This window comes from Anolis carolinensis, chromosome 2 (genome assembly GCF_035594765.1).
Source record: "Anolis carolinensis isolate JA03-04 chromosome 2, rAnoCar3.1.pri, whole genome shotgun sequence".
NCBI classification, from domain to species: domain Eukaryota; kingdom Metazoa; phylum Chordata; class Lepidosauria; order Squamata; family Dactyloidae; genus Anolis; species Anolis carolinensis.
In genome coordinates, this window is record NC_085842.1 from 133,260,351 (window position 1) to 133,394,225 (window position 133,875).

Genomic DNA, 133,875 nt, shown 5'->3' on the forward strand with positions numbered 1-133,875 from the left:
AGCTGATCAGTTTATGATCGAGCAATTTAGAGCAGCAGTAGATAGTGAGATCCAAGGCGCTGTGGGTTAAACCTGGTGAGAAAAAGAAGCCAATATTCCAGAATCAATCTCGCCAAGTTGAAGCAGAAGCCACCGAGGTATTTTATTTAATTTCAGCCGAAAGTGATGCCAGCCCATGATAATTCGCCAAAATAGGCTGAGATACATAACACAGTAAAACATGCACTTTTATACAGTTTTCTCATTTGAAATTCCTGTGCCCGCCTCCTCAAGCTGGCCTTGCTGTGATTGGTCAGGACTCCCCTGACGTCAATGAGCCAGGAGGAATGGCTGGAGGCTGGTGCGTCTCCGCCAATGAGAGCTTGAGCCTTGCTTGTGATGCTGCCTCCCTCTCAACCAATGGTGGTAGGGGAGGCATGGCAGCAGTACAAACAAAGAGAAATATTTGTTTAATGATTAGATTTACCTGGCCCTTCCTGGGCCCTACTGAAAAGTGGATCTGGGTGATAGCTGGGAGCCATCCAGCCCATCCAGATTATTGAAATGAAGTTTTGAAATAACAAGTTCCCGAGGGAGAGGGAGAGAGGGAGGGGTGAAATGAATGGCAAGGGGAAAAGGAAGCAAAATGGGGTTTGGGATATTTTTTAAGTACTCTGGGCCAAACTTGCCATGCATCCCCGATATGCCCAGATATGAATACTGGTGGGTTTGGAGGGGAATTGGCCTAGACATTTGGGAGTAGTAGGTACTGGGATTTGTAGTTCACCTGCAATCGAACCCCACCGATGATGGACCAAACTTGGCACAAAGAGCCCCCATAACCAATATAACATATTGGACAAGTTTGGGGAAAAGGGAGTTATAGTTCACCTACATCCAGAGAAACACTGACCAACCCTGACAATGGACCTGGACCAAAATTTGCACAGAGAAGCCTCATGATCAACTGAACATACTGCAGGGGTTTGTGGAAATGGGCCTTGCTTTTGGGAGTTGTAGTTCACTGGCATCCAAAGACCACTGAACCCAGCCAATGATGGATCTGGACCAAACTGGCACACAGACTGAACTTTGCCTGCTGTGGATACTGACAGATGTTTCGGGACAATTGCCCCAGGAATCTGGGAGTTGTAGTAGTTCACCCCATCCAGAGAGCACTGCACCCAGGCAATGACCAACCAACGACAGATCTGGACCATGCTTGCTACACAGACCCAAAATAGCCAACTTTGAATACTGGCAGGGTTTGGGGAGGATTTAACCACGATTCTGGGAATTGTAGTTCACCCATTCTAAACTGAGAATATTTAATATTCAAATACAAATAATGCCTTTTTCAAATAACCAGGGCACCGCCGGGTTCCCAAGCTAGTACAAAATAAAAAAGAATGACAAAGGAACTGCAGCATGGGGTAAAAAAAACCCCTATATCACATAAAGTAAAACAATATGGTTCAAAGAGCAAAATCAATGTAAAATAGTTCTTTAAAATTCTTTGGGGTATGAAAGATTGGCCTGGCGCTATAACCTGAGTGGTACAATTGGCAACTGCCTCACCTTGTCTCTTTAGATACAATTATATGTCAATTTATTTATTTATTTTGTGTCAAAAGCATTGCATAATAAATTTAAAAGTGATGAAATAAAGGATATCACAAGCAGCTAAATAGTTTTAGACCAAAAGTGGGCAACAGCGACCGCATTGTCCATAGCTTTAAACAACTCCTCTCTGTACATAAGGCTGGACATTGTGGGCAAGCATACATATGCGGAGTTGTTTGTTCTGCTCCACAGTCACACAAGGTGGAGGATTCCTCCAGGTAGTGCCACCTTGCCAAGTTGTCTTTAGATCTGCCCACTCCACTTCTGAGTCTGTTCAGGGACTTCCAAATTGCCCATTCTTGGTTTGCCCCTGGAGGAAGACCCTCATGGGGGGCATCCAGTTGGGATTGCCTGGTTTAGCTGCCCAGAGAGACACCCTTGCTGCTGCTGGAGGAACATCAAGAGGAGTGGTGGTTCTCATGAAGCCCTTCCTTGATTTGAGTCTGGTGGGAGGAGGCTGGTAGTCATGCAGTGGATGGCTTTCACAATGTTCAACCTTGTTTCTCTCACAGCTAGCAGCAACTTCCCGTCGCACGTCAGGAGGGGCAATGCCAGCTAACTTGTAGAGTTTAAGGCATCCTGGGATTATTCTGCATGTTTCGTTCAGTGCTATGTCCACCTGCTTTGCATGGGCAGACTTGTGCCAGACTGGACAGGTGTACTCAGCAGTTGAGAAAGACAAGGCCAGGGCTGATGTTCTTATTAATTGTGGGTCTGCAACCCATGCACTGCCAGTAAGTTTCTTCAGGATGTTGTTGCGTGCAGCTACTTTGTGCTTGGTGTTCATGCAGTGTTTCCTATATGTTAGTGTTCGATCTAAAGTGACACCAAGGTATTTAGGATGGAAACAGTGTTCGAGCTCTTGGCCTTCCCAAGTAACTTTCAGTTTCCTGTTGGCTTCATAGTTACGTAGGTGGAAAGCACACACTTGTGTCTTGGCAGGGTTAGGCTTCAGGTGGTTCTCTTTGTAGTAGCTGGAGAGAGCTTTCAAGGCATTCATGAGTTGGTTTTCAACTGTTTCAAAATCTTTTGCTTGTGTTATTAGGCCAAGGTCATCAGCATATATAAAACTCTTTGTGAGTGGTGGTTGTGGCTGATCGTTCGTGAAGATGTTAAATAAGGTCGGTGCAAGAACGTAAACCATTCTTTTACCTCCTCCATCTACTTTTCGGGCCCTGAAACTCCACATAGAAGCTGCAGTTTTCCAGGAGGGTCTGGACAGTTTTTTTAAAGTCAAAGTCCTTGTTGATATGGTAGACTTTATGCAGCATTTTTCTATGGGGGGACATAGAAAGAGCCTCCTCGAAGACTGAGTGAATCCAGTTGGGTGTCCCCCGGGCAACGTTTCTTGTAAACGGCTAATCTTTCCAACCCAAAAGCATTGCTTTTAAACTTTTAATGTGTGAATTCAAAGAGTACCAGAAATATCTGATCTGAAAAAGAGACTACCTCTTTTAACACTGTTGGAGTGAAATGTTGCAATTGTGGGCCACCCGTGATTCAAAGCCAGGCGTAATCTATAAGATGAATATGAAGCTGGCTGGTTCTCTTCTGGCTGTGCTTTTGGGAACTACATAATTTCATCAAAGCAGCCACAAACTGCTGAAACAGTTTGATGCAGCTGCTGTTCAACCCACCTCACTGTCAGCTAAAGGCCACCCAAAGATTATGAACTGTGGCCTGAGGTTTTCAGTCTCTTTTGGGGAGAAGATGGGAAAGTGGGAGAGATGTGTAATCATCATTGTAATGTGAATCACTAAAATGTCTGCTCATTGAGTGGAAACAAACGGCATAAAACTATTTGGGTCAGTGCTCAGAAGAACACTGCTTTAAGGCAATGCAATTAGACTTCATGCCCTTCCAAAGGAGGGTAAGGAGATACCTCTGAATGCTCACGCATATCTATGGCAATCCTTTCTATCACTGCTGGATGCCATTGTACTCAATTGCAGTGATAATTGGTAAAAAAAATGAAGGGGTGGTCAGCGCATGAGTGCATGGACTTGATTATTGGCGTGGAGGTCTACTGGCAGCCTGAAAAAGTCTTATGCTTCTTCATAGGTATTTTTTGAAATATTTCTAACCTATGTTATATCAAGGGATTACAATAAATAAAATCTCCTTAGGCTAGGTGTGGGAATCGTGCAGACCTGCAGATGTTGCTAAACTGTATGATGCACAATGTCTTACTGTAATATATTTGGCAGTTCTACGAGAGGTGAAAATTTGATGTTTTAGAGAATTTGATGCCTTTAGGCTCATATACAGGATCTAAAAATGGGATACAGAACTCACTTTGTAATGCAGATGTGAGCCTCATACATCCTTCGAACTGTGGTTGGACAGCAGTATGCAGCATTTGTCAACTGGCCAAATCACAAACTGAAAACAGACATGATTACATTTGCTCTTAGGCCTCTTCTACACTGCCATATAAAATCCAGTTTATCTGCTTTGAACTGGATTATATGGTAGTGTAGACTCAGATAATCAAAGCCCCTTCTACACTGCCCTATAATCCAGATTATCAAAGTGGATCATCCACATTATCTGCTTTGAACTAGATTATATGAGTCCAAAGCAGATAATCTGAATTTTATATGGCAGTGTAGAAGGGGCCTCAGTTCAAAGCAGATAATGTGGATGATCCACTTTGATAATCTGGATTATATGGCAATGTAGAAGGGGCCAAAGAAGTTAAGTAAGGTCAAACTTGAATAGTTCTTGAATGAAGTATTGCCAATGAATACCAGGTGCAGTAGGCTATATTTTAGAGGAAGGTACTTGCAGACCCACCGAGTCTAAATTCTTAGGTCCCTATGACAAATAAATAAATAATAATTTAAAGGATGGAGTTATAGATAAAAGAGGAAAAATTTCTAGAAGGTTTATGACATACAAAGACGTGACAATGGATTAAAGGACGATAAACGGAAGTCAACAACTTTTAACCTATTTTTTGTTTGTTTTTTTCTCTTTTTTTGGGTAGGTGGGTTTGTGAGGGGATCTGTTACTATACTCTCTTTTTTCTTCACTTTCTTTAAGAAATTTGTTCTCACTCTTTCGCTGTATATCTTTGGAAAATTTCAATAAAAATATTTTTAAAAAATAATTCTTATGTCCCATCTGATCCCAGATTATCTGCTTTGAAATGGATTATATGGCAGTGTAAACTCATACCATCCAGTTCAAAGCAGATAATCTAGAATCCAAAACTGAATTATATTGCACTGTAGATCCAGCCATAGTCCCCACTGCAATATAAATCCAGATTATCTGCTTTGAACTGTATTATATGGCACTGTAAAGTTGTATAATCCTGTACAAAGCAGATAATCTGGATTTTATGGCAGTGAAGATCTAGCCTTAGTTTCCTAGCCTAAGAAAACCCTATGAAATGCATGGGGTCACTACCTATAAATATGACCATAACCATATTGCTACCTCTGTCATATGGCTGCCCCCTTGTGGACCTTCTGGAAATTAATACTAAATATTTCTAAATAACAATTCTGCTTATTCAAAGCCCAGCTAAGCAGAGAAGGATGTTGTCAAGTTTAGCCTGTATTTGGCATTTCCGTGGGAAAGAGCAAAACATAAATGAGCTAAATGTGATTTAGAAGTCCCCAGGACTTCAGCAGAGCTAATACGTATTCTATAAAACAAGAACGAGAGTCTATCCCATTTTGCCATAAACCTCGCTTTGAAAATAATACCTGCATTGACAATAAAATATGGCCAGTTCCACATCAAAGAACTGATGCAGAGCTGTTTGAGATGCGCTGATACGCATTTGAGGGGTGCATTTGCAGTGTTGTCAGCCAAGGAAAACAGCAGAAGGCTAACTAAAACCACAAACATGATGTGCCTTACTTGTTCATCCTTTGTCAGAAAGAAAACATAGGGCCAGGAAAAGACACATCATGATATATATGAATCTGATGTTTTAACCCCATGTTGTTTCAATAATTTTATAATGATTTTGCTCACTTAATCCATTACAATTGTCAGCTGCCTTTTGTCCTGTGCAGCCCAAACTGAATTACTGTTTCATTACAATCAATTAATTATGATGCAATTCTGCAACATTCTTCCCTACTGTTGATAATCCTACTGACCCTAATTCACTGGGTCAGTAGACCTTTGGTATCTTTCTGTTCAGTCTGTGCTTATTTATGTTAGTTTAAAAGCACAAATGGTGAGGAATGACACAGGCTGCAAATCAAAAACATCTGAAGGATCTCCCTGTCATTCCTCACTGTTAGTGAGACCAGTGCACTGTGTTGTGGCATGGGAAAGGGCCTTCTCAGTTGTAGCACCCTTTTTGGGGAATTCCTTCCTTCTAGAGTACCGACTGGTGCTAATACTCACTTCATTTGGGTGCCAAGTTTAAGCTCGCCTGTTGATTAAGTCCTGTGGGCCTCATTAATTCAATGCAATTAATTATACATAATTTAAAAACATTTACATCTTTTAAACTTGTTTTAACTCATTATGTTATTTAATGTTTTAGTCTATTTAAATTAGGTTGTTGCTTTTAAATTCTTAAAATGCTATTTGTAAACTGTCCTGACTCCTGAGATCTGGTGATAATGGGCAGGGTATAAACATTTTAATAAATAAATAATATATTATGTCTGCTTTGGGAAGATTGTCTTATTTACTTCTGTCATACTTGTTTCCAGGCAAGTGTTTTTGCAATAGCAGTCTCAATGCACCTTGCTTTCAGTTGAACTTTCTACTTCACAGTGGTCAAGTTAAAAGCATGGTTGTATTATAAATGAACTTTTTGCATGCCTGTCATCATTTTGACATTCCTTTTTATACCATATATGATATTCACACAGTGAGAACTTGGTGGTCTTCCACATGGTCTGGATCTGCAATTCCAAGTAACCCCAATCAGCATAGTCAATGGTGATGAATGCTGGATGTTATAGTTTAACAACATCTGGAGAATAATATCCTTCCTTCCCCTTCAGATGGTCCGAAAGTTGCAGACAACTTCAGTTTTAAATTCGAGTGAGTGCATCTATATGCATTTAACCGTTTTGGCTCTATAGAATTTGGGATTTGTTGTTTGGAGAGAAATTTAGAGTGAATCAATACTATAATATTAATGATGTTTGACATCAGTTCAGGCACAGCCCCATGATGGTTAAACAATGCATGGAGCTGATCAGGGTTAATATGAAACAAGGCTGCTTAATATGGTCTTGAACCACATCAGCCAAAGTTTCTTCCCCTAGAATCTGGAGCAAACCATGACTTTGGGACCATGTTAACAGTCAAGCTGGTTCTGAGGTGGAACTGGCTACAACTGTTTATATGACCATCTCATGTTCCCTAGACTTGGACAGCCTGGAGAACATGTGATGGCACTCACTGTCCCCTCCTGTTTTTCTTGTCATGGAAATCAGCAGGCATGATATGGGTTATGTCAGTTGTTCATTGCCTGGAATAATACTGGCCAGAGCTAAGAGATGATTAAAGAAGGGAGGGGAGAGGATGGGATGATTCTTCCCTTCCCCGTCCTCCCAAATAATCCACCCCCCCAATTGATGTCACTGTATGTGACAAGTGACCCACACAAGCAATATTGCATTTATTGGCCACCATGAGGAGAAGGAGAAGATGATAAGGCGGCTGCCTAATGGTACTGAACCAGGTTTGGCATGGCTAGACAGTCAGGACTCACTCTCACTTCTGGAGCAGCCAGAGAAGTGGCAGTTTAAAATATCCCAGATGTAATCCAGCATTCTGCACTTCCAATTGGCCTTGGGATAAGTGGGCTGGGCAATGTAGATACGCCCTTGAAATCCTATGGCTCAATGCTATGGAATCCATGGATTTGTAGTTTGATGAAGCACCAACACTCTGGAGATGGCTAAAGGCCTTGTGTGAACTTACAGCTCCCATGATTCCATAGCATTAATTCATGGCAATTAAAATGGTGTCAACTTGCATTAATTTTACAGTGTAAATGTATCCTTAGAATTCTGTGCTAGGATAATCTAGTGCCGTGGCTCAAGAAAAGTTTTAATATGAGTTTACTCTCTCCACAAGTTATGGCAGAATCATGGCAGTTAAAATAGGATAAAACTGCTATAATTCTGCAGTGTGAATATCCCTGCTCAGGAAATCCTACTGTATTCAATGGGGCCTATGTTTGCATAAGTAGTTATAGGACAACATTCAAAAAATAATTCTAGTTAAAGTACCCTATTGCTTGTATTTGTTGTAGTACAGGAACAGAGATTCCTTTGTTAAATTTGGATTTAAAATTGTGCACAGTGAGTGCATGCAAATACAGTACAAGAGTGCGCATTTAACTGAGGAGCCAAAGGCAGTTCTCACATGCACTGTTTAATATGCTCTCACTCTTTGTTGCATATATACATTAATGCATTCCTCTCTGTACTGCAATGCAGATAAAGAGTGCACATCTCCAGTCATTGATCTATGCTGTGGAGAATTTACTCTTTTGACCACAATTTCCAGAATCATGGCCATGCTGAATTGTTACATAGCTATATTAATACTGAGGCTTTTAACTGTCATTCCAAACAGAGGTTAGATAGAAAAATATTCCTTGTACATCTTAAATGGAATTGATACAAGATAACTTGTGTTATTGTCTTCTCATCCTATACAAAGACATGGACATAACTACTTATGTAAATTTCCTGGCCATGGAAGTTAAAACCAATACAGTCATTATCAGGGTTTCTGATCTTGGCAAATCTAAGAAGGTAGCTCCATTGTATTGCTTGTGATCCTACTGGAATGCTTATTTTGAAATTTGAGATGGATTTAAAAACTTCATCTACATTTATTGTTGTTTTTTATTGTTGTTGTTGTCTTCATCGTTAACTTTATTTCTATCCTGCCTTTCTCCCTGTAGGCACTCAAGGTGACTATCTACATAAGTAAGCATAACAAAGTAAATTTGACATCCTGGCTTCTTTTTTGCATCCTGGGGTGAAATTAGTATGCTTGACATAATGAAAAGCAATGACGGAATAGCTAATTTTCCAGGACCTTACTTCCCCTCTTCTGACTCATTACAGTTCTACTTCAAGTCTTTACTCAATGAAAACAAATTAGAAACTGAAGAAAGTTCAAGGTTCCTTTTTTCTCATTCAAGATAACAGATTTTTAAAAGAGGCAATAGAAAATTGCATTTGTGCTTCTACAGACTTATGGGCAGCCATTGAAATAGTTCTATATATTCTCAAATAGATAGTAAGGAAGATCTTGTACCTCACATCCTTGTTACAGAAAAGCATCAGATGGACTGCAAAATGAGTATATCAGTTGAAGAAGACATTTTGATCAGCCCATTGCATGAAATGTAACATTCCAACTCACAAAAGTTGCAAAGTTTTCTTTTTAGCTATCCTTTTCTGCTTTTAAGAAACATCTGACTGACAGAATTTGAGCCATTGATAACTTTCATGGCACTACAGTTTTCTGATGGGGAACCCATCAACTTCATTGAACATATAAAAATGTTGCTTTTAGTGAACATAACACTGGGAGGAGTGGACAACTTGCATCATAGAAGTTCAAAAGATGGAATCCTGCATTTCAGGACAATGACCAAAAAAAAATCAAAGGCAAGAATGTAGAAAAGGAGACACCCTGATTTGACAGTCCTACATGTAAAAAGGCACATCTAAGTGTACTGGAATGGATTACAGGCTAAATAGGAACCAGCAGTGTACTTATTTCCTTATTTGATTTATTTTTTCCTAAATGGGGGGGGGGAGGGTTCAAGGTAGCTATGGTGTCAATATAGCCATAGAAGGGTTTTGTATTTGGCAAATAGAAAAAGATATGGTAACGTTGTGTTGCTTGTGATCCTACTGTAATACTTATTTTGAAATTTGGGTATCGGCTATATGAGTAGTGGCTTCCTTGAAGCATGTTATCTCCTTTAAAAACTTCCAAGAAGATGCAAGGCTATATGCCCTACTACTGAACCTCAGCAAGGCATTCTGGAAACAGTTTGAGGTTATAATGGTGCTGTTCTGGAGCTCCAGATTCTGCCTGTTGTTCCTACTAGTCCTGTATCCTGTTGCAACATCTGCTGATTTGAGGTTTTGCTCTGTCTTTTGACTTTGCTTCCTGTAGGACCCTTCCCACTTCAATACAGAAGTAGGCTGATGAAACCCTGCATTGGTTATTGGCTCCTGTGGATTATCTGACTCTCCTGTGGCTTATTTTGATTCTGATATTGCTGCCATGCTCCAACTGTTCATTGTTATGGTGGTGGTTAATTTGACTGTAGCTTGCTACACTGTCAATGACTCTGGACTGCAAAAGCCTGCTAGGGAGACTTTCATGAAAACATGACACTCTTGCCGTATCTTTGCAGTGAGTTCATACCTTGAGTCTATTCCTTTTTAGCTGGGCTATATTAATTTCCAACTGCCCATTAACATGCAACAGTGAGGCTCTTACTTTTAAAACCTCTGCACCAAGCAAGCTCAGAGAACACACATTCCAGCAACATAACTGTATATATAACTGACATAACTCTCTGCCATAAGGGAGGCCCCCTGAAGGCACTGAACTCTGCCATCATTCACTAAAAATATATCTTCTGTCCACAGTGTGAAGGCTGAAGGTCAAGCAATGCTAAAAAAGATGGGGGTGGAGGGATATTTTATTGGAACACTCAATTCAAAATGAAGGGAGGGTGCCTTGAGCAGCACATAATGCATTAGAAGTCCGTAAAGCAGAACTAACAAATGACATAGCATTTCTTCACCAGGTCTTATAAAACCCTTGTAGGAAATAGTCTGTTCAAAGTTCATTTACTATTACATCCATTTTTCCAAACTCCGTTGGATTTCAGCTTAGTGGTCAATTTATTTTTAGTTGACTCTTGCCTCATCTATGTTTTTCAGAGCAAGCTGCTGTTGTTGGCTAATTTTTTTGGATCACCTAATTCAGTCTCATTGTGCTGGCTGGCTATGTTGCCAATCTATAAATAAAATCAGGCCTAGTTTCCTTCACCATAAAACATTGAAATGATTGGAAGAAAGAAACTTTTCTATGAGAAGAGACAAGCAAGGTAGGAATGAGTTATACTGCTGAAAGTTTCCTGGGGCTCCATTCTATTGCTAGGTGAGGCTGAAGATAGAAGAAAAGGATCAAAAATGCTTCAATTGTTATTTTAAACTTCTTACTGCTGGTAACTTTGCTGAAGGAGAAACAGTACATGTTTAAAGTGAGGGAAAGCTCATACAAAATCTGAGAAACTACTGAAGTGATGGTGTCATAAGTAAGCAAGCATGGACAGCTGAGAATCTCCAGAGGAATTGATTGGGGTCCCCAGGATGCCAATTCTGGTCTTAGTCTGTAGTTTTTCTGCCCTTGGGCTATGCCTTGTTCCTGAAAAAATTATCTGAAAAATGAAATCCTAATGCTTTGCAATGAGAGTCTCATGTCTGGAATAATACGAAGTTATCAGTGTGCCACTGATCTTGATGTGATAATACAAATACCATACGAAGACATGACATCATGAAGCCACAATTTAATGCATATGTTGAAGTCAGATTTGAACAGGGGACAAGCAAGTAACTGGAATAAGATGAAGGCTATGTTGAAATTAAATTGTAGAGGTCACCCTGTAATGACCAGAAATATCTCTCCAATATTCAGAATTATATACCCACCAAAATTGGAGCTGTAGTATTTTGAGAGAATGTGGGAGGTGAAGCCCATGAAAGCAGGAAGAAAGACATATGCGTTCCTCTTCAGAGAGCTGTTGATGTTCTGATGGAAGTAGCAACAAAGTGACTTGTGGTGTTTCCCTATATCCTATGATGCATCCAAGAGCTGGCACAAGTCTTTCTAACCATCTGACCTGCTTTTCATTGTCATTGAATATTTACTCTCAATTGCCCCTGGACTGCACTACCTACCCACTGGCTAGACTTTAGTAAATTATTAATTTGCTGTTTTATTCATATATTCATCCACTTTTCTTTAGCAACTTCAACACTTAAGCAAGCACAAATCTCCTTCTGTAAGAAAGGCTTTCTCCATCTGGTGACTTCCAGTTGTTTTAGATTTTGGTGCCCATCATCCAAAGCAACCACATGCTAATGTAAGTTGTCATCCTAAACAGTTGGGTTCTGCTGCTGGTCATTGTTAAGCAATTTTATAGTCTTTATATCCATGAGTGATATGTTTCAAGATTCCATGTGGATATTAATTTAAAATGTTGGAAGAAAAAAAAATCCTTGTGGATACCTGAAGCTGTGGATAACAGTGAACTCTATATTTTGACTATAATTGAGCCAGAAGCATACCATAGAATCATATTCAAGGATCTCAAGAGGTGCACAAACACTTTCAGGAGCATATTTTTTGAGAGTTGGCAAATGAAACCATGGATATTGAATAAGTGGATAAGGGGGGGGGGGGTCATGCTGTATATGGAATGCTGGAATAAGTAATAGCTCTCTTTTTAGGAACATTGTGTCTAATAAGAATTTTCAGCAACTGGGTAGATTCACAAATCATTTTACGTTGGTCTGTTTCTGTCTATCTTATCAATATAATCACTTCAAATATAAAGATGGTGTCAGTTCATTTTATAATCTCTTGTAAAACTTCTGTATAATACTTGCTACTGTTCCTGGAACTAAATACATCATTCAACTAAAAATCAATGAAATGAAAACATTAAAATGAGGACAAAACTTCTGGGTCCCTTCTCAATAATTGCTAGGGCAGTTCACTTCCATTTGAACTGTCTGACACATCTTCCTCTGCGCTCTCTTGTGGCCCTGCTTGCGTGACATAAAGAAATCACCTCCCCTGAACACGTTGCAATGGCCAAGAGGCATAATTACTGCTTTCCAGACAGAAAGATTGGGGGGGAGGGTGATGTTTCCAGATTTTAATTGAAATATAATAAAAGGGGAAAACATATCTTTTATATGGGATGAAGAAACACTCTTTGTGTTAAGTTGTGTTGAGATTAATTATATTTTAGCATCTATGTTTTGTATGTTTTCAATTTTATCCCTGCAGCTTTGGTGCTAATCCGAGGGGGGGGGGGGTGGAATAATGATGATGATGGTGATGATAATAATTTAATAATGTCTCCCTGTTTACTCAGAAACCTGCAGGGATAGGTTGGGAAGAGTTTCTGGCAGTGCCGGAAAAGGAACCAGGGGGCAGTGTGATGTAAGAGGAAAGACAGAGTGTTTATTCAAGTTTGGAAAATTCAAGCGACGACGACGAGGAGGAGGATGGCCAAAAGCTGCAGCTCCTCTCTTGAGCGGCCTCTCGCCTGCAGCCAGGTGTTGGCGGGCGCTGTCCGCGGTGCTGAACCGTGAGGCCGGCGGCGATTTCCTCCGGATTTCGGACAACTGGAGCTAGCCTTGGTGCTGGAAGGGCTTCCTCACCGAACTGGATGCCTAAAAGCGAGAGGTTCCTTGCAAACCCAGGGCAGCTCGGATCAGCCGAGCCCCTTCCAAGGCAAGCTCTCCTCCCCCCACCCTTTCCCTCCCAGAGGAAAATGTAGCCAGACTGGAGCTGGGGAGAGCGCCTTGGGCTGACTGACCGGCTTGCTGCATTGAAGCCCTGGCCCAGAGCCTTGACGCAAGAGAGGAGTCTCCAGGAGGAAGGAGGCATGGAGACCTACTGGGGCTACCAGAGCGGGGCTGGCAGCCCTTATGCCTACTCAGGGACGGGTGCCAATGGCACTGGCAGCCAAACCAGCACTTACTACAACGAGGACCTTCTGCAAAAGGTATAGAAGTGCCTGCCTTTGTGTGTGTTTGTGCGAGAGAGAAAGGGGACAGGGGAGCACAGGGGTAGCTGGAGTTAACCTTAGGACAACAACATGAATGAACATCAAGGAGGCAGGACAATATTTAGTTATATGTTTGATGTTTGGCTGAGTGTTTGCTTGCAGTCCCACCCTTTCCCGCTCTGTACTGTACTTATGTCAAAACCTCCAGATGATGCTTTCTGTATCCAGGGAAATGGGCGACAGCCCATGGAAGCTCATATTTAACTATGCACATTGGTCCCTCGGGTCCCATAGGACTTTGTGCTGAGTTGTACGCTGCATAATACAGTCTCTGCTGTTGGTATATGGTGCTTTGCAAGGTGACTACACAAAGCAGGCAAAAACATCCTGACAAGAATTTGCAGGTCTTTGAACTGCAGCAAGCTCTTTGTTTTTCTTCAAAGGAGGGAAAAGAAGGGGCCTTTCAAATCAAAATTAGGACCTCTTGAAACAGCAGCATTTCTAACTGGCAGGGGAAGGGGATGGAAAGTTAAAACAAGATATGTCCACAGCAATGGAAGTTTAAATTTGACAGTCTAAAGATGGTTGTTTGTTCTGTACCATGGCATCAGAGGGATTTACCTTATTCAACAGTTAATCGAATAGATGTACTCTAGTTGTGATAAACCAACAGGATGCCAGCTGATGAATGTACAGTATCCCAAAAGGATGTCAAAAGATCAAACATCCAGGTGTCCCCTGGGCAATGTCCTTGCAGACAGCCAATTCTCTCACACCAGAAGCAACTTGCAGTTTCTCAAGTTGTTCCTGACATACACAAAAAAATCTTTACAAATAACTGCTTTTGCTCTTTTACATGAACCATCCGTGTAAATAGCTGCAGTGCTGGCAGAATCCAAAAGCTGGAAAGAAATAAACATAATGATACATTAATGCCAGGCTTTGGCTTATTTATAGAATTCCATAAAAATATGCACTGCAAGAAACTTTCAATTTGCCAGGAAATTATAGGGAACAGTGCTGCTGTTTGTGTCTGCCATATTGTTCAGCTGTCAGGCAAAAATGGCTATGCCTTTGTTTATTTTCCAAGCACTAATGAGAATAATTTGGTAAGAACAGAGAGGCAGATACCAAATGGGATGAGAAATAAAGGCATGCCTCCAAGAGCAGATACTAGTGTGAGATTCTAAAAACTAGGCAAGTGAACTACAGTTTTCCATTCTCAGTCAGAACCTTTTTTTTGGGGGGGGGGAGGGGGGCACTCTTACATAGATTTTATGAGGCAGTTTTTATTCTAGGTTGTATTTTTTCTAGATATCTCTAAGTAATTCTGGGTACAGTTAAAGCTACAATCCTAATAATTCCAGGGGTGGAAAGTGGTGACTCTCCAGCAATCAATAATAATAATAATAATAATAATAATAATAATAATAATACATCACACAGTCTTAGACACTTGGGAAGAGTCCAATGTGTGATCCAATGCAACAGCCAGCATACTGATCTCGTTTGCTGTGTACTAATCTTACTGTGTATCAAATAATAATAACTTTATTTGTATCCTGCCACCATCTCCCATAATGCCTTGCTTTTACCAGGCTGGCAAGGGATGGTGTAACCAGGAGTCCAACATCTGTAAAGCCAGAAGTTTTGTGTGAGTTTACTCACAAAACCCCACAAAATGTTGAATTTAATATATTTTCATTTATACTAATTAACTGCATTAGAGTTGATGGGTGAAAATTTTTGCATGTAAATCATTTATCAAAGTAGATGTATACCTGCACATCATTTTTTTAAAGGAACGTTGATACCGGGAGCAGAAATAACATGGAGAGGGTAGAGATAGGTTCCTCCACCACACACAAAAAAGATGAATAATTCAACACATTTCAGCAAATGTTTCATTAAAAACTAGTAATATACCTATGTGAAACATAGGATAAGCAATCCACAACTGTAAATATGGTATTGTCCATATGTGATGAACTAAAGCTTCGATTTTAACTACCTACCAACCTACCCTGTTTCCCCTAAAATAAGACATCCCCAGAAATTAAGACCTAGTAGAGGTTTTGCTGAATTGCTAAATATAAGGCCTCTCCCGAAAGTAAGACCTAGCAAAGTTTTTGTTTGGAAGCATGCCTGCAGAACAGAACACCAGAGCATGCAAGATCGGTAAATGTATGTACCATAGATTGTTGTGCATGGAAATAGGGGTAGTAACAAGAAATTCTTGATAGGATTCACAGTTTGTCTGGCTATGCTTTGTGATGACAACTACTGTACAGTATATAATAAATGTTCATTTTTTTGTTCAACAATAAATGTGAATTCTTCTTCATGGAAAAATAAGACATCCCCTGAAAATAAGACCTAGCGCATCTTTGGGAGCAAAAATTAATATAAGACACTGTCTTATTTTCGGGGAAACACGGTAGCAAATTTGTCTAGGAATCATTGGGAATTGTAGCCCAATGCATTTTGAAGATGGCATGTTGGAGAATGGTGTATTGCAGAGGTGTGTCCTGACTCCTGAGTACCTGGAAGTTGTGCAAGCAACCCTAGTGAGGATCCCAGCTAAAACTCTTCTGTACACACATTTTCAGGTTATACTTAAATAGTGATTCCCCTAGTGAGTCTGAGGTATTTTATTTTTCCTATGAAACAAAATTATAGAGTGATGACTTAAGGGGTTTATCCTTCTTAAAACAAAAAATGTGTGTTCTTCAGTTTGACATTTTCTGAAATGAGGATAGTCTCCATCTCTTTTGATCTGTCTGAAATAGAGGATCCTGGGTAAAATGTTATTTACCAAAAAAAAAATAATTCTGGATAAATCCAGAAATCCATATGGCTGAAATGTTGAGGTTGTTTTGTTTTTTTAACTATCTACCTATCTTACTGAATCCAGTGTTTTTAAACAAATGTGTCTAAGAATTCCAGCATCCAGCATATGTGTCATGCCAGGTTGAGGTCTGCTCTCTTTCCATGGAGTTACAGACTTTGAAATGTAGTCATTAGCTGTCAGGACCCAGGCTGCAGAGCACCAATAACCTTACACAGAGGCCAGTCTCTATCTAATATCTTTATTAAAGGAATATATAAAGTCAATAAAAACAAGTGAAGAATAAAGTTCAGAAATAGACCTTTCAGGAAAGGTCAAATATAGTCCAGGAAAATAATGCCCAATATGTGATATTAAGGTCCAAAGTTATAATCCAATAACCGAAACACACACTTTGCCGAGCAAAGTGTGGGGAAATGACAAGGTCTTTTAGTCCATTGGAGCTTGACAACAAGGCTGGAAAACAAACTAGATTCTTGGCAACAAGACTTGATACGAGGCAACAAGAAGCAAGAACAAGGTCCGTGGCGAGGTCCGGGGAACAAGGCAGGCTTGGAACTTGGTCCTGGAAACAAGGAACTGGGGTTGCGTAGTCCACACACGATCTAACTCCTCAAGCTGACGAGTTGACTCCGCAAGGTTTCCTTCGCGGCAAAACACCTAAATAGGGTCTCGTTTCCCGCCGAAAGAACACTTTCCCTGGAGAACTAAAAGTGAAACCCAACTCTGTCCAGATGCATGACTCCTTAGAATTTCCCAAGGGAAGCAGACCTAATCAGCTAATTGTTTGGCTGCGATTCTGGCGCTCCGGCGATTCGCCTCCCTAGTTCCTCTATCTCTATTATAATTGTCCCTACGAGAAAACGGGGGAGAATTCTGCCCAAGGCTTGTTTGGCTGACTTCTTGAGGGCAAACATCCTCCAGGTGCAGGGGCTCCGATTCTGGCTGAACCGGTGGAAATCCCATGTTTTCCTCCTCATCTGCCACAATAGTACTAGGAACGGGACTACAAGGCCCATGAGACATCACATTAGCTTCTATTATTCTCCCCTTGGCTACATGAGGTGCTCATTTTTTATGCCTCTTTCCTGTATTATTTTCTATCTAAAAATAGTTTTAGCTTAATTGTTATTTAAAATTATCCAAATAAGCCAAGATGTATAGGCCAAACTCTTTCTCATCTTTGGAAATTTGTTTAAAGACTATTTTGAGGAGAGAATGAGACTATTGTACAACAGCTAAAACATAACACATAACACAAATGCATAGTTTATCTGGGCTGCATGTGGTGGGTCACTTAAAATTAAATTGTCTTCTTTTGTTTCCTGCTATTTTCCTTACTACTCTTGGGATAACAACTCTATAAGCTTTGATATAAGTGGGTTATACAAGTTTACTTATCAGGATCTTGTCAGACCAGTTACAGAAGAACCACACTTCCAGGGATTCATCTTTTCCCTTTCAGATGCTTGTATGGATTGGGAGCACCAACTGCCTTGCTGTCAACTTGTTCACATAGTTATCTGGGCCAAAACAGATGTGATATTAGAGATACATGGTCAGATCTCCTGTGGGAATTTTTCCCTTTAAACTATGAATACAGCCACTAGAAGTGACATGTTTGAGCTGGGACTATGTGCAGAAGGCAGATTTCTCAGTCTCACCTGACCTCAAAGCTGCAATTGTGTATGGTAGCAATGGGTTACTGGTTCTCATATCATACCTGTATGTCCCCTATCCCATGGTTCAGTATTAACTCTAGGAAGGCAATTCAGATCAAGACAGTGGTCTGGGGTGAGGAACTGTAAACCTCACTTTTTGATACAGATCTAATCCAGGCTGAGGTTTCCTGTGGTTACTCTTATCATTAACAAATGTATACAAGTCATGATTCTCCTCATGTGGATTGATCCTCATTGAGAGGGTAGCTTATGTTTGGACTATATGACTAAAAACTGCAGCTGAAGGTTTATATGATTGAACTGCTTCGTATCTAAATTATTGTACCTATTAAGCTAAGTAAGAAGAAAGTCAGGCTAGAATTCTTCTCCTTGACATCCTTGGATTCTATTTTATTTCAGAGAGGCTATTTGAACTATATGTGCATCTATACCAACCAAAATACTCCAGAGTACTAGCTCATCAGGTCAACATCACATAGGTGCCACCACCATGCCTGCCGTTTCCCTGGCCAGAAGCAGCTCCCTGACAGAGCCCTGCTGGTGACGTCTCTTCTGAACCAGTTCCTGTGGTGTTTGTGTAGGCACTCCTCACTGGAACTAGTTACTTTTAATCCACTTCCTTACATAGATTAATGTCTGTGTAGAACAGTACCTTGAAACTGTGCAAAAATTTGGGGGTCCTGTGGCAAGCAGGGACCGGCGGAAGGTACAAAAAAAAAACCCTGGGAAGGCTGCAAAGCCAGAGACGGCTGCCCTTGCGAAGGGTTGCCCTGGCGAGCTATTGAAGCCAATAAAGATTTCCGTTTCCCCAAATAAATCTTACCAGGATGAAGCCAGGCCACCGAAGTTTATTTCTGTTTCAGCTGGAAAGGATGATGGCTGCAGTAATCTGTTGAAGAAACTGGCATACCCAGATACAGCAAAATATGTCTTTTATACAGTTTTCCCTTTTGAAATTCCCACGCCCACTTCCCCAAGCCAGCGTCACTGTGATTGGTCAGGAGAATCCCTGACGTCAGTGAGCCGGGAGGAGCGGCTGGGAGCTGGTGCGTCTCAGCCAATGAGGGCTCGAGTCTTGCTTCTGATGCAGCCTCCCTCCCAGCCAATGGTAACAGTGGAGGTGCTGCAATGGTACAAACAAAGAAAATATTTGTCTAAATGATAGGATTATGACTGGCCCTTCCTAGGCCCTATTGACAAATGGATCTGGGCCATAGCTGGGAGCCATCCAACCCATCCTGATTATTGAAGTGAAGATTTGAAATAACAAATTCCCTTGGGAGGGGAGGGTCTGGTGAGCCAGTACCAGTTCCATTGTCCTAAAAGTAGCGATATTTGTATCTTGATGGGATAGGATGATCCTATTTCCTGGGAAGGGGAAAATGTCATTGTTCAGGAATGCTGCAACTTTCCCTCCTCTCTTCAGAGAGGAAATGCCCTTTGTGAGAAGTCATTAGCATGTCCAAAGGTTTCCCAATCCTCAAGCGGCCTTGATCAGGCTGGGGCTACTGGTCTATTGTCCACAGTGTGAGATGCTTGAAAAATCCATTTTAAACAAAGATGAGGACATGGGGCGACTTGGGATGCCCAGGTCTTGGAATGTTGGTCAGAGCTCACAAAGGGGTCATCTGGCTTTATATTTTATACATACATATACAATTATTAATAACATACAGGCACATGAGGGACTCATAGAAGGTGGGGGACCCATACTGGTGGAGGCCTCCCACTGTGGAGCCACAGAATAGGGCTCAGAAGGCACCCTGGGGACCCGTGCCGGTGGAAGTCAGGCTGCTCCTGAGGGAGTGAAGCGGGGTTTCAGGGTCCCATGCGGTCCCTTGCATGCAAAGGACTTGGGGGACCCCGGACACTAGAGGAAAGAGGCACAAGGGTGTTTTGGGGTTCATGCCAGATGGGGAAAGGGAGTCTCTGTCACCTGAAAGTTCATAAAGAGTAATATGGGGTACCGATCAGCCAAAGTCAATTCATGAAAAGGGATTTAATTCAAAGTACAAAAGTCAAAGGAGACACATTGTTGCAAGCAGAAAGATAGGAAGGGGATACATTCTTATTTAGGGATCTTGTTACAAGATGGCAAGAGGTGAGCCAGAGGGAACGAAAATTAAAAGCAGGGGGTTCCGTGTTCGCCATCAGATGTCAGATTAATAACTGCAAGCAGAGCTTCTGCTATTGAACTGGCCAAATGCTGTGTGGACTGCTCATTGTGGGTTTAAAGTTAATTTGTTTTATTAGGCCCTTGTAGACACTGCAGAATTATTTTGTGGCCCCTTTAACGGCCATGGTTCAATGGAAGTTGTAGTTTGGTTAGTCTTCAGTATTGTTTGGCAGTTAAAGCTAAAGGCCATGAAAAACTACCACTCCTCTTATTCCATAGCATTGAGTCACAGTTAAAGTGGCCCCACAGACTGTTAACTAAGAAAAAATCAAATACTAAATGAATACAATAAAATACAGCCATTACAAAGAAGTACTAAACAGACTAGATAAACTTTAAGAACATTCCATTCAGTTACATTTTAGCTGAATTGACTGGTACTTGAGAAAGGTGGTTTAATTTATGGGTATTTTTAAAGTACTTTTAATTGTTTTTTCATTCAGAAGTTTTTAGATGATGTGGTTTGTTTAGCTTTGCTTTAGCATTAAAAGGTTTTCTTTTTAATTTGTCACTTTTAAAACTTTGTTGTGACGCACTATGAGCTCTGCCTTGGAAGAAAAAGGGGATTGAGTAAAAAATAGGCCACATTAACTACATCTGTAAATACATGAAAAAAAGGACAGTTAAAATTCCCTTATATAATAACCCAATTTCTCTGCCTATTGTCACAAGACAACTTGGAGAGCTGTGTTATCACAAGGATGAATTTTAGAGGACTGGCTTGGTACAATAGCATTAAGAATTACACTCTACAATTAACACTGTTTAACACCACTTTCAACAGTCATGTTTCAATGCTATGGAATCCTGAAAACTGTAGTTTTACAGGGTTTTTAGCCTTCTCTGCCAGAGTGTGCTGGTGACTCATCAAACTAAAATAACCCCAAGGTTCCATATCATTGGACCAAGGCAGTTTAAAGTGGTGCCAACCAGCATTAATTTTATAGTGTAGATGCATCCCAAGAAAGCTTTGTGTCTTCATAGGACAGATCTGAGTTTGGGAGAAGAGGCTCTCCTGAATCTTCAAAGCAGCTTGAATGGGGGATTGTAGTCTCTCAAACAGTCAAATCATACTTTATGCACTTTCAGAACTTGGTCTCCTAAATGATAGAAATGTCAAAACATGAACATGTAGCAGGCTGACATCACTGTTCCTGATCAAGTGCCTTAGTGGCAAATGCTGCCTGTATAGGCATAGTTAGCCCATTTGGATTAGTGGCGATCTAAGGCCCCTTCCACATGGCTGCATAAAATCCACATTGAACTGGATTATATGGCAGTGTGGACTCAGATAACCCAGTTCAAGCAGATATTGTGGATTATTTGCCTTGATATTCTGGATTATGGCTGTGGGGAAAGGCCCTAAATAAGAAGTTAACAGTATCTTCATTGAGTTTGAATGTCAATAGAATAATGTGGGACATCTACCATTTTCAAATATGTGAATATACAGTTCATAGACATGTGTGTGTGCAAGCATTCTCCTACAAATGAGATGAAAACTGTAATGTCTAATCACAGTGGTAGGGTTGGACTGCAACTAGAAAAAAAATATTTACTGTGGTGGCACACAGCTGGCTCATGATCACTGCAACTTCCCAAGTAGCTTCTGTCCTCCCATGTCTATGGAATTACGGCACAACTGCTGTGTATCTCATATCATAGAAAATCTTGAATTATGACAACTTTCATGCTTCTGAGACCTGGCCAAATGGAAATGTTGCTCTAGGTGCCAACACATTTCCCCTTCTTAAATGCATTTTATCATGCTGCTATTTCATAATAACTTTTCAGCAGTTGTGACAGACTTTAAGCAACTCTTCCTCTTTCAGCTTCAAGCAGGACTTATGGTATGTTTGGGAAGCATCGTTGCAGTAGGAGGCTTTGTATAAAGTACCAGATGTATGATCGATTAATAACCATGACTATTTTTCAGAAACTGGAAAAATTACTTTTTTACAGTATCTTCATTGGGTTTTAACTATTATGGTGTAAAATGCTTCAGAAGTTTGTTCACGTGAAAAAGTTTGTATAAATCTTTCTAATATCTACATAGAATAAGAAGCCCCATGGATATATTTGTAGTATATAACTTTTTTCATGGTCAACCCATCCGCAGCTTAATTTTACCCACAATAAATAAGAATGAAATTATTTTCTAAGTTCCCAAAGGCTCCCACAGGAATATTCCCCAGGAATATTTCCTGGGGAATTCTAGGATGCATAGTCTTAAGAAATAATGCTTCCATGTTTACTGAGTTCCTCAAAGAACTCTATATGCTACAAATAGTCATGAGAAGGACTGCCTGGCCCAACCTCTTATTACTCATTAGGTATTCTTCCATTACATCTGTATATATTTTATATACTGAATTCTGTTCCCAAAATTTTTCATATGTTTCAGAATCCTGGGGTCCTTTCAGCAGTAGAGGAGGGGTTTAACAAATAAAAATGTGATTCTAATGTGTTGTTTGTGGCTGTTCTCAATTGCAGAGTCATTGGTGATTTTATAGCTTTATTTTTTATGGTTTTTAGCACTCTCTGAGTTTTATTGTATTATTGATTATGATTATGAATTGTATACTTCCCTATGAGGAGCAAACTATAAATGCACCAACTAACTTATTAAATGCAGATGCAGTAGATATATTGCAAAAATTGGACAAATTAAATTATGGATACATTACTGTTGATCGACTTTCCTATCATCTTTCTATAGCTTCTCAGCTAATACTTGAACAAATAAAAAGAAATGTAAAATCTTATTCCCACTTACATAAAATCTCTTTAGTGAGCAATTTATGCTTTTATGACTTTTGAGTTTAGTTGTGCATTTGTTTTTACTGTCATATTGTATTAGATTTTTTTGTCAATTGTCCTGGAAATATGATCTAAACCAATGCATACTGTAGAATAATACCTCTTAGCCTGTCTTCTCCGTTTCTCTCTGTACCAAGAAAAATTGCTCATAGTTGTCATACTGACTGAGCCATGGGTACTGATGCTAAAAATAAAAATATAAATAATACACAAAAGTTCAGCCAAGGGTTCTTGTAAGCACTGCCAGCTGCTTACAAGAGTTGAATTTTGGGCTTGCAACTGTGGTATGAAAAATTTCATAATTTTAGATTTTTTTTCTTGAGAGGGAGAAGGAGAGCGAGCGAGAGAGATGGCATGTAAGAATGCAGAGCAATTGTGACAGCCTCGAACTCCTGCACGACTCTGTTGTGTGCAGTGACCTGAATTTTTTTCTGTCTTAGGTAGCTGGAATGCCAGGCTAAGCATCAGCTGTAGGAGAGATGGGGATTTGGCACCAGTGTTAGCTGAAAAGATAGTAGAAAAAACAATTATGCATAGCCCATCCACCCAATCCCTTGGAAAATGTATTTCTCCAAGATTCTCCTAATCAATATGACAGTGGCGGTATTGGTTGGGGAATTTTGAGAGTTGTAGTGAATAAAAAGTAAAATTGAGGGCATTTTCAAGAGGCTATTTGCATACATGCAGATTGAGGATATTACCAACATATAGGTTGATATAGCTGTGCTGGGATAGGTGCTTCTTGCAACCTTGGCATTTGGCATTGGCTTATAGACCTCCCAACTTCTGCTGTCATGGCCTGCCTTAAGATACCAGGGTGTGTGTGAACATTGCCATTGCTGTGCACATGGATGACAGCCCTAATGTGAATCTATCATGAGTATTTCTTGGAAAAAATGTTCAGAGTGGGGTTACCACTGTTTTCCTCTGAAGATGGGAGAATATGACTTGCTCAACATCACCCAGAGGATTTCCATGGCCAAGCAAGAATATAAAACCCTAAACTCCTAGAGTCCTCGTCCAACATTCAAACCATCTCACCACACTGTTGGTGTGTCAGCATGCTCCCCCAACTATATTGTTGGGGAGCAGGGAGCTACATCATCAGTCACAATCTCAGTGGTTTCTTCACTTCAGAATATTATTTTTGAAGCATAGCAGCAATGAAAGAAAAGCATTTTTTTATATTAGATGCTTATGTTGAAGTAGAAACACATGTGACTGAGACCAAGACTGCATCTTCACTGTCCAAAAAAGATGATGCTGGTCTGTAGGGGGTATTCCATATCAGCATTGCTGACTCAGCAGCTGGATGGCTGCACTATGTGGCCTCAAACCAGCCTGGCAGTTCGATGGTGGCTGCATGGCTGAGTGCCCCAGAACTGGTTCAACACCACTTGACCATGACCCTTATTTTGCCCTCAATGATCTGGTGTTTGCAGTGCCCATTGGGCATAAAATTTGTGCTGGGTGCTGCTTCATGGCTGGAATGAAAATATCTAGAGTAACAAGCAACTTGCAAGAGGAGAGGGAGAAAAGGAGGAATGCTCCCTCCTTTCACCTCTCCCTTCTTTGATCACTTAATTGCTCTAGATATTGTCACTCCAGAAGCTGAGCAATGTCCTGAACCACTTTTGTCCTGCACAAATGTCCTGCACAAATCACTAGGGCAAGTTAGGTGCCATTCCATGTCTTCTGACTGCCAGATACTGGGAAAAGCAGGATGGTGGTATACATAGTTGTGACTACTTCCTGAATAGGAAGCAACACAACCGCTTATGTAGGCCAGAAGTTACAGTTTACTCTGGATTTTTGAGGATGCTTCAGGGTATCTCCCATGACATCTTTTAATGAGGTTCAAGGCTCAGTTTTGTGTTTTGTGCAACCACAACAAAGCTGGTTTGCCCCCCCCCCCCCCAGTCGCTTAAGTGGGAAAGGAAAAAGGAAAGGGGAAAAGGAAAAGGGAAAAAGAAAGAGCCTGAGGCTGTTAGGAATTATGGGAGTTGAAGTCCAAAACACCTGGAAGGCCCAAGTTTGTCCATGCCTGGTCTACAGGAATGGGGGAAAACCTCCCACCTAGCTCTCCTTCAGCTGATTTAACTAAGTGAAAACTATCTTTTCACTTTGAATTCAGGGCCCTTCCACACAGTCATATAACCCAGAATATCAAATCATATAATTCATAATATCTGCATTGAAGTAGGTTATCTGATTCCACACTGTCATATAATCAGTTCAATGTGGATTTTATACAGTTGTGTGGAAGGGGCTTCAGTCTGCAGCAATTGAGATAAGCTGAAGACAAAAGGAAAAGTGGGAGGAGAAAGATATGGAGATATTTTAATAGCAGCTGAAAAAGTAGACAACCTCAAGTTGATCAGAACTGCCCTTGCCCTAACATGGACATGGATATGATATAGAACACAGTCTATGAGTCACGTAAAAAGCCACCAGGTTTTCAGAACTAGAAGTAGAATTTTGTTTCCTTCTGGTTTGTTTTTTGTATCCATTTTTGGTAGACCGTATAATTCCCTTCGCTACTTACTGAAATTTCCTGTTTCGAAAGTGTAAGTAGTATTGAAAAGAGAAGGAAAACGTCATATGTGGTTTCATAATGGTAACTATCTATATATTCTCCTGATTAGTGTGGGCAACATGTTTTGGCTTCCTTTTGGGTAGCCAACTGCTTAGCTTTAATTAACTGTATTGATATAGATTCATCTGAGGATAGCAAAAAACAAAACAAAACACAATTCTAGATAATTTGGCTGCAGCACTACAACTACCTTTGAATTCTGACTAACCTACCAGGAATCTATATCTATATATATAATAAAAGTGAATGTTTGTATGTTTGTATCAGCGTTTTGATTGGTCGGGCGGTGTATGTGCTCGCGTTTTGATTGGCCTGGCGGAATATGGATCAGCTTTCTGATTGGCTGGGCGGAATATGCCAGCTTTGTGATTGGCCGCCACTTTCATAGGCCACTGGGATCGCTGAGGGAAAAACTACTACCAACTGGCTTCGTTTGGCCTACTTCTCTCCTCAGAATGATGCTAGCTTTGGGACAGGTAACAGCTTTCAGCCTACACTTCTGTAATCCAAAACACCACTGCCACCACCAGAAAGGCCGGACCTGGACCAAACTTGACACACGTAACCCCATGAACCCACTGACAACGGATGGCCCCCTTTGGCCCCTCTGCTGACATGTTTAAGGCCTTCCAGGCTGGCCCCATGCTGATGGCCCAAAAGGAGAACGCCATCTTACCTCAGCTTTCAACTTCTTTGTAAGGCCCTACTTTCCTCGAAAGACAGCAGAGAACATTGTTATTATCTTTTTAACGATATGCTTATGAACACTTCTAGCCCCCAAAGCCCCAATCCAAGCCTCCTTTGATCATTTTGCTAACACGTTTCAGGCCTTGCAGCCTGGCTCCATTGTGCTAGGCCGCAAAAGAGGCGGCCATCTTCCCTGTTCCAAACAGGGCATCTTTTGCCTATGTCTTTTGGATACAGCACTCTCCTTCAACAAGGTCAGGAGGCAGTACGTAAATAGGTTGATCTTGGGCTGATGGAAGTAGCACCACATCAAGTAGGAAATAAGGTACCACTTATAAAGTGGGGAGGCAAATTTAACTAATTTACAACGTTGGAATGAGGAAGTGCCGTCACAGTGGATGATGAAGCAGCTGTTCTCCCCTTTGGCCAGAATCGAACATCCCCTCAGGAGAAGGTTAAATTGCCTCTGCATCTGTCTCTATCTCGGTTCTGTGTGTATATGGGCATTGAATGTTTGCCCTATATGTATATAATGTGATCTGTTTATATATACAGTAGAGTCTCACTTATCCAACACTCACTTATCCAACATTCTGGATTATCCAACACATTTTTGTAGTCAATGTTTTCAATATATCATGATATTTTGGTGCTAAATTCATAAATACAGTAATTACTACATAGCATTACTGCGTATTAAACTACTTTTTCTGCCAAATTTGTTGTCTAACATGATGTTTTGGTGCTTCATTTGTAAAATCATAACCTAATTTGATGATTAATAGGCTTTTCCTTAATGCCTCCTTATTATCCAACATATTCGCTTATCCAACATTCTGCTGGCCCGTTTATGTTGGATAAGTGAGACTCTACTGTATATAAATGGTTCTGTTTATATGGTTATGCATTTTCTAATAGCTTTATTCTTAAAATCCAAAATCAAAAAATGCATATTTCTAATATATATCCTTACCAAATGAACCCAGGCAACATCAGGTACTTAGGCAACATTATTTATTTATTTATTTATTTATTTATTTACAGTATTTATATTCCGCCCTTCTCACCGCGAAGGGGACTCAGGGCGGATCACATTATATACATAAACACATAGAACCGAGAGATCATCCACTGTGACGGCACTTCCTCATTCCAACGTCATAAATGAGTTAGATTTGCCTCCCCATTTTATAAGTGGTACCTTATTTCCTACTTGATAGATGCAACTATCTTTCGGGTTGCTAGGTCCTTTGGCTCTGGGAGTTATAGTTCACCCTTATATAGACAGCACTGAACCCAGCCAACTTCGGATCTGGACCAAACTTGGCACACTGCCTCATCATGTCCAACTGAGCATACAGGCAGGGTTTCGGGGTGATTCTCCTTTGGCTCTGGGAGTTGTAGTTCACCCTTATATAGTTAGCACTAAACCCAGCCGACTTCGGATCTGGACCAAACTTGGCACACAGCCCTATCATGCCGAACTGTGCATACAGGCATGGTTTTGGGGTGATTGATCTTTGGCTCTGGGAGTTGTAGTTCACCCTTATACAGACAGCACTGAACCCAGCTGATGACGGATCTGGACCAAACTTCTATATATTCTATTCTATATATATAATAAAAGTGAAATCGGAGTATGTATCAGTGTTTTGATTGGCCTGGCGGAATATGTGCTCGCGTTTTGATTGGCCGCCACTATTCCAGGCCACTGAGACCAACAGGAATGACGGATCTGCACCAAACTTGGCACACTTCATCCCCACGATGCACTTTATGACCTGCTGCCATTTGGGGGAGGATGGACCACAAATGATGGGATTTGCAGTACTTTCAAACACTTTAACTCCCACAGACTACTGCAATGCCCACCAATGATAGAAATGGACCAAACTTGGCACACAGAACTCCTGTCGACCCCTTTACATCCTGATGTATATTGGGGCAGGATGGACCAAGGATGATGAAATTTGCAGTACCTTCCCTCACTTCTTGAGACCACAGCAACTGCCACAAATCACACAACTGAACCAAACCAGGCACACATATCCCAAATGACACACTTCACATGCTGCAGCAGTTTGACGGAGGGTGGACCAAGGATTATGGGATTTGCAGTACCTTCATCCAATTCACCTCCCACAAACCACTGTGATGCCCATGAATGACAAAACTGTATCAAACTTGACACGCAGGTGCAGGGTAGCCCACTTTACATCCTGGTGCAGTTTGGGGGAAGAGGGACCGTGGATGAGGGGACTTACAATATCTTCAGTCACTTCCTGGGACTACTTCTACCCCCTCACCTCACCCCCCCCCCCCCCATCAGCGCTTCTACTGACAGGCCAAGGCCTTTGCAGGCTGCTAGGCCCTGCTAGGCCGCAAAGGAGGGGGCCATCTTCCCCCCTCAGTACTGTTCCAAAGAAGACAGGTTTTCCCTGGCTCATTGGGACACAGTACTATTCACAGCCAACTAAAGAGAAAATAATGACTATCTTTTTATTCTTTCATTTTAAGGATCGTTTACTCCCCCCCCCCCCCCCCAGTTTTTACTGAGGCAAAAAACTACCACAGAGCATGCTTCGGCCTACTCACTCTAACAGGCCTGACACATACAGTCTCCATGACCTATTATACATCCGGGCCCTGTTTGGAATGGGATGGAGCATGGATGATGGACTTGCATATGGGAGTTGTAGTTCACCTGCCCCCACTGAACCCAGCTATGTCTTATTTATACTACTATTGCTTGACGTTACTTTTATGTTTTATTTATATGGTGGATGTTAGCACGTGGCTTAATGACCTTGCAAGCCACTTTGGGTCCATTGCAGAAAGACGGGGGAGAAGTATCAGAATTAAATAAACAAATAAATGTCTCAATCGTATGTATGGTTGGAATGACCTTCTGTCAGCAGGGTCTCTTCCTTTGTGGCAGAAGGGGCTGGACTGGATGACCTTCAGAGACCCCTTTCAAATCTCCCAATCGTATTTATGAGTGGATGGTCATCTGTCAGGAGGGCTTGGACAGTGTCTTCTTTTACAGCAGAAGGGGCTGGACTGGATGACCTTCAAAGCCCCCTTTCAAATCTAGGACTATCTATCTCCCAATTGTATTTTTGACTGGATGGCCATCTGTCGGGAGGGCTTGGATGGTGTCTTCCTCTATGGCAGAAGGGGGTTCAACTAGATGGCCTTTGGGCACCCCTTCTAACTCTAGGATTGTATGGAAGCCTTTAAACCAGGCACAGGCCAACTTGGGCCCTCCAGGTGCTTTGGATTCCAACTCCCACAATTCCAGAGAGCCTACCCCATGATGCGCTTTATGTCCTGGTGCCGTTTGCGGGATGATGGACCATGGGTGATGGGATATGTAGTACTTTCAATCGCTACGATTCCCACAGACCACTGCGATGCCCACCAGTGATGGAACTGGACCAAACTTGGCACACAGATGGGACATGCAGTACCTTCACTCGCTTCTTGAGACCACAGCAACTGCTACATATGACAGAACTGAACCAAATCTGGTATATATATCCCAAATGACAGACTTTATATGTTGCAGCAGTTTGGGGGAGGATGGACCAAGACGATGGGATTTGCAGTACCTTCATCCAATTCACCTCCCACAGGCCACTGTGATTCCCATGAATGACGAAACTGTACCAAACTTGATACACAGGTGCAATGTCACACAATTTATGTCCTGGTGTGGTTTGCAGAAGAATGCACCGAGGATGATGGGATTTCCAGTACCTTCATCCAATTCACCTTCCACAGACCACTGTGATGCCCATGAATGATGAAACTGTACCAAACTTGACATATAGGTGCAATGTGGCCCACTTTACGTCCTCCTATCATTTGAGGGAACAACAGACCAAAGATGATGGGATTGACAGTACCTTCACTCACTTCCCCAGACCACTGTGACCCCCACCAATGTCTGATCAAGACCAAACTTGACACATCGAGTCCCCATGACCTGCTTTACATCCTGGAGCTGTTTGGAGGGGGATCGACCATGGACTTGCATATGGGAGTTGTAGTTCACCCATACCAACTAAAGCCAACTGACACTGGATCGAGACTAAACTTGGAACAAAGGCAAACAATTCCGTTCTCAAATAACCCGGGCACCGCCGGGCTCCCAAGCTAGTATATAATATAAACCACATATCTAAGTCATGTTGCTCTGTCCCTATGTCTGTGGAAAAATGAGTATTTGTGTCCATTTCGTTTTGTTAATCTCCTACCTGCACTCCATCATGAAAGAACCAGTTTGAAAAGGCTGAACCACATATAATTTCTGAATCTGTAAATTTGTAGTAAGGGCCTGGGGCAGTGCTTTGTCTTCCATTTTCTCAGCTATGAAATTCTTAATATGACTTTCTCCTAGGTAAAGCCTCTGCATTAATAACTAATATACTGGCTAAGTATTTTCAAGTTGAGGAAAAGTGAAATGATGTGACATGTCAAAATGAATATACAAATCCTCTAAGGAAGAAGTCAGTGAGTGAACTCCCCTATGAGGGAGGCCTAATATGGTGTTGAAAAATGTTAGGAGAATTAATAATGCATAGCAGCTCAGAGCCAGAGGTACTGAACATGCATGCAGGCCCTTCCCTGCACAAAGGTGGGAGGGAGAAGATCCATCCTGAGTGAGCTGGATGGCTCCTAAGTTCATAAAAGCTATATGCAATATTTATTGGAAGTTATATGAGAGCAGGAGAGGGAGAAAAAAGAGCTATGATATAAATATACCATAAATATTTATTTATTTATTTATTTCGTGTCAAAAGCATTGGTACAGCAAATACATTTCAAATAATGGAAATAAAATAGAAAAGAAAGAAATCACAAGCAACTAAATAGTTTTGGACCAAAAGCGGGCAACAGCAACCGCATTGTCTGTAGCTTTAAACAACTCCTCCTCCGTACATGAGGCAGGGCATTGTGGGCAAGCATACATATGCTGAGTTGTTTGTTCAGCTCCACAGTCACACAAGGTGGAGGATTCCACCTTGTGGGGACACGGAAAGAGCCTCCCCGAAGATTGAGTGAATTGAGTTGGGCGTCCCCTGGGCAACGTTTCTTGTAAGCGGCCGATCTTTCCACCCCAAAAGCATTGGATGAATGGATGAATACCAAAGGTCTTTATCAAGACCATTGCTAATGATTATGTCTATTAATATAGAAGGTTTGTCACTTGCTAAGGAAGAACTATTAGCCAAAATGTCTGAGGACATCTCATGTGACATTCTATGTATACAGGAAACACACAGAGACATTACCATAAATATAAAATGTAATAAATTCTATAGGAATTCTCATTCAGAGTAAATGTGGTTAATATTCATGCTGACCATATAATACTCCCAGTAACAGTGACTATATGCCACTAAATACCAGTTGATGGGGGAATATGAGAAGGAGGTTACTATTGCTCTCTGGTTTTTCTTGAAGGTTTTTCTTTGGAAACTAGTTAGTCAATATGGAAAAAGATAGTTGAAGTTCACAGGCTTTTTGGTCTGAACAGCCAGAGCTCTTTCAATGGGCTGCATCCTGAAAATATCGCCATTTGTACATTCATGGGGCTCTTGAGTTATTTAATCAAGGGGATTAAAGAGCCAGGTAGCTCTCCAGACATCCTTGAACTGTAACTCCTAGCATTCCTCACCAAATGTTGGGCTGATGAGAGCTTCTAGGAATTGCAGTTCAACAATATCTAGAGGGCTCAATTTTGACCACGTGCTTTAGTCCATGTGGAAGTGTCCTCTGGTATTCCTCCTGCAAATGAGCTTCTTGTTGGATGAGGCTGCTGCTGAGGTTATTCCCAATTAACCAAATTTTCTCAGTCTGGTGCAGTAGAGGAATTCCGTGGGGCCTGTGTTTTCCATGTCTATGATTTTGAATAAACTAAAAAGAAAAAAAAGCTGGTGAAGACACCAGCAGGGTGATAAACAAAATCAGCAGCATTGTGAGATGAAACCAGAGAGCACACTATCTGGTCTGACCCCAGGAGAAAAAGGGAAGCTGAATGGCATATGATAGCGGGCACTAGATCCAGCACTGATGGGACAGAGAGAAATTTGTCCCTAGAGTGCAGGCAGGCTCATATGTAAAGAACCTTTTTTGTTCTGACTTTGCCTATAGCTAATTTTCCAACCTTCCAATCCACTACCACAGAAATGACCATTCCTCAGTATGAAAACTTCAAGATTGTCTTAAGGAACCACCACTCAAAACTGATCCATACAAGTCCCTAGACTGAAAGTTGATTTTCAGCAATATAGCAGGCCAACTGAGAATATGAGCCACAGTTTGGATGATTGGTTACTAAAATGGATTCTATTGATGGATAAATTCTCTTGCATATTGAAAGACACATCTATACAGAACATTCAGAACAACTGGTCACCATTTTATTGTGTCTAAAAAAAATTTAAAGACTGAGTCTGTACAGGTTATGACAATTAAAATAAGCCCCTTTTTATATATTATTGCTTGAGATTGGAAAGTTAATAATATAAATAGATGTAGTTAAGGATGGTTTCTTATCTTTAGTTAGTTAGTTATCCTGGAGTGACAACAGGGAGTCAATTAAATAGAAATTATAAAAGGACAAAGTGCATTCGTAAGAACTGTAAATGTATGCATTTATCTGGTGGCCTAGGGGAGAAAAGCCTTGTGACTTGAAGGTTGGGTTGCTGACCTGAAGGCTGCCAGGTTCGAATCCCACCCGGTGAGAGCGCGGATGAGCTCCCTCTATGAGCTCCAGCTCCATGCGGGGACATGAGAGAAGCCTCCCACAAGGATGCTAAAACATCCAAAATAATTCGGGCGTCCCCTGGGCAACGTCCTTGCAGACGGCCAATTCTCTCACTCCAGAAGCAACTCCGGTTGCTTTTGACACGATTGTTAACATCAATATTCAAAAATACAACTATGTGATGCCTTTTTACATGTATATACACCAGATGAAATCAATTGTAAATAATATGATTAAAAGCTTAAATAAAATTTTAATAATAATGTAATAATAAAGAATATGAGCCACAGAGACTTGCCACCCACCTACCCATTGTTTGCGTGAGCAATGCCAGTATATTAAGCCTTTAGTTACTATGCATTTGTGTGTCCCTCGACCAACTGTGAATGTTCTGATGTGCAAAGGTACAGTTCTCCTCTCTGTCTATAAATAATTTCCATTCTTCTGAGAATAAACACTATTGATTGTTTTTTAAGTAACATAACATTAAAAGTCTCTCTATTGACATAGCAATTTAGTTCATTTAAGGGAACTTGAGGTACAGGATGGGGAACTACATGTCAGCATTCATAGCAGCTGTAAATTATTTACCAGCTTTTAGCAACACTAGAGCTAGAGATCTGCATGAGTTGTGAATTAATCCCATTGAAAGTGTGACTGGTTACAATGAGGCACATGCAAATATTATACCTTTCTCTGACATAGTCCCACTCTTATTTGGAACAACCTGAGAATGACGCCACCACACATTTGGTTAGATAATATAAGAACTGACAGAATAAGTGAAAAGCCAGTATTGTTCCTTACTTCCTGTTTTCTTGCCAAAGTTTATGAACTTGTTTCTTTGCGGTCTTGAGAACATGAAGCAACTTCTCTCCACAACACATGCACATGGGCCAACACAGTACACTATAGACCTTATCACATAACCCCCCCCCCCCCACACACACACACTTGAGGGTATGATTTATTACAGAGCTCTTCCCAAGATGCAGGGGAACTTCCTGTCAGCTCTGTCAGGATTCGTGAGGGAAATGTCAGAAACAATCACAAAAAGGGAGTGGGGAGAAGATGGTCAGAAATCATCTTTTGGACTCAGGAACTAGGATATAACTGAAGAAATGAGCCTCAGATAGGAGCTGTCAAATTTGCCCGGGTTGAATTGCTTCATTGACGGGGAGTAAGAGGTGGTCCTCTATCAAGCATTGACATTTCTCTCCCAAAATCCTGCTTCATGAGCATGGCATGGTAATTTTTTAAATTCAGGTTTCCCCTCAAGTGGGGTCTGGTATGAGATCAGTTGCTTGGATCTATTGAAGAGTTGCTGAATCAGAGGGAAAGATCATGTTTCCCCTCAAGTGAAGGCCTTCTGGATATGGTTAGATTGCAGCTCCCATAATTCAGAGCAACATGTCCAATGGTGGAGGGTGCTTGTAGTACAGAAGCATTGGGTGGGGCACACAATTCCCCATTCCTTCATTTTAGTAATCAGCTTTGGTGGTTTGAAGATGTTGTTTGCAGATAAGTAAAGCCAAGACTTTCATCCTTATCCCAAAGGCCAGGCAAAGTGTCCCGCTTTGCCTGTCATCCAAGAGGAAAGAGGGAGCAGCGGGAAGAATCTGTTGCTCCACACACAGCTCCCTCTTGTTGTTCCAATGGAGCCAGCACAACACAGGAACCCTGCTGTGTTGGCAGGAAAGCTTTGACCCTGGTTGGGAGTGGGACGGGACTTCCATCAGAACTCACATAACGTCATGTGATGGGACTCTGTCCTCCAGATGGGGTGAAAGCATCCCAGGATGCTGAATTCACCCCATCTAATGAGGTCCTTAGTCTTATATAGGATTTATTGAGAGCAAGTCTCATTGAGTTCAGTGAACTTACTCCCATGTAAATGTGTATAGCACTGTCATCTTGGATTTGCTTTTCTCTATGTAGATTAACCAGATGTAGCAAGTGGTTTCATTTTCTGCAAAACAGGCAATGTCATCAAGTGGTCCAGAAACTACGGAAGGCCTCAAACTTTTTTTCTCATGGCCAGAATTAGCTGGTTACTGAATCCCAGGCTAGATCTACACTGCCATAGAATCCAGTTTCTAAATCCAGATTATCTGATTTGAACTGTATTATATGAGTCTACATTACCATATAATCCCCTTCAAAGCAGATAATCTGGATTCAGAAACTGGATTATATGGCAGTGTAGATAGGGTGTCAGACACAGGCTGTAATCCCAGGGCTCAGAAGAGTTACCTTCTGGATAAGAATATGTCAGTCCAATATTTATGATAATTACTTCTCGGTAAGAGGAGGATATTGTACTTTGACTATATCACAAGAAGACATGACTCACTAGAAAGGACAATAATGCCTGGTAAAGTAGAAGACAGTAGGAAAGAGCAAGACTGCATTCAAGATGGATGGATTCAGACACTGAAGCCCTGGCCCTGAATAGGACAGCTGAGGATAGAGCGACTTGCCAATCTCTTCATTTGTAGTCAACTTGATGGCAATGAACACATTTCTCAGCAATTCCTCAGATAATTCAACACCTTGAACTGGAGTTTTCTTTTTAAAATGCAGAAAAGATATGTGCAATTAAGAATTTTCATTAACATCATGAGATGATTTATTTAAAATGCTTCCCCTTTTATCTTCAAACAAAAACGTTTCCCAGACTGACTTACAAAGGTCCATAATTAAGAAGTATTTGATCTAATATCAGTGTTTGCCATTTAAATAACTTGGCATAAAAAGAAAAGGGATTGGATGTGAAGCATAAAAATTAACTCATGTTGGTGCTGATTCTTAATTAAAGAGCCCTAAAATGGCCATCTGGGAGGAGGACAATGATCAAGGAAAGGAAGGGCCAAATGCTGTTGGCCTTCCTGTACAGCTGATGCAATGGCCCTGCTTCCATGCGCTCTTTTCTCTGGACACACAGGATCACTGTGCTTGGATGGCAGTCAAAACAGGTGGAAAGAACAGAGGATAATGGGGGTGTGTCCCCTCCCCTGCTTTGTTTTTTCTCCTCTCCTTCTGCTTCAGCTCTGGAGGAGCAGAAACTTCCTTGTCCTTTAAGAACATCACTTTGCTTATTCAGATGTAAAAGTTTCCAGTTTATGCATACTCCTGGGAGAACATTCACAAGATCCAGTGCTTTTTTCAAACACAAAAAGCAACAACTCAACATAATTATGTTCCCAATCATAAAAGGAAACTCAAGGACACAGAAATAGTATCTCCAAGCAGTCTCTTCTTGAACAGTTCAAAACACATTTCTGTGTTCTCAGCAGGACACCTCAATCCCCTAGACACCAAAATGAAGCTGGCAACACTAGAAAACATTCCTCTCTACTGTGGCAAAATAAGCCTCCAGGCTCAGTGTTACATATTCCTTCCCCCCCCCCCCCCCCCCACAAAAGGTAGCTCTCTGTTTATTCTCACAATTAGAAGCCACGTGCATGCCTTCACTTAAAATACTTTATTCCTAAGAGAACATCCCCAACAGCAAATCTGAAAAGACAAGGACCACAACTAGAACTATACAGAGGGACACAGCCAGATCTCAGGTAACTTCTGTCCCACCTGGATTCCAATATAAAGAGGATTTTCACAGGAACAATTTGGTTCACAGGAGCCCCAGAAAGAAATTTCAATGACTATGCAATGGTGTTCCAGCAGTACACAAAGTCCTGGAGAGTTTAGTTTCCAGAAACCATATTAAGCCTATGGAAGCATAACAACTGATCAGCAGTGCAGTGCAAACAATAGCATTCCCTTGGATGTGTGCAGTTACATTTTCTATTACTACTAGTTAGCACACGTATGTTGCACTGGCTCAGAAAAGACTAGCTTACATGTTTGAACTGAAATATTGGCCCCATCTACTCTGCATATTATGCCATTTAAAACTGCATGATATGGTCAGACTCATGTAATGCATTTCAGTGCAGTAAAACTGCATTATATTTATTTTGAGTCAAAAGCATTGCATAAATAAGTATACAACTGATAAAAATAGAGGGAACACTAGCAGCTAAATAAGTTTTGACAAAAAATGCGCAACAGTGACCACATTGTCTGTAGCTTTCAACAATTCTTCCTCTGTGCATGAGGCAGGACATTGTGGGTAAGAGCATACAGATGCTGAGTTGTTTGTTCTGCTCCATGGTCACACTAGGTCTACACTGAGTCTACACTGACCATATGATGCAGTTTCAAACTGCATTATTTGATAGTGTAGAGATGAAGCTATAGTTAAGACTGGCTTGTCATGGCAGTGGTATTCTGTGTGATCTCTTCTTACAAATGTACATTTCATTGCTGACAAGTGTCTGGAGCAACATATGTCCCATTCCACAAAGAAGAAGAGGAGAAAAGTGTCCCATGGAGGTGTTTTCATCTCATTCTTCTTCATTTTACAGTACTTTCTTGTAGTCAGGATTTCCTGGAACATTTACTTTACATTGGCATAAATAGCTTGCTCATTTGGGGTAGAAAACCTCAAGCTGGCATAAGCAATATTTTCTGTGTTGGTATGAACCTGGAAAAACAAACACAGAACACTAATTACTGGTTAGTAAGAAAGTAATCCTGAAATAAGAATCCTACTCCCTCTTTCCTCCTTCATCCTCAGCTTACTTCAATTTCTGCAAACTGAGTTAGGGCACCATGTTTAACTGTCAGTATATATATATATATATATATATATATATATATATATATAAAATTTTTATTGTGCTCTTTTATCTTGCGTGTAATACAGTGTCATGACCAATATAAAACAAAACTGAGCATAGACAGTGAACATATAATCCCCCTCCCACCGTGACAAAGGAAAAAAAAAAAAAAAGACAAAACCAAAAACACACATATACGTTAAAATTGACTGTCAGTATATTTATATCACTTGTACACTCAGAGGTCTTGACTCTCATTTCCTCTATAGTTTCTGTTATCGTCTAATATGCCACACAGAGAAAAAGAGATCATAAAAGAGATCATTAGGATTATAAAAGCAAACACAAGAGTGGAAGAGGGGTGTTTTATACTGTGAGCTATATCCACATTGGAGCAACTCTGCCCAAACTGGAGTAAACTGGGTGACCCTGCCTTTGGCTTAGCCTCACATATCTCTCACAGCGAGGGTTTCACATCAGGACTCATGATGGGGGCACTGCATTTTTATAAAAATATGGGAGCATTGTTCAAGTAACATTCAATTTTCCAAGGCTTCGAAGAAATAGCACAAAAGGTTTGGGTGTTAGAATAGGACCATGGAGATGAGGGTTATGATTATCCACTGGCTGACCTTAGACACATAAAGGAAAATCGAAGTTAGAAGAGACCACAAGAGCCATCCAGTCCAACCCCCTGCCATGCAGAAATACATAATCAAAGCACTCCCAACAGTTGGCCATCCTGCTTCTGTTTAAAAATTTCCAGAGAGGGAGATTCCACCACACTTTGTGGCAGCATATTCTATATTTTGAACAGGCCTTACTGTCATGAATTTCTTCCTAATGGTAACACTGAATTGCCAAGAAAACCTTGCACAAATTTGCCTTAGAGTTGTCATAAGCCAGAAATGACTTTGAAGGCACAAGAATAATGATGAATTAATGCAGTGTAGTGGTGAAAGTGTTAAATTGGCACTCCACAAACCAGGGTTCAAATCCCTGCTCAGCCATGGATGAGTGATCCTCATCCACAGTGATCCTAGCAATAACAAGATGACCCAGTGAGCAACTAAGAGGAAAGAAATAGCTGGCCTTATCTGAACAAATTTTAGTAAGAAAAATATTATGTGAAGATCTGAATTTAACTTTGAAGGATACAACAAGAATAATAATGTTGATATTTATGTTCACCATTTGCACGAGTTTGGGAAACTGAGCTGGAATTTAAATGGGATACATGTCTCAGGCTTGTGTGTAGGAGAGGGAGGGAAGGCAGGCAAAGAATGCTTTACCAACAAAGATTTATTCCAAAACTATGGTATCTTCTTTGTGGTGTGAGCCATAAACCTAGCATTTCTATGCATTGTTTTTAAAATTCATGAAGAGTCAACAGGCAAGATATTTTAGTTATGGCAAAACATGTTAATGTGGGGGAAAGACCTGTGATGGAGAAGCTGCAGCAGTAGTTGGTGCCCTTATTGTAACAGATGTGTATTCCACTTCTGCTGGGTTGTAGTTCATGGCTTGGTTGACTTCAGAAGGTGCTTCTTTGTGATTAAATCTTGGCTTTACAACTGCACTTGAAGTATTCTGTTCTTCTTGTCTCAGAGACTGAGAATAAACCAAAAGAACACTGAAAATAAACCAACATTTTCTGTGTTTGAACAGATCTCAGCAGGCTATGCATTTACACTATAATTTCAGGAATGCCACTCAAATAGGTAGGAACCAGGACTTTTGTGCATTCCCCAAAACAAGGGAGCTCTTAAGCCATGGCAAACTCAAGATTTTATGCTATGTGATGATAATGATGATGATGTTGATGATGATGATGATGATTATTATTATTATTATTATTTATACACTGCTTTATCTCTTCCAAAGGAGACTCAAATAGGCTTCCAGTTAAAAGACCACACAATTTAAAATATACAAACATTCAAACAGAATTAAACATAACAGCATTAAAAATTCACAGTTCTAATACAATTAAACATATTCAAAGTTAAAAGTCTAAATACTGCCTGAGAAGATACATGAAATTGTCTTAGCTAATACAGGCGGAATATCCTTTATCTGAAATGCTGGGATCAGAGGTGTTTGAAATTTTGCTGCCCAAACCAGCTGTTTCTTTGTCATCTATGTCAGGACTTCTTAAGCATTTTCACTTGTGACACCTTTCAGCCTCAGAAATGTTTATGTGACCACGGACATATGGGTATATAAAACAGATCTAAAAATCAAATATTTACTGATAATAAATCAGCATTTTCAAAGCTTGTTGAACAGGCTGATTTTGCTTTTTATGAAGCATAGCCAAAGCATCTTCTGCAAAGCCTACACTACACAACAGATTCGCATAAATGTCTAAAACAGCCACTAGGTAGTATTAAAAAAAAAACTTTTGCTGCTGCCAAATTTTTCAGGATCCCAACATTGTGCTGGGGGAACTCCATTTGGGACCAGGGCCCACAGTTTAAGAAGCAGCGATCTAAATCACATCCCTTCTTTCTCTGGCCAGTGAACAGCAGTACTCTCATGAAGTTTGACTACTGCTGGAGGAGACTTTGGATGGAACACAGGGGGTATATAGAATATATTCTTGTGTAACCCAGAGATTCATGTGTGTGCATCACTAACAGGATTCTACATGGGCTTTGAATACTTCAGGATCCCTCCTATGAATCATGGAGCAAATTCTCAGGTACACAGCTTGTCAGCAACCTACTTGTTTTTACTTCCTTTAAAAAACACACACACAAGAAAACCTCATTTCCATGAATTCCAGATTCCTTTGTGGCATACCTGCTACCTCTAAGTTGCTTTCATAGTTACGGGGACACGGCCTAATGTGGAAGAGAAATGTCACATGGTTCAAGAGTTGTTTCATGCTGTGCTTCATGATCTGTTGTGTGCAATGAGGTAATGAAGAAGTGAATGAGAGGACCGTTGATTTTGTAACACAGGTGAGCAGCTTGTAGCATTCAAATGTTTCTTCAGGAACTATTTCAAAAATTGTTATTACTTTTGGTGTCAGTTAAAATGTTATTTTTAAAATCACAACTGTTGCTAACTATTCCCATTGAACAGTGTTTGGAAGAGCAGATTACCATACAGCTCAGGCATACTCTGTTTTGAAATTAAATGGATGATTTTCCTACCTCCATCACACACTAGCAAACTATCAATTTTATTCAGGAGTTCTCAGTTGATTTGCCATCACATTGTAGAGAGTTGTTCCCACTCATTGTTCCTCCTCTGTTTTCTAGGGTTGGTTTTTGTTCCTGGGTTATAAATGTCATTGCCTAATTGATTCTATCATAAACATATGGGAAAAGTTTATTAAACTGCAAAAACTTTGACTTTGTAGGAGGGACATCCTGCTATAGCACATTTTGCTCTAGTTTCTCAATGACTGAATATCTTGTAGTGTCTCCACCAATTTAACATAGTTTCTGGACACAAAAACAAAGTTTCTGGAGCACAACTACTTTCAAAATAAGGACTAAACAATTAAACAGGAAATAACACTTGCAAACTAGGAGCATATTTTCTTTATTATTATTCAGAGGTAGGATGGCCATCAGTCAAGGGTTCTTTGATTGTGCTTTTGCTACATGGCAGAAAGAAGGGGGTTGGACTAGATGGCCCTTGGGGTCAACCAGAGGAGAAGGAGGGAAGGAGGCATCTAGATCCAGGGAAGTCATGCTACCCCTCTATTCTGCCTTGGTCAGACCACACCTGGAATACTGTGTCCAATTCTGGGCACCACAGTTGAAGGGAGATGTTGACAAGCTGGAAAGCTTCCAGAGGAGGGTGACTAAAATGATCAAGGGTCTGGAGAATAAGCCCTATGAGGAGCGGCATAAAGAGCTGGGCATGTTTAGCCTGCAGAAGAGAAGGCTGAGAGGAGACATGGTAGCTATGTACAAATACGTGAAGGGAAGTCATAGGGAGGAGGGAGCAAGCTTGTTTTCTGCTGCCCTGCAGACTAGGAACGGAACAATGGCTTCAAACTACAGGAAAGGAGATTCCACCTGAACATCAGGAAGAACTTCCTCACTGTGAGGGCTGTTCGGCAGTGGAACTCTCTCCCCCGGACTGTGGTGGAGGCTCCTTCTTTGGAAGCTTTTAAGCAGAGGCTGGATGGCCACCTGTCGGGGGTGCTTTGAGATTTTCCTGCTTCTTGGCAGGGGATTGGACTGGATGGCCCATGAGGTCTCTTCCAAATCTACGATTCTATGATTCTATGATTCAACTAGATCAGTGGTTCCCAATCCTTAGTCTTTCACATATTTAGGGCTTCAACTCTCAAAAGCCCCTGCCAGCTTGCCCAAATATCAGGAATTCTAGGAGTTGAAATCTGAAATACTTGGAGGATCTCAGGTTGGGAATAGAAGGCCACTTTGAGTCTTTTTTGTGGCAAGGAAAAGCATAGTATAAATAAACATAACAACATAAAATAATAATAAACATAAAAATAACAAATTGAACTAGAATACGTCTCATTCAACTCTGTGATTCTTATTTTCATATAGACTGGCATCTTGTTAGTAATACAGTAGTCTCGCTTATCCGACCACCACTTAACCGACACTAGGTATTATCCGATGCCACCTTGTGGCGGATTGGAAACATTGCACCCTTTGATAAGTGCGCCTTCATTCAATGCAAGGGGAGAGCTCTACATCTCAGGAGGGAAGGGAGGTGAATCATCCCATTGGGGGCCATTTGTATGCAAGGGAGGGAGGAGGGGAAAAAGGAAACACTCCTCTCTCTCTCTACTCTTGGTGCATGCAGAGCCTCGGTCTCCTGCTTTGGAGACGTCTCTCCAAACCAGCCTAGTTTCCAAATAACAACAACAACAACTTTATTTTTGTACCCCGCCTCCATTTCCCCAAAGGGATTCGGGGCGGCTTACATGGAAAAGGGCTCATGATTGGAAGGAAGGAATGGAGGGGAGAGAAGCCAAGGCAATGGGCTGGGCTTGGAAAAGGGAGTTGGGGCTGGCGAGTGAGGGGGGGGGGGGGGTTGGCTGCCTTCTGTCATCTCCAGATGGGCCAGATGGGTGGAGGACCCCACTTTCTTCCTGCACTAACACACTTAGCTCCTCTCTCTCTCCCCCTTCTCCCTTCCTTTTTCACCCCCATGTGCTCTCTCCTCCTCCTCCTCTTCCTCCTCCTCTCTCTTTTACCTCCCACAGCCTTGCAGCAACTTGCACTTCTGGCCTTTTTCTCCTCCTCCTCTTCTAACCCAAGCAAGGATAATTAGAAGCATAGAATCCTAGAAACGCAAGAGACCCCCTCCCTTAAGAGGCTATCCAGTCCAGCCCCATTGTGCTAGGCTGGAAGGCACAAGCAAAGTCTTCCCAACACAAACCACCCAGTTCCAGGTGAGATTCTGGAGACGGTTGACCAATATCAGTGTTTAGCAAACTTTGGTTTTCCAGTGTTGCCATTCCTCTCTGCTCAATATGGGATTGTATAGTATATCAGTAGAATCTACAGCATATCAGTGTGTTCCCAACTCTGATCTTCCAAGTGTTTTGGATTTCAAACCATGATGTTGGTGCTTAATTTGTAAAACCATAATGTAACTTGACGTTCAATAGGTTTTTCCTTAATCCCGCCTTATTATCCAACATTTTCGCTTATCCAAAGTTCTGCCGGCCCATTTATGTTGGGAAAGTGAGACTCTACTGTATATGCAGATATAAATGAAAGTTATGTGTGTGTATATCTATCTATCTATCTATCTATCTATCTATCTATCTATCTATCTATCTGTCTATCATGTCTGATGAAATAATTCAACAGTTTTGTCAATTATAACTCCCTTCTCAACCTACCCACCTGTGTTTCGATGTATTAGTGGCAAGGGAATGAGGAGAAGTAGAAATGCAATTAGCTAGTAATATTCTTTCTGCCATCTACATGAAGGAACTATCATCCTCTCAAGCTCTGTGAGGTCTTCCAAAGTCACAGGAGGCTGAGTCGTCTCCCTGCACCCATCTGTAGGAATAGAACCAGCTTTCCCCTGAATGGCCACTAAAATAGCCATGGAGAGGAGTACCCAACCAGAAAACATGCTGGTCGAATATGCAGTGAACAATGCAAGACTCACCTATAGGATGCTATGGAATTATTGAATTTGTAGTTTGGTGAGGCACCAGGCTAAAGCCCTTGTGAAATTACACCTCTCATGATTTCATAGCATTAAGCTGGCAGAACACTGGATAAACGAAAACGTTGGATAAAGGAGGGATTAAGGCGTATTAAACGTCAAATTACGTTATGATTTTACAAATTAAGCACCAAAATATCATGTATTGCAACAAGTCTGCCACTTGTTTGGGAGTGTGGCTGCACTTGTGTTGTTGTTGGGCATGTTGACCTGCTGCGTGTTGCTACCTAGAGATACAGGTAAGGATTTGGGTGGGAGACAGACTCCATTGGATAATACAGAAAGTTGGATGGGTGAAGGTTGAATAAGCGAGACTCTACTGTAGTATTTAACTGCATTAATGCTAAGGTGTAGATGCACTCTAAACCTAGGGGAACTTTGCAATCAGCTGCTGCAAAGCCACGTTGTCTGCTCATGTGACTGTTACACACAGGGAAAGCTCCAACTGTTGGCATGAGAAATGTATTTTGTCATTTGGTCCAGGTGGCTTGCAAATATCAGGGAAGTTGAGGGTATATATGCAAACAACTAAAGGAGAGAGAAAAAGAAAGAAACCCAATAGTTGCTTACCATAGACAATGGAACATCCTTGCATTCTTTGGCAGCTGAAAAGATAAATAGCTGTAAAGCTGTAATGCAACGTATCACCATGCTTTTCTTTTTTGTAGAAAACCAGATCAGGTGAAAAAGCAAAGTGAATATTTAGAGAAAGACATCTCTAGAATGTTCCAGAGCTTTAAAAAGCAGCACTGAACATTCCAAGACTAACATGAGATCAGCAAGCAGTAAATAAATTAGTAAGCAATAGTAGAAGTGTAATGAGGTAGAAGACTAACAAATAACAAAACATGTTATTTATAATGACTTCAGATGTTATCATTACTTTTACAGAAAAAAAGAACTAAATACAGCCCCAGCTCCTACATAATCTCCTTCATAGCATATATGAAATGAAAAGTTAAACATACCATATATACTCGAGTATAAGCCGACCCAATTATAAGCTGAGGCACCTAATTTTACCACAAAAAACTGGAAAAACGTATTGACTTGAGTATAAGACAAGGGCGGGAAATGTATTTCAAAAATAAAAACAAAAACCAATACAATCACATTAATTAAGGCATCAGTAGGTTAAATGTTTTTGAATATTTACACAAAACTGTAATTTAAGATAGGATTGTCCAACTCTGATTACCTATACACTTGAGTATAAGCCGACCCAAATATAAGCTGTCCAGGAACCTCACTTGAGTATAAGCTGAAGGGGAGCTTTTTCAGCCCTTAAAAAGGGCTGAAAAACTTGGCTTATACTCAAGTATATACAATAACTTGTGACAGAAAAACCTTACCATCGATATTGTTGTTATAATGCTGAAAATAAAATTGTTTGACTTTATTATTAAAAACAATAATGTGAAACAGTATTAGTTTCAGTGTATTCCATCCAAATTCTGTAATGTCTACAAATAGAGTTCTCAAAGCAGGAAGGAAGTTTCTCAAAGGAGATGTGGGCACTTGTTCTGGGAAGAAGTGGTTTTTGTTTAGTTTTGTTCTTGCCTCCCCCTCTTGTATCTCTGCCTAAGTACGAATCTATGACCCAACTAACAATGTTATTTCAAAATCTGGTTGATCTTTCAGAAAGTTTTACTGTTATTTGTGCTTCCATTTATACACAGAGGTTTTGCCTTTTTCAGATATTTATGTAGTTTAATCTTACAATAAAAGAAAACAAAGCTTCTCTCTCTCTCTCTCTCTCTCTCTCTCTCTCTCTCTCTCTCTCTCTCTCTCTCTCTCTCTCTCTCGCCAGGACAGTACATATAATACTGGGCTATTTTCCTGTTTTACAAGTTTCTAATCTTGCAGAAGTGTGTTGCTCATAACAAGTATGATTACATTGTAGTCTAAGATCCAACTCCTAAATCCTGAGAGGTGTGGATACCTTAGCTTGAATTCTGCTCATTATGCCGGCATAACCATGCATGCATAGGCCGTACAGATATCAATCCGAAAAAAGTCCTCGGATATGGGAGGGAGGGAGGGAGGGAGGGAGGGAGGGAAGGAAGGAAGGAAGGAAGGAAGGAAGGAAGGAAGGAAGGAAGGAAGGAAGGAAGGAAGGAAGGAAGGAATAGTCTGCTCAGTGCCAGCAGACTTTGTCTGCCATCTCTTGCCCCTGCTGTGCCAACCTGGAAAAATGCAATTGGTGACATACTGCACCAGTAGGATTTCAACCACTGAATAAGTGAATAAGTGACTCAGCAACTGATTCAATAGTTCTATTCTAGTTGGGACTGTCAATTGGATTTAAGCCATTTAGACTGCTATAAATGCCCAGTGCAGTGCAGCTGATGGATATTCTGGCAGAGAATAGTGATGAGAATTATATTGGGGAAGGCTTGTCATAAGCAATATAATGGATTAAAGAACAGCTCAGTTCTGAAATTGTTAGTCCAGGTCACTGGCCATCGTCAATAGCCCAGAATCCTACAAGGGTGAGACTAATATAAGGCTTGGGCATGTTGAACTGTGCTATGGCTTCCCTTTCACAATACCAGTCCTCCATTGTGTGATCACAGGAGCGATTGCAAAAGCGGTTGACTGAAGACATCTTCCACTGAAATGCATAGTGATGCTCCAGATGTCTCAGTGGGCAATCTGAAGCTGCGTCTAGCTATGAGAACTTCGCTCAAGCAACAACTGTTGAAATTCTCTTTTCGACCCAACTTTTAAAGAGACAAGAGCCCTGATCATTACTTCACCTAGCAACACTAAACCCAGAAGAAAAAGGTTCTGCTGGTCAAAGGAGATTTTTGTCAGCCAACTCGTCTTGTGTGTAATTCTAATCTCCGAAAGCTGGTGCAAAGCTTTGCTTTGATATTTGAGGAGCTTTATTTTAAAGGGGATCACATAAAGGTCAAAGGGCTGGGAAGAGAACTCAGAAAAGATAAGGCTGAGACAGAAGAAGGTAAAATATACATAGGGACTTTTTCATATGTTTCCACCAACCTTTTTTCTTCTTTAGCCTCCACATTAGCAGTAGTGCTCCAGTTAAGATGACCACTAATACTAGAAACACAACAGGTAGCAGGATTGTCAAGTTGTCAAGGGAATCGGGGCTGGAATTTTAAAAAGAGAGTAAGTGGGAATAAGGCAATACATGCTCTGGATTATTTAGCATAAATTCTGAATTGTTGGGTGAATGGACCTGCTCTGACTGGATAGAACATGGAAGGTCCGAAGCTTCTTCCAGAGCTGGGTCTGCGATCAAGAGGAATGGTCTTTCCCTTCTTGCCTTCTGCCAAAAGCCACATTATTGATTCTGCCAAGTCAAATTGGTCATGTTCCCAACTCTTTCATCTCCAGAATTTGTGCCTAACCCTCTCTGACCAAATTCACCAATTATAATAATGAAAGCAAAACTTGTCAACAATGTTGGAGCAAAGCTGGCATGTGAAATATCCCACTTTATTACTTGGTGCTTAGCTGGCCATTCACTTTCCACAGAAAACTGAGGCAACAACTATTGGAGGAAGCAACCTTCTCAAGCCTCCTCTATTTGATGTTTGTTTGATATGTGCCTCTCTACATCCTGAAGTATATGTCTATTTAGTTTTCAGTTACCTCATCTCTATATGCTTAAAGCAGTGGGAGAGGTTGCAGGTCAGAATGTTCAGTTTTTAAAAGATTTCAGTTGGGGCTTGAGAGGTCAGTGTTGAGCCTTGAGTCAGCTTGAGTATAGAAGTCTGTTAGAGTGCAGAGGCAGCGTTAGGAGATAGAACTGTTGAGGCTTGTGTTTTCTTTGAAAGTAAACTGTTATTAAAGACAGCTGTAAAAAGCAACACAGTTTATGAAGAGACTGTTAAAAGTTTATAAGTTTAAGATACAAACTCTCTAAACATTTTGAAGTTTTTAACCTGACAAATAAATGTGCATGTATCTTTAAATACATGAAGTTATCAGTAAACAAACTTTGTATCCTTTAAAAGAAGTCTGCTTGCATCATTGTCTGTTGAAAGCGTCTAATAGAAACAAAATATCTATGTGCCCAGCGATCACCCATTACCAAATAAACTCTGCTATCCTATTAGATTGTGATCCTAACAATTCATAATCCATACCCTGATGTATTGTGATCTGACAGGTCTAATCCAGTCAATTTCCCAAAGACAACAACAGCAGCAAAATACAACAGCTGAAAACTTGAATTTATAAATAGAAATTATGGCTTGTATGCTTGAGATTTCCCTGGAATGGCATTTCTGTTTGTTGTTCAGTATTTGTATCTATTGTTGTGTTTTAAGTCCACACTTACCCTATAGGTCTTTCTGTTGTTATGCTAGAGAAATTTGGTTCTGTGGGAAGGCTGGTCGTAATTACAGGTATGGTAGTAGGTACTAAAAGAAAACACCCAGAATTAGAACATTATTAACACTTCTGGATTTTCCCCTTTATTCTTAAATGTTACTACCAAAAACACAGGTGAGAAAGCCACTTGGATCCATGTTTACTTTTAAATTTGTTTCAAAAAGTCAGAGACCTACATAGGAACAAGATTTCATCACTGTTATATGGTATACTTTATTTTGCTTACACCATTATTGCTCAGTAGCATCTTCTAATGTTAGGTTCTCTGCAATTACTGCCAATATAATGTCTGCCTGTTATTGATGGAGATTGTCCTGGGTTGTTGTATGTTTTCCGGCTGTATGGCCATGTTCCAGAAGTATTATCTCCTGACGTTTCACCCACATCTATGGCAGGCATCCTCAGAGGTTGTGAGGTATGGAGAAACTAAGCAAGGAAGGTTTATATATCTGTGGAAAGTCCAGGGCGAAAGAAGAACTCTTGTCAGTTGGAGGCAGGTGTGAATGTTGTAGTTAATCACCTTAATTAGCATTGAATAGCTTCATCTCCTGGCTTCTTCCTGCCTGGGGGGATCCTTTGTTCAGAGTTGTTAGCTGCCCCTGATTGATTCATGTCTGGAACTCCTCTGTTTTCAGAGTGCTGTTTCTTATTTACTTATTTAATGTTCTGATTTTTGAGTTTTTTAATACTGGTAACCATTGAAATCCACAAGCATGGATTTCAACAGAAAGGAGGAAACAATGAAAATTAACAAAATCTGGCTACCAGTCAATCATCTCATGGCTCGGTGTGTTCTCTGCCACTTTAGGAACACTGAAGGATTACTCCAAGAAACATTCAATTCTTGCTAAAGGTGTGAACTCTAAAAACTCATCTACACAGGATCCATAATCCACAGTGACTGAGATGTTCACATGATGTCCAGAGAATTCTGATCCTTACTGTACATGAAACCAGATTAAACCAGTTAACCCCATGCTAAGGAAAGTTGGGGGATTTCCCTGGAGTTTGGGCAAGATTCTGGAGTAGCCCCATAGCTTGGGCACAGTGCAAATACTACAACTGGGTCTGATGTCAACCAGTCTGCTGTCCATACAGCCCACTGCAGTCACTCCCTTTTTCCTGTGCTCATCTCCCGTCTTCTGGCCATGCAGAAACCTCTGTTGCTGTCAGCCTGAGATGCCCATGATGGGCAGGAGATCTGATGAAGCTCTAAGACTATGCAGCAGCAGTAACAGAATTCAATCACCACACATCTCCAAGGCCATGTCAACACCTAATTGATTAGTCCAAAGTAAACTGCTACAGAGCTTTCCCAATGCATCTCCAAAGTACCCCAGAGCCCTTTGTCAGTCCACATAGTTTTGCTGAAGCCACAAGTAGCTTCCTGGAGGAGGCTTGCTGGTGACATTTCTTTACTGGGTCACATGAAACATCTCCTTTGTTTTGCTAGGTTTTGTCCCTGTGTCCAATCGTTTAATTTTTCATTCTTTGTAAAAACTCTAGACATTTCTAAAAATCAGTGGATGACCGAAATGTTCTGAAACTTGGCAGGCTTACAGTCATAAATGTGGCCTACAAGTGTGGCAAGTTTCATTCTGATAGCCATTTGTTTTAATTTTTAAGCCTCTGAGGCTGATAGGGTCAATGCGCCCAAGGTGCTTACACTGGAAAAGATTCCTAAAAATCAATGGATAATCAGATCTTTCTGGAACTTTGCAGGAATGATACCCTACCCGTGTTCTGTCACTGTAGAGAAATTCAAGGTGGTATTTCATATATATATATATATATATATATATATAGTAGAGTCTCACTTATCCAACATAAACGGGCCGGCAGAATGTTGGATAAGCGAATATGTTGGATAATAAGGAGGCGTTAAGGAAAAGCCTATTAAACATCAAATTAGGTTATGATTTTACAAATGAAGCACCAAAACATCATGTTAGACAACAAATTTGGTAGAAAAAGTAGTTCTATACGCAGTAATGCTATGTAGTAATTACTGTATTTATGAATTTAGCACCAAAATATCACAATATATTGCAAACATTGACTCCAAAAATGCGTTGGATAATCCAGAATGTTGGATAAGCGAGTGTTGGATAAGTGAGACTCTACTGTATATAGTAAAACTTTTTGAATTTCCTAAAAAATCAGTGGATGACTGAAATGTTTTGAAACTTTGCAGGAATTATGCCCTACTCATGTTCTGTCACTGTGGAGAAATTCAACAAGCTACCTCTATTGGTTTTTAAAAGAAATTTTATTTGTAATTTTAAATCCTAAAAATCAGTAGATGACCAAAATGTTCTGAAACTTGGTAGGCTAACAGTCATAAATGTGGCCTACAAATGTGGCATGTTTCATCCTGATAAACATAAAACTGTCAAGGAAGCAAGCCTCAAAAGTTTCCCCATTGCATGGAACAAATCCTACTGAAATAATAACAAAACTTCAAAATTTGAATTATGAATTGAACCCTCCCACTCCAAATCTTTCCAAAATGAAATGGGGGCATCCAAATTTTGAAACAATATCAGAAACAAATTTCTGTTGTTTCACACACCTCTAGTAAACAATGGTTCCATATTCAGCACCAAGGCTCAATCTACACTGCCATGTAAGGCAATTTCAAAATTTGGATAAACTATATTGGTAGTGTAGACTCATGTGACTCAATTCAATGAGTCTACATTCACACTGACCATGTAATGAAAATGCTGGACCTTGATTTGTAGTTTACTGAGGCCGAGGGCTTCTCTGGATGAGCAGTTTAAAAGTTCCTTCCTAATCTACAAACCCCAGAATTCTACAGTAACTCCCTCCTGCAGAATTCTGGAGTTTGTACTGTAGGGAGGGGCCTTTAAACTGCTCATCCAGAGAAGCCTGGGTCTCGCTAAACTATAAGCCCCAGAATTCTGCAGGAGGCTGTCACAACATTTAAAGTGGATTAAAGTGAAAAAATGCTCAAGTGTGATAAGGCCCAAATACTCCACAATCTCTTTCACATGTGCTGTTGTTGAGCCAGGCATCACCCATCCTGTATAAACATTTTTTTTTCTGCCTAAGTGCATGGTATTACATTTCTCCTTGCTGAAATGCATTTTGTTAGTTTTGCTCCATCTTTCTAATCCATTAAGGTCATTTTGAATTCTGATCCTGTCTTCCGGAGTATTAACTATCTCACCCAATTTGGTGTCATCTGCAAACTTGATAAGTCTTCCCTCTGAGCCTTCATCCAAGTCATTAATAAAGATGTTGAACAGTACTGGGCCCAGGACAAAACCCTCTGTATGGCACCTCATAAAGAGGGTTTTTCCAGCATTCCCTGAATCTACCAAGCTTATAACCCAATCGAAAAAAGAGTTTCATGACTTGGTTTTGAGAAATCCATGTTGACTTTTAGTGATCACAGAATTCCTCCTTAATGATATGCTCCAGAATTTTTCCTGGTATTGATTCCTGGACAGTAATTGTTTGGGTCCTCTTTTTGTCTTTTTGTCCCTTCTTGAAGATAGGGACAACATTTTTCCTCCTCCAGTTTGCTGTGGTTTCTTCTGTTCTCCAAGAATTCTCAAAGATGATAGCCAGTGGATCTGAAATGACTTCTGCTAGTTCCTTCAGTACTCTTGGAAGTCTCTTCTGATTTTTTTTTAAAAACCACAGAGATATAATGTCCTAATATGTGTGTGTACTTGTGTGAATAATAAATAAATATATCACAATACTATTCTATTTATGATTACTGTATAACATTCTCAGTATTCCTAATGTACTATAATTCTTAAAAAGATAAAGAAAATTAAAAGAGGAGAGGCTAAGGGAAAAGAACATAACATTCCAATACGTTTTAAAACCAAAAAGAAAGTCCCGGATGGGTGGATATAAAAGTTGCTGTTTGTACAGAACATTGCCAGAAAATAATCTGAGCTAGAATGAACATTGATATGTCATTTAAAAAACCCAACAACAACAACCTAGCATTACAGAAACAAATACTACAATGTTTATCTCATCTGGAGGAATCCACAGTCTGAGATAAGATACAATTCTACATCTATATATATAAAAGGATAAAAAAAAAATTCGGCCTAGGACAAAACAACAAAACTACACATCCCAGAAACATTAACTTGGCAACACAACCCCTCATCCATGCCTCTACGTTCATACAACAAAAAGAAAAGAAAAGTACAGTCCCAATTAGAGGGAGATGAATAATTGTTTTTATCCAATTGCTACCAGTTAGAAGTCTAAGCTCTGCCAACTTGGTCTCCTAGCAACCTACTCAGCCCAGGGGACAGGCACAGTTAGGCCTCAGGCCTCTTCCACACTGCCTATAAGATACAGATTATCTGATTTTAACTGGATTATATGGCAGAGTAGACTCAAGGCCCTTCCACACAGCTATATTACCCATTTATAATCTTATATTATCTGCTTTGAACTGAATTATCTTGACTCCACACTGCCAGATAATTCACTTCATTGTGCATTTTATACAGCTGTGTAGAAGGGGCCTCATATAATCCAGTTCTAAGCAGATAATATAAGATTATAAATATACAGTAGAGTCTCACTTATCCAACATAAACAGGCTGACAGAACATTGGATAAGTGAATATGTTGGATAATAAGAAGGGATTCAGGAAAAGCCGATTAAACATCAAATTAGGTAATGATTATACAAATTAAGCACCAAACATCATGTTATACAACAAATTTGACAGAAAAAGTATTTCAATGCTCAGTAACGCTATGTTGTAATTACTGTATTTACAAATTTAGCACCAAAATATCACAATGAATTTAAAACATTGACTACAAAAACATTGACTACTAAAAGGCAGACTGCATTGGATAATCCAGAACACTGGATAAGCAAATGTTGGATAAGTGACATTCTACTGTAATATGAAATAATTACTGTGGTAATCCAGTCCAACCCAATTCTGCCATGGAGGACACAATCCAAGCACGCCCAACAGATGGCCACCCAGCCTCTCAATAATAATAATAATAATAATAATAATAATAATAATAATAAGAAGAAGAAGAAGAAGAAGAAGAAGAAGAAGAAGAAGAAGATCATACAATCATAAGGTTAGGAGACACCCCTAAGGATCATCCAGTTCAACTTCCTTCTACCATGCAGGACAACACAAACCAAGCACTCCTGACAGATGGCCATCCAAGATCTGCACAGTAATAATACAAATCAAATCACAGAATCAGACAGTTAAGAAAGACCCCTAAAGGCCATCCAGTCCAACTCAACTCTGCCATTGCACGATACAATCCAAGCACTCCCAACAGATGACCAGCCAGACTCTCAATAATAATAATAAGAAGAATAAGAATAATAATATCATACAATCCTAAGGTTAGCAGATACCCCTAAGGATCATCCAGTTCAACTTCCTCATATCATGCAGGAGGACACAATCCAACCACTCCTGACAGATGGCCATCCAATATCTGCACAATAATAATACACATCGAATCATAGCATCAGACAGTTAGGAGACACCCCTAAAGGCCATCCAGTCCAACCCAATTCTGCCATGCAGGACACAATCCAAGCACTCCCAACAGATGGCCACCCAGCCTCTCAATACTACTACTACTACTAACAACAACAACAACAACAACAACAACAACATACAATCTAAGGTTTGGAGTGACCTCTAAGGATCATCCAGATCAACTTCCTTCTACCATGCAGGAGGACACAATCCAAGCACTCCTGACAGATGGCCATCCAGCCTCTACATAATAATGATGATGAAGATGATAATGATGACGATGATGATGATAATAATAATAATAATAATAATAATAATAATAATAATAATAATAGCAGAGAATCCAAGAGTTTGGAGAGACCCCTAAGGGCCATCCAGCCCAACCCTTTCTACTATGCAGCAGGACACAATCCAAGCATTCACAACACATGGACAACGTATAAATACTATACAATACTACACAGGGACATAGACCCATCTACCTTCACCACTTTCACAGCACACAAACAACCAAATGCATACTAAACATAAAGACAACCATACAACAGACATTCGATACCACCACTACCTCAACAAGTTCTCACCAACACCACCAGACAACGCCACAGCAATGCGTGGCCGGGCACAGCTAGCGTATATATAAGTGCAACCATATCCTGTGACAATCTAAAGCAACTTCTTCTCTGTTGTAATAATTTTTGGCAAAAGTTACAAAAAAACCTGATTCTGAACAGTGCAAAATCATCAAACTTCAAAATATTCCCTTGCCAATAAGTGTCTTTTGTTCTTACATGTGCATATTCTCAGTAGATACTCTCTTCAAAGTTATATACCAAGAACTAATGCCCATTCTAAGTGTGCTAGGACACTCTTCCTCTCTTATACTTTCTTCTTTTTATTTATTTATTTATTTATTTATTTATTTATTTATTTATTTACAGTATTTATATTCCGCCCTTCTCACCCCAAAGGGGACTCAGGGCGGATCACATTATATACATATAGGGCAAACATTCAATGCCCATATACACATAGAACTGAGACAGAGACAGACACAGAGGCAATTTAACCTTCTCCTGAGGGGATGTTCAATTCTGGCCACAGGGGTGAGCAGCTGCTTCATCATCCACTGTGACGGCACTTCCTCATTCCAATGTCGTAAATTAGTTAAATTTGCCTCCCCACTTTATAAGTGGTACCTTATTTCCTACTTGATAGATGCAACTATCTTTTGGGTTGCTAGGTCAGCAACGAGCAGGGGCTATTTTTTATTTTTATTTTTAATTGACAGGTGCTCACTCCGCCACGGGCTGGCTTCGAACTCATGACCTCATGGTCAGAGTGATTTATTGCAGCAGTCTATTCACCAGCCTGCACCACAGCATTGCATTTGTTTGTTTTCATTTTGCTGCAAATTTTGGGAAAGAGAACTCACCTGGAAGAACTTCAATAGTTACAAGGACTCCGATGTCAGATAATGCTCTTTCTATAGCACACCAGTACTTCCCAGCATCTTTCTCTGTGAGGTTCTCTAGGGTGACTGTGAATTTGAAATTTGTTTGGTTGTCCTTGATTTTGGTTCTGCCTTTCTTTTCCACTGCCTCTGTTCCATCAGTTTTAACAATGGTGGTACATGAACTCCATTCAGCTCCTTTGCACCAATATTTAATGTAGTTTTTAAATCCTTTTTCATATGTACACACCAAAGACAGTGGGTTGTCAAGAAATCCAGGCACTTTTTCAGGGCCCACCAGAGCAGATGTAAAATCTGAAAAGCAGAATGAATGCACATTAGGACAGTTACTTAAGCTGTGAAGCAGAACATTGTCAAGTTACTTGCTGGCAATACCGGATACATAACTCAGGTATTGAGTATACAGGAAGTCCCCAAGTTACAAACATCCCACTTACAAATGACTCACAGTTAAGAATGAGGGTGAGACAACAGGAAGTGAGAGAAATCTACCGCAGGAAAGAAAATTCACTCCTGTAAGAGTTATGGGGAAAAGATGTCTCAACAGAAGCTTTATCACCAAGGCTTGTTCACAAAACAACCCATTTTTTCAAATCTACCCCTGTCATTTTCTGTACATTTTGTTTTCTAAAATCCCTCTCACCCCCTTTGCGTGAAAGAGATTGTTCTGTATGACAATATTCTATGACATTTATACAATCAATAGTATCAGTTACTTGCTTCACAGCTGGTGCCATTTCCAGTGGATTACCCTTACAAGGTGGGGTAAAGATTGGACAGCAAGGTCTGCTTTCAGACTGTGCTACAGAGAACACAAGAAGTTTCTCAGTGCTTTAAAAAACTAACATGTTTATAGGGCTTAAGCTTTTGTAGGCTTATACTTCTATCTTCAAATGCATGGAGGGTAGACTAGGTAGAGAGACATTTATACGCATGGGTATAAGTATACAATGTAACAGAAATTACATGAAAAGATCAGCATTGTTTTTATTAGACGTCTGAAATAAAATTCACCAGATATAGCCTGGAGTAAGACTTATTTGTTTATTTCATTTGTCTGCTGACTTTTTTTCTCAGAGCAAGAGCCACAGCAGCTTACATAAAGAAGCAACTGAAGTCTACCAGTAACATTAGAAACGATCTTAAACCATCACAAATACATTACTATTAAATATTGCTTAGCTGGAATTTATTTACTTTACAGCCTGTCCTCTTTTTCCACATATCCTGCACTCATGAATTCGAGAGCTTGAAAATATTATTTCCAAACCACCCAAAAAAGTTCAGAGAACAAACCTTAATTTTGCTATTTTATATAAGGGATGTTCATTTACTACACCACTGTTTATAATGGGACTTTAGCATCCACGTATTTTGGTACCCTTTGGGAATCATGGAACCAAACCCCAGCAGATAGCAAGGGCCCTCTGTCCTTTATTTTACATACTACTGGAACTATAGTCCCTCAAGTCCTGATTACACCAAAGGTACTTTCTTCACTCAAGCAGTATAATCTAGGTGGGGTGGGGAGTCCTTTTGTTGTGGTTGCTCGTTTTAAACAAGTGGGAATCAGAAACCCACTCCAGCAACCCAGAGATTTTCTAGGAATTCCAATTTACCATCTGCCCATTTATGTCCTACACTGCCTTGTAATTGGCCAAACATGTTAATTTCCATGGAAAATTGTTTTTAAATTGTTTTATTTGATATGTTAATTGAGTTTTTATATCAGGATATGATGTTTTAACTGATTATCTATTGTGGTCTGATGTATTTGTATGAATTTTCTATGTTGTACGTCGCTTTGAATCCCACCCATGGGAGAAAAGTGGGATAGAAATGAAATAATAATAATAATAATAATAATAATAATAATAATAATAATAATAATAATAGAAAGAAAGAAAATAAAGTAATGCAATTAGTGAGTTGATTTGCTCCCTAATGTTGAATATGTAAGCATTAGTTTCTTGTATTTGACCATGTAAGCATTAGTTTCTTGTGTTTGACTATAAGTCTTTAATCTGGAAAGAGAAGCAGCTCCTGGTCTGATGCCTCTGCCTCTAGTACTTCTTCTGTTGCTGGGGGCCACACATTCCAAAATCTCTCAGGGCTTCCATGTCCCCTAAGATGAGACAGAAAAAAATCAACCATCTTACCTGTTAAGAGGAAGAGGGCTCCTACTGTTAAGTGCCATTGCAGCTGGTTGCCCATCCTCATAGGCTTGCGTTCTCCTGTCTTTGTTCGCTATCTTGACTAGCGAACAGAAAACAAGAGCTTGTGGTTTTGTTGCTTCTATGGAAAACTATCAGTGAAATCTACTTCCTTTCTAGCAAGTGGTTTTTTCTTCTTCTAATATATGCATATCACAAGCTTTGTGATAAGCAGACTCCCTAACCACTTCTCCTTTCCCAGTTGGGGACACTGTAGCAGTTTGACTTCCTTCCTAATCAACTTCCTTCCTAATGGGTGGAACAGAGGTGTGACTGTTGGTGAAATCCCATTGTCTCTTTCTGTCAATATTTCTCAAAGTTAGTGGGATCAGATTAAAGGCTGAAAAAAATTTCACAATACAGGGGAGGCACTAGAAACCGTTGGGCTTTCTGGAAGGAGCCAGGAAGTAGTCATGGTCAACGGTCATTGCTAATAGTCAATACGGATTTACCAAAAACAAGTCATGCCAGACTAATCTGATCTCTTTTTTCGATAGAGTTACGAGTTGGGTCGATACAGGGAATGCTGTGGATGTAGCATACCTGGATTTCAGTAAGGCCTTCGACAAAGTCCCCCACGACCTTCTGGCAAACAAACTAGTAAAATGTGGGCTAAACAAAACTACGGTTAGGTGGATCTGTAATTGGCTAAACAAACAAACCCAAAGTGTGCTCACCAACGCGTCATCTTCATCATGGAAAGAAGTGACAAGTGGAGTGCCGCAGGGCTCCGTCCTGGGCCCAGTTCTGTTCAACATCTTTATTAATGACTTAGATGAAGAGTTAGAAAGCACAATCATCAAGTTTGCAGACGACACCAAACTGGGAGGGATAGCTAACACTTCAGAAGACAGGAGCAGAATTCAAAATGATCTTGACAGATTAGAGAGACCGACCGAAACTAACAAAATGAAGTTCAACAGGGACAAATGCAAGATACTTCACTTCGGCAGAAAAAATGGAATACAAAGATACAGAATGGGGGACGCCTGGCTTCACAGCAGTGTGTGCGAAAAAGACCTTGGAGTCCTCGTGGACAACAAGTTAAACATGAGCCAACAATGTGATGCGGCAGCTAAAAAAGCCAACGGGATTCTGGCCTGCATCAATAAGGGTATAGCATCTAGATCCAGGGAAGTCATGCTCCCCCTCTATTCTGCCTTGGTCAGACCACATCTGGAATACTGTGTCCAATTTTGGGCACCGCAGTTGAAGGGAGATGTTGACAAGCTGGAAAGCATCCAGAGGAGGGCGACTAAAATGATTAAGGGTCTAGAGATCAAGCCCTATGAGGAGCGGCTTAAAGAGCTGGGCATATTTAGCCTGCAAAAGAGAAGGCTGAGAGGAGACATGATAGCCATGTATAAATATGCGAGGGAAAGTCATAGGGAGGAGGGAGCAAGCTTGTTTTCTGCTGCCCTGCAGACTAGGACACGGAACAATGGCTTCAAACTACAGGAAAGGAGATTCCACCTGAACATCAGGAAGAACTTCCTCACTGTGAGGGCTGTTCGGCAGTGGAACTCTCTCCCCCGGGCTGTGGTGGAGGCTCCTTCTTTGGAGGCTTTTAAGCAGAGGCTGGATGGCCACCTGTCGGGGGTGCTTTGAGATTTTCCTGCTTCTTGGCAGGGGGTTGGACTGGATGGCCCATGAGGTCTCTTCCAAATCTACTATTCTATGATTCTATGATTCTATGACACCCTTAAAAGAAAAAAGAGAGAAAGGTGCAGCTCTATGAAATCTTTATTTAAAACACATACAAAAAGTTGATTTGGATAATGGAATGTAATTCAGTAAACACCAAACCTAATCTTGCTCTTAAATAATAAGACACGTATAAATCTGTGATCTCCTCAGAGATGAAGGCGTTGCCTTGCTCACTGAAGCTTGGCTGGGGGATGATAGTGAGTCAATCTGGGCTTAGACTCTCCTAGCCAGGTGGCCAGGTGAGGGAAAGTGTTTGGGGGGTGGGGGTAGCTGTGGTCTATACAGATTATCTTGACTTGACCAGATTTCCTATTAGGGAGCTAAATCACATTGAGTGTGTGTAACTGAATCTGAAAACCAGGGATAGACTAGGGATCCTGTTAGTGAAACGTCCATCCCACTGCCCAGCAGACTCCCTGTCTGAGCTCACATAACTGGTCTCAGAGGTGTTGAAGTCACCAAAACTTTTGCTTCTGGGTGACTTCAACATACCACTGGAGGACAGTTTGTCAGGTTCAACTTGGGAGTTTGTGGTATCCATGGGCTGACCCCAATTGGTTTCTGGAGTAGATCATACCCTTGATACAATTATCAGCTCGGAACATAAAGATCTGTGGGCGGAGGTGATCAATACCTTCAAGTTTTCATGGACAGATCATTTTCTGGTCTAGGCTAATATCTCAGCTACAACCTACCCTTGTAGGGGCGGAGGACCTAGTAAAATGGTTCTCCTACAAAGGCTAATGGATCCTTTGAGACTCTGGAAGACCTTAGAGGGTTCTGTGGCTGGCATCACCAACAATTCTGTTGAATCCCTGGTCAATAAATGGAATCAAAATCTAGCCAGGAGTACTACAGAGCTGTTATACAGATCTGGTATACAGAAACCCTCAGGGAAATGAATCAGGAAGGATGACGAGAAATACATAGATGTGGTTGTGTCAGTTCCTTCCTCTGTTTGTTAGTGGGGTCCCATCCAAGTGTTATTAAACCACAGCACTCCCCTCAAAGGTTTAAGAACAATAAGAGGACTTCAAGCAAGAGATATGATTTTGTCTTTATTTTTTTTTAAAATCTGATGTTTCAAAGTTTTGCAGTGTTGAAGCCACTAGAGTTTCCAGAAGGATCTAGTAGTAACTGTGCCCCAAACTGTATCAAATCTAAAACCTTTAATGAATGTGTAAAATGATATTTCTCTGCAACTTGGATTCCTTGCATATTGTAACAATTTAGACATATATAAACATGTATCAAATGTATCCTGAAGGTATCCATTGTCCTAATGCCCTCTGTTTGTATACATTCCTGGGAACATAGATCGCTAGACAATTTACAAAAATCTTTCCAGCAATATCCCATACTAGATAGAGTCAAACCCTTTGTTTCTATACGTGAAGCAGATGGTCCTTTTTTCAACCAAGATGAGCTTAAGATGTTTTTCTGTATAGACAAGGGTGTAATGGTCTTTAAAGACTGGGTCTTTAAACTGACTAACCATCAGCTGTTCTTCTGCCTGCTGTGAGGATTTCCTTCTTTTGTCTGTGATGCCAGGGGACCCTCTGGCCAATCCCTGCGCGAATCTTAGCTGGCTCTGTTTTTAGCCAATCAGGGGAGGAAGTGGGAAGCCTGAAGAGAGGTCAGGATGCATAAAATGCCATGTATTTTTCTATGAATTTGTGCTTGTACCTTTGAAAGTGTGCTGCTTGTACTTGCATCCCTTTTGGGACAAATTGTAATAACCCTTTGCAGCTTTCCTTTCAACCCGGCTCGCTTGTTCTCTGTCCTGGCTGATCTAGTTTAGCAGGACCTCACTGGGCATGGACCACTCTATCCACAGTCCTAGCTGAAATCTCTACACAAGTACTTATTAGAGTTGATCCTGCCAAGTTTCTAAGATTGGTTGATATCTGGTGCCTTTATAACAGTGGCTCCCAACCTTTGGGCCTCCAAGTGTTTTGGACTTCAACTCCCAGAAATCCCAGCCAGCTTACCAGTTGTTAGGAACTGTGAGAGCTGAAGTCCAAAACACCAGGAGGCCCAAAGGTTGGGAACCACTGATTGATAGGACAGACAAAAATGAGGAGGAGAAAACATCAGTAATGTGCTTACAGTAATTTAAAGAAGACTGGCAAAATGTAGCAACACATAGCATATATCCGGAGATAATTGCAACCAGTGTTTACAAGGTATTTTCTAAGCCATTGGAGGAAGTAACCATGTAGCCTTTGGAGTGCTTGGGATTTATATGGAGCCCATATAAGACCCTATTCATGCATACACATACACACATGCCCTTCCAAAACCTCATTTTAGTCTGGAGAAAAAGCATCAATGCAGCATTAGGGTGCACCCTAATCCTTCAAAATGCTATTTTGGGCATATTTGCATACTGAAAATTTCCCCAGAAAATCCTCCCAAAAAGAAGAGTGGGACTGACAAAGCATTGCTTCCACTTTTTTTAAAATGGTGATCCATTAGCAATTTAGAGCAGCCAAAATTGAGAAGCTCTGCATTTCAACCAATTGTCCAAACATAGTCCAAATCTAGAATAACAGATGGTCAGGCACAAGGCATGTGCCACACAAGATAAACAATGATCATAAAAGATCCCAATTGCAGTGTACAATTGCTGTCAGATAGAGAAGAACTCTGGAAAACTGCAAAATTATAAGGCAGTGGCATGAACACATATAAGAGGCAGCATTTGGTAAGCACAGAGTTTAGCATGAGCAAAATGACCAAAGGATTGGCCAGGAGAAAGAAATTCAGAAGAACCGACTGCACCAGTAACACACTTTTAACTCACAGTGGAGCAAAATAAATAGTGGCATCTGAAGCATTTCATGTATCCATAAACTCTTTAAATGGCCAATGTTTCAAACCAAAAATAATAGTATGAGATGGCCATACTATTAGGGAAAGTAATGTGGTCATAGAGATGGGATTTCAAGGAGGCAGCAGTATAGTATTAGAAGGGGCAGCAATGCAGTTTGTCCTATGGTTGCTGAACAAACCTCCTTCTTTAAAGCAGAGTGGACATGTTGTAAATGTTGAAGAAAGTTCCAACTGCCAGTCTACATGAAATGCTGGGGCATCTAGAGATGAGGGTCTCTTTCATCCCTCTTTCTGGGGATGTCTCGGAAAAGAGTCTGAACAGCTATTTTTGTAAGGACACTTTCATTTTAATTCTGAGCTTTTCTTGCACAAACTGATTTCCCACTCAGGAGCTGTTGTTATATTACAATCTGTTAATCCATTAATTACCGTAACAGAGGAGTGGTTTTAAGTTCAAGACAAATTTGCATTCCCACAGTAGCTTTCCTCTGACATTACATTTTCTGCTTCCATTTCAGCACTGACTCTACTGTTGCTCAAAGTAAGACAGTCACTTAAGGTAGCAGGTTTTGAAAGAAAGAATATTGTTAATTATTGCATTAGTTATTACTTTTTAAAAATACTGTCAAGGATGAGAAGGTTGGGACATTTTCTGCCTTATATACTGAAAGCATACAGGTGTAGTTGCTGTGTATTTTGACTTGAGTGAGTAGTATGGTTGTATTATTTGCTGCTCTTCCTCATGTTCCAAAAGATGTCAGACAGGCCCTGTTCAGGACCATCTGTATTTACTGACTAATAATGGTGTTCTGGTGCTAAGATCGCCCTTGAGGTTCTGGAGTTGCTAGAGAGAAAAACAAAAACAGCAACTTTCTGCATGCAAAGTACAGGAATTCCTCCCCCATTTGCACATACACCATACACACATGTGGATGTGCATGTGCACAAACATTACTTGTAGCAGCTGCCTTCCAAAGTCACTGGGCATTGACTCCTTTAAAGATCAGACTAAAGCCAAGAACATGGGTCCAATCTCATTATTCTACTGACATTGGGTCCACCAACTCTCACTGCTTACATTATGGAAGTCAGTTACTGGTTCATGGAGAGAAGAACAATCTTGAAAAATGTAGGAAGGAAATGCCCTGGTTTAAGATCTGCATCTAGCAGAGTGTATGAGACTAAACCTGACCACTCACATGCCCCAGGTCCAGACCTAGTCATTCTCTTCCAATGCTATAAAGGTACATCTTAACTTGCTATCTGCACTTGTATATGGGGAGTGAGAGGTAAGATACCAGCTGCTTCAATTTGGCTGTTTGTTAAACTGGGTGATCTTAATGCATCTTTCTGTTTGATTTCTGCAGACTATCCTAGTTGGAGACAGCGGAGTGGGCAAGACATCACTGCTGGTTCAATTTGACCAGGGCAAGTTCATACCAGGCTCTTTTTCTGCAACTGTGGGCATCGGATTTACCGTAAGGGCAGCTTGGCTACTGTAGCCATGGTTGGGAACTAACCATTGGTATTGTGCAATTGTTATCAGATCCTTTGTTTCTATGCACCACTCTTCCTCTTCACTCAAGTGCTCTCTAGGACAGAGGTCCTCAAACCTTTTAAATAGAGAGCTGTTTCATGGTCCCTCAGACTACTAAGGCAGACCATAGTTTGAAAAAAATATAGAATTCTTATGCATACTGCACATATCTTATTTGTAGTGCAAAAAATATTAAAGAAAATACAATATTTAACATGAAAAACAATTTTAACCAATATAAGCTTACCAGTATTTCAGTAGGAAATGTGGGCCTGCTTTTGGCTGACAATATAATGAAGTTAATTAGGATTGTTTTTGTTGTTGTGTGCCTTCATGTTGCTTCAGAATTAGGGCAACCCTAAGTGTAAAGTTTAGGGCAGGGGCCGGGTAAATGTCCTTGGAGGGCTGCATCCGACCGTGAGCCATAGTTTGGGGACCCTTACTCTAGGTGTTTTGGACTATATTCCCCATTACACCCAAGCTTTGTCCATACTGGCAGATATGGATGAGAATTACAGTCGAAAGCATACAGAGGGCTCTAGAAATTTGACTGTACAGAAAGGACTCCTCTAATGGGTTACTTAAGTTTAGGAAAAATCCAGAAATCTGCATAGCAAACCAAATGCATGTTTGACCTGAAAAGAAATCCCATTACCTCTATGCCACATGCAACTTTCCCCTAAGCAATGTGCTGTTCTTGCTCTTTTCCTTCCCTTTCTGCATTCCATTCTTCTTCCTGATCTTGTTGCTACCCTTGTCATTAATGAAGGACATGCCTCAGAACCAAACAGTTTAATCAGGCCCATTAAGAAATGGACAGTGTATTTTGAAATGGCCACCTGTAAGAATAAATTACCTGCGACTGTTTGCTGAGGAATAATATCACAGAAGTTCTTGTCCATTTCTTCTTCCTTACTCAATGCCAGACACAGGACTAATTGAAAGAGTGAAAGAAGAGTAGGGTCGCACAGACCTGGTATGACTATATAGAAGCAACAGACAGGAGACTATCTAGTTTGCTATTATACTTTTAGCTATGAGGGATGGGGCACATAAATGTATTGTGCCACAGGGACTTAACTTTTGGGGCCATGACTTATTATAGGAAAAGCCACCGAGGGTTTCTGTTCTCTGGCTAGTAATGTTAAAAGATCGCTTTGCATAAATATTTAAAGTCACATGCTATTTGTTGACTAACTCAGTGAAATTAGAGCTGAGGGGGGAGATCTGGAGTAGACTCATTTAAACTTGAATGGGACCTGTCACACCAAGGAACAGTCAGCCCTTTGTATCCACAGATTCTGTATCCATGGGTTCAACTATAAAAGGCTTAATTTTTTTTAAAAAATCCAAAATACAAACCTTGATCTTGGCATTTCATATGAGAGAACTGTTTCACTATGCCATTGTATATCATGGGATTTCATAGGGCTCGCCTTGTTTATGGCCATTTCCTGATGTTGCTGGGCAGGGCGCTATTTTCTTAACTTTTTAAATCCAAAATTCTTAGAGAAATCACAAAAGGCATTGCTCTCCCTCTAATTCAGTTTCAAACATCTCCACATACCCAAATCTCATTGGCTGCGTTGATTCATTTCTCTGTTCTGATAGGCTAGTCAGCCTCACATTCATGACAATTTCTCAGGTAGCGCTCAGCCATGGTGGGACCCCTGCCTCACAGCTGCTCACACCATGTTCCTGCCTTGTGATCCTAGCCTGCCTGCCTTGCCTTGCACTGCCTCACCCTTTCTGTGCCTTTCGCTTGCTGCCTTTCCTCCTCTCCTGCCCGGATGGATTCCACTCAACCCTGGACTCCATCAGCTGCTGCTTTTGAGCAAGCTTCCCACCAGCACAGAGGCAGCCTACACGCCACAGCACAGCCCGAACCAGGTTTGTAACTTTCCTCTTCCTCGGACTGACTTCTCAGGAATGTCCCATGATTGTCATCTGTCTTGTCCTGTAACTTGACAAAGGGAGCTTCTAAGCCAGGGAGCTGTGGATTTAGTAATACAGTCCAACCCCCTTGTCTGCAGGGGATATGTTCCACAACTTACCATGGAAACAGAAAGTGGATAATCATAAACCCTCTTGAAATGAATGACTTCTACTGGAAGTTACTACAGAGTTGAACAAGAAGATTTAGAAAATTCCCAGAGAAGTACCGTATTTAATTGCATAATAGTTGCACACACACCTGCTTTGGGGGAAAATACCATTATGCTATGGTGATTATTACATAGTGAAAAAAGTCCCATTGGGGGGCTTCTTTAACCACATGACAGTAGTCCCTATGAGGGCACAGCCACACGGGTGGATGACGCTTCACCCGCCTGCATGGCTACACTTTCAAAGGGGAGGGGGAGTGAATTTACTCCCGTCCTTGCCTGCCCTCTTTCCCTTTTACCGCTGTGGCACTTAATTCACCCAGGCAAGTGAACTAAGGGTGTGACTATTATGTGGGGAATGTCCGATTTTGCCTTTCTCATAAGGAAGGTGTGACTACTATGCAATTGCGAGTATTATGCAATGAAATATCATATCCCCTCTAGGAATGTATTAGACTCTTCGTGGTGACTCTGTGCTAACTTCTGGCAGAAGTGTATCATAGAATCACTTGGAAAATCCAGAAATTTCATAGAAACAACACATTTTGTTATGTACCGTCGGGGAAACTGTGGGTAGAAGACCTGTGATATAAGGTTGTACTGGATTTTAAGTTCTTGTTGCGAAATGCATACTTGCAGGATTATTTCTCTTAAATGCATATGTTCTATTTGTTTGTTTTATTCACTAATAACAGTGGTATTCCACCTTTCTAGCAGTGAGCTCAAAGTAACACACATCCATCCTCTTCCTCACTTTATTTTTACAACAACCGTGCCAAGTAGTTTGGCCATGAGAGTGTGTCATTAGCCTAAGGTCGCTGCATGAGTTTTATGGTCCAATAAGGACTAGAATCTGGATCATCTAAATTCAGTATGCCAATTTTTACAGGAAATTGGCTATATTCTGGCCCGATGCAGACATTCATAATAAATGTAGACTTAACATGGGGTGAAAAAGGGAGTATGGTAACCAAACTTCCCTGTCCACTTTCTTTCATAGAGGGCAGTGGAACTGACAACGAGTGGACAGAGCACACTTTTCTTCGTCCTCGCCATGCTAACTTTGTACACAATAATGGGTGCCTGTATAGGACTTGGGGGGGGGGGGGCTTTAACCTGCTTTGTAAGTGATAGCTTAAATTAGTCATATCCCCACCTTCCACATGCTCCTGTTACACCATCTCAGAGGCTACTCCAGCAATCAGTTGCCTTGGGATTTACATTGTTGCCTCAGGTATATACTTCACAACCTCTGATGATGCCTGCCATAGATGTAGGTGAAACGTCAGGTGAGAATGCTTCTGGAACATGGCCATGCAGCCCAGAAAACACACAACAACCCTGTGATTCTGGCCATGAAAGCTTTTGACAACTTCTTGTCAACTGTTTATCTTACTACCCTTACTACCTCTCACTCCAGAAGCAACTCCGGTTGCTCCTGACACGAAAAAATAAATAAAATCTTACTACCTGATGAAAAGTGAGAGAAGAAAGACCATACTTTCCATTTGAATGCCAGAGAGCATGGATCAAAAGAAGAAAAAAATGTTATTTGTTCTATCAATTAAAAAAACCCAGCAATATACCATAAATTGTTTGTGGAAAATTGCTGCTATGTACAATAGTCACAAAGCCGTGGGTCTGGCAACCCAATGTTTTAATGTCTCAGTTATCTACCCATTTCATTTCGTAGGATATTGCATCCCCCTTCTCTTTAATCACTGCCCACCCACCCCCTGCCCCTGCCACTCCTCCCAATAAAAAATCAGTCAACTATTCCGTTGCCACTGCACACACTCGATTCTGACTGGAATTGAGGTTTCCTTCTCTTCCACCTCTCCATTTTCCTGAGGGCCCTGGTAACCTTTCCTAGTTGCATAAGGATCCATAGTCTTGACATTGAGATGTTTTTATGTTAAATTCAGAGGTTTGAAAGTGCAAGACTGCCCCCTGGTGGCTTATTGGAATATTTGTTTCTGGGATATGCACAGAATTGGTGGCCCTGGGAATTGCATGTATTAAAGGTATAATATCTAGCATGCATTGTTGTTTCATGTAAGGCATTTTACTTCCATGGGACTTACAATTGTAGAGCATGGAGTGGGTTAATATAATTATAATAAATAATAATAATTTATTTCTTATACCCCACCTCCATCTCTCCGAAGGGACTCGGGGTGGCTTACATGGGGACAAAGCCTTAAAAAACAATTGACATATAAATAAAACATAATACAATTTACAAGATTAAAATACTTAATGAAACAATTAATTAAACATTTAAAATAGATGAACAACATATTAGTTCAAACAAAAGTGGAGCTGTTTGTTTGGGTTACTTGGGAGGGGCAGGCTTGTGTAAACATGGATAATGCAGCGAGAGAGGAGCTGGCAGGGAGAATTTAGGACTGTGTGATAAAAGTGCAGCTGGTTATTTGAAGGCACATTGAAACAACCATGTTTTCAAGTTTTTTTCCCCGGAATGTGGCCAAGGTGGGTGCTGGGTGTGGTTAGAAATCAGTTTTCCTCCTCCCATGTATACAGTGAAACTTCTAGATATGTGAAAATTACAAGTATGTTTTGCTATATGTTTGGAGAAGGTGCAACATGCCAATTGAGAGAGCTTTGACTAAGTGATATATTATGTGGAATTTTATGTTAGAGTCTTGGGAAGCATTCTCAAACTGTGACCATCCAGCTGTTTGGGCCTCCAACTCCCAGAATTCCTGACCATTGAACAAGCTGGCCAGGGCTTCTGGGAGTTGGACCCCCAAACAGCTGGATGGCTGCAGTTTGAGAATACCTGGTCTTGGGAAACTGAAAAAACCAAACCAGAAGTTGTCTGCTTGCAAAGAATTTGGTAGAGTGCATTTGTATGAATTACCAAGAGATCTTTTCCATGGATAAAGAAGCATGTAGCTGAAACTAAAACAACTTTCCATCCTAATAATGAATGGAAAGAGATTGAGAGAGATAGAGAGATAGAGAGATAGAGAGAGAGTGAGAGAGAAAGAGAGAAAGGGCACACAGCTTTTATCAATAGGGTATGTAGTATTGCAACACCCATCATCCTGGGCAAGCAGGGCCCATGTTATAGTCCACCATGTAGGAGATGAAGATGCAAGCCAGAACATTAGCTATTAGGATAAGGGCTTGAGAGCTTTGCCCTCCAAGAAGAATTCTGCCCCAAATTCAATCTCTATATTTCTAGCAATGACGTAACTTACAATTTAGTTTGATCATTTAGCAATATGTACATACATCCAAAGAAAGGGACAGGCAAAGTTGCTAAAGAAATGCAAACACAGATACATTCTAGGTGTAGATGATTTGTAGTGTCTCACTCTTTGCAACTCAAAATGTGGGCATTAAAGGATTGGGGGCAGGCAGCACTCATATTTGAAGGCACAGTACTCTCACTCTCCTCCTCCCATAGCTACAATTTTGTTGTAAGCTAAAAGTAAGGTGTTAACGGAGAATCTGTAGCAGAGTCATCAAGTGCCAGGCAGTTTCTAAATCAAGACAAGAGGGGAGCTCCTTGCAAATAAATATTTATAAGCAAGTGCAGCATTATAAATGGCATGTCATAACTCCTGGCAAACACACTTTAACTTGTCTGTCAAAATTCCTGAAACACTCTACTCTAGGAACCTAGGATATGTGAAACATTTCACAAGCCTGGAAGGCAAATATCTTTCTAATGCTAAGTAAAACATTCTCTAAGGGTGCATGGGTAAGAGGCTGTCCAAGGGAATCATTGAACTGGAAGAGACCACGTGGTATAAAGGACCTCATCCCACAAGCAAGAAGAAAGTGGGGGAAAGTGGAGGGAACTTACCTCGTTCCCTACCACCAGAGTCCATCTTCTGGGATGGCCAGTCATCCCATGTCCTTTTCCCTTCTTTCCACAGAGTCCCACCAGAAATGTCCTTATGTCATGTATTGGCCTCCATAGGACTCCGAAGTATGTAGAAATGGGGAAATTTTACCAATTCAAGTTTGACAGTACAGTGTTCCCTCACTTATCGCAGGGGTTAGGTTCCAGGACCACCCGCAATAAGTGAAAATCCGCGAAGTAGGGACGCTATATATTTATAAATTATTTTAGTAGTTATACACTATTTTAAGTCTTTATCAACCAATCGTGTGTTGATAAATCGATAAATCGCCTCCTTCTCCTCCCATTGCCGTTTGGGCTCCTTTTCTCTCCCTTCAGCTTCTCCTTCCTCCCTTCCTTAGGCTATAAATTGTAATTTTTTATTATTTATAATATTCTTTTAGAATTCTGCCCAGAAGAAAAGTGGTGACCATTAAAGCTGTTGTAACAAGGTTGTTATATCTTCCCTGTAACCAGCCCCAGTTAGTAATGTGGCACTGTTTTGGACCGGCTGAAGTTTTTGAACAGTTTCCAAAGGCAATTCTATGTTGAGTCTGTGACAGTAATCCAAACTATGCTCTCTTCAATTAAGCCATTAATAGCTCAAGCCAGCTAAGATACTTTGGCCTAATAAGAAAACTAATTAACAATACAATGTGCTTCCCATTCATAACACTGCAGATCACTAGCAACTTGATTGTTACCAGGCTAGAGCCAAAAAGCCCTGAAATGCAAGAAGTCTGTGGCATTTCTATGCAAAGCGCAAATACAAGACAAGCAGAGTGATTTTTCATTACAGTATGGATGGTCACACTTGGCTTAGCTTGGATACATTTAAGCTTTGCACCAAAGTGCCACAGGCCAGTAGAAGCAAGATTATGTTATGCTGGGGGGAAAGGAGATGGATATAAATTTTCTTATCATTGAGGAATGAGAGAATGTATGGCTACATGCCTCAGCCGACTAATCATACACCTGCAATGAATTTTTTTTTTTAAAGTATTGTAACTCGCTTTCAGTGTAAATTTTATTTATTTGCTTTATTTTTATCCTATCTTTCTCCCTATAGAGACTCAAGGTGCTATCAATAACATGACCCAACACAATAGAATTTAAAAATAGTTCCACCCGCAACATCCGCAGCAGCCTGCCTCTCATCTTCCCCCAAATGCCTGATGGCAGAGAGATGTCTTCACCTAAATGTGAAAAGCAAACAGTGCCCAGCCCCAAGGAAGGCTTGTCTTGTCTGTTAGACTAATTCAACTGAAGAATAATGGCTCTTTTAACAATAGCCCAGAACTTATAGAATACTTAAAATGACAGCCGTCAGAGTGAACAATGGTTGGCACTGCAGTCAGTCAGAAAATGTGACTTTCTTTTTAAAATATGACAACCTGCTAAAGATTTACAGATGTAGGCACACCACTCAATGTCCAATGTCCAACTGTAAAACAAAACATCCTAAAACCAGAAAATATAAGTAGGGAAATGTATATCTTCATCATGAGGGATACCTCTGTAAAAATGTGACACACCTACATTTAGTGTGTCTCTCACAAATAATTTCTAGGTAAATTCACATTGGTTTCATGGTAGTTCTCATTCTATGATTTTATGAGACCCTCCAATTTTTACAAATGAATGTTAGGTCACAATAGAAAGACAAATGACCTGTTTATTACTGTTGCCCATTATATAGGAGGATAAAACATAGCAATGTGTCCCACAATGAGTCTACACATATACAAACATATCCTACTTCAAAGCATACTTCTCAGAGAAGGATCTCAGAGAAGTTAGTGGCCATACTGCTCTTTCTGTCTTGAACCCTTGGACAGAGCTGTGTCCCACTACCTGTTACAGGCTCTTCAAAGAAAGTATGGCACCCATTTGATTGTATAGAGAGCTGTTGTTTTTTTGGTCAACATAGCAGTTTTTCTTCTGAAACTACTAAGATAAATATTTACAAACTCAGAATGAAGACTACTTTTTTGTACATTGTGGAATCTGTTGGGAGTTTTATCACACACAAATCTACCGAATAATCAACTCAATGCTTAATTTTCTGGATTGGGTGCATTCAGCGTTCTTGAATATTTTCCATAGTATTGTTTTAGGGACTGGAAATACAGGTTCCCCTAGTAAGACGTAATGGGAAAATCCAGGCCAACCAGGAGGGCTTGGAGACCTGAGAAAGGTCGCTTAGAAAAATGCTTGAATAAATCATAACTCTATGGGCTATTTCTTTGTGTTTGCATGCACATTACCTTCTGGCTTATGAACAGGGTGTTGCTGCGTATCCAAGAAAGAAACCTTAATGATATTTGATTTCATTCTAGTCATCGTGCTTGAATGAGTTCATTTCAGTTGCTTTATTGTCTATTGTTAACAATATAGTAACTTCTCTTGGCATTAGTGACAATAATCAAAATCATGAGAGGCAATTCTTCAGCAAAAGTTATACAAATGTATAACTACATTACAGTAGTTATAATAAAATTCCCTGATCCCAGGACTTGGACCTTCTCCTCTAGTCCTCTGGGTGAGGAGTAGGAATCTCAAGGCAAGAGTACTACAGTAGAGTCTCACTAATCCAAGCCTCGCTTATCCAAGCCTCTGGATAATCCAAGCCATTTTTGTAGTCAATGTTTCCAATATATCGTGATATTTTGGTGCTAAATTCGTAAATACAGTAATTACAACATAACATTACTGCGTATTGAACTACTTTTTTGTCAAATTTGTTGTATAACATGAAGTTTTGGTGCTTAATTTGTAAAATCATAACCTAATTTGATGTTTCATAGGCTTTTCCTTGATCAGTCCTTATAATCCAAGCTATTTGCTTATCCAAGCTTCTGCCGGCCCGTTTAGCTTGGATAAGTGAGACTCTACTGTACCTTAAAATTTCTCTGTCTATGCTATGTCCTCATTTATTAGACTTTGTGGTTTTTAAAAAAAATTGTATGGGATGAATAGCAATGAATTGTCTCAGTGCAGCAAGTATGAATTAGTCACCTTGATTAGCATTTAATGGCCTTGCAGCTTCAAAGCCTGGCTGCTTCCTGCCTGAGGGAATCCTTTGTTGGGAGGTGTTAGCTGGTCCTGGCTGTTTCCTTTCTGGAATTCCCCTGTTTTCAGAGTGTTGCTCTTTATTTACTGTCCTGATTTTAGAGATTATATTGTTCTGTATTATTATGCAACAGTAATTTTAGATATTATATTTATAATCTTATATTATCTGCTTAGAACTGGATTATATGAGGCCCCTTCTACACAACTGTATAAAATCCACACTGAACTGGATTATATGGCAGTGTGGACTCAAGATAATCCAGTTCAAAGCAGATACTGTGGATTATCCTGCCTTGGCATTCTGGGTTATATAGGTGTGTGGAAGGGCCTTGAGTCTACACTGCCATATAATCCAGATCAAATTAGATAATCTGTATTTTATAGGCAGTGTGGAAGAGGCCTGAATGAAGAGGCCCTGAGCTCCATTATGGCTGAGTGGGTTGCTAGGAGATAAAGTGGGAGGGGCCTAGCCTTTTAACTGGCAGCTAGGGGAAAAACTGCTTTTTCTAGATTTTTTTGTTTGAAAGATATATTTTGGATGACTATGTCTTTTATGGCCAAATTTGGTGTGATTTGGTTTAGTGGTTTTGTTGTTTACTCCATAGTAAATCACACATTACATTTTTATATATATAGATTGCATTTATATACTGTTTTTCTCATCCCTGGGGGGACTCAAAGCGGTTCACATCAAATTAATGGCAAAAATTCAATACCTCACACACAATCAAAATAGTATATACATCTTAAACAACAACACATAACTATAAATTGAACCTGGAGCCCCTGGTGGTGCAATGGGTTGAGCTGCTGAACTTGCTGACCAAAAGGTCGCCAATTTGAGTCCGGAGAGCGGGGTGAGCTCCCGCTGTTAGTCCCAGCTTCTGCCAACCTAGCTGTTTGAGAATATGCAAATGTGAGATCAATAGGTACCTCTCCGGCAAGAAGGTAACAGCACTCCATGCAGTCATGCCAGCCACATGATCTTGGAGATGTCTACAGACAACACTGGCTCTTCGGCTTAGAAAGGGAGATGAGCACCAGCCCCCAGAGTCAGACACGACTACACTTAATATCAGGGGGAAATCTTTACCTTTACCTTATAAATTAAACCATTAAAAACTATAAACCAATGTTGTCATCCATCTGCTACATTATTGTTGTCACTCACCGAATGCTTGTTTGTATAACCAAGTTTTTAGTTGTTTTCTAAATATCAGGAGGGATGGGGCGATCTACTAAATGTTCTTCCTGTGACAAGAGAGTGTTCAAAAACTGCAGTGTTGTCAAAGTCTGTTTTCAATTAGGGACTTAGTCTATCCAAAATTCACATGTGACTATTTGGCACAGAAAATAACATTTTCTCAAAGGAAACAGCATTTTCTGCAGAGAAAATAATATTTTTTGCACAGAATGTGGATTTTTCAGTGCAAAACATGATGTTTCTTCCATCAATTCCATATGCAAACTTATATATATTCAGTCTGAAATTGTAAAGAGCCTTCTTTACACACTTCTTCGCACACTAGAAACATGTTTTTCAACCAATTTATGAGTATTTTCAAATATTCTTTTCATCCCAGTTGTCTAAGTTGTGGTGTCATGGGTAGGATAGAAAGCTGCAGATATTTGCATATACTTACTTGTCTTAACTACGGTACCAGAGAATTTGATTTGTGTGTGTATGTGAGTGTGATTATGATCTTTTAAGGAAAGAATGGGAGGCCTCCCACACCCAACTGGCCTGCCCTCATCTATCCTAAATAGCCTAAAGTAGTGGTTCTCTCCCCCCAGTGGGAGGGATAGCCAATACTCCAGAAGAAAGGAGCAGAATTCAAAACGATCTTAACAGATTAGAGAGATGAGCCAAAGGTAACAAAATGCAGTTCAACAGGGACAAATGCAAGATACTCCATTTAGGCAGGAAAAAATGAAATGCAAAGGTATAGGATGTGCGAGGCCTGGCTCAACAGCAGTACATGTGGTGGGATAGAAATAAAGTAGTAGTAGTAGTAGTAGTTGTAGTTGTTGTTATCATCATCCAGGGAAGTCATACTATCTCTCTATTCTGCCTTGGTCAGACCACACCTGGAATACTGTGTCCAATTCTGGGCACCGCAGTTGAAGAGAAATGTTGACAAGCTGGAATGTGTCCAGAGGAGAGCAACTAAAATGATCAAGGGTCTGGAGAGCAGCTTTAAACCGCTCTATGAGGAGCGGCTTAAAGAGCTGGGCATGTTTAGCCTGTAGAAGAGAAGGCTGAGAGGAGACATAATGAGGGCCATATCTAAATATGTGAGGGGAAGTCATAGGGGGGAGGGAGCATGCTTGTTTTCTGCTGCCCTGGAGACTAGGACATGGAACAATGGCTTCAAACTACAGAAAGAAGATTCCACCTGAACATTAGGGAAAACCTCCTAACTGTGAGAGCTGTTCAGCAGCGGAACTCTCTGCCCCAGAGTGTGGTGGAGGCTCTTTCTATGGAGGTTTTTAAACAGAGGCTGATTGCCATCTGTTGGGGGTGCTTTGAATGTGATTTTCCTGCTTCTTGGCAGAAGGTTGGACTGGATGGCCCGTGAGGTCACTTCCAATTCTATGATTCTATGTTTAGCCTGCAGAAGAGAAGGCTGAGAGGAGACATGATAGCCATGTACAAATACGTGAAGGGAAGTCAAAGGGAGGAGGGAGCAAGCTTGTTTTCTGCTGCCCTGCAGACTAGGACACGGAACAATGGCTTCAAACTACAGGAAAGGAGATTCCACTTGAACATCAGGAAGAACTTCCTCACTGTGAGAGCTGTTCGACAGTGGAACTCTCTCCCCGGGGCCGTGGTGGAGGCTCCTTCTTTGGAGGCTTTTAAGCAGAGGCTGGATGGCCATCTGTCGGGGGTGCTTTGAATGCAATTTCCTGCTTCTTAGCAGGGGGTTGGACTGGATGGCCCATGTGGTCTCTTCCAACTCTACTATTCTATGATTCTATGATTCTATGATTCTATGATTCTCAACCTGTAGGTCCCCAGATATTTTGGCCGTCAACTCCCAGAAATCCTAACAGCTGGTAAACTGGCTGAAATTTCTTGGAGCTGAAGGCCAAAACACCTGGAGACCCACAGGTTGAGAACCACTGGCCTAAAGGTACCAGATCTCATCTAACTCTAGAAGCTAAGCAGGGTTACTACATGGATGGGAGACCCCTGATGAATACTAGGTGCCGTGGGCTATGTTTCCAAGGAAGGAACTGGCAAAATCACCTCTGTATATTCCTCATCTCTGAAAACTCAATAAAATTCATGGGGTCACCATGTGTCAACAGGCACATGCCCACACACACAGGCTTGCCCTCAGAGTGCAACATATAGCTCAGAATCTAAAATTCCTTGACTTCCTTTAGGGATGCATATAATCTCCAATATGGAGAAAGAAAATATTTCTCCTCTGTCACATTGGTCTTCAGGAGTTCCTGTAGTTAGAGTATTGATAAGCTTGGCATAATGGAGGTTGATGAACATAGTTTGCTGGAGCAGAGTGAGATCAATGTAAACCTCCACCTAACCAGGAAATAGCGTGAGTAGCTCGAGTGTGTTCAGAGCTTGGCAAAGGTACTCCATGAATTGCCCAGCCAGCATGGATTCAAAGGTATCAATATAATCCAAAATCAACATTGCAAATTCTAGCCGGGTCATTCTCCCTTAGGAATGTTAGGTGAGAACATTAGGAATGTGGAACATCCATATTAAGAAACTTTATTAGAGGACAGGAAGGACACAAGTGTGATAAAAAATTAATAATATGGATGAGGTCAAACATACTACTTGCTCATTCATCAAACTTCTGCAAATTTTTAATTACAAATTGTGTAATGTAACCATGTTATGAGAAAGTTAAAGCTGTGCACTGATACTTTGTGCATAATCCATTTACACACATTGATTTTTGCCTTGATGCCAAAAATGAAATTCATACATACTTATTGTGAGTTTATTGTTTATTGAGAGTGGGATATTATATGTGTAAATAAACACATACAGAAAATAGATTTCTGGTTGGATAAGTCAGCAACACCTCTGGCAAGCCACTAGTCCCCTTTTAGTACAGATTGCAGGACTGATAAATCTGTCTTCAATGGAAGGAAATGCTTAAAAACCACTATTGATCCAAAAATAACATTTCCAGGAAGCAGTAAATGTGTTTGGTTGATTCTTAATCCCTTAAAAAAATAAAAAACACCTTTAGTACTTTATTTATTTATTTATTAGCGACATTTATATCCCGCCCCTCTCACTCAGGGCAGCTTACAAGTCATATGTACATACAATATATTATATTATTTGTATAGCACAATATAAGCATTATATATTGATATATTGTGCTATAACACTATATTGTAATATTATTACTAATATTACATGTAATATAAATATACCATTATAATAGTGTATTATTATAATATTGTATTATAGTACTTTGTGTCTGTCTGGAACTGAATCTTGTTTCTTGTGGTGCTGTGACTGTTTTCATATTCATTTCATGTTTATTACATTACAAACATTTTATCCTTCTTTTTTATCCAAGGAAATGCAAAATGGATAAGAAATACAACAAAGAGTCCCATGGAGACTGTTGTTAAACACTGTGTCTCCAACTGTTGTCTCAGCCAGTATCCAGCTTTTTGTAGACTATACCTATATTCCTCTTTTGAAATTCAGGATCTGATATGATGGAGGTTTCACACAAGGAAGCTTCTACCTTTTCAAGCAGGTGGGAGATGGAGAAGAGAGACTTCATTTTGCTCAAAGATACTGCAGGTGCAAGGGCTATTTTAGTAGGCTGGAAATGCTTTAGGAGCTTTATTCTGTGATTAACATGATTTTGCAAAAAGAAAAGAACCTCATGTAACACAGATTAAAGACATTGTTTAAATAGGGTGATCATTTGTTGCTCTGAAAATGAATGAAGAATTCTTGGCAGTTCCAAAAACAAATGTACACACAAATTTTGTGCTGCTTATTTACTGGATTTTTTCAGATTAGTGGACGCTAGTGAAATTTGAGAGTTTTTCTGGAATCCTATTTACTTTTGTTTTTGCAGATTTTGTTTGATTAGCATCCTGTATATCACTAAAGTATATTTAAGCACCTTTAGAGACTACGAATTAAAACTATGGGTGGTTCTGGAAGAGGTAAGTTGGTGCCGTTGTTGTCTTCATGTTGATTTGAAGTTATAGCAACTCTAAGAGGACCCAATCATGGGGCTTCCTTGACAAGATTAGATGAGAGGGGAGTTGCCTTTGCTTTCCTCTGAAGCTGAGAGAGTGTGACTTGACCACTGTCACTTAGTGGCTGAGTGAGAATTCAAACTCTGGTCTCCAGCATCAAAGTTCAAAACCCAAAGCATTACACAGTAGGTTGGTTTTACAGAAATCCTTTCATCTGCTGTGGAGATTATTGTTCAAACATTCCACCCCGGGATCAAATTTATGGTGCTGAAGTTGAACAAAAGAAAGTGTGTGTGTGTGTGTGTGTGAGAGAGAGAGAGGGGGGGGTATTATTGAAAGTATAGAAAAAGTTGGTTGTACCACTAGACAGAATTATTGCCTTGGGTGCCAGATGCTGGAAGGCAGGGAGTAATGGCAAAATAATGGCAGTCAGAACTACATGTGGTGATTAACAACAACAACCACAACAACAAATTTATTTGTTACTCCTCTTCATTACTCGAGGCAGGGTACAACATGGTTAAAGCAGACAGATGAAGTACAGTACTGTTAAACTGCATATGTTAAAATACACACAACAAAAATCCACACTAACACTAACAAAATGTATGCTAAACATTTAAAATTGACCGGGCGGCCCTGTCTACATGTGCCCTGCCACTGACTCCCTGTTAGGATGCTACCCTTCAGTGTGAGAATGCTGTTCTGCTGCCAGTTTTGGGGAAAGAGTCAACCGCTAGTCTCTTTGACCATCATAAATGAGATACGCCATGTAACAAGTTTTGATGTTGACAACAAGTTTTGACATCGAATGACAAAATAATGTATCTGCTTTGCTATAGAGGACATTTAGAACTTTAGATGATGTGTATAATAATACTTGTGTGGAAGATATGGATGTAACAACTATAACACACACACACACACACACACATATATATAGACACACACACACACACACACACATACAGTAGAGTCTCGCTTATTTAACTGTCACCCATCCACGTTCCGTATTATCCAACACCTCGCCCGGGTCCACAGTTGTTTCTCTAGGCAGGCAAGGATCACAGATTTTTAAAAATCTTCACAGTACTGAACTTTTTACGGATTTAACTTCTGACAGTGTTGTAAGTTGTAAGTTGCTGTAAGTTCATTTTATGCAATTCTATCTTTCTTTGTAGTCAATTTTTTAGTAGTCAGTGTTTTGGTAGTGAATGTTTTCAATACATTGCAATGTTTTGGTGCTAAATTCGTAAATACAGTGATTACTACATAACATTACCGTGTATTGAACTGCTTTTTCTGTCGACTTGTTGTAAAACATGATATTTTGGTGCTGAATTTGTAAAATCATAACGTAATTTGACGTTTAATAGGCTTTTCCTTAATCCCTCCTTATTATCCAACATTTTCATTTATCCAATGTTCTGCTGGCCCGTTTATGTTGGATAAGCGAGACACTACTACACACAAAGATAAAAATAGAAAGGGGCTGGGATTTGTGGAGCTCTGGTTAGTAAATTAAGATGTGTATAAATATCTGGAAGGGAATTGGGGAGACAATATATACAGTAGAGTCTCACTTACCCAACACTCGCTTATTCAACGTTCTGGATTATCCAATGCATTTTTGTAGTCAAAGTTTTCAATACATCGTGATATTTTGGTGCTAAATTCGTAAATACAGTAATTACTACATAGCATTACTGTGTATTGAACTACTTTTTCTGTCAAATTTGTTGTATAACATGATGTTTTGGTGCTTAATTTGTAAAATCATAACCTAATTTGATGTTTAATAGGCTTTTCCTTAATCTCTCCTTATTATCCAACGTATTTGCTTATCCAACGTTCTGCCGGCCCGTTTACGTTGAGACTCTACTGTATATATATATATATATATATATATATATATATATATATATATAGCCACTCTGAATCCCTTTTATCTGCTATGGAGGAGTGGATAGTCAAGCGGAAAGCAGAAATTGACACATGGTCCTATTTGATTAAAGTTAGTAAGTTACATTTTTTAAAGACTGGAAACCCATTATGCTCTTGTGTAGGGGGGAAAAGCCCCACTTGGTAACACTTGATTTGGAGAATTATAAAGAGTGAGAATAAAATATTGTCTTCATATGAGAGGGTAAGATGTGAATAATGATGTGGGATGGATGCTGTAGTGCTTGTAGTGTTGGATTTAAGAATATCCCCTGGTGACCTTGGGAAAGTAACACTGCTCTCTGTGCCTCAGAAAACTAAATTTTTACTAACAGTAGGATGCATCTGAGAGTGCCTGCGAGTGTCTTGGACCGCAAGAAGATCCAACCAGTCCATCCTCCAGGAAATAATGCCTGACTGCTCACTGGAGGGAAGGATATTAGAGGCAAAGTTGAAGTATTTTGTCCACATCATGAGGAGACAGGAAAGCTTGGAGATCATGATGCTGGGGAAAATGGAAGGAAAAAGGAAGAGAGGACAACCAAGGGCGAGATGGATGGACGGTATCCTTGAAGTGACTGGCTCGACCTTGAAGGAGCTGGGGGCAGTGACAGCCAACAGGGAGCTCTGGCGTGGACTGGTCCATGAGGTCACAAAGAGTCGAAAACGACTGAACGAGTAAAGAAAGAAGGATGCATCTACACCAGTGATTCCCAAAGTGGGAGCTACTGCCCCCCGGTGGGCTCTGGAGCGATCCAGGGGGGCAGTGATGGCACCTATTAGGACATGGGGGCAGGGCCAGAGGTGGGGCGGGGCCTCTTCCCAAGTGCTGGAGACAGGGCTGAGCACCTGAAGCACCTGTTAGGACACGCAGGGGGCGGAGCTAGAGGAGTGGGTGTGGCTTCTTCCCAAGAGCCTGAGACAGGGCTGAGACTCTATACCTCTCCTGAGGCTCTTGTTGGGACACAGAGGGCGGAGCTAGGGAATGAGGCAGGGCCTCCTTCCAAGAGCCCGAGACAGGGCTGAGTCTCTATACCTCTCCTGAGAGGCCTTTTAGGACTAAAGGGCGTGGTTAGAGGTGGGGGCGGGGCCTCTTCCCAAAAGCGCTAGAGAGGACTGAGCCTCTGTATACCTCCCTTGAGGCGCTTGTTAGAACACAGGGGCGGGGTATAGAGGTTCAGCCCCGTCAGGCACTTGGAAGAGGCCCCGCCCCCTGTGTCCTGGCAGGCACCGCAGGACAGGGATAGAAGTTCAACCCTGCCTCAGAGCTCATAACTCTGCCCATCCCAGTCCTGGCCGCCCATTTGTGGCCCTGCCCACCTCCCCTCGCAGCCCTGTATCTTGGATTGGGGAGAGGCTCAGCCCCGCCCTCTTGAGCAGGAGCCACGCCCACCCCTCTAAGCCATGCCCCCCTTTCCAGTCATATTTTTTTCTGGAAAGGGGGCGGCAGGCCAAATAAGTTTGGGAACCACTGATCTACACCATTAAATGGGTACTGTTCCATTAACCAGGCGGAGGCCATAAGGGGGTGCTAGAGAGAGAAAGCAAGACCATTTTATGGGGGTGGAGGGGGGTTTGAAGGAGTAAAACCATTTCCCGTTTTCTGTTATCCCCCCCCCCATGTCCCTATTGTGGAAATAACCCTCCTTTATAATATGTGAAGAGGGGAGGGGGGCAATAGAAACAGGGGAAATTCTTTTCCTCTTTCAACTCCCCGCCCTCTTGTGGCCTCTGCCTGGAGAACGAAACAGTACCATAGGAGGAATATGGTTTGTCACTAGTTTAACTGCCCTGGCTCCATGCTATGGGATCATGGAGTTTGTAGTTTGGTGTGGCATCAGCACTCTCTAGCAGAGAAGGCTTACGACCTTGTAAAACTACAACTGGGTTGCTGTGAGCTTTCTGGGCTGTATGGCCATGTTCCAAAAGCATTTTCTCCAGACATTTCACTCACATCTGTGGCAGGCATCCTCAGAGGTTGTGAGATCTGTTGGAAACTAGGCAAGTGGGGTTTATATATCTGTGGAAGGTCCAAGGCGGGAGAAAGATTTCTTGTCTGTTTGAAGAGGCAAGCGTGAATGTTGCAGTTGGCCACCTTGATTAGCACTGAATATTTATTTATTTACAGCATTTATATTCCGCCCTTCTCACCCCGAAGGGGACTCAGGGCGGATCACATTACACATATTAGGCAAACATTCAATGCCTTTTAACATAGGACAAAGACAAACAACAACATAGCTCCGAGCGGGCCTCGAACTTATGACCTCCTGGTCAGTGATCCATTGCAGTTAATTGTACTGGCTTGCTCTCCCGTCTGTGCCACAGCCCCGGGCTGTGAATAGCCTTGCAGCTTCAAAGCCTGGCTGTTTCCTGCCTGGGGGAATCCTTTCTTGGGAGGTGTCAACTGGCCCTGATTGTTTCCTACAACTCCCCCGATTCCCTAGCATTGAGCCAGATCAAAACTGCACTAATTCAAGAGGGTAGCTCAGGCATGAGCAAACGTTGGTCCTCCAGGTGCTTTGGACTTCAGTTCCCACAATTCCCAACACCTGGAGGACCAAAGTTTGCCCGTGCCTGGAATAGATGCCTGTTACGAATCCGCAACAGTAACAACGGATAACGGCTGGGAAAACAAACGGAGGCCATCCTTTTCTTTCGATCTCTTTTACTTGTAATGTCATTTTTAAAAATAGTTGGAATAAAACCAAGGGGGAAAGCGTTGAATGGGCGAGAAAGGGTCTTTGGCGACGATGGGCCAAGGTGTGCAGGGGCCAAGCCTGGTCGCCACACCCTGCCCCTGCCCACAAACGTTTCCTCGGGGGCTGCAGCGCCCCCTTCCCGCCCTGAGACCCCCTCCCCTCCCCAACCCGCCCTTCCTCCCAGCGCAACGGCCGGGGCTCGGAAGGAAAGGGGCGGGTCTGTGGCGGGGAGGGAGGGAGGGAGGGAGGGGAGGAGAGGGAGGCAGGGCGCCGCTCTTGCAGCGTGGCCGGAGCTCCCCAGCCTCTCCCGGCAGTTCCTGCTCCCTTCCCCACCATGAACGGCAAGGGAGGCCGGGGCAGCGCCTCCGGGGCAGCCCCGCCCACGCAGAACGGGACCCCCAAGGCGCCCCCGACGCGGGAAAGAGCCGCCTCCTCCTCCTCCTTCAGCGGCAACAGCAGCGCCGCTTTCGACGTCTCCGGCAAGGTGCGAGCCTGCCCCGCCCGGCCTGGCCGCTAGGGGGCGCGCGAGGGGAGGGCGGTTTGGGAGGGGCGTCGCGGGGGGAGAGAGAGGGAGAGTGGGCTTCTACGGGAATGCTGGCCCCGCCCCTCCCCTCCCCACGCCCCTTGGAAAGTGAGCAGGGACCCACCTCCCACCCCAACATATACCACAGGCATGGGCAAACTTCGGCTCTCCCTCCAGGTGTTTTGGACTTCAACTCCCACCATTCCTAACAGCCGGTAGGCTGTTAGGAATGGTGGGAGTTGAAGTCCAAAACACCTGGAGGGAGAGCCGAAGTTTGCCCATGCCTGCGGTATATACACATACACAGAGTGGCAAACCTCACTGCAAGTTTCTCCTGCCATTTCTACTACTGGAATCTTTCACCCTGTTTTGGCAAAGGGGAGGAGGGGACATCACAAACAAAGTTTTTAATAATCCGGAATGATAACCTGTTTAGGTGAACATCAGTGTGTTTGCACGTCTGTATTCTAGGTCAAAATTCATGAAGAGTATCAATGTTTAGTAACTTCTTGTTTGTTTAGTAATTTTTCGTTTGTTTTTTAATTTACAATACCATTCATCATATACAATATATATGGGGAATAACATATTACATGTGAATCAAATATCGTAAATAATGCCCACTAACATAGCATCATATATTGTATATTGAGCAGTGGTCCCCAGCCTTTTTTTGATCAGGGACCACTTTGACAAAGTTCCACTCTCCAACATTAGTACCAAAAGGCTTACAAATCAGTTTTTGGTCAGCTTTTGATTTGGTTTGGTTATTTGGGGTGCTGAATCAGAAAACTGCATTGGATAGGCCACATCAGCTCTAGTCTCTGATACAGAACATATACCATCCAGTAGTCACCGTCTGCTCACCCATAAAAAAACAATATTTAATATTCTAGATGTGGTCTATCCAATGCAATTTTCTGAATCAGCACCCCAAATAACCTCAGGAACAGACAGCAAGTGCCCCTGCTTCCAGGCGCCACATGGAATGGCTCTGCTTAGGGGGAGGGAGGAGCAGGAGGAACAGCAGCCAGAAGGCTTGTAGAGTTTTTTGTGGGTTGTCAGCCTCTCCCCTCTCAACATCCCCATTACCTCTGCACTGTGAGAGGGTTTCACAAGACCAATCACTCTCATTGCAGTGGTGTAGTAACAGTGAGGCCAAAGACCATATTTTAGTTCTTGGGGACCACTGGTGGTCTATAGACCATAGGTTGAGAACCACTGATATAGAGAAACCCTTTGCAACTTTTGGCTCACTTTTTGCTGTATATATTTATATATGTGTGTCTGTGTGACATCTTGTACATGAGGGAGGCATACCCCCCATCCAACCATGTATATAGAAAGTGATTACACTCTCTTCTCTGTTACCCACGGAAAGATGTTCCACTTTTCTACTGCCAAATCTCACCGAGCACCTTTATCAGTCCTAAAACTCTGCATCTAGGAGAGAGTTGGGAAAGATGCTAGTGGGGTTCATGCATTAATTGGAAAGTCTGTCTCCTTTGTTTAAAATGGCACATGGTGAGCATCAGAAAGTTGCCTGCACAGGCTCAGAGGCTCTCTTCTTCAAGCACTTCAGGGCTGATCTGAGGCTTTAAGGTGACAGTCACCCCCCTCCCCCCCAGTTAGGTTTCTCTACCTTTAAAATAAGGAACTGGGTGTCCTCCCAATCCCAATTGCCTAATCGGCCATAAACTGTAAGTGTCCAGAATTTACCATTTCTGGTTTTGAAAATAAGTATTTCTTTTTGAAAAAGGAAACTGAGTGATGGGGAGGCACTGACCTAGATAAAAAATGAATTGCCAGTTCTGGAAGAGTGGCAACCATTTTTGGCTGGAAAAATGGTGTAGGGAAAGCACTTTTGCAAGGCATACAGATACTCTTGTAGGCCATAAATGGCACGGCGCTTTGCGCTGTGAACAATGCTTAGGTCACCAACAACCAAATGGTCCAATCTGGAGTGAGAAATAGTGACAGGAGCCACTTCCCTTGCTGGATGTATTCATTGCTTCTTGCTCAGCCAGAAAGGGTGGCAAAACTCACACCCAGCTTCAAAAGCCGATCTGTCAGCTTCCAAGGCTGATCTGCCCACTTGACTGTTCCCAGTTTGTGTGCAATGGCCAAAGGCGTCTTCTTGAGCAAAACTGCTAGTAAAAATGGATCCCCCAGAAATGGCAACACAGCGTGTTCTTTTTCTTCCTTTCCTCTCTGTCTTGCAAGGGCTGTTCAAACCACAGCAGGAAGAAGAGCTCAAAGTGGGCTTTGTGGGGAGCTTGATCATGAGATCTGTCTCACAGGGAAGGCAGCCAAGAAGGGGGAAGGGCTGGACAAAGCACTAGAGAGAACTTTCTCAAATGCAGATTCAGCTCATGCACCCCTCTTCCCAAAATGGGAAGGAAGGTGGGGAGGAATCACCCTTTTAGGCCAGGTGCAGCCAGCAACAGGGTATGTCAGCTCCTGGACCCAACAATAATGACCAAAAAGGGCTCTCTTCTCAGTGGCACCCTCCAGTAACAAGTTGTCTGAACTAGTGGTTCCCAACCTTTTGTTCGCCACATGTTTTGGACTTCAGCTTCTAGAATTCCTGACAGTTGGCCAAGCTGGCTGGGTATTCTAGAAGATGAATTCCCAAAAGTCTGGAAGAACCAATTTTGAGAACCATTGGTCTAGACTATTTAGGTTGGGTTTTTTTTTCCCCCAAGGAGGAGCTGACAGGTGATCTTGGAAAGCTTCTTCTTGGTTTACAGCCCCCATAATATCCCAGTGACCAAGCTATCTGGGAGGATTCTGGGACTTCTAGTCTAAAAGGTAACTTTTCCAGGCCATGGAGAAGTGTGTGCACAGCTCCAGCAGCAATCTGACACAAACATGCAAATCTTTGGCCAGAGTGTAAGAGCTTCCTAGCATTATTTCTTTACCTGCAGCATAGAACACTGCCACTTGCAAGCCACTCTCATGGATAATCACCATGCCCGCCTTGGGAGTCAAGCACAGGTCTGCTTCCCCACAATTTAGAGGAGCCTCTCATAAGTGGGAAAGGCAGCGTAGAAGCTGTTCAAGCACTAGTTCATACAACCACTTGTGACAATTTTGCTGCCAAGAACTGAAGTATAGCAAAATAATATTGAGTGAGCTCAATAGCAGAGGGAACTGCTTGCACACAACCCACACAACTTTGTGGTTTCATGATTATGTTCATCATGACACTAATACTAGTACTGAGCTGAACTGGACTAGGGACCTCATCACACTAGAGCTTGGATCCACTTTAAATCCACTTTAAGGAGGGGGCTTTAAACAGCTCAGCCAGACAGGTCCTGGGTCTCGCCAAACTACAAACCCCTGAATTCTGCAGGAAGCAGAAACTGGATTTAAAATGGATTCATGCTCTAGTGCAGGCATGGGCAAACAAAGGGCCGGGGGCTGGATGTGGTCTTTTGGGCGCTTACCTCAGGTCCTCCTAACTTTCCCTGTCCTCTTGGCCTCTGGATCACTCTCAGCCACAGCCTATCTCACCCTCCTCCCAGCATAATGCCAAGAGGACAACCCGAGGATCAGGGAGGAGAATGGGGAAGAGGATCAGGCAGTTGGCAGATGTTTTGTCTTCCTCCTGGCATAAGGATGGGACAAGCAATCCTGTCTGTATGTCAGGAGGACAACCTGAGGATGACCTGGGCCCTGTTCTGCTCCCTCGTGGCCCCGTCCTTTACTGGGCCCTCCCCTTCCCAGGGGTTCCACGCCCAGTATGTGCCCAGCTGTCTTCCCTCTTGGCCAGGTCCTTCTGGTTGGGCCCGCAATGCGGCCCCAAAGCAAAAAAGTTTGCCCATGCCTGCTCTAGTGTGATGAGGCAGTATGTTTTGTCAAAGTGGGAAAGTACACAGCTGCATCAACTAGTAGTAAAAGAGACTTCCTGGCTATTAGGTAAATAGTTAGACAAAAATTATGTTTAACAATTCCTAAATCATTTTAAGCTTAAACAAGAGCTGTAAGAGGGAGCTTTGGAGAAGGCATTTGGTTATACCACTCAGATTCCACATTAGCTGCCACTGCTTCCTGCTATGGAGTCCTGGGATTGGCAGCTTGGCTAAGGATTCCAAAGGCCCCACCCTCAACTTCCAGTCCCTGGATTCCATTGGATGTTGCCATGGTAGTTAAAGTGGAATCAGAGCACTCTAAATGTGTAGTGAGAAAGGACCCTAGATATGAAGAGCTAGAACCGAGAACTTTATCTGTTGATGGCTTTTCAGTGTTCCTTTCTTCAGTGTGTTTGGCACTGTCTTCATGGACACACATCTTGAACTTCAGGAAGGGATGGGGATTTTGAATAGCAAAGTGAAAGGCAGAGAATGGTTTAGCACCTCTTTCTTTCCCTAGTTCTTCCCTGAAACATTCCCCCTTACCCCCATACCTTAGCTGATGTTTGGAAAAATTGTGTCTGGGTTCCATTACACACTTGTAAGCATGCATTTTAGTGTCAAGGGAAAGACCGAGAAGTGCATGTGAAATCTTTTTTTTCATTGTGACTGGAATTGCTGGAGTCACAAGAAGTAGAGAGCAAGTGTAAATCGTAATGTGGATCCTGAATGCATCATTAAGAGGAGAAGGCAAGATGAGTAGAGATCAGAAAAATACTTTCTTTCTGAACTCCTCCTCTCATAATCCCTCCATATAGCATGCTTGGGGATTCTGGAACCTGTGATCCAATATTCATTGCCCCCAAGCCCATAGCAGTGTGTGCTGGTCTTCCCTGTGTCTGTAGCATCTCCACTTATTGTCTTAGACTTATGGCAACCTTATCACAGGGTTCTTGTAGCAAGATTTTGTTGAATGGGATTTCCCTTTGCCTTCATATGAGGCAGACTTCTCCATGGTCACCCAGTAGTTTTCCATGATTGAGTTGGGGATTTGAACCCTTGTCATCTGCAGTCCAAGTCCACCACTCAAACCCACTCTCGTTCTGAGACACTGCCCCTGCTCTCAGAGAGGGAAGATGGTGAAGTGTTTGAAGCCTCCGTAGCAATGCTCTGGGAGTTGGCAGAGGGCCTTAGCAGATGCCGAAAAAGCAGATGCCAGCCTCGACACAAGTTTTTCATTCAGACATTCCTGATTTGTTGTAGAAACAGCAACCCTGCCCAGAGGCCTGTATCTTTTGTGCATCCACTCCTGTTCTGCTCTTCCAACAATGAAGCAGCCCCAGTAAAAAATAAAAATAAAAAATTGAGGCGTGTCTTTGTTTTCTCTTAAAAATATATCCATTGGGAGTATCAATGTGAAGTGATAAAATAGTGTGCTTCCAATATTAAACACTGGAGAAATAACTGTTGACTCTAGCTGTGGAGGAGCAGTTTAGAACACCAGGTAGAGATTTCCTGAAGTGATTCGCATTCCACAATGTAAGGTAAAGGTAAAGGTTTTCCCCTGACATTGATTCTAGTCATGTCTGACTCTGGGGGTTGGTGCTCATCTCCATTCTAAGCTGAAGAGCGGATGTTGTCACCTTCTAGGTCATGTGGCTGGCATGACTGCATGGAGTGTCATTACCTTCCCGCCGGAGTGGTAGCTATTGATCTACTCATATTTGCATGTTTTCTAACTGCTACGTTGGCAGAAGTTGGGGCTAACAGCGAGAGCTCACCCCCGCTCCTGAGATCCGAACCACCAACCTTTCAGTCAGCAAGGTGAGCAGCTCAGCAGCTTAATCCGCTGTGCCACCGGGGGCTCCACTATGTAAAGGGCTTCATTATTCCAAAGGTGTCAGTGGTTCAAATCCGGGAGTGGGGTGAGCTCCCGTCTGTCAGGTCCAGCTTTCCATGCAGGGACATGAGAGAAGCCTCCCACAGAATAGTAAAAACATAAAAAAAAACATCCAGGCATCCCCTGGGCAATGTCCTTGCAGATGGCCAATTCTCTCATACCAGAAGGGACTTGCAGTTTCTCAAGTTGCTTCTGACATGGGGAAAAAACACCCCAGAGGTGTCTCTTCTCCCAGTGCTTTCTTTAAGGTTTTTGTTTGTTTGAGTCAGTCTTGTTTGCTTTCAGATCCAGGGTGGAAAAAACCCCTTTTAAAAGACTTGACATTTAAGAGCTGGGTGTTTGTTTATTTTATGCCAGGGCTGCTGATATATCTGATAGGTTTGTCCCTCAGCCACAGACAGAAAGACTGCTCTTATCTGAGAGCAGGCTAGGGGGAATCACTCTTTATAGGGAGATGAATACTTGTCAATCCACATTTCTCACAGTGATATATTCCAGGAGAGTTGCTGTGTTATTCTCTTGCAACAGAAACTGAAAGATGCCTGATGGCATCTTAAAGAGGAACAGGTTTCTCAGTACACAAGCCTCTGTGGACTGGGATCTATCTGATTAAAATGGGCTTTAGTCCCTTTATTCGTATGCCTCTCTCTCCCGAGTTTTTAATTAAGTGTTCATGTGGCCCGCCCTGTTTTTTACTGTTTTCTCTGATTTGTGCTGTAATGTATATGATTATTTTTGCACTGTTATATTGTGTTATGATATGTTGTTTTATTTTGTTATATTGTATGGTGTCTGGGCATGGCCCCATGTAAGCCGCCCCGAGTCCCCGTTGGGGAGATGGTGGCGGGGTATAAATAAAGTTTTATTATTATTATTATTATGGAAAGTCCTACTACATATAGTAGTAGGATAAATACTACGACGTGACTATGATGTTGATTCCTTGATACTATGATACAGCTTTCCTGAAGTAAATATCGGCCCAGAGGTGCCAACAAAGTCTGTTTGCTTAGGAGGAGGAGCAGGTGCTGATTTGCCTGTTTGCTCTGTTATCTTGCAATCGTGGCGAGGAACTAGCAATAGAGGAAGAGAATCCCAGCTCAAGCAAAGTTTACTCATGGTGCTTATTCCCTGAGTAATGTGCTGCTGTGGTGCTATCTCGGAGAAACTCAAATCCCTAGTGAAATCTACACATGCATTTATGGGTGGCAAAGACTTTCCAGGGACAGAAAGGCAGACAATGCTGAGAAAGAAGGCACCTTTGGTCACAGACAGACTGAAGATCCAAGTTACAGAGTGTGTATGTAGTGATCATGACTTTGGCTCCATTGACTGAAAGAAAGTGCAAAGTTTGTGCTGTGACTCAAGAGACTGATAAAAGTGTGGCGCTTGTAGAGGTTATGTTAGTGAATATTGACTTGCTTGCTTAGGATGAACGTGTTGGAAATGATCCAACCTCCATCTGAGTAGGAGGTTTCTCCAGTAAAGCAGTAAGCAGTTTGGTGTCCTAGTGATCTCTCCAGAGCAAAATCTTTAATGCAGAATAAAAGTTGTTCCTTTATCCATGCTTAGGTAAAAACAAGTCTCACTGAGTATGAGAAACTTACTTCTATGGATGTGCACAGGTAGCAACTGATATCTTGTGTCTTCACTGAAGCTTTATCCCCAATCCTTTCCTCAACAACCCCAATTTTTCAAAGTCCAGTTGTCACATTGAGATGATTTCAGTGAGGTGAAATCTTCTGAGCAGGGGCACAGACAGCAAAACAAAACCCTTCCTGCTATCCAAAACTAAAAAAAAATGGCTGGAGTTACACTTACAAAATGTACCTGATCTAACTTACATACAAATTCAGCTTAAGAACAAACCTACAGAACCTATTTTTTTTGTAAACTGGCGATTGTCTAAATATAGTCCAGATGGGAGATTGTGATTCCCAAGGAAAGGTCATATTGTCTGTGTAGAAGGAGGTGCAAATGGAGGAGCCGAACAGCATGGACCTTGAATATAGTAGAGCAGGGAAAACAACTAGTGTTCCAACTACAAATGGAATCAATAGATCAAATGTGTCGAACTCAAGGCCTGTGACCAATTCCAGCTCATGATGACACTTTATGCTGGGCTAAGATTCCTGTCTCCCTCATCATTAGACATCATGACTAGAGCTGATGGGATATGTGATATAGTGACATCTGGAAGGCTGCAGTTTGTTCTATTTAGTCAAGAGAGTGGGATTTAAATTTAGATACAAGAGTTATGGATATGATGCCTGATTTTAAAATATCCTTAAATCTTTCCCCAACCTCAGAGCTATAAGTGCTGTTGAGTTGCAATTCCCATTATCACCAGTCCACATGATAGATAATCAAAAGAGATGGAAGCTATTGTTCAATGACACCAGGGGACCCAAATTGGGTAAAACCTAAAAAGCACTGACCACTATGTAAAAAAATTACAGCTGGCCCTCTGTATCCATGGAGTTTGTATCCATGGATTCAACAGCCCTTTGAAGGCAACTATAAGGTTGATGTGGCCCCCAATGAAAAGAAGTTTGACACCCGCAATAGATGGTAGAAGGAGGTGCAAAAGGAGGAGCTGAGCAGCACGGACCTTGATTTCATTATATCACTATGGTTCCATTTTGACAACCAAGCCTGCATCCTATGGTATCCTGAGATATGTAATTTGGCAAAGTAATAGATCTGGTCTGCCTGCTGACAAGATGAGGAGTTCTGGAAGCTCCTGGCTAAACTGCAAATTCCAGGAACCATGACAGTTTAAGTGGAGTAACAATAGTGCTAGGATTGTGTAATGTGAAAGAGCCCCTTTCTCTCTTCTTCAAGAGAGGTGAGATAGAGGAAAAGAAGAAGGGCTTTTTATGGATCTAATCCCTTAGAAAGGGTAAAAGTCAGGAGAAGAGAGTATGTAACTTTCTTTTCATCCCAAGAGAAGGGGTGGTGACAGATTCATAGAAGAAGCCCAGAATCTGCCAGAAAATCAGTTCTGTCAACTTGATGCTCATCAAAATTCTTCAGTTGCATGCAGAAGATCACACATTGCTTTGATGGTACAAAGCTAAGCTCAGCTTCTGAGAGAGCACAGAAGGTAGAAAGATTGCTTTCTGTTGAACACTCAGCCACGTGAACAGGGGCTTCTTTCCCTCCCCTTTTCAAATTGAAGGATTACAGTGTGGTAGCAAGTGTCACTTATGCCCTCCGCCCATTGCTTCATGCCCTACTTATGGGTTTCCTGGAAGCAGAAGGCAGAAGTAGATTGACCTTTGATCAGATCTGATCCAGCAGGATTCTTCCTTTTTAGATGTGTGTGTATAATCTTTTTTTTTTTGTGAGGAGGTAGGTTGTAGATGTGGCATGGCTTAGAGGCTATATATTGATGCCTCTGAATTCAAACTTTCTTGAAATACACTTTAACCAGCGAAATCAAACTACTCTGCCACAGCACTGAGTGGGAGAATAAACAGGTTTCAATGTCAAGCAAGGTCAGGTCACCTTGCTTTGACCTTGCTTGACATTGAAACCTGTTTATGATGACCTTGGCCTTACAACACAAGCAAAAGATTTTGAAACAGTTGAAAAGCAACTCACCAATGCCTTGAAAGATCTCTCCAGCTACTACAAAGAGAACCACCTGAAGCCTAACCCTGCCAAGACACAAGTGTGTGCTTTCCACCTACGTAACCGCGAAGCCAACAGGAAACTGAAAGTTACTTGGGAAGGCCAAGAGCTCGAACACTGTTTCCATCCTAAATACCTTGGTATCACCTTAGACCGAACACTAACATATAGGAAACATTGCATGAACACCAAGCACAAAGTAGCTGCACGCAATAACATTCTGCGGAAACTGACTGGCAGCGCATGGGGAGCAGACCCACAAGTAATAAGAACATCAGCCCTGGCCTTGTCTTTCTCAACTGCAGAGTATGCCTGTCCTGTTTGGCACAAGTCTGCCCATGCAAAGCAGGTGGACATAGCACTGAATGAAACATGCAGAATCATCACAGGATGCCTTAAACCTACACCTGTTGATAAACTCTACAAGTTAGCTGGCATTGCCCCTCCTGACGTGCGACGGGAAGTTGCTGCTAACGGTGAGAGAAAAAAGGTTGAACATTGTGAAAGCCACCCACTGCATGGCTATCACCCTCCTCCCACCAGGCTCAAATCAAGGAAGGGCTTCATGAGAACCACCACTCCTCTTGATGTTCCTCCAGCAACAGCAAGGGTGTCCCTCTGGGCAGCTAAACCTGGCAATTCTAACTGGATGGCCCCCCAAGAGGGTCTTCCTCCCGGGGCAAACCAAGAATGGGCAACAGACTCAGAAGTGGAGTGGGCAGATCAAAAGACAACTTGGCAAGGTGGCACTACCTGGAGGAATCCTCCACCTTGTGTGACTATGGAGCTGAACAAACAACTCAGCATATGTATGCTTGCCCACAATGCCCTGCCTCATGTACGGAGGAGGAGTTGTTTAAGGCTACGGACAATGCGGTTGCTGTTGCCCGCTTTTGGTCCAAAACTATTTTGTTGCTTGTGATTTCTTTTTCTTTCTTTTTTTCCCATTATTTGAAATGTATTTGTTGTACAATGCTTTTGACATGAAATAAATAAATAAATGTCAAGCAAGCTATTTTCCACATTTATGTGTTTGAATCCTTCAGACAGATAGTTCCTACTACACAAAATTAGAAGACATCTTGCAGTTGTTCTGCCTTTTTTCTCTTGTCAGATTTTTCTGATCAGAACAAAAAGAAGAAATCAAGACAACATTTTTGGTAAAGTTGTAAAGTCTAGAGCAGGGGTTCTCAAACTTTTTGAACTGGGGAGCCCTTTTCGAATCTAACATTTCCTGTGGAACCCCAAGAAATGTTCATATTCTATCTATCTATCTAACTATCTATGAGGGTTATCCAGAAAGTAGATTACATTTTGGAATTAAAAATGAACAAAGTTTAGGAGAAAACATTTACCATATGCAGTTGAAAGCCACACCCAAATACCACTTCTCAACATAGTCACCATTCAAATCTAGGCACTTATCATAGCGATGAATGAGCTTGGCAACTCCTCCCCCACAAAACTCTGCCACTTGCGTCCTCAACCAGCCAGTCACCCCTTTCCGCAGCTGTGCATCGTCACCAAAATGCTGCATTGAGGACGTTCATTTTTAATTCCAAAACGTAATCTACTTTCTGGATAACCCTTGTATCTATCTATCTTAGGCTTTTGGGGATAAGAGAGGTGAGGAGAAAAGGTCTTTGGGGTGAGGAGCATGAAGAAAATAGGCTTTTGGCAGTGAGGGAGGTGGGGTGGGAGGAGCAGAAAAGAGGGAAAGCTTGGAGGGGCAGGGGGAAGGGAAGCTTGAAGCCCCCATTATGCTTTGCAGAGACCCAAGGGCTCCTTGGAGCACCCTTTGAGGACCACTGGTAAAGAGCCTTGCTTCTTAATCTGTAGGTCCCAACCCCAAATGGAGTCTCTTGAGCTCAATGTTGGGCTCCCACAAAATTGGCAACAGTAAAAGCTTTCTGAATGCCACCAATTTACACTAATCTGTTAGCAAAACATGCCTTGTTTACAGTGGACTCTGCAGAATGCTTCAGCTTTATTCCACAAAAAGGAAAATCAGTCTGTTTAGCAAGCCTTGCAAATGCTAGTTTGCTACCAGTAAATGTTTGATTTTTATACCTATTTTATATACTTATATACTTGGGACCGTGTAAAAATTTCCCAGGTAGAAAAGGATCATGAGTGGAAGTCCTGGTCTAGAATAACCTTAGCTCACAGAAGAAAGGGCAGTTTGAAAACATAAATCTTATGTTTTATCCTTGGATGGGCCCAGCTTAGGGATGAAATGTATATTGACATTTTTCATCCCTGATTAGAAAGAGTGTCTCAATATATGACGCACCACACTAAAAAAAATTATTCTGTGTGGTTTTTCAACCCTGAGTAAGAGTGAAAAGACTATCACTTTCCCCTGCTTATTTAATTTACACCATAATATTGTATTTTCTGCAACTTTCAGTGATTCCACCCTTCCCCCAAATATATAACCAGTTTCAAAATGGTTAAAAGAAGTCCCAAAATATTAAAAAGTATGTGAAAGCTCCCATAATCTCACCCAGTAAGGAGAGAAAAAAGTGCAATCTTTCATTTTTGCATGTGAGAATAAAATAATATAGGCACAAGTTTATATCTTTGTTCTTTATTTTTATCCTGCATTTGCCCTGTCTCCAACACAGTATTTTATGAGAGTTTCATCTGTGTTTTGTAATGCTTCTTCAGTCTTTTTCTTCATCTCCCCTAAATAATTTAATGAAGAAAAACTTTAATAGGAACCCAGATTTTATTTATTCTTGCAGCTTACTGATAAAAAAAACAACCATTTTATCCTGTTTAGCTATTCTCGTATTGCTCCCAACATGAGAAATGCTTCTTTAAGTGTTTTGTCATGTGTACATCCATGCAAATTATTAGCAAAAGAGGTGGGAGGAAAGAGAAAGTTGACCAGAGTTTGAATTAACAAAGAGCAGTTCATATTGTTCACAGCTGCTCCTGGCTTCCCTGTCCAGCATCAGGACCAATTCCCTTTTGCAGCTCTTCTTCTGGATCAGACCCCCCCGCCCCCCCCCCCACACACACAATTCAGTCTTCTACACTATCCCTTGCACTATTAATGGGCTTTTGCACCCCCGTGTTATAGGTGATGCTGCTTGGAGATTCAGGCGTGGGGAAAACCTGCTTCCTGATCCAGTTCAAAGACGGGGCCTTCCTCTCGGGGACCTTCATAGCCACTGTCGGCATAGACTTCCGGGTGAGACCCAACTACAGCTGCCAATGTCTAAAGGGAGGGACCTCTTTTTGCTACAGAATCAAGGAGAGTGGTCAGGCATCCTGTTGTTGTGTCTCCCATGAGAGAATCACAGTGCAGGCAGAGAAGTAAAATGAAAGTTAGATTAAACATAAATGGATGTAAGTATTTAACATGCTGAGGTTCTGTTCTTTACCTAGAAATAAGGATCAAGACTGTGGCACATGGACAAGGGTTATTTTCAAAGTCTTCTCTTCACCCTCTTGCAGCTCTGCTAAAGAAATCTCTGACACAACTCTAAAGCTGAACTTAGCTCCAGAAAGGAGGGTTTCTTGATGCCAAGAAGTGGGTGCACCCCTTTTGCTGGCAGTCTGGAGATGCCAAGATCTCTCTTAGTACTACTAGTAGTGGTACAGCATAGGTGGAAGTGTAAAGGATTCCCACCCTCTATGCTGCACTCCCAATTCGGATACATTCATTCAACATACACATCATGGGATCTCCTTTCAAAACAAAAATCAAGCATGTCAAATGCTTACATAAATGTAGCTTGACTTCAGTGTCAAACATGAGTGCAGGAACCTGTGAACAGAAAAAGGAGACCATCAGTTCAACTCTCATAGATTAAGCAAAAGAGCAGCACAAAGGTTTGCGCTCTTCTTAGCAGTGGTGCTGATGGCTTCCATGTCAGCAGGGCAGTGATATATAGTATGACGCCCATATCAGAAGGAATAAAACCCAAGGGCCCAACCATGGATATCTGAAGCTAAACCTAATAGCAAACCCCATTTTTCATTATACTTGGGCTGGAAGCATACCATACAAACACATTTGAAGACCCTAAGACCCACAAACACTTGGATGGTTGAAACTGTCTATCGAATCCATGGGTAAGGAGATTGTATTGTAATTCTAGGATTTAATCCTTTATTTAGAGAGCTGTCCATTGTGCTGAACATATTTAGGAATGGGCTTCAGTTCCTTGGGTGGCTTCATGGCACTGACATGAGAGCCACCAGCTACCAGTTGTTCCTTACACTTTTAATCAGATAATTAAAATGTGGTGCTACCAGCATAGATCCTTCTGCCAGGTGGTCCTAGAACACAGAGTGCCCAAAATTGCCCTGAATAAACTTATATTGATAAATGCAATTCTTTCTAAGAAGCAGAGTTCTTCTTTTTTTGAAGTGATTGGAAAGCTGGTTGTGGTCTGATGTACTCAAAACATTTGTTTAAAAAAAACGGGAGAGCTGTTTTTATGTCTTGGCAAGTAACTTTACTCTCACAAGCTGAGCAGAGTATCCCTTCTCCTCTGCTTAATGGAGCACTCCTCGTAGTTTCTTATGGTCCCCAGGTGTAAAACTTAGGGGACCAAATTGTCGTTTATTCATTATGTTTCGTTATGGTTTTTGCTTGGTGTGCAAAAACATCTATGCTTCACAAAAACACTTAAAAACTTTTAAAAAGCACACAAATGTATATCAAGAATATATAAAAGGACAATGTAAAGAGATTTAAGTTATAGAGTCCTTTAATATAGCGAGGCTCTTCCAAAAACCAGTGCAGGTTAGAGGAGAGACTGGTGGAGTGAAATGTAGTGAAACTTTAATGGGGAGATGGGAGTAAACAAAAATATAGCACAAAATACTTACAGGTTGGGCATTCCTTATCTAAAATTACAAAATCAAAAAATGTGAAATTTTCCATAGGGATGGCTAAGATAGTGCCATCTTTACTTTCAGATAGTTCAGTGTATGCAAACTTTGTTTCATACACAAAATTATTAAAAACAATGCATATAAAATTGCCTCCAGGCTATTTGTATAAATGAACGGTGTGTTTAGAACTGGGTAACATATCCAAAATATTTCATTATGTACGCTAATTCCAAATTCAAAATAATGCAAAGCATTCTGGTCCCAAGTATTTTGGATACTCAGCCCATTCTAATCAAGGAAATTGTCACTGCTGAGTTAATCAACATCGATGTGATGCCACATATATGTGAATGTACATTGCAGTTATTTTCTTAATTTGTTTATTTTATGATGCTTATATTATTATTTATGTATTCTGATTGCTGTTTATGTGATTTTAATATGTTATCAGCCACTTTGGGTCCCATGAAGGAGAAAAGTGGGATATAAATAAAGATTTATTATTATTATTATTATTATTATTATTATTATTATTATTATTATTATTATTATCATCATCATCTTTTGTTGATAATTATTGGAATTCATTCTCATAGGAGGTCTGTTCAAATCCATGGTTGGCAAAAAGGCCAATAACTAATAAGCACTGCATTTGTTGGATGATGATACAGGAATCTTAACTGTAAAATACAGTGTTGGACTGAATGTGAATCTAACCCAGTAAGGCTTCTTTTACAGTCTTATATTGTCTGTTTTTCAAAGTTGGAAGTGTAGTAGTTTATTTGTCTCCTTAGAAGTTATAAAATAGCATAAGCTTGCTGCAGCCACATTTTCCAGAAATGTACATGCCTGTGGCTTTCCTATTACCCTGCTCTAAACATTCTCCTAAGAATCAATTCACAGATTACCCTGCAATATAATATTGAAAAGCTGTTTTTGTGGTTAGGACTTGGCATTGCAACATAAACCTTTTAAGCTCCAGTTATGTGACTTATTTATGCTCCAACCTGCTCTGTTCATTCATTTAATGCTGCTGCTATTGGCAAAACATTGGATACAAGCCATACAACCTAACTGGATCTCTCCTTACCAACATTTATGCTGCGACCTGAAACAATTTGAACCAATTTCTCAGCAACTATCTACCTACATTATAACACCAGGGCTTTAAAGTGGGCAGCCACGCATTTCTGCCACCTACAAAATTCTGGGAAATGCAATTTAGGATGGGGTCTTTTGAATTCTCAGCTACATAGGTCCTTGCCTTCCCAAACTACATTTCTGAGAATTCTGCAAGCGGCAGAAGTGCAGGGCTGCCCGCTTTAAAGCCCTGGTGTGATAATATTTACCCTAAAGCAGAGATTTTCAGAAGTGGTGAACTATTACAGGATGGGTATCTCTTGCCTGAAGTGCTTGGGGGGAAAGTGTACTGTATTTGTATTTTGGTGGGCAGGAGGTGGGGGGTTGAAATACCTGTATTTGTTTATTTTGTGCCAGGGCTGCTGATATATCTGATAGATTTTTCCCCCAGCCACAGACAGGAAGACGGCTCTTATTTGAGAGCAGGCTAGAGAGGATCAGATGGAGGCAGATTATAATAATAGAGATTATTATTATTATTATTATTATTATCATCATCATCATCATCGCTGTGCAAATAGACTATAAGGTTGTCATGTTTTTAATGGAAGATTGCTTTTGTGCCTGTGAATGAACTGTAAGAAAGAATCATTAAATAGGTTCATTTCTCCTGCTGTTACAGTGCTATGATGGGAAGAGAGTTTCTATTTCTCCAAATGCTTTCTCTTCACTTTCAGTCCTCACAACCTTTTACAGATGTCCAGTTACAGAAGTACATAAGTATATAGGCATGTGCATATAGTGGTTTTGGAGGCATTTCTTATTACACTCAGTTGGAGGCTTCCTATTTTTAAAAACTCAGCATTTTAAGAGTGCTGCTTTTTAAAGTGAAAATGAGTGTGTTAAATTGAAATTTTGCCATGAGTAATCTTAGATGTGTTGACACATCCTGTTCTCAGTTCTTCACGATTGCTGTAACTAATTCGTTGTTTTATCATGAACATTCACAAAGTGAATGATCAACCCAGTTTTTTTTTTAGTTTGTAGGGTTGTCAAAACTGAGTAAATGAAGAATGAGATTGAGTTGGGGGTTTAATGTTTAAAGATAGAACTTAGAACTGTGAATTCTTTATCCATGTCACTAACAATGCACAGGTTGTAACTGTGCTTGTGGGAGGTAATTTTTCACATCCCAATAAGGGACAACAAACTAACTGAAGCAAAAATTGAAGACTCTAGTATATAAGCACTATGGATTGTAATATGTCAAAGAAAAATCAAGAACCCATGATGTAGCCTATTGAATCTTAATGGTTTAGAACCTGAATGCTATTTCTACCCAGCTCCTTCAGGTTTGTACCCTATGCTCGTATTAATAGCTGCTACTTAGTTGGGAATGAATGGATCTGCACCAGCCATTTTTCTTGAAAATAATGTATGTGTAGGCTAAGGTGACAGTTACAGACTGGCTGTGTGATACTATCTGATATAAAGTTAATAATCAGTCTATTTGATTGAGAGGCAATCAAATAGACTGATTAGTTTCAGGCACGCCTGAACAGATATTCTCAGTGATGTGCTTCCGTTAAGCAATGATATTTACAGTACTATATATCCTCCTTATTCCAAAAGTCTTAAGAACTGACATGAGGCACTGGACAGGTAGGAATCTCTATCCTGCATGAGTGTTCTTGACCTGGGTCCTCTTTGCTGTTTATCTGTGGTGATCCTATCAGAATTATTGCATATCTTTGACCAGTCAATATTGTGGTCTCCCTGATTTTCCTCATATTCAATGGCAATAATAGGTATCCCTCAACTTTTCATCCCTTGTCAATTTGAACTGAAGAAAATTGGACAGTAATTGTCCTTTCGTTAAGATTTGTTTTTGATATTTGGTGGGGAAATATTGGCAAAGAATAGATTGATCCACCAAGAAGCCTTTATACATTTTCCTGAAGTGTCCATTAAGCGGTATTGTGGAACATGGGATAACTGGGTAGTTATTGATTCAGTAAGCGTGTTCTTCTAAGTATTGATATCGGTACTGTATGACAGAAAAACAAATCAGATGCTTTGTACAAAAATGATGACATTCATCTAGCTAAATGGGATGTCTATAGACAGCAATATTCACCTTGCTAATCATGACCGTGGATGGTTCCTTCACACTTCGGATTGAATTATGGAACAGATTCACTGCCCCACTGACATGAGCTGGCTCTGCACTGTAGAATCAATATAATTTGACACCAGTTTAATTGTGATGCTTCAATTCTGTGGAATCATGGGAGTTTTAATTTGGTGAGGTACCCACACTCTTTGGCAGAGAAGGCTAAAGACCTTGTAAAACAACAACTCCCATGAATTCACAGCATTGAGCCATGGCAATTGAAGTGGTGTCAAACTGCATTAATTTTACAGTGGAGATGCACCCGTGGAAACTGTCTGCTGCCACTGGTGTCAGGATAGGACTAGACTGAGATTTTAAACTCAGTCATAAAACTCACAGGGCAGCCTTTAGCCTCTCACAGGTTCACACCTCAACATGCTTCACAGGATTGTTGAAATGATAATGTGGGGAAAGGACCTTGCATGCTACTCTGAGCTCCTTGAAAGAATGGTGGAATAAAAATGTATAACTATCATAATCATGAAACATAAAAGAGCCTTTTCAATAGCCACAACACAACTGTTCTTTGTCTTTGGAACTCCCTGGCCCTTTCCTGCTTGTTTGGTGCCTAATACTTTTTCATCTATAAGCATGGATGATGTACATCAAATTTTCTGGTTCAGTAGAAAACCCTTATATCAGTTTTTTTTGAGAGAGAGCTGTGAAATCCAGTTCAGAGAAAAAGAAGAGGAAATGGGGTATGTCTTGAAAATAGAGGTACCAAAACGTTTTACAGCAAGTTGCAATCCTTCAGATATGGCTGAACCATAATTCCCAGCAGCCCCAATTTGTATACCCAGAGGTGAAGAATGCTGGGAGTCGTCCAATAATATCTGAAGGGCTGCATGAGTCCCTCCTTCCAGTGGCTTGAAAAACAACTCTAGTTAATATAAATGTGTGTGTTTGTTTTTATGGTTTAATTTTGTTCCCAGGGCTTTCGCTGCTGGGAATGCATGCACCTCTTAAATGTGCTGGGGGGTCCTCATGAGTCAGATCCGATACCATAGGTATGGTTTGGATTGGATCCTTCCCCAGATTCTCGCAATGTACCAAGTTTCTGTAAATGGCTTGCACTGTCAGAGACCTTCTTTACAATAATAATTGAATAAGTAATACCTCTTTATTAAGGCAACAGCTCTGACTTAATAATGTTACACTGTACCACATTATGGTGCCCGATGGCACAAAACAGCAAAAGTTGTGGATAGTATCAACTCAAGCCATTTTCACTGTTTAACTGACCCAACTTATATGTAGAGTTCATTGAAAGCATGTAACGTGGTTTTTAGAAGGAAAGACTATTTCAATGTGGGGGTTTCAAATTTGACTATTATAAATTCTAATTTTCACCACTCGTTTAATTTCCTTCTGTTAAAAAAAAAAGGTCATGATGAAGAAAAAAAAAGAACTACAATTCATAATTGCTGGTGGCTTGTGAACAGGTTGTGAAACAGTGAGCTTTTTGCTTTTGCTTTTTGGTGTATTTCTTTGCCAAGTACTTCGCATTTTTATATCGCCATTTGTTCAGTTTTTTTTCTTTTTTATATAAATATGGACCTTTTAGCTTTGTTTTCGGTTTTTGGTTTTTTCTCTCTCCCTTTTTGATCCTTTTTAAATCTCAGTTTTCCCACTTTCTATACAATCAAATGTTCTCACTCTTTTGATGTTAATTTACTCTATCTTACAAGGTAAAACTTCAATAAATAAATATATATATTTTTTAAAAAAGAAAGCATGTAATGTGGACCAAGGCATGTCATGTGGATACCAATTGGTCCCTGATATAGTCATTTCTATAACTCAAATTTGAGCTAAATCACCCAAATGCCGTACGTTCGGACTCTATAAGAGAAAATTAATCCCAGTTTTCATAAATCAACTGATTGTTCCATAGTAATTTAAAAGTTGAATTGTAGCAGTATGAAGTAACTGGCTTTCCTTCATGTGATTGATAGGAAAAGCCAGATCTGACTTTTTCCTTGCTGTTATTGTTCCACTACACTGGTGTGCTTTTATTGTTTTCTTTCTTACAGAACAAAGTAGTGACAGTGGATGGCGTTAAAGTGAAATTACAGGTAGGTTTAATGAACACAGACTGAAATGAAATGTCCTGAGATTTCTTCTGAATTGATGTAGTAATTTCTCAGTATATATGTTGTCTTTTGTTGATGGGTTTGCATTTTTTCTGCTGCAGGACAGGTGTGCTTTCTCCAAACCAGGGTTTTCATTGACACATTTCCCCTTATCATACAGCTTTTAAAGGGGCAGACAGGAATGTGGATGTAAAGCAGAGCTTTCCAAACATTTCATGTTGGTGACACACTTTTGAGGCATGAATCATTTTGTGACACAGTAGTTCAGTTCTACTAACAAACCAGAGGTTAAACCAACCTTATAAGAGATATGGGCACATACATAAATTGTAATAATGAAATCTGTGGGGACACATCATATCTCATGAAAACCTTTCATTAAAATATACAGTTTTGTTACTTTTTACGCATAGACTCAGAGGTTGTTCGTTCTGTTTGCATGAGACGCCTACACGCTGCAGTTGACACACTGATGTGTCACAACAAAGCTCTACTGTAAAGGTTCACCTTTCTGGTCCTTTCCTCCTTCCTCTCATCATAAGCAGAACTGGCGCAACTGGTTGCAGGGACAGTTAGATTATTTAATTCACTAATTAAGTGAAGCATGCAATCTGTGAAGGTCACAGTGAAATTGTGATATTTATTTCTGTAGTTTCAAAACCATGGAATATTTTCTGGAAATTCCTGGCATTTTATTCCCACCCCAAAGTAGGTTTCTTTTTTATTGTCAAGCATATGGAAACAACATTGTATATATTTTTGGCCATTTATTTTTCTTTTTTTACAATTATTAACAGTATAGTGTACCAGTTGTTTTTTATTTTTCGTGTCAGCAGCGACTTGAGAAACTGCAAGTTGCTTCTGGTGTGAGAGAATTGGCGTCTGCAAGGATGTTGCCCAGGGGATGCCCAGTTGTTTGATGTTTTACCATCTTGTGGGATGCTTCTCTCATGTCCCCACATGTGGAGCTAGTGCTAACAGACGGGACCTCATCCGGTTCCACAGATTCGAACCGCTGGCCTATTCGTCAGCAGTCCTGCAGGCACAAGGATTTAATCCATTGCACTACCAGGGGCTCCAGTGAAATGGCAATATTGTATTATAATTCCATAATTCTAAATTTAAAAATATGTCCAGATATAGAAAGAAAATCCATGTATTATGTCCAATACTATGGTATATACATTACAAATAACAACTATAGGTCTACTCATAGCCTCCAAATTATTTATTTGTAATTCATTATGTTTTCCTCTCAGGTTCTGAGCAGTTGTTCCTAATTTTGTTCTTATTGTCAATCAATATCATCTTTATCCCCATGCCTTATATACAATTTAATTCTCTAGTAATTTGCATGTCCTTGCAGGCCACCTACTTCCAAGTGTCTCAAATGGCTCATAATAAAAAATGAAATTCTATGACAATAAAAGTTTAATACAGAATTAAAAATGTGATTTTGTGGACTCAAAACAATTAATCTACCAAACCAGATTAACAAGCATGAGAAAATTTTAAAGGCACCAACATGACACTGAAAAAGGTTCTAGACAAGTGACAAAGATACTATGTCAAACAAAACTTTCTCGATATGAATTTCTGTTTTAGCCTTTGACCTTGATAGGCCTCCTCCTGTGAAGAACTGCCTGTTCATTTTTATTTTGTGTGCCAGGCACTGTACGTGCATTTTGCCTACTTTGGAATAGAAAGGACCTCTTTACATCTTCTCTTTCTTTACTAATCTTGCCTTTTCTGCAGATCTGGGACACTGCAGGCCAGGAGAGGTTCCGGAGCGTGACTCATGCTTACTATCGAGATGCACAAGGTAAATCCTCCAACAGAGCACTTTCCAGGCTGGGTCAGAGCTCAGATATTTAGTAGAGCAGCATTCCATAATAGGGCAAAAGGATCTCACATCTATGCCAGAATTCATGCATTTTAAATGAATAAAGTCCCAGGTTTAAATCCAGAGATCTCAGTTGGAAAGCGCATAGGCAGCATGTCTAGAAATGTCTCTGTGAGAATACGGAGAACTGCTGACAACTAGTACATACTATAGCCAGCCCACTGTATCCATAGATTCAGCATCCATGGCATGAAAATATTTTTTTAAACATCCAAAAAGCAAATGTTGATTTTGCCATTTTATATCAGGGACCCAGTTTTACAACACTATTATACATAATGGGACTTGGATACATGGATTTTGGTATCCACGGGGCATCTCGGAACCAAACCCCTGTGAATAGTAAGGGCCACTATATACTGTAAGAAGTAGACAGATGGACTGATAGATCATAGGAAATCAATTTCTGAGAGGAAAATTCAAAATTAATAAATAATTTAATGTATCTCTCCTTTTTGTTTCAGCACTTCTCCTTCTTTACGATATCACCAGCAGAATGTCTTTTGACAATATTCGGGTATGTATTTCATATTACTATTAGTATTATTGGTATTATTTCATATCTGTAGCATGAATATGTTATTCTCTAGAGAAACAAAATTATCTTTAAACATCTGCTTATTCTTGTGGAAGGATGGTCTTCCATGTGTCAGTAAGGATTTAGGTATCAATAGGCCAGAAAAAATGCCCCTAGTTTGAGGACTGATTTTGCACCTTTTCAATAAGCATGAGCATTGTTAACTAAGCAACCCAACTTCACAAAGTCTAAGAAGACAAGTCCTTGCCCCAAGGAGCATGCATTATGCATGGGAAAATAAGAAGAAATGGGAACCTGGAAGCAGGGTAAATGGAAACAGGGAAAGGGTGTGCATTTATAGCAGTCACATTCGGGTATGAGGACTAAGAGGACTAAGAAGCAACCAATGGTGCTTAGTCCAAGGTTGGTTTTTTAATCTGCTTCTAACCTAGGATGAGAGAATGCCACAGAGGGTCACTCTCTCATTTTACATTAGGCAAAACTCCCCTCTCCTTAACACCTCTACATGGAGGGGTGTAATTGTTTTAAATCTGCTTATCTTGTGGGTGGCTCCAGCCATTTAAGAGAGTCGCAGTGCCAGGGGAGGCAAACATGAGGAATGTGTGGCTGGCTGGCTGGCTGTTAAGAGCCAAGGTGAATCTATGGCTGGTGCTTTACATTTCTCCCAATATAATGATTTTACACCACATGATGTTTTCTCTCCTTCTCCCTCTCTTGCAGGCCTGGCTCACAGAGATCCATGAATATGCACAAAGAGATGTGGTAATTATGTTGTTAGGCAATAAGGTGTGTATCATTTCTTGACAGGTAAAGATAGATCTGTACTCAGTTAGACACACTTTCCCTGTCTCTCAGATATTTAAGAAAAACTGGATTTTGGCTTGTTTTGTTTTCGACTACAGTCTCACCCAAACTAGTACGAGTTTTTTTGGAGCTATCACCAACAAATATTTTTCCAGACTTTTATCTTATCTTGACTTAGCTTCATCTCAACCAGCTTTAAAATGGCTAGCAAGTACCAAGGGGGAGAAATGCTGTCCTGAGATTAGAACAATTCAACGTATTGCTTTTAATCTGTCTCTGATTAAAAAAAAAATTCAGTCTCAATTTTTTTTCCAGAAACATGGAAACTAAACATAACCATTGATATATAAAACCATCAACTGAAAGTAGTAATTCTACACCTTCTAATAATAAACTATGTACCACCTATTTGAAAGAAAACTTACAAACTCTACCCCAGGATAACTTTTGATAACCTATTGTCCTATCAAAGCTCATACAAAGCCCCCTCCCCTTTCTCTCTCTCTCTCTCTCTCTCTCTCTCTCTCTCTCTCTCTATATATATATATATATATATATATATATGCTAGTTGTGCCCAGCCGCGTTGCTGTGGCGAAGTATGGTGGTATGGGAAATAAAGTATAGAGGAATTGGTGGTAGTTAAGGTAAAGGGTAAAGGTTTTACCTTACATTAAATCTATTATAAATGGGTAATATAGCTGTGTGGAAGGGCCTTGAGTCTACACTTCCGTATAATCCAGTTAAAATCAGATAATCTGTATTTTATAGGCAGTGTGGAAGAGGCCTAAGTGAGGCCTAACTCTGCCTGTCCCCTGGGCTGAGTGGGTTGCTAGGAGACCAAGTGGGTGGAGCTTAGCCTTCTAACTGGCAGCAATTGGATAAAAACAATTCTTCCTCTCCCTCTAATTAGGACTTTATTTTTGTTTTCTTTTTGCTGTATGAACGTAGAGGCATGGATGATGGGTTGTGCTGCCAAGTTTAGTGTTTCTGGGATGTGTCATTTTGTTGTTTTGTCCTAGGCCAAAATTTCATTACCCTTTTATATATATAGATAGGGTTGAGGAATACAGTGATCTTTCAGGGATTATTTCAGAGTACATATGCAGTGCCCTAGTAAATAATAGAGGACGTGGCACACAATCATTTTGAGGACCGTCTATATTCACGTTGTAGGGTATATTATCTGTGTCTCTCCTGACTTGCACAAGAAATTGCTTTGTGATGAAAAAAAGGAGGGTGCAACTATTATAAGGTGATGACTATTACACAGTGAAAAAAATGTGCACAGCTACAGGACTTCCCTTAGCTGCTAGCCAAGTCACGGGTGAGTGAATCAAGGGTGCAACAATTATGCAAAGAAAGCTAAAAAACCCAACACTTTGGGAACCCCCAAAATGGGGGTGTGACTACTATGCAGTGGTGACTATTATGTGCGGAAATACAGTATTGTATATCCTAGAAGGTCTCCTCTCTTTACACTCAAGCTTGTCAATTTAAAAGAGGAAATAGAGGTGGAAAGAAGGGATTGTATTCAGTTTTATTGGCTCCATTTCCTGCACACTGGGTGGTATATTTTTCTTTGGGTTCTTTTTTGTCTTGTTAACTGCTTTCAAATTGGCTGCCTTATAGTGACTCTGTGAAAGAAAGACCTCCAAGTCACTCTGTTGTCAGCAGCCCCACTCAAGTCTTGCAAAATGTGGGTTAGGGCTGTAGTCAATTAACATTAATGTGATAATTCAAAGGTTTTTTTGTAAATGTGTTGTGGCGCTTATACTTGTATAATTTTATTAGGTGTAGTTGTTTGAGATAGTCAGTAAACTAACTATGTAAATTGAAACTGAATTGTTTCAGCTCATCTTTCTTCACCTCTCACAAATCATTCTACCACTGTCATTGTATCTTCATTAAGTACATGAAGAGGCTCCTTGCTTCCACATAGAACGTTGTGTTTTATTGGCTCCATTTCCTGCTTCAAACTCTTTACTTCCCAGCAGTTTCAATAGCTTTGGTGTGATCTGATATCTCAGTCATGTCTGGTTATGAATAAACAAAAGGAAGTCTTGCAGCACCTTAAAGATGAAAAGTTTGTGGATGGATGGGGGCAGCCAGTTCATGAATTAATGGTATTTTAAAGGTGGTGTAGAACCAAGAACAATTGATAAACCATGGAGGCAAAAGATCCTGGAATGCAAGACCTCTCACAATTACTCTTCGGAGCCCAAATGTATACAAGATTAGATGTAGAGACAAGATACCTTGAGACTGTGTTTGGAGTGGGATTTAGACGGCTCCAGGAATATGTGCTGCATGGAAGGGGAATGCATCTTTTAACACTTCACTTTTTTGCCTTTTTAATTTTTAAATTAACATTAATTTGATTAACTGTAATGGTACTCATAGGGGAATTCTAGATTAATATGTATTCTAGAATTAGGAAATGCAAAGAGGCATTGCACTGTTTTTTCATTTATAAAGAATGATTCCTCTGGTTAAACATGCAACACTAGCCTTTGTTACTCCAATACTATTGATTGGAGTAATATTGGTAACTGTTCTGTTTTGCCAGAATATCCAGGTCAAGACAATTATTTGCACTGCTAGCCTGTTTTATATCCAAATGTTCCCTAGCTCAGATACAATAGTTAAAAATGAAAAAAAAAAACGTTATTAGCACTTTAAATGGAATAAAGTGATATAATCATAAAAAGTTATGATATTCAAATAATAAGAATAATAAAGCCACCATAGACGTAAGCAGAGGAAGGGGTTTGTTTTAGTTTCCATCCTTGGGCATGCTGTGTGTCACAAGCATAGTTCCCCCACTTGCTACTTCTGTAACTGCTCCAAGGAAAATGCTTGTGGAAGAGATCATAACTGGGTAATCTGCTTCCTAGTAGAACAAGCAGGCTATGGTTCAAATCTTCTTGGTGTTTTATGCTGACATATCTGAAGTTTTAAAGGCAGCTTTAGTGTTGTTATTGTTTTTACATTATACAAGAAGGTATCATGATACTCTGAATGACACTTCCACTGTGGCTGTGTACTTGATGGTGGCCATGTATAGCTCTTTCTCCAAAACCACTGACTGGATATAGGAATCTACCTGTGCATTGTCCAGGTGCCACTGAGCCACCAATGAAAGGAGGCTGCCAGGAGAAGATGGGGTGACGGTGACAGGGGACAGGAAAAAGGCAGAACTACTTAATGCCTTCTTTGCCTCAGTCTTCTCACAAAAAGAAAACCGTCTTCAACCTCAGCAACATGGAATGGATGAAGGATTAGGGGAAATCTAATCCCAAATAGGGAAACAAGTTGTCCAGGAACACCTGGCCGCTCTAAATGAATTCAAGTCCCCAGGGCCAGATCAACTACATCCAAGAGTATTGAAGAAACTAGCTGAAGTTATTTCAGAACCACTGGCAATCATCTTCGAGAGTTCTTGGAGAACAGGAGAAGTCCCAGAAGATTGGAGGAGGGTGAATGTGGTCCCTATCTTCAAGAAGGGAAAAAAGAACGACCCAAACAATTACCGTCAGCCTCACGTCAATACCAGGCAAGATACTGGAAAAGATCATTAAGGAAGTGGTCTGTGAACACTTAGAAACAAATGCGATCATCGCTAATAGTCAACACGGATTTACCAAAAGCAATTAATGCCAGACTAATCTGATCTCTTTTTTCGATAGAGTTACAAGCTGGGTCGATACAGGGAACGCTGTGGATGTAGTGTACCTGGATTTCAGTAATGCCTTCGACAAAGTCCCCCGCGACCTTCTGGCAAACAAACTAGTAAAATGTGGGATAGACAAAACTACAGTTAGGTGGATCTGTAATTGGCTAAGCGAACAAACCCAAAGGGTGCTCACCAATGCGTCATCTTCATCTTGGAAAGAAGTCACGAGTGGAGTGCTGCAGGGTTCCTTCCATCCTGGGCCCGGTTCTGTTCAACATCTTTATTAACGACTTAGACGAAGGGTTAGAAGGCACGATCATCAAGTTTGCAGAAGACACCAAACTGGGAGGAATAGCTAACACTCCAGAAGACAAGATCAGAATTCAAAATGATCTTAACAGATTAGAGAGATGGGCCGAAACTAACAAAATGAAGTTCAACAGGGACAAATGCAAGATACTTCACTTTGGCAATAAAAATGGAATTCAAAGATACAGAATTGGGGACCCCTGGCTTGACCACAGTACGTGTGAAAAAGACCTTGGAGTGTTCGTGGACAACAAGTTAAACATGAGCCAACAGTGTGATGCGGCAGCTAAAAAAGCCAATGGGATTTTGGCCTGCATCAATAGGGGAATAGCGTCTAGATCCAGGGAAGTTATGCTCCCCCTCTATTCTGCCTTGGTCAGACCACACCTGGAATACTGTGTCCAATTCTGGGCACCGCAATTGAAGGGAGATATTGACAAGCTGGAAAGCATCCAGAGGAGGGCAACTAAAATGATCAAGGGTCTGGAGAACAAGCCCTATGAGGAATGGCTTAAAGAGCTGGGCATGTTTAGCCCGCAGAAGAGAAGGCTGAGAGGAGACAAGATAGCCATGTATAAATATGTGAGGGGAAGTCATAGGGAGGAGGGAGCAAGCTTGTTTGCTGCTGCCCTGCAGGCTAGAATGCGGAACAATGGCTTCAAACTTCAGGAAAGGAGATTCCACCTGAACATCAGGAAGAACTTCCTCACTATGAAAGCTGTTCGGAAGTGGAACTCTCTCCCCCGGACTGTGGTGGAGGCTCCTTCTTTGGAGGCTTTTAAGCAGAGGCTGGATGGCCATCTGTTGAAGGTGCTTTGAATGAGGTTATCCTGCTTCTTGGCAAGGGGGTTGGACTGGCCCATGAGGTCTCTTCCAACTTTATTATTCTATAATTCTATGAGAGCAGTCTTCACGCCCTTTCCCAGATTTTCAGCGTAAATATGCCGGCAGAGTTTTATGTTCAGTTAGTGTTAGATAGGATCTCAGCCCTTGAATATGAATCAAACTGAAGAATCCCTGCTGGCACAGAAAACCATATTAAAACAGGCCAGAGCAAATGACGTGACTCAGGAGCGTAATATGAGAAGCCTCTTTGAACTCATTAGTTAAAATGCAGGAAATAAAGTAACCAGCAGAAAATGCAAAAATGCTGATATTTTAGCAGATTATTGCATAGAGAGCAGAGTGCTTTCTTTGTGATGAGGATAATGCATACAATTTGTGAATGGAGATGGAAAAGAAACAAGATCTATGTTTAGGAAAAAATAGGCCTTGCACTTACCAGAATTTTAGATGTGATCAGAATGTGGTAGTGCTATGTTTATGATGAATATGTGAAATAATGTATAATATACATGAAACACATTGGCCTATTATTCTTTGTATAATATAGCCAGCCCTTCACATTCATTAAATGAAGAAAAAAATAGTCAGAAAGGGCATACCATTAGACTCTTCTTGACCAAAATCATCCAGCAGAGGGCAGTTAGGGTTTATGATTTCAATCAATAGCCTTTATTTCATTACCACAATGCTTACTAATGCTGAAAAGTATAAGGAACCCATGGAATCAAAGGGCGGTTTCACACTGTTTACAATTAGAGGGCCATGATCCTATTTCCACTGTTCCTGTACTTTAAATCGTTATGTAGAAGAAGGAATTTCAGCCTTCATGACAAGCAACGTCTGCTGAAATTTCTCCTTCTACACAATCATTAAAGTCTTTTCACCTGGCAAGCCTATATCTTTCATATTTTGGAATGTTACTAAATTACATACAACTGCTTTATCTCCCATAATTATGAAATTAAAAGTGCATCTGTATCTTTCAAAACTGGTAAGAGAACTGCCGCCAGGCCCAGAACCAGGCCACCCTTGGAGAATCTGATGAGATTGCTAGAGACATCTCTAGCAGCATAGGAGCTAGTGGCTTCATGACACCAAGATGTGCTTGATCTTTTGACTGTTGCATTTATTATTCCTCCAAGAAGTTATATGGCTTCTTCAGTAATTCTTTTCACACAGTGATCCCATGGAATAGAATACGCTAAGAGAAAGTGCCTGGGCCAGGGAATCTAATTGTGGGAGCTTAATCTTGAGCCAGCCTACTCATAGTCAAACATCCCAATCGCTACATCATCTTGACCTTAAGTTCCAGACAGCATGATCCACTCAAATGAACAAATGGTTACTATTAGTAAATTGTATAAAATTGATGTGCTGAAGAGGGCAGGAGAATAGAGTAAAATACCAGTTTCAGCAAAAGATGTGTAGCTGCTTCCCAAGATAGGTACAAAAGTTTGGTCTGTCAGGAGACCCTTCATTCTTTATCCCAAACAGGTGGCAATAGCATTTATATGGTTATTCACAACATTTCTATGGCTAGTCTGCTAGTAAAGGCCTGTTCTTAGACACTTCCCTCTATGCACTTGAGCAAGTAGAATTAATATATGAAAGCTTATGCTACAACTTTGTTGTCTCAAATGCTAGAAGACCCCTCTGCAGCTGGAAAATATTTTTGGGCTTTGTCTTCCTTACAATCCCCTTCCCCTCTTTTTCTTCAGGCTGATGTGAGCAGTGAAAGGGTCGTAAGGACAGAAGATGGGGAAGCACTAGCCCGGGTGAGTAGTGCCAGCCCCACTGGTCTCACTATGTAGACTGGACAGCAAAGTGCACTGCCTCCTTCAGGAGACAGTTCAGCCAAACACCATCCTTCCTGTCCCTTCCTTCTAAATCTGTCAATGATGGTTTTGAAGTGGTGAGGCCCTGGAGCCAACAGGCCAGCACAAGTGTGTGGTAGGGAGTCATTGGGTTTGTTGCCAAGATGTAACCATGATTGGTGTTGTCTTTTTTTGCAGGAGTATGGAGTGCCTTTCATGGAGACCAGTGCAAAGACGGGTATGAATGTGGAACTGGCTTTTCTGGCCATTGCAAAGTGAGTAGCAGTCTGCCCCAATTTCTGAGAATAATGATAGCATGAGTGATGTTCAAGGCAGCTGTGACATCCTGGTTTTTCATACTGAGGTCTCTTTTGTGTGATTTATTGGCCGACTAGACTAAAGTGGCATCTGTTTAGCTAGCTGCCTTAGAGCAGAAGTTGACAGGTTTGGCAAGTCTGGAGGGGATGGGACATTTTCACCTTCCCTGACCTCACCAGATTGCACCTGGTCATTTTGCAAACCCCCAACCTTATGTATGCAAAACAAATAAAGAACAAAACAAAAAAACCCACTGTTTTGATACAAAAATGAAGGAAAAACAGTCCACAATTGGTTGTTTAAAAGCTATTTGTGATTCTCAAGCCTCTGCTAAAACCTCCTAATAGACTTCATTAAAAATTGGAAATGGCCCCAAGGCTTTTTGAGGTCTAAAAGAGGCCTGGGAGGATGACCTTTAAATGAACAATCACACATTCCCTGGAAGATTTTGGTGTATCATTGGCCATATTAACACTACAAAATAGGGTGTGCTTCCCCCTCCCCAACCTGGGTCTATTGTGAGGGCATGCAGGAGGCACATATGGATAATGGCCACAAATTGCCAACTCATCTCTTAACTATCCAACAAATATGGCTACTTCCATAAATGACTAGATTATTTGTATCTGCCTGCTTGAAACACAGCTAAATTAAGATTCAAAGTAACTTTCAGAAATGTAGGACTCTATAGAGAATTTTTACTCAGAATTATCCTATTTCTCACATTCTGTATTTGGATTTTAACAAGTTGAAAGTTTCAGTTGCTTTAGCCTTTTCCACTAGAGATGGTGTTCCAGACCTTTGTTCATTTTTACTGCCCTCTTCTCTGTATTCTTAACGTCAACCATATTTTTGAAAGAGGAAATGAGAGTTATGCACAATAGTCTAAATGTGGCTTTATTGTGGATGGATAGATGGCAACTCTAAATATATTTCAGTCTGTATTTCAATCTATTTCATAAATTGAATTACCACCTGCCCACTCCTGCTGCTTGACTGTCATAGCTCACTGAACCAATATTGGTGGAGAGTTCATTCTTATCATCTTCCCCATCACCCACACAGTCTAGGCTTCTTCCTTGTATATTTGTGGACACTTTTGACCCCATTGGCTCTCCACTTATATTCTTCCGAAACTGAGATAATCTGGAGGGATCCTTTTGGAGCATTTCACACACTGTGCTTGGTGAGAGAACATTCAGGACAGACTGTCTCAGTTGACATTCAAGGTCATAGCACAGAGGGTGGGCGTTCTTGGCACCATCTTCTTGGGTTGGGGAGTTAAGCTTGTTGTGTTCCTGGCAAGCCTGCTGTGACTAAGCTGAAATCATCTTCCTTTAGCCAACTTATAAGTTTCTGTTGCGAGAATGGGTTTCTGTAGGTATGAGCATCTTATTGGTGTTTCTGTTCCTTTGCTTCCAGGGAACTCAAACAACGAGCTCTCTTTCAGCCAGAAGAGCCCCGGTTCCAAATCCATGACTACATAGAGTCACAGAAGAAGCGGAGCAGTTGCTGTGCCTTCCTTTGAAAGAAGAGGATGCCAAGGCAGCCTGGAAGACCTCGTGCCAAGGAAGGAGGGCAAGAAGCAGACCAACACATTGGAAATGCAAGGAGGGAAAACTTTTGGGGGCCGGCAGCAGAATCCTCTCCCAGAGCAACACTTTTTAAGAGAACATTATTACAAGATTATAGACAAGATACCCATCATGCCAGCCTTGGGGATGACGGTGTCTGTGTCTATGTTTGAAATTCTGTGTGAATGAGAGTGAGCGAGTGAATGAGCATGAGAGAGAGGGAGATCTCACTACAAAGGCCAAGTATATTCACATTCAGGATTAGGCAAATTATTCTTTTGGTAGGGGATGTTGAGAGTGTCTAGTAGCACCCAGGCCTGGCCTTCATGCCACTAAAGCAAATCAATGTTTCCCTGGCTACCATGCCATCAACCTTCACCCGCTATCTAAATGGGACTAGCCCACATTGGCTTCAGCTGCAGACACAGGACCTCCAGGGCTAAGGTCTACCTGGGCCAAGACTATAGGAGTCCATGGTAAATGGCTAACTTTAATAGAGGTAACATGACTGGGAGCAGGGAATGTAACCCTTTGTTTCCCTACGTAAAAGGTGATGCTTTGTCTGATAAATGAAATTAGCAGGGATAATCAGTTAAAAAAAATAGACAGGTTTCCTTTTGACCTTTGGCTCTTTCCTGCTTTCCACACCCAAGAATCCTGCCAACTGGGCTTCCCTTCTCCTCCCTTCCTCCTCCGGCCCCAAGGAAAGGGCGCAGGGATGCAAGTATTATTCCTAGTGCCTGTTACATCAGAGGAATGCTGCTGACAGGAGTTAGTGTGGAGTGACAGAGTGAGTGCTGTAATGTTGTGTTCTCACTATAAACAAAGAAACATTTTAGAAAGTTGTCTCTCCTTTTCATTTTCCTCAGACCAAAACTTTTGGGGAGGAAAGTGAACGTGTCAAAATTGCAGCTGGCTGGAAAAAAATGATCCTACTTTACCAGATACCTTTTATCCCAGGCTTTCTCAGCTTGGTGCTCTCCTGATAAACTGAATTTAAGCTCTCATCCTCCCCAGCCAGTGGCTATGCTGGCTAGTACTTGTGTGCTTTGGAGTCCCAATACATATGAAAAGCACCATGTTGAACGAGACTGTTCTGTTGAAGTGGAGAGTTGGTTTGTCAGCTTGGGAAAAATAGGAGGTACAATGCACATTTGCTTCTCCCTGGGAGTTCTTAAGTCTCCTTCATAGAAAACAGATTTGAAGTTCCTGAAGGAAAAACAAAGCCCCCTTTCATCAGCTCCTAGCACCTAAAGAGCAAGGCTGAAAATGTAAATCCAAGACTAGTGCTGTGTACCATCCAGTAATGATATATACAAGGATAATGCCATATTTTCCCTCTTAAAAGAGATAAAAGCATTTAAGAATTGTGCCACCATATATTTTTCATTTAAAGATTACTGCTTGATTCAGTAGTGCTCAGGAGTAGCATCAAATTATTTAGAATAAAAAGTATATACCTATAATAACTGTGCACCTGCATGGCATAGTGGCTTGAGTGTTGGATTATGACTTTGGAGACCAGGGCTCAAATCACTGCTCAGCCATGAAACCCCCACTGGGTGACCTTGGGAAAATCACACACCCCCTCTGTCTCAGATAACCCTTACAATCACACAAGGACAACATAGTGAGTTATAGCAGGGTTTCAGCAGGACTGAAGCATTTTTAAATCTTCCTGGATGGCATCCAGTGATTCATCTGCCACTATCTATACAATACAACCTAGAGTGACGTTTTGTGAATTATTTCATGTTTTTGTTTTGGGGTTTTTTTTTACCTCTGCTTCCTACAAATAAATGCCAAGTGGGTTGTATTCAGATTGAGGTACCAAAATGTGTGCTCTTTTAGTGTATAGAGCCCCCACCCCCAATGGTCACATTCATTGCACCGCACATTCCATGATACAAAAAAATCCCTCCACACATCTCCATACTTATTTTTAAATTATAGCCCTTATTTTTTTCCATAGCAAGTTATATTCCTTTCTGTGTTAAAGAAAATTGATCACTTCTTAAATATTATTTTATTGATCACTGCAGGGCAATGTGTGAATTGATTCATTCTTCTATACCCTCTTTCTTCCATATCCTTCCACATAGAATCATTGAGGTGGAAGAGGCCTAATGTGCCATGGAGATTGCCAAGCCAGTGGTGGGTTGCTATTGGATGAGGCAAGAATTTCCCATAGTGATGCTTAGACTCCTGAAGGCACTTATACTATAAATGAGAACCATAGCTTCCTTCCCAACAAGGCCCTGTTTGGTATGTGCATGGCCGAGTACACTAGATGGCATCCAAATTAGCTGCAACTAGAGTAGACCTTCTGAATCCATTCTTCCATGACTGAGTCAATAGGTAGATAAATCTAACATTTCTAGAAGACTAACAACAGGAGTGGGGTTACTCTTTCCCAGAAAAACCAACAGTTCTAGTAGGAGAATGTGCTTTAATGAAAAATGCTCAAGTAAATGACTTTAGGAATGTCCCTGATGTGGAAGAAATAGGACATGCAAGCCAAAGCTCAGAAAAGGTATTTCTTTGGATTACAACCTTTCAGAAACCACAAGCCAGTCATGCTCAAGGAAGTTTGGGAGTCTCTCTGACCTCCCAAACTGTGGTGTGCCTTCACAGTGCTTTTGTCTCCATTGTCCTGTGCCAAAAGTAAAAAATGGATGACCCCGTTATGGCAAGAAGCCCTTTATCAGCCTTGATGTGCTGGCAAATATCCAGGGTATGGAGTAACAAAAACTGTTACACTATCAAGGAAAAAAAGCACAACAAAATGATTGGAAAGAGGAGAGCAATACAATCTTCTGCCTTAATTCTCAGGTTACTTCCCCCTCCCCCATCTTACTTTGTAACCTGCAAAACAGTGTAAGATTATTTTCAGCCCTTCCTACCTAGAAGCCTGGTGATGTAGTGGCTTGAGCATTGGATTACGGCTCTGGGAACCAGAATTTACATTTCCAGCTGGGCAATGGGAATCCACTGGACGTAACCTTTGTCAAATCACTCTCAACCTCAGAGGAAGGCAAACCCCCTTTGCCAGGAAAATCCCATGATAGGGTTCCCATAACTCAGAAACTACTTGAAAGCACACAACAACAGCAACAGGTGGAGAGCTATAATTTTGAGGGTCACCTCAGAGTGGTCAAAACAATGAAATAAATGCACTGGGAATTAAGCAACAAAAATGCTTCTGACCACAAAAAACCACTTCTGCTTTTCTTATAGATAATCCCTATTCTTGTTCAGACTTCCTGCCCCACTCTATTTGAGTACTGATGGGAAGAGTCTTTTCCATGTATGCTATGGTTAGACACTAGAGAATAACAAGTCTTTGTTGATATGACACAAGCTGATTCTGATCTATGTTCTCTCCAGGCTAGCACAGGATCTGTACATGTGTCCGCTGTATGTTCTAATTTCTTTAAAAAGCCTTTCTCATCTAAAATAACTGGTATTACTCATGGCTCTGACCCAAGTCCAAAGCAGAGAGGCAGAAGCAAGGGTAAATTATATGGGATGTGACCGATTACTTGCACAAAACCTTGATTCATTGTCATCTGTTTTTATACTGAGACTTGACTGTCTGAATGGGTGATATATAATACAATGTGTGGCTGTAAGTTGGAGTGGAAGGGAATCATTGAAGTGCCCTGCTTTGGTCTTTTAATTTTTTCATTTCCTTTCTGTACCTTGACATAATGCAAATCTTTCTACGTGCTGTTCCCAGACATCAGTGATCTGCCTTCCAAAGAACTGAAATGAAAAGAAGTATTGTATAGTATGTTCAATGCCATTTCCTGAATAGTAAAATACATCCACATTTGAATACCAGAGGGAAGTTTTTTTTAAGTCATTTCAGATAACAGTGTATAGTTTCTAAGGCAGCACCTGATATTTCAAGATAATATTGCTCTTGTTTTAAAAGGGATCCTCATATCTGCTCAAAAAGGAGGGTGTTAGGCATACTGGCAGTTTCTTTGAATGGCTTACCTGCCACAGAAGATGTCACAGCTACATGTGGTCACAGGGAAAGATCTCTGCTTTCAGTTTCCTTTACTGCTCTTTATATATTATTCCCAACTACATAGCTTCCAGATGGCCTGGATTACAGCACCTATAACTCCAACCAGCATGATTGGTTATAGTGACCTTGGCTTATGGGAGTTGTAGCCCAACAAGTCATAGCACAGTACAATTCCCATATGTTATTAAAAGCAGTGTATGAAAATCTGTTCAACAGAGCTGAGCAAGTGGGGGGGAGGGGGTTATTCAAAACAGATCTTAGAACAATTCTTTGGTATGAGTACAGCTCCTAAACCTTTTTTTAAAGCTAGCTAGGGGTAATGGTATAAGTGCAATAGTATTTGTTCAAATCCCAGCTTGGCTATGAAAACCCACTGGGTGATCTTGGCAAATCATGCTCCACCTCAGAGGAAGGCACAGGCAACTTTCCAATCTTGCCATGAAAATCCAGTGATAGGTTATCCATGGGGGTCACCATAAATTGGAAATGAATTGAAGGCACACAAAACAAAGGTATTAATAACAGACGTGTGAACAACGGACTTGCTAACCAGAAAAAAAAATCTCATTAGATTTTAGTGACTTTTAGGTTGACACTCCATGATATGCGCAAGGCTTATCCCCCAACTTCTGTTGTAGTTAAAGACACAGAAAATGGCACAAAGGATGTATAGAGCAATGTATTCATTTGCTTAAAACATTAATATATTAATTATGTCTCTTACTTCATATTGTTCCATCCTACGGGGGTGGCTGTGTAATGCATTCCCAAAGTTAAATCCAAATGGGGAATGGACCCTGCCTTAATTCTAAATAGGCAAACATATTAACACTAATCCTATGCCTGAACAACAACACACAAAGGTAAACTTTCTAGCTTTCCCAACATAGCAGGACAGTCCCAGCAAATCCTCTATTGCCCCACATTTTCAGCTACTTTTAAAATGTCCCCGTTTTTTTTTCTCCTCTCACTTTTCTCTTTGTCATCAGCTTCCTTCTGTTGCTTCAGACTATAGTTCAAAATACAAATGTAGTTTGCATTCAGTTAACTTGGAAGTAGGAAGGGTAACATCTGTCTTTCCCAGTAAACTCAGGCAACAGCAAACTGCTGAAGAAACCCTTGCTTTTGCTATCTTGATGTTACTTGGCTACATGTGTCCCAATTTTCATCTGTTAGATTCTGAAGAATATGCCATGGAAACATGCTTTAAAAAATTGAAATACTCCTCCATGTTAGAGTTCATCTCTGTGTTGTTAAATAAAACTCAACACCTCTCATTCTACAACTGACTGAGGAATGAAGGCATGTCACAATTTTAACCATATTTATTTTAATGGAGGCCACACTGAATTTACTGAGCCTTAGTCACAAGTAAAGGTGAATAGTACTAGAGCTATTCTGTCTTAGGAAAAAGCTCTTGACCACCTAATTCAATTGTACTGTATAACCTCTGCTTTCACTGTCACAAGGGAGCAAAACCTCTGTATTGTCATATAATAGCAGGGCACTGTCAATCATTTAAACTGACTTCCCATTCTATTAGCGAGCAATAAATGGTCAAAAATGTTTAATTGCAGGTGTTTGAGATTGTGTTTTACTGTTGCTCATAGAGTTTCCGAATGTTACATTTAGTTCTGGCATTAAACCCATCCTTTGTCAATTGTGCTCTCAGATGAACTATTTCAGTCACTTTGTGAGAGCTCTGTGGCTTCAGCAACATTTGTATTCAGAACATTTTCTATTCTTGATCCCTCTCTTATACGGTGGCACTTATTGTCTTGTCAGCTATTTGTTGGAAGTTTACTGAATTAAATTTTAGTATGTCTGATTCTCCAAGGAAACTATTTTCAACTTGTATTTTTACTTTACAATGGAGATTGACATCATACTCTGCGTTAATCAACAATGTCCAATGATGTTCAAGGAAAATGACTCCCAAATATACATAAGAGAGCCGGTGAGATGTAGTGGTTTGAGTGTTGGACTATGACTCCAGAGACCAGGGTTCAAAGCTCTGCTCAGCCATGGAAACCCATTGAGTGATTTTGGGCAAGCCACACTCTCTTGGGCCCCTTCTACACTGTCATATAATCAAGACTATTAAAGCAGATAATCCACATTACCTGCTTAGAATTAGATTATACGAAGCCCCTTCTACACTGCTATATGATCCAGATTATCAAAGCAAATAATCAACATTATCTTCTTTGAACTGGATTATATGAGTCTACACTGCCATATAATCCAGTTCAAAGCAGATAATCAGGATTTCTATGGCAGCATAGAAGTGGCCTCAACCTTAGTGGAAGGCAAAGGCAAACTTCCTCCTGAAAAAAATTTGCCAAGAAAACCCCATGATAGGGTTGCCATAAGTTGGAAATGACTTAAAAGTACACAAGACAAATACATAAGTACGTTCTCACAGTAATAAAAAGGTGGCATCCTCATTTCCTGCTAGCGGTGTTTCAGATTCTGGCAATCATCTCCTTGGGGTCATATTATGCCCCCAACAACATTTTCTAACTGTCCAACTGATTGTCAACATGATATGGTTACCAGGCACAGACAGCTCTTAGTAGAGGTTATTTTTTGCTTGGGATGTTTGCCTTCCATGTTTTCACAGTTCTCTGGCGAACCTTGGAATTCAGTACTTCTTTGCTTAACAGGGGCTTCATTTTGTGTAAGATTTTGATGGCACAATTGCTATTAGAAAAAATAACAAAGTGCTGTATATTCACAATTCTGTGCACACAGGAATACATCCTGTACTCTCTTTCCTTCACAAAGCCAGGCAAAGCAGGACACTCCGCCTGGTCTTTGTGATAAGGTCATGAGTGGAGTGATGGTATATCTATCTGCAGATTTCAAATGCTTTGTTTGTTGTTGCTTTTTCAAATAGTATCCCACTTGTGGTGACCCTATAACAGGGTTTGGGGGGCTGAGAGTGTGTGACTTGACCAGGCTTCCCAGTGGGTCTACATCTGAGTCAATATGCAAGGAGCTGTAGTGGTGAGGAAGAGGCTACCTTTCATTGGCATTTACTTTGTCATACTCAATGGGAGAATCTGAGGTTGCAGCACATTCTCTTAGAAATGAATAACCTGTGTCTCGCCATGTTTTATAGTCCAAAGGTGACAGGAAAAGTAAATGAGATGTTTAAATTAAAACCTTCCTCCTCCTGTTCTCATACTGCAAACTCTTGCATTCTTCAAATAGTTTTATCATCCCACCAAAAGAACTGCTGCTATTGCAGCAGCTCCACTGAAGTTTGGGGTGGTAGTGGGAAGAAGTTGGCTGCTGTTCCTAGAAAATGTGTTTGCATTATATGGCTGGGATGTCGATCCTTTGTAATCTTATCAGCTGAATGAACATGTACTGCCAGCAGGATAGGGAGGGCAGAGATCATACTGAAGTAAGCATCAGTAATATACAACATAGAAAACATATTCAGAGATAGCCATGTTGACCAGGCAGCAAAATCTATCACAAATCAAAATCCACAAATATTGATATTTTTATTGGGCAAATTTCAAAGCATAAAATACATGAGGCTTTCAGATTTTTAAATTAGGGGAAAAAAGTTAGAAATCAGACAGGGGAAAAAAAGCCACAAAGTTAAACTCATAGGCTTACATTCTGTCTGAGGCCCCTTCTACACTGCTATATAATCAATTTTATCAAAGCAGATAATCCACATTATCTGCTTTGAACTGGATGATATGAGTCTACACTGCTATATAACCCAGTTCAAAGCAGATAATCTGGATTTTATATGGCAGTGTAGAAGGGGTCTGAGACTAGCAGCAGAACAGTAATTTCCTTGAGATTTAGATAACCTTGTCCTATGTGAAGTTATTCCTTTCTTAGGTAGAAAACACTGAATTTCTCAAGACGTCTCTCTACTATTACATCTGGAAAGATCTTTACTTGTTACATAGATAAAATGTAGGCCAATGGAAGAGATTTACCTCTGTTGAAGGTTCTTGTTTTAAGGTTTTCCTGTTGTATCAAAATTCATATTCAAATCCAGAAAGCATATTCAGGACAGATACAATTTTGTTGACCATGCAACAAAATACGAAGTATTCTGTTCATGTTTTCTTAACACCCAGATTGATCACCTTTCTATCTTCATTGTTCCTCAATGCTGTCATGATTATGAACTCTAGTCTTTAATCCTTTATTAAGTTGATGGCTTGACCATCAGCAGATGTCCCATTAAGGGAAGTTATTGGTATTAGGATCCTGGTTGCTGGGATTCCTTTTAAAGCTTTTAGAGTGTACTCCTCCCTCTACAATTATCCACATTCAGGGAAAATCATATTTGGACTAGTGCAATAAAATATCCTTAGGGCTACTACTGAAGACTGTTCAGAAACTATAAGTACACAATATAGCTCACCAGCCTTAAAACAAGTTCAGTTGCTGCTGTTTCTGAGCACAATTCTAATTGCAGTGAACAGACATAACTCACAATAGATATCTGAAAATTTAAGGACAACCTTTAAGGATCACTAAAATTTTATTTTTTCTGGTTGTCCCAGATTTTTTGTTTGTAAATCTATATAAATAATGTAATGTCCTTCCGTTAGGGACATCATATCTCCCAAACTATTACACCGACGGCAATGAAATTTGGACAGAACATAGCATTCGACCTGGTGAGTGTTTTAAGACTACTCTCATAAACCTAACCCACCTGAGAAAGGTAAAAATAAACCCCAAAGCAACGGCCAATCAGTCATCTCCACTCCTAACAGATGGCTCCTCCTCATAACAATGCCCATGCACTCCCCTCCTCCCTTAGCAACCATAACAGATGGCCCCTCCCTTTAGCAATGGTGCAAGCAATGGCCAAGCAGTCTCCACTCTTTAGAAACCAGTGTGGGTGGGGCCACACAGCGCGAGGAGAACTGATTCCTTGAGCCTTTTTTCCCTCATGAAGGCCTCTCTCAATGGAGAGAGAACGCCTTCAGCCTCTTAAGCAGAAAAAGAAAGGGGAAAGGAATAGGAAAGGGCCTGAGGCTGTTAGGAATGGTGAGAGTTGAAGTCCAAAACACCTGGAGGGAGGGCCCAAGTTGGCCCAGGCTTGTTGTACTTCTTTATGTTATAGAACAGGCCTAGCCCAACTTGGGCCCTCCCTCCAGGTGTTTTGGACTTCAACTCTCACCATTTCTCAGGTTCCTTCCTTTCCCCCCTCAGCCGCTTAAGTGGAAAACGAAAGGGAAAAGGAATAGGAAGGGGCCTGAGGCTGTTAGGAATGGTGGGAGTTGAAGTCCAAGACACCTGTGATGTCCGAAGCGCCAGCATTCAAATTGATTTGAACCCGCAGCGGAGAGTTCCGCAGATCCATCGTAAAAGGAACAGAGCGGGACCGCAGCAGACTATTATTAAAAGATCTTTTTTCTTCACTTTCCCCTTCCCTGAACTATGTAACAAATCCCCCCAATAAAAGTAGCATACATTTTATAACAGTAGCACTCTCTATCTGGTTATTTTGTGTCTTTCCTTGACTCCTTCTTTTACATGCAATCCTCCCCCTCCCTCTCTCTCTAACCCGTCCGTCCTTTAAACTCTGGCTGAGGCTCCTCCGCCATAGGTTAATACGGCGGACGATACAAATTGGCTCATATCTTTATCAAAATTACCCCTAGCATGCTCTTCTTTTAGTTCTAACCCTTCCTAAGGCTCCTGACCCAAGGACCACCAGCGGAACCAAAATCGGTCCAGTTCTCGGCACCTCATCAGCTGACTGTCAAACGGAACCGACTGCTCTTTCCAAGCCAGACTGCTCTTTTCCAGCCTTATCCCGGACTTTCCTCTCCCCGCGACCCGCGGGATGGTTTTAAGAGATCACTGGTCCCTTTCTGTGAACTGTGGATGGGGGATCGCTCTCCCGCTGGGGAGACATAGTTCTCCAAGGACCTTCACCCTCTCTACAGCTGCCAGGAGGGTGCCTGGACGGGCGCCCTCCACGTTTCATTCACACCTTCATAATTTTATGAATGAGAAGAACACTCTTCCCCAAACCTACCCCTGAACTTATGAAATCCTATACTTCCAAAGACTGCAACTCACATGTACCTCTTCCCCATGCTATTTCTATGAATTCCTTCCACCACAGATGAACTCTTTTCCCAATGTATCCGTGAATTTTCATATTCTATGAACCTGGACACCCTCATGAATCACTGTTATATGAATTTCTAATCGTTGGGCTAACTTCATGAATTGTAAAATCATGCTGCTAAAACTCCACTTTTATGAATTTCCATGCTGGGTTCTCCAGATGTTATGAACTTCGTTCTTATCAAATATTTTCAATTGTTTATATCATTCATGATTCCCCTTTATGCAATGTAACTCACTTTTATGGATTCTCCCTTATTTCCATGAAATCTATCTATCTGCCTATATGTATTTGTACTCTTTGGGATCCCCGGAAAATATGTATTTTTCCCAGCATGGTTTATATTCCAACTTTATTTTATTTTTCATTTTATTTCATATAATTGTCAAGTCATGAAATCAAATAGGAAATATTTGAACTCAACCTGAACCCCAGAACTTATCCCATTTCCTATGACCCAGGCTTCCCTTCCCAAAAACAAAAGGATAATCTGCCACCGCTAAACCCAATCAAATTCAAATTGCATGGACAATATAGGGCTTGAGTCGCCGAATTCGGAGTGTTGACCTAAAGGTGATTCGCCCCAAGGCAAACATTGTCATATCTCACCCAAAGGAAAAACCAGGAAGGCGCCCTGCGGAGCCTGTCAATATGGCTCATCACCACCCATCTTTGCTTCCACCTCTGACACCCCAAGGCATATCTAAAATCTGTATACGTGACAGAAACCCGGACACCCTTGATTGCTGCCATTAATCACCCTTTAGAAATCAGTCTAGCAGGACTTAATCCGACAGTTCCTGCCCTGTCACCTCATTGTTTCAATAACTCCCGCCTTCTCTTTCCTGATTGGCCCGAGTAGAGACAAAAGGCAGCTTCCTATTGGGCCAACGGAGCAAGGCGGGAAACGAAAGCCCGCCTCGTTCAACCTTCTAGCCTATCAACGATCAGATGGGCGGGGGAGCAGGGCGGGAAATTCAAAGGGCTGTCAGACTGAAATTTGTATAAATATGGCTTTATTTTGATTGTATGGTACCCTAGTAGACCGAATGATCGCTACTAGAGTCCTCTTCAGCTGAATTGCTCAATAAAGACTCCTTGGCGGATTTTCCTTCAACTTTGGCGGACCTTCTTCATTTCGGCTTCAGGTTGTATTGCGGCTCATAATTCTCCTTTTGGCTTCGCCAAGGTCCGTTCTCTCAGGACCGGATCGGGTCTCTCCTTAAGAGGCCCGATCCCCTAAAACGCGGTCGACAACACCTGGAGGGAGGGTCCAAGTGTGACTAGGCCTGTAAGAGAGAGAGCGCTCATGCCCAGAGGAACCCTGGTACCCACCCCTTTGCCTCACTCCCTCCAAGGATGTTGCCCAGGGAACGCTCGGATGTTTTACCTAACCAGACTGGGCCACAGCAACACATAGCTGGGTACAGCTAGTAAATCATAAAATCATAAAATTGGAAGAGACCAAATGGACAATCTAGTCCAACCTCCTGCCATGCAGGAAAAGCACAATCAAAGTACCCATGACAGATGGCAGATAAAAACTATTTAAAAAAAAACTGTATTTAAAAACAGTTACCTTAAGTAAAGCCACAGTCTGCCAGCATGTATCTAGAATGGGATACTGCTTCCAGCATTTCTCTTCCAAGACCATATGGCTGCTAGACGAAGGAGTGTCATTGCCCAGCTTTGGTTGATGCACCAGCTGCTGCCCTTTCTAGGAAGGATGGATTTAGCCACAGTGGTTAATGCTTTAATAGCCTCCTGATTACTTTAATTTGTTCTATATGGGAATGCCCTTGAAAAGTACTTGGAAACTGCAACTAGTGCAAAATGCAGCATTTAAGAAATTATATAATACAGGTCTTGCACTAACTGTGCTGACCTCTGAGCGAAATGAAAGGTGCTGGTTTTGCCATATTAAGCCTTAGCATGTTGGAGGTCACAATTTCTGGAAATCACCTCTTTTTGTACGAGTCCACCTAGAATTTTGAAACTTCATAGTGCATGTTCGAATACCCTGAGGGACTCAATTGGTGAGTACATGAGATAGCATTTCTCAGTACTTCTATGTTGGTTATAGAACCCACCATTGAGGGTAGTCAGGCTAGTTCTATCCCTTTTGAGTTTCCAGAACAAAATATAATGTTTGATATACTATAACTTAATTTTTAAAGATACTTTATTATTTTTATATAAATGGAGCTGAAATCTATTGAATACTTGAACAATCAGGGACATCTTGGTTTTTGTCAGCTCAAAGAACCCCAACAGAAAAAGAATACAACATTAAGAGTAAAAGAGAGCACCCAATTCTATCAGATCTTGGCATCTAAGCAGGGTCAGCCCTGGTTAATACCTAGATGGGAGGCTGCCAGGGAATACCAGTCATTGTAGGCTGCATTTCAGAGGAAAGAATGAACAAAGGCAGCTCTAAGTATTCCTTGCCAAAGAAAACTCAATTTTTTCATGTCAGGAACAACTTGAGAAATAGCAAGTCGCTTCTGGTGTGAGAGGATTGGCTGGCTGCAAGGACCTTGCCCAGGGTACACCCAGGTGTTTGATGTTTTACCATCCTGTGGGAGGCTTCTCTCCCTACATGGGGAGCTAGAAATAGAGCTGACAGATGGGAGTTCAACCCGTTCCCTGACTTCGAACTGCTGACATTTCGGTCAGCAGTCCTACCGGCACAAGGGTTTAACCCACTGCACAACCAGGGGTTCCAGAAAACTCTGTGAAATCTATAGAGTCACCATATGCCAATAGGTTACATGAGGGTACATACACACAGTTTTCTATGGTGTCAAACAGACATAACTCACTCATTATTGTAAAAAGAATTGAGGAAAAAAGAAAGCTAAGGCCAGGAATTGTCATGAGCCAATGCTGTATGTATTTATTTATTTACCATATTTATACCCTGCCCTTCTTACCCCGAAGGGGACTCAGAGTGACCTTACAAGTAGACAACAATTTGATGCCATACAAATATATACAGATAAAATAAACAAATACATTAAAATCTAAAAGTATATAATCTTACCCAAAAGTCTTCCTCTGACATAGTTTTCATAAAGAATCTGGGAGCAATCAATATGTGAATAGGTTAAATATTTTGTTCCTCATTCTAAAAGAAATAATCAATGATCAGTTTTTCAATATTTTCCATAAAAAGGCATTAAGGAAAAAAAAGGTTTCCCAAATTTTACCAGTCATCTTGAGCCCTCATGTAAACCTGCCTGTTTTAACAGCTGTTTGTCAGTCTAGCAACCTGATCTTTAGGCAATATAACCTCATCTGTTCCAAGTTCTCCTCAAAAGACACAATTACATCATATTTTATAATCCTATTTTAAAAGCAAAGCCAAGTACACATTCTCTTTTTACTACTCGCACTGTAATTCTTTGTGGGCTACCTCTGATTTCACTCTCTTCCTCATCTTACACCTTAACAAGTCTTTTAACTGGGAAGCAGGAGGATCTTTCCCCACCCCTTTGATTTCTTTTTATGGAATATTATGCTGTAATCATCTTTGACAGAGCCAAAAGATCCCCCCCTTTATGTGCCAGATTCCTTAGGTTCATACTACATGCCTGATCAAAGGAGATCAGAGACAGAACAATGGGTTGGGCTGCTGTTCTGGGCATTAACTCTGCTTGGGAAGAGTTGCTTCCTCCTACATCATTTAGATGATGTTTTTGTACCCTTCTTTGTCCCAGAGTAGACTGAAAACAGAGATTAGAAGCTGGCAGATATCCATAAGGAAGTGAGGTTCACTCCAGTCTGAGCCACCTCACATGACACATAGACCAACTCTTTCCCAAAATGGGCTGCTCATATTTGTGTTGAAAGATGGGAGAAAGGCAATTTCACTTCCTCTTTCTCTCAATTCCTCCCAGTCCAGTTACATTTGATATCTTTCTTCTTGTTGTTAACTGCTGTAAATTAAGGTTTGACCTCGTGAACGAGAGACCTCCAAATCGCCCTATCTTTCATCTTATCTTTCAGCTTGTAACAAAAAGACGCTTCCTAGAGTTGCCCAGAAATCTCTTCATTAGTGTTAATTTCTCGGTCTCTTACTATACTGTACTTCCAGCTGCGTGCTCTGGGCAGCTGATCTGGCTGCCAAGGGAACTGCTCCTGTATGGCAAAAAATCCATTAAATCTTCCTGTGAGCACAAAATGCCCACTCATAGGGAAAGCTGCCACCTGTGCTCTCTGTTGTTGATGTTTTTCCCCAGTCAGAGACAGAGATGGCACTCTCCTTTATTCCAATTATCCCATACAGTTATAAACGCTGCAGTTAGAATCCTAACCCAAATACACAACTGACATTAGCTCAGTCTTTATAAGATACAAAAAAACTTGGTGCAGTGATTGAATATTGGACTAGGACTTTGAAAAATCAGGCTTCAAATGCACATTCAGCCTTTGAAACACACTGGAAGTCCTTGGACAAGTCATGCTCTCAGGGTGTGACCCTGTTTCCCCGGTCCGTTCAGGCAGAAGAGGCATTTTTAACCAACTACAAGCCTGGCTCCTTTAAGAGATGTAGATCTCTTTCTGAGTCCATTGGCAATAATTTTCTAAACAAAATACAAATGGCTGCAGGTACAGCATGCTTTTTCACTTCCATATGACAAATAAACTCTGCCAGTATGGAAGAGCCTCTTTCTTTGGCTCAAGCGTGATAGCAACAAGACTTTATTACATAGTTAAGGATTGTTTTGCTTCCCTGTTTAAATTCAACAGGATCCTTGGCCAGGGGCCATGAATTGTTTTACACATGATTGTTCTGCTTTTCTTCTGTTCTTCTCTCCCTCCCTTTGCACACACATGCCTTCTTTTTCTTCAGTGCTTCGTCAGCTTAAAATTACAAGTGTGACAGCTACTGTGAATTCTTTCTTTTGCCACACAGAAATGAGGATGTGTGGCCCAATCAGGCCCGTAGCCAGGATTTAGATTCGGAGGAGGGGGGGCTGAGTCTGAGTGCGGGAGGATCTACCCTAGCAAATCTTTTGTATCAATACCCCCATGGTGTTCAGATCATGATATGAATAAACATAACAGTCTAAATAATAAAGGCCTTCTCGCGAACCACCCTGAGAATTTCGGGGGGGGGGGGGGGGGAGGCTGAAGCCCCTCAAGTCCCCCCCCCCCCCCGTCTACGGGTCTGGGCCCAATAAATAACACATTAAAATATATAATGCAAACTCTTGCTTGATGAGCCAAAGTCTTCTTAGGGAAAAAAGTTTTCTCTAAGCAAATGTGCTGTGAATATCCTTTAGTCTATTAGTTGAAGGGAAACAACCACAAAGAGAGAGCATGTGCTTTTAAAGCAAGGGCGGTGAAGCCCTTTGGAATGTTGAACTGCAAGTCCCATCAGCCCTAGCCCCAAAGGCCAATGGTGAAGAATACTGAGAGCTGCAGTTCACAGCAACATATATACTGTTTCCCTACACCACTAAAATGTGCTTCAATCCAGGTCATGTTGCCGTCTAATCTATGGGGAATGTGACTATTTAATAAGGAGGCAGGATGCAAAAGAGCCAGGGAGCTCCTACACATTTAATCAGGATGTAAACAAGAGCAGGTAGTTTTCATGTTTGGAACCAAGTACATACAGAGTCTCACTTAACCAACCTTCGCTCATCCAACGTTCTGTATTATCCAATGCAGCCTGCCTTCTGCCCAGATCCACAACTATTTCTCTAGGCAGCAATTCTATCTTCATTTGTAGTCAAGTTTTTAGTATTCAATGTTTTTGTAGTCAATGTTTTCAATACATTGTGATGTTTTGGTGCTAAATTTGTAAACACAGTAATTACTACATAACATTACCATGTATTGAATTGCTTTTTCTGTTGATTTGTTGTAAAACATGATGTTTTGGCGCTTAATTTGTGAAATCATAATGTAATTTAACATTTAATAGGCTTTTCCTTAATCCCTCCTTATTATTCAACATTTTTGCTTATCCAACGTTCTGCCGGCCCATTTATGTTGGATAAGCGAGACTCTACTGTACATGGAATCAACAGCTCTGATGCCCAGGCCAAACCATATAGAGATGGTCTGATTCTGATTCCTCAAACTGCTAATTCAAACTGAGCTAGCAGGATTAGCATGAGTTAGCAACACAATAAAAGCTCCAAATACGCATGCAGAGAAGTATCTTCCCATGATGAAACACTTCCTGTGCTGATGAATGCAGTAGCTGGAGAAACCATTTCTCTGCCAACACCCTCAGAGGACAGGCTGCGGCCTCTTCCTTCCCTTGTGTTCCCCAGTCTGCTTGGTGCACGCTGCTTGTGGCTTGTCTCCCTGATAAAACAAACCCCTATGCAGTTGACAAACCATGGGAAGAATTTGCCTTTTGGGTTTAATTATAAATAAAGGGTGTTTGCAGCCATTTTAAAATAGAAGGATGTTTCGATCATTCTAGCACATTCTAGTCATGGGGAAACTTGGGCAAGTTTTTGCATCACAGCCCGTCTTATCCTGAAAATGTGGTATAAGTCCAAATATAGCCTAGAGGGACATTCAAGAGTAAGGCTGGAAATATAGAAATATAGAAAACAGAAATAAAATGGAGCCACACAGCCAACTGGTGGAATCAATATGAAATCTTAATGGGTTTCAATACAGAACTCAGATTTCCTATGTTCAGGTCTGCACTAATGATAACATACTTCTGTTTGCAAACAACCTCACTCACCATGGAGCTGGGACAGGAGTACTTAGGAACAGGTTAGAGACAACTCTACTATTAAACAAAATGAGGGGGTCACTGTTGTCGACCGCGTTTTAGGGGATCGGGGCCCTTGAGGAGAGACCCGATCCGGTCCTGAGAGAACGGACCTTGGCGGAGCCAATAGGAAAATATGAGCCGCAATACAACCTGAATCCGAAATGAAGAAGGTCCGCCAAAGTTGAAGGAAAATCCGCCAAGGAGTCTTTATTGAGCAATTCAGCTGAAGAGGACTCTAGTAGCGATCATTCGGTCTACTAGGGTACCATACAATCAAAATAAAGCCATATTTATACAAAATTTCAGTCTGACAGCCCCTTGAATTTCCCGCCCTGCTCCCCCGCCCATCTGATTGTTGATAGGCTAGAAGGTTGAACGAGGCGGGCTTTCGTTTCCCACCTTGCTCCGTTGGCCCAATAGGAAGCTGCCTTTTGTCTCTACTCAGGCCAATCAGGAAAGAGAAGGCGGGAGTTATTGAAACAATGAGGTGACAGGGCAGGAACTGTCGGATTAAGTCCTGCTAGACCGATTTCTAAAGGGATTAATGGCAGCAATCAAGGGTGTCCGGGTTTCTGTCATGTATACAGATTTTAGATATGCCTTGGGGTGTCAGAGGTGGAAGCAAAGATGGGTGGTAATGAGCCATATTGACAGGCTCTGCAGGGCGCCTTCCTGAGGTGTCCTGGATTTTCCTTTGGGTGAGATATGACAATGTTTGCCTTGGGGCGAATCACCTTTAGGTCAACACTCCGAATTCGGCGACTCAAGCCCTATATTGTCCATGCAATTTGAATTTGATTGGGTTTAGCGGGGGCAGATTATCCTTTTGTTTTTGGGAAAGGAAGCCTGGGTCATAGGAAATGGGATAAGTTCTGGGGTTCAGGTTGAGTTCAAAATATTTCCTATTTGATTTCATGACTTGACAATTATATGAAATAAAATGAAAAATAAAATAAAGTTGGAATATGAACCATGCTGGGAAAAATACATATTTTTCGGGGATCCCAAAGAGTACAAATACATATAGGCAGATAGATAGATTTCATGGAAATAAGGGAGAATTCATAAAAGTGAGTTACATTGCATAAAGGGGTATCGTGAATGGTATAAACAATTGAAAATATTTTATAAGAACGAAGTTCATAACATCTGGAGAACCCAGCATGGAAATTCATAAAAGTGGAGTTTTAGCAGCATGATTTTACAATTCATGAAGTTGTTATCTCTTGCCTCAGAGTGCAGGGATAATCCACAGTAAACTCCAGTAAAAAGTCTCAATCACCTTCTACTATAAATATATGGAATATAGAACATAAAGTCTTGATTTTTGAACTATCTTTTACAAAGTCCTGGGGGGGGGGTGGTCACCTCGATCACATCACCTCAAACAGCAGGTACTGGGAGGTGTTGGAAGAGACAATTGGGAGCTAGGATGACTGCCTTGTTCCCCTAAAATGAGCCGCCTGAGTGCGTGAGAAGATGTTGCTCCATCTCTACCGGTTAAGAATGACTCAAGGACCAAACCATGTGGCTTTGGTGTGTGGAATGAGGGTGACACGGACACTATTTGTCTCTCCTCAGGCAGCAAAGTGTTTTGTACTGAAGTAAATCTAGGCTTACTTGACATAATGTGTGAAATGTCTTGTTCATGATTTCTGATTCTGAAGATACAATTTATGCATAGTCCATGGTTCTTCTTGTTACTTCCTGCTCATCCCTACCATGGCAGAAAGGAATTGGAAACAATATTAGAATTATAGAATAGAATAATAAAATCCTAGAGTTGGAAGAGATCCCAAGGGCCATTTAGTCCAACCGGCTTCTGTTATGCAGGAACACAGAATCAAAGCACTCCTGACAGATGGCCATCCAGCTTCTGCTTAAAAATCTTCAGAGGAGACTCCACCACACTTCGAGGCAGGAGCCTACTCTACTCCCAGACAGCTCTTAAAGTCAGGAAGCTCTTCCGAATGTTTAGGTGAAATCCCTTTTCCTGCAGTTTGAATCCATTGCTCCTAGTTTCCAGAGCACCATAAACAAGCTTGCCCCCTCCTCAATATGACATCCTTTCAAATATCTAAACATATTTATCATGTCCCCTCTCAGCCTTCTTTTCTCCAGGATAAACAAATCCTAAACATACCGTCTTCTTCAAGCCCACCCCAGTATTCTGTGGTTGTGGATATCATTACAAGCTATAAACAAAGCCATTATGGCCATACAGTTATGAATATCTGGGATGTGCACTCAGTGGATGGCCTATGACTGAACTCCCCTGTATGGTTCTGACCCTTCCTGGCAGAGGACCCTTTGCTTCATAGGTCAGAGGAAATGCTCACACGTTTCAACCCTTTATTTCAAGTTTACAGTGACATCACTAGAGTTTGTGTCACCCCCATGGATCATACCACAACACTACAGTTAAAATTCCAGAATATCTGACAATATCAATGATTATTTTAAAAACAGAGCAACCAAAACAATAGCACGTTCTGGTAGCACATGAAGAGGAAAGCATGTTATTCATGTTTGTGTGTCGTTGTAAGTGGGTAGTAATGACAACTTTGACTGGAGTGCATGCACATCATCATTATTATATTTACTTGTATCCTGCTTTATTTTGGAACCTTAGTGGCATTTGAAGGTTCAAAAA

General features: G+C 41.0%; 2 protein-coding genes across 9 annotated transcripts; one reads left to right on the plus strand and one right to left on the minus strand.

The window, feature by feature from the left end:
* The first annotated feature begins 12,708 nt into the window (after positions 1 to 12,708).
* rab37 (RAB37, member RAS oncogene family) lies at positions 12,709 to 120,182 on the plus strand. 7 transcript variants are annotated; one of them, XM_062970586.1, is made up of 10 exons: positions 12,709 to 13,381; positions 63,326 to 63,436; positions 65,317 to 65,385; positions 102,466 to 102,507; positions 104,281 to 104,347; positions 104,893 to 104,945; positions 105,687 to 105,752; positions 112,318 to 112,374; positions 112,612 to 112,688; positions 114,154 to 120,182. In XM_062970586.1, the coding sequence occupies exons 1-10, from the start codon at positions 13,262 to 13,264 to the stop codon at positions 114,257 to 114,259; spliced, it is 768 nt and encodes a 255-aa protein (XP_062826656.1). In that variant the 5' UTR covers positions 12,709 to 13,261; the 3' UTR covers positions 114,260 to 120,182. The 7 variants fall into 7 exon arrangements, with proteins under 7 accessions (XP_062826656.1, XP_062826657.1, XP_062826654.1 ...); XM_062970584.1 differs by lacking the exon at positions 65,317 to 65,385 and adding an exon at positions 95,414 to 95,524 and having other exon boundaries at positions 12,730 to 13,381; XM_062970587.1 differs by lacking the exon at positions 65,317 to 65,385 and having other exon boundaries at positions 12,719 to 13,381.
* LOC103277835 (CMRF35-like molecule 1) lies at positions 36,434 to 57,578 on the minus strand. 2 transcript variants are annotated; one of them, XM_062970582.1, is made up of 7 exons: positions 57,363 to 57,572; positions 55,165 to 55,497; positions 48,146 to 48,227; positions 46,840 to 46,949; positions 44,404 to 44,438; positions 39,091 to 39,261; positions 36,434 to 37,514 (listed from the first exon to the last, which is right to left on the minus strand). In XM_062970582.1, the coding sequence occupies exons 1-7, from the start codon at positions 57,421 to 57,423 to the stop codon at positions 37,428 to 37,430; spliced, it is 879 nt and encodes a 292-aa protein (XP_062826652.1). In that variant the 5' UTR covers positions 57,424 to 57,572; the 3' UTR covers positions 36,434 to 37,427. The 2 variants fall into 2 exon arrangements, with proteins under 2 accessions (XP_062826652.1, XP_062826653.1); XM_062970583.1 differs by lacking the exon at positions 39,091 to 39,261 and having other exon boundaries at positions 57,363 to 57,578.
* Positions 120,183 to 133,875: the final 13,693 nt, after the last annotated feature.

Excerpts from the sequence above, each read along its gene's own strand:
- rab37 (XM_062970584.1), top strand. The coding sequence starts at position 13,262 with ATGGAGACCTACTGGGGCTACCAGAGCGGGGCTGGCAGCCCTTATGCC. Across the intron at positions 112,375-112,611 it reads ATGGGGAAGCACTAGCCCGG|GAGTATGGAGTGCCTTTCAT; the intron begins GTGAGTAGTGCC and ends CTTTTTTTGCAG. Across the intron at positions 112,689-114,153 it reads GCTTTTCTGGCCATTGCAAA|GGAACTCAAACAACGAGCTC; the intron begins GTGAGTAGCAGT and ends CTTTGCTTCCAG.
- LOC103277835 (XM_062970582.1), bottom strand. The coding sequence starts at position 57,423 with ATGAGGATGGGCAACCAGCTGCAATGGCACTTAACAGTAGGAGCCCTC. Across the intron at positions 39,262-44,403 it reads AGGATGTTCCATTGTCTATG|TCTCTGAGACAAGAAGAACA; the intron begins GTAAGCAACTAT and ends GTTTATTCTCAG. Across the intron at positions 37,515-39,090 it reads CTGCAGCTTCTCCATCACAG|GTTCATACCAACACAGAAAA; the intron begins GTCTTTCCCCCA and ends TTGTTTTTCCAG.